The sequence below is a fragment of the Ursus maritimus genome, unplaced genomic scaffold (genome assembly GCF_017311325.1).
Source record: "Ursus maritimus isolate PB19 unplaced genomic scaffold, ASM1731132v1 scaffold_2, whole genome shotgun sequence".
NCBI lineage: Eukaryota > Metazoa > Chordata > Mammalia > Carnivora > Ursidae > Ursus > Ursus maritimus.
This window is the reverse complement of record NW_024424452.1, coordinates 50,237,182-50,381,360: the sequence shown is the minus strand read 5'-3', so window position 1 is coordinate 50,381,360 and position 144,179 is coordinate 50,237,182. Positions and strand designations below refer to the sequence as shown.

The 144,179-nt window shown below is 41.9% G+C and overlaps 1 long non-coding RNA gene across 3 annotated transcripts; it reads left to right on the top strand.

Annotated features, from left to right (window-relative positions):
• The first annotated feature begins 57,948 nt into the window (after positions 1–57,948).
• Positions 57,949–112,522, top strand: LOC103658205. 3 transcript variants are annotated; one of them, XR_567061.2, is made up of 9 exons: positions 57,949–58,075; positions 66,530–66,658; positions 67,257–67,424; positions 74,063–74,245; positions 95,871–95,917; positions 99,890–100,049; positions 106,381–106,544; positions 110,128–110,458; positions 111,636–112,514. It is a non-coding gene; the product is annotated as an uncharacterized LOC103658205 (long non-coding RNA). The 3 variants fall into 3 exon arrangements; XR_567060.2 differs by having other exon boundaries at positions 110,128–112,522; XR_567062.2 differs by lacking the exon at positions 99,890–100,049 and having other exon boundaries at positions 110,128–112,522.
• The last annotated feature ends 31,657 nt before the right edge of the window (positions 112,523–144,179 follow it).

Genomic DNA, 144,179 nt, shown 5'->3' with positions numbered 1-144,179 from the left:
GGTGAATAAAGGGAGGTGGGAGGAGGGTGGGAACGGGGCCTAGGTGGGGACGCAGGGAGCCCGCAGACCGGGAGCCCCGAGCTGCCTCCAGGCTGAAGGCTTGAGTTTGCAGCAACCGCCACGGGCCCTGAGTGGCCATTTGGTTTTTGCTGAGGATGGGAGACTCGTTATTGAAACAATTTGAGAGGAGATGCAGGACAAAGCGCTGGAACAGGCAGGGCCATTTGCCCAAAAGAAACTAGGAAGGGAGTGTAAGGAAGCCTAACAGATTTGTAACAGAAACTCCCTTTGATGAAGCATCTATCCCACGGCCACGCTCGGGGCGCTGCTGAGGGAGTGCTGTGCCAGGCCCTCCAGCCCATCCAGACCACTAGCTGTGGTTTTCTGTGATAAAGACAATGTATCATTCCTTCTACCCCGGCCCCCAAGGGGTTATTACTGAGCATCTCCCGGCCTGAGCAGGAAAGCATATAGCACCCTGCTCAAGGGTTGCTTCGGTGGGGGCAGTATGGGGAGGCTGGCCTTTCTGCGTGCTTTTGTCCTGCTCTGTCCCCAGTCAGCCTCATGCTTCCCACTCTTAAAATCTTTGCATTTGCTCTTCTCTCTTGGGATGCTTTTCAAGCTTTTTCTGTCTATGAAAATCCTATTCCTTTGTTGCTATGAAGCTCAATAGTACCCCTTCTGGAAGCTTCGCTGGAGTCCCCCGGCTGGAAACACGCCCTCTTCTGAACTTGCCCAGCACCGATGATAGCTACTGTCTCCTTGGCCTCATGCATCTCCAGCCTGGTGCCATGGGCACTTGTTGGCTAACGTTTCCAGTCTTCCTGGGTTCTCAGCCCTAGAGGCAGTCAACAGACTCCTTCTCCTCTTTCTCCTCCATCACGGGCTCAGTTCCGTTCTTTGTCATCTCTCAGTTTGATGACTGTAGCAATCACCTCTCAGCTGGCCGCCCCGCCGCCTGTCTCCCTGCCCAATGAATCCATGCTCCACCTTGCCCCAAGTGTTTTAAGATGCAGATCTGATAAAGCTTCTCCCTTGTTAAAGCACGCCATGGATTCCTGTTGCATTTTGATAAAATCGCTGCGAACAAATCTCCCCACAGTTTGGCCCTTTCCAGAGTGTCTGGTTCCAGCTCTACTCCTTCCCACAAGGACCGTATCATCTAATGGTGGTGAACCGCTTGCTTTTTCTGGAATATCCCATGATTGTTCCTATCTCTTTGATGCCAATCCCACTGCCTGGAATGTCTTTCCCAGATTTGATTACCAGGAGAACTCCTATACTGTATTTGAAAATTCAGTTTAAATATTACTTCCTTGGGGGGAAGTCTTCCTTCTTTTAATGATTTATTTGGTAGGGTCTCCTTTTATACTATGCATTGTATAATGGTGATCACATAATATGAGACACATAAGAACTGAATGTAGTAACTGATACTAAGGTTGTCTATAAATGTTAGTATTATAATTTGCTATTATTAATCTTAGGAACTGTACCAGCAGGCGAAGCCTGGGAAGGGAGACGAGTCACCACCTGAATGAAGAAAGCCTAATTTGGAGTGTGGATGAGTCTAGAAAAAGACTTTCAGCTTGATTATTAAGTACATATATCAATATCTATCAAAAGAGAGAGTAACTCCTTCACAAAATAAAAGCGGTCACTTTTCCCTTTGCTGTTTTATTCCCAACTCGCAAAAGGAAGCAATGAGTCCCAAGTGCTGTACTTACGGGAGTTATAGACTTAGAGAAGCTCATTTGGGGAGTCTTGTTATTGCTCAATCAGTTTTGTCTGTCTGGAGCGTCTCCATCTTCTTGGATATCTGGCGTCTCCCCATGCTCAAGGTTCAGTTCCTTCCCCACCTCTGTTGTAAACTGTCCCCCAGTTATTCCAGTCCATTGGGCTGTTTTTCTGACTCTTGTTTTCTAAGTGTGGGGGAGAAGGATAGCAGGAGTGGGAAAGAGGGAAAAAGGTCATTTTCTAAAGAGGACCATTATGTTATTTGCCAGGCTGGCAGCCTCTTCTGGAGCAAACCAAACTCATCCACCATCCTTGTTGGGGTAGCAGATCTGGACTTTTCCTTAAACAGGAGCACTCCGTGCCAAGTGAATTGGAGGGTTCTGGTTGATTGAACCATGAATGGGTATGGTCTTGGCAATGACAAAGAACATTCAGAATCTCCCTCTCCAGTGGTTACAGGGACAGACAGGACCAGTAAGGTGGTCACACAACAAGAAGGGCTGAGAGAGTCACACTGATAGTACCTCATTAAGTAGCAAAGCCCTCAAGCTCCAGTGCTGAGTCGCATATGGTAATCCTGTCCTGAGACCGCCTGAGCTAATGACTGACCTTCCAGTCTACTTTTGTGAGGCCTGCTTCCTCATTTCCAGGTAGAGTCCTGCCTTCTCTTATTAATAGCCTTATAATAACTCCTGTCCCCTGTTTTTAAAGGTAAGGGAGCCATGAATTGATTCAGATTTCAAATTCCTATAGAGCAGGAATGTCTCTCCTGTGGCACCTTGGCAGAACTGGGCATATAGAATGTTCCAGTGAGGGGAGGTTGATTAATTGATTGAGTTAATTGGATTGAGTTTAACAAGATCCGAAACTCTTGATATCTGGAGCTGCTTCTTCTTCCAGTGTCTCCCACAGAGAATCTAGCCTAGACGTGGGCATATAAGAGGTGCTGCACATTTATGTGATGCTTGTGGCCTGAAAGACTGGCTTGGAAGATCTGGATTCATTTGTTAGCAGGTGCTGCTACAGATTGGCCAAAAGAACATAAGGAATTTTATGAGCCATCTGGTCTTAATCTGCGTCTCCAAAATAATGCTGAAAATGACAATTCCGTGCCAACCTTGACAGGTGATGTTAGAATCAAGCTTTTAAAGGCTCCCGTCCCCAAGCAGTGCTCGTTTAGCACTGCTTCATGTCGGTTCACTTATCTGAGCTTCTCACAAACCCTGAGAAGTAGTTATTATAATTACCTGTATCTCAGAGATGAGGAAACTGAACCTTGAAGAAGTTACGAGGCATTGGCTAAGGTCTCGCTCACACAGTACATGGCAAAGCGGAGACTTGGATCTCACCTTCGTCCCGGGGCCTCTTGAAGGACACAGATTCTGGCTACTCACCCGTCACCAGTATTCTTTTCACTTCCAGGAAACCTGGAAAGTTGGAAGTAATGAAACGTGGTTCTTGTCACTGGGAAGAAAGATGAGAGTCTAAGCTCCCATTCTTCCATTGAACCAAACACATCCAGGGCTGAGGAAATTCCTGTAGATCGGTTCAATACCTCATCACGTTGGTAGCCTTAATCGATGTTCCTCGATGATTTGAAGGCTGGATAAGGAGGCCATGATAAAATGCAAAGCTTTATAACTTGAGTCTCTTTACCTTATAGCAAATCAATGAGGAATTAAAACTGTTAGAAACAGAGTAGTTGGAATCCCTTTCCAACCTCTCAGAGTCTTCGATAAACAACAAATGGAAAAACCACCAGCTAGACAATCCAACTGCTAAACATCCCATCTAGTCCTGAGACTCGAAAGAGCTCGGGGGCTTTGTTGTCTTGGAACATCACAACACGTTCTTTAGGATTACAAGGTAATTCAAAGCAGATCATAGAGGAACCGTAACAAGACCCGCTCCAGTTTGCGAGAGAGCAAAACCATGAGGGAGAGGCAAATAGTAGCATCACGAGTTCTTGAAACCAGGTTCCTTGCTGAAGGGGCTGGGGAGTAGGAAGCAGGGGGGGGGGTGGGGGGCGGCGGAACATAAAATAGCTTCCCTTATGTCTACTGTGCCTGTGTTACTGAAAAACCAGCAGATAGTGGGGTGCTGTGGGAGCATCCCAGGAGAGGCAGCAGAATTTGTGGGATCTAGAAATGAGCTGACCTGTCTACCTCAGACTTGGCTTTACTCCTGATAAGGCGGCAGCCCCTTCACGGAGACAGGGGGTGGCTGATCGTTTCTCCTTTTGTCCGACATTGGGTGAACGTGGACTCAGTCGGCCGTGGTTGACAGGCATGAGCGATGCCTTCACGAAGACGTCTGACTTAGCTAAAATTAGTGCAGTGTAATCATGACTTCATGTTGCCCAATATAATCCATCTTATGAAGAGAGGGGATGATGTTTTTCAAATGGTTTTTAGCAGCATCATCAAAAAGAACTTGTAAGCAACTCTCAATCATCCCTTCTGAGGGGGAGGGGCAGAGTGCGGATGATGCAGAGGACTCACAAGCCTGGAACCGTTTACATTTGCTTTTGATTAATGTTTGCATTTCAGTGGCACGCAGGTGTTCCTAATGTTCTCAGAACTGAGATCATTTCAGTTTCAACACTGAAGCCATAAAGAAGACTAGAAGTATCTCTACAGGGCTGGAAAGGTGAGGCGCATGGATGGACCGGAGACAGAGGGGTCAAATCCTTCCCAGCAATGACAAAAACAATGCTTTATTGTTATGACCACGCAAAACGCTGCCCCACAGACAGAGTGAGCTGCACTTCTGCTGCGGGGGATGGCTAAGTGTCCTGTTTTAAATGACCCCATACCAGATTTCAGGGGATAAAGTATAAAGCGGTAAGAGATTGCCTTTGCGGTGATGCTGAGGAAACCAAACCACTTTTAAGTCAGATAACTTGGGTTTTGAAGGGCATCTCAGGCACTTTCTAGCTACATGGACCTTGGAGATATTACTGAAGGTCTTGGAGCCCGTTTACACAAAAGCAGAAAGGGTGTAATGCTGTTTACCTCGGTTACGGTGTGCAGTCAATGAGATTTGGTGGTAGGCACTCCGTACCTGGTATTATGCTGTTATTAAGTACTTGACACAGGTGAGTGATGTTGAGAATGAAGATGGCCATGCCTGTGTAGAGGCAAGAGGTCTATGGGAAATCTTTGTACCTTCCTCTCAATTTTGCTGTGCACCTAGAACTGCTCTAAAAGAAATTAAGCTCTTAGGAGAAAAAAAAGGAGTACTTGCACCTAGCTTGATTCATTTTGTGAAGAGGACATTGGAAGTAAGACGGGATGCAAACTAGCCCATGAATAATTGAGCATAAACTTGCATCATTATCCTAGATAAACAGATAAACTTCCACTAAGGAGGTCTACAAAGAACAGCATACATCACAGATACTTTTGAGTTTAGCGGACGTTTGTATCTGAAATCTTTATTCACCAAAGTGCAAGGCACCAAGTCGAGTTCAATACACTTCACTTTGCTCGAACTCATTGTTCAAAGTTGGGTGGATGGTGAATTCACGTGCAGTGAGCAGTCATGCTTATGGCGCCGAGAGGTTTAGGTAGGGAATTCAGCGGGGGAGCTCAGTGGATCCTTGACACTCTTTGGCTTTTAAGCATAATGAATCTTTATTTTTCTTCCAGCTTTATTGAGATGCAATTGACAATTGCATGTAAGCTGTACAACATATGGATTTGAAGCACTACCCTATTGTAGTATGATTCCCACCACAGCATCAGCGAGGCTAACACCTCTGTCATGTCACATAATTACCGTTTCCTTTTTGTGGTGAGAACATTTAAGGTCTGCTCTCTTAGCAACTCTCAAGTATATAAAACAGTGCTGTTAACTACAATCACAATACTGTTCTTTCGATCCCCGGAACTGATTCAACCCCTAACTAGCAGTTTGTACTCTCTGACCAACAGCTCTCCATCCACATCCCCCACGCCCCTGCCCTTGTAACCACCATTCTACTTTCTGTTTCTGCAAGTATGCCTTTCTTAGAGTCCACATACAAGAGATACCATACAGTATATGTGTTTCTCCGTTTGTCTTATCTCACTTAGCATGATGCCTTCTAGGTCCATCCATGTTGTCAGAAATAATAGAATTTCCTTCTCTCTCATGGCTGAATACTATTCTAGTGTAACACATACCACATCTTCTTTATCCATTTTTATTGAACCTTTAAATACTGACCTGGATGCCTATTTTTTTTTTATAATGATTTTTTATTATATTATGTTAGTCACCATACAGTACATCCCTGGTTTCCGATGTAAGGCTCGATGATTCATTAGTTGTGTATAACACCCAGTGCACCATGCAATACGTGCCCTCCTTACTACCCATCACCAGCCTATCCCATTCCCCCACCCCCTTCCCCTCTGTGGCCCTCAGTTTGTTTCTCATAGTCCATAGTCTCTCTGGTTTCATTTCCCCTTCTGATTACCCCCCCTTTCTTTATCCCTTTCTTCCCCTACTGATCATCCTAGTTCTTATGTTCCATAGATGAGAGAAATCATATGATAGTTGTCTTTCTCTGCTTGACTTATTTCACTTAGCATTATCTTCTCCAGTGCCGTCCATGTTGTAGCAAATGTTGAGAAATCGTTCTTTTTGATAGCTGAGTAATATTCCATTGTATATATGGACCACAGCTTCTTAATCCAGTCATCTGTTGAAGGGCATCTCGGCTCCTTCCACGATTTAGCTATTGTGGACATTGCTGCTATGAACATTGGGGTGCATATGGCCCTTCTCTTCACTACGTCTGTATCTTTGGGGTAAACACCCAGTAGTGCAATGGCTGGATCATAGGGTAGCTCAATTTTTAACTTTTTAAGGGACCTCCACACTGTTTTCCAGAGTTGGATGCCTATTTTCTGTTCCCTGTTGGCCGCTTGGTGAAGTCTTTTGGAAAGGAGTAGAGATAGTAGCTTGATCTTTGAAACCCAGGGAAATCTTAGCATTCCAGGAATTCAACCAGCATGCTTTTTTCTTTTCTTTCTTTCTTTCTTTCTTTTTTTTTTTTTTAAGATTTTACTTATTTATTTGAGAGAGAGAGAAAGAAACAACACAGCGGGAGACAGGGTGTGGGGAGAGTCAGAAGGAGAGAGAGAAGCAGGCTCCACACTGAGCAGGGAGCCTGACACAGGGCTTGATCCCAGGACCCCTGGAATCATGACCTGAGGTGAAGGCAGATGCTTAGCCGACTGAGCCACCCAGGCGCCCCTCAACCAACACGCTTTTAAGGAGCTGGCACACATTAATTCCACATCACCTTCCACGTTAGGCTAAAATCAACTCTTCTTAGTTTTTTTTCTGAGGCCTAGATTCAAAGTCATACTTATCCCATACCACACCGTAACAAATATGTGTGTGTGTGTGTGTGTGTGTGTGTGCTCTTTCCCTGCTCTGGCACTTTTCTAATCAAATCAGCAGTCTTACTATTTACGCTCCACTTTCCTCAGTCTCTTCGCTATCGCACTAACTAGGAGACAGGAAGCAGGTATGAAGATGAGCGCTGGGGAAGAAGGTACAGATGGCCTGGCTCTGGCCCTCCAGGGGCTCATGGTCTTTGGTAGGGTCAGCATGTTGTAACTGTGTGCAAAATGTAACTGTAGAGGTCTGGACACAATACAGAAACACAAGCACGGAGAAAGGAAGTTACTTTCTGGCAAGCTAAGGTCAAGAACCGTGGAAGTGAGCAGAGCCTTCAGGGCGGTAATAGCACTTGAGTTGAATTTATTCACTCAACATTCAAGAGCTGTTTATTGAACAAAAATTATGCACTGGAGATACAGCAGTGAATAAACAAGCAAATGATAAATAATAATAACAGCAGTGAACAAACAAACAATACATAATCATAAGTAAACATTGACTATGTTTTGTAGTGTTAAGGGCAATGGAGAAAAATAAAGCAGAAAAGGGAGAGATGGAGTCCAGGTGTGGGATGGCTAGAATATTGGAGGGTAAATTTTCATCTGTATGAAGATGCTACTTTTTGAGAAAGCCATATTGATGGTGACACCAAATGTCCTGCTTAAAATGCAAAATCTTTCTTTTCCTTACCAGTAATACGTGTAACAGACGCTCCTGATTCTTATTCCAAATCTAACTCCAATCTATTTTTGGTCAACTTTCACTTTTGACTTAATTCATTTTTGTATTGTTTGAATTTCTTACAATTATATATAGTTATTATATCCAGAGAAACAAATATATATATACATATAATTTTATAATTTATTTATAAAAATAACATATTTATAAAAATATTTTAAACTCTGAGACTAGGTTGGCTTTTTAGGGACACTAGTTGTTATTCCCTAAACCATTATTATAAAGGAAGTTAATTATATGAAATATGATATTTCGTATTAGAGCAGTACTTACAGAACAGTACTCAATTGAGAGTTTCCCTGGGCTGTCTGGATCTAAGAATAATATTTTGGCTTGGATATCCTCCCACCAATGTCTAATGTGTTATTCAATTAAGTCAGGACAGCCGTAAGAAAGAAGTGTGCAACAAATGGAAAAGTAAATACCATATCAAGCAAAGCAAATATATTTAATAATGGAAAGTACTGGCTATGATCATTGTAAGTTTGAGAAAATCAGAGAAAACCAGTGAGTTCTCAAGATGAACAGATACTAGGTGGTAGTTACACTTGGGGTGAACATGGAGAGGTTAAATCATTGTGTGGTGCCCTTGGAACTAATGTAACATTGTGCGTCGAAGTTGCCCAAATAAAAGAAAAAAATCAACAGATACTTTGTATAGAAATTTCTGAGTTGAGCATTTGAAAACGTATGACTTTCTGATGACATTAAGTTTGCCAGAACACCCAGCTCACTCCTCATAAAAATCCCTGGTTCCCTAAAACAGTTGCATTAAAATAGAGCCGACCCTCTTTCCGAGAGCGGCATATGGGGGGCACTGCTTATGCTTAGAGGCTACAAACCAGGCAAAGAGTTGACTCTTGCTGGAGTCTTTATGGTTCTAAGACTGGGGGAGAGCAATACACCCTTCTTTCCTCTGCCTCTCCGAACTAGTTTAGTTCAGAAGCTAAACACTTTCCAGAAAGCATGTCTCTGTATGAGAATTACTTGGAGATTTCATCAAAAGCGAAGCTAGCGGGGGCTCATCTCATAGCTTTCATTAGAATCCTTGTGGATGCTTTCTTTGAATGATTACAAGTACTGATGCTTATGCTATCAGGTTGAACTTGGATTTACAATGTCAGATACGAACGGGAGTGATTCAATTATGCCTCGGTCGATTTACATAGCATGCGAATGTTTCTGAGCAAGAGAGGAAAACTGACGCTAAATGGAAGAGACTTTCGCTCAGGAATTCCAGGAGACTGTTGTCCACAAGCTGAATAAGATCTTGCAGATTCTCAGTAAAGATGTCCGTCACTATCCAAATTGCCCTATCTCTAGAAGTCCTTCTCCGGCACCTCGGGGGAGGCCTGTGACATCCAAGGACACGTCGTGTGCTGGGTGAAGTTTGGCTTTTGTCAGTTGCTCTCTCCCCAGTCACCTCTGAGGGTGTCAGATGGCTTATCTCGTCCTGGAGTGGCGGCCCCAACGGCAGGTTGCAGGTCACCCCCCGCTTATCACCACTTTACATGGCTTCTCCAAGCACGTGGTGAGCCCTACTTGACTCTGGGGTGACAGCCCTATTGATGATTAATGTCAGACAAACATCTGGTTGTCATTACCAGTGGCAGCAGACCAGAGCGGGGCGCTGTCCGGGCTGGTGTGGTCATCTCACAACCATCAGGATGAGCTATAAAGAAAATTTAACATATCCTGTAATTACAGTCTGCCCCGCACAGAGGGACTGAGGGATCGGCAGATCTGATTTCAGGCCCGGAGGAAAATGTTTATTGTATCTGTTCCACACATTTATTTACTCAGAGGTCGGGGGGCCTGCTGAAACGCAGCCACCCCAGCCCGGCTGCTCCTGCAGGGGCCGAGCGCCCTCTTGTTTAGGTCAGGAGGCTTCAGCGTGGCTCCAGGCCGATGGCCTCTTAATGCTTTTACAGGCTTTGGAATTTGGGCAGATGGAAATGGATGGGAGGATCTTGTCTGGAATAAACAATCTTTCACCCGCCACAGCGCAGGGTGCCCTCCTCGGGCGCTCCCCTCCACCTTCTGGTGGTGCCTCCAGAAGCTTCCTCAACCGCTCGCTCCTTCCTGCTCTCTGGCTGTGGGGATTGAGTCCGTGAACTAACATCTACTACTCATCAGATATGGGCTAGGCACGTGCTAGGCATTTTCATCACATTTTCTCTTTTCTCCTCACAACTCCCTGTGAGTCACACATTGTTCATACCCATGAGACTAAGCGTTGTTGATCTGAAGGAAGTAATGGCATCTTCCCTGACATAATGGCGGCGAGAAACCTCCTCGTTGCCACCCAGAGTGGAGGGATGGTCATGAGCTTACCTTTAGGGTCTTTCTTTGTGGACTTTTTGACAGAGTGAGCTCAGATCTAAGGGCTGGAGAAATGGATTGACAAATGCCAGGACTGTCCTGAGATAGGAGCCATGAAAAGCAAGTAACCTGGATACCCCTGCCTTCAGGGTACTAGACTCTAACACTGAGATACATGTGGAGAAATAGGAGTAAACCCCAAGCTAGGAGATTATATGACACAGAGGGGTGACCACGGGAATCAGGCAAAGCTTCGTGTGAGTCAATCATCTGAGAGGAGCAGTGTGTGAAGGAGGAGAGGCGAGCAGGGCTGGTTTTAAAGCTGTGAAGACGAGATGGGTTGAGTCTTTGGCTTCCATTTTCCTCTCTTTCAAACCCCGCATCCCTGAACTGTCTCCTTCCCCCCCTCGGATGCAAAAAAGATTGCACGAATTTGTTCAAACGAGAGTTTAGACGGCTCATGTCGAGGAATATGCTTCTGAAGAGGAAATTTCATGCATTAGCAGGTTGATAGGGAAGTTTCGGAGCAGACGGTGTCCTAACTCATGGACAGGTTAACCGCTGCAGAGAGACTGCCCGGGAAGAAGTAAGATCTGGAAGCCCTCCAGTGGGCGAGTGGGCAGGTACTGGAGAGAGGCTGCACTGTGGCTTCTGAGGAAACACAGCCCTGCACTAGTTTTCCATAAAAGGGGACATGAGACAGGCTAGCAGGTGGGGACTCAGACTCAGTCATCAGCACTGCATCTAAGAAAGGGCTGGGGTGGTGTCCCTTTTCTTACATCTGGGGAAAGGGACAGAGCAAGGCAAGTTACAGGAGGACTGGTTTGATGCTGAGCTGGGGTTTCTTCAGTCATTCTTGGTCAGAGACCAGCCTGGGGGGAAGGCCAAACAGCCAAAAATGAAGGAGAAGGAGCAGAGCTGAGTGGGCCTGGAGCTAGGCAGGTCTACCACACCTGCACAGCCGAGATCATTCCTGGCAGGCTTTGCCTGCGCTCCCTCTGGCCATTTCAAAGAGGGTAAAGTTGAGGCATTGGAGGGTTGGCATGCATGTATCTGGACATACCAAATGGTGTAGGTGCATGAGAGAGCAGGTGTTTGGATAAGTAAAGGGTTCTCCCAACTTCGTCTCTTTCATATTGGTTATGAAAATTCCCAAATCCTTGAACATTGTATACAACTAAACAGAAAATCTAAACATAAAATCCACTGTAGGCACTAAAAAAAGTAATAATGATATTTTCTTATGCTTTAAAATTCTTCACATTAAGGAGGCTGATGTAAGAACAAATAGAGGAAAATTTCTTGTCAATCAATATCTAGGAGATTCTGACTAAACATGAGGCTTTTCCCCCTGAAATCCCACTAAAGTGATGACAAAAGAACAGAATCAGGAAGCTGGAAAGTGAACAGACCAGTGGCAAAAGGCTGCAGATGGAGAACGTTGAAAATTAAATGGCTGTAGGTGGGAAGACCCATTAAAAAAAATGAGTGCAGAATCCTGGGGACAATCCCAAGTGGAAGGCACTAGTCTGAATGAAGAGCCCCAGATCCTCCTCACCAACCTTGGAAGCCAGGCTCCTACTCTCCCTTAATTTCTAGACCACGGACTGTTCATTCTCAGGAAAGGCAGAGGGGCCCTGGATTCAAGCATACCAGGCATAGCAGAGGAATAGGGCATCACACACAACACAGGAGGATTAAGTAAAGGTTTACATACCAACCATTGATATCCCCAGCTTCCTGTTCTGAAGCAGCTTTTGGAATGTGTATAGTCAGGGTTATACCCTCCTAGCAGGAGACTGGATGCTTCGTCCTTGGGAAAACTTGCTAAAGAGAGAAGATCTAAAGATATAAACTATTAAGCGTTCCCTGTGGAATAACCAGGTCTCCACCTCTAATAAAGCTCACAGTTGCGAAGACTTCCAAACAAAAATGCTTCTAAATAATATTACTATTTCACTCTTAAGTAGGAATGAATAATCAAGGATCACCAGGCATTTGAGAAAAGCCTCTAAGATGAAAATAGAGACTGTAATTAAATCAACAACAACAATAACAACAAATGGGAACTCAGAGGAAAGGAAGATAATGCAAGCAACCAAAGCACACTTAATAAATCTCTCTAATATACCCACAGGAATACATAAAATAATATCCACAGAAATATATAAAAACATATTATGATTAAACACTTTTTTTTAAAGATTTTTTTTTATGTATTTATTTGACAGAGAGACAGTGAGAGAGTGAACACAAGCAAGGGGAGTGTGAGAGGGAGAAGCAGGCTTCCCACCGAGCAGGGAGCCCGATGCAGGGCTCAATCCCAGGACCCTGGGATCATGACCTGAGCTGAAGGCAGACGCTTAACGGCTGAACCACCCAGGTGCCCCAAGGCCTTTTTTTTTTTTTTTTTGCCTTAACTAATAAATCCAAACTTAAGAAAAATTGTGAATTTTATTTTACTTTTTAAAGGATTTTATTTTTAAGTAATGTCTACACCCAGTGTGGGACTTGAACTCATAACCCTGAGATCAAGAGTGACATGCTCCACCAACCAAGCCAATCAGGTGCCCTGAGAAAGTGTGAATTTTAAACTATAATAGAATACATTTGACATTAGCTTTGCATCTCTCTCTCTCTCTCATCATCATCTATTGTTTTTTGTTTTTCTGTATTTGTAAGCTATGGGTCAGTTTCTGTGGTAGGTGTTAAGATGGTGGCAGAGTCTTTGCCAACAAGGAACTAATAGTCTAGTAGGCTATGAAGAACTGGAGAAAGCCTGTAATGAGGCCAAGTCTGCCAGAGTAGGGGAAGCAGTGTGGTATGGTTGGAACAAAGAGTAAGCAAAGGACAGCTGTGGAAAATCAAGTTGGCAAAGTAATATTTTTCAACCATGTTTTATATTTTATACAAGGATTGGCGTCTGCATATTTTCTTTGATTAGCCCTGCTTCAACTACCCAATTCGATCATGAAAATGTTCACTGTGAAGATATCGAAGTCTTTCTGATCCAGTGGCATATTTCTATCATCAGTATTTAGGAGTTTGAGGCTGGATTTCTAAGAGTCACTCCCATCATTTCCTACTCCCTTGTAATGGTAGATTTAATATAATCAATATTCTCTAAAACCTTCTGAGCAGGAATTTATTTTTATTGTGTAATGATAAATGACGATTAAAATTAAAAAAAAAGAATAAAAGCTTTTATATTTTCCGTGCCATTATCATTGCTGGTGTTCTTCATTTCTTTGTGCAGATCCAGATTTCCATCTGGTTTCATTTTCCTTCTTGTGAAAATGCAGAAGGAAAATCGTGGTGTGAGGAATTCTTTCAGCTTTTTGTGCCTAAACAAGTTTTTATTTCACCTTTAGTGTTAAAAAAGATTTTTGCTGGATACAGAATTCTAGATTGGCAACTTTTTTCTTCCAATAATTTAAATATGTAGCCCCACTGTCATCTGGCATGAATGGTTTCTAATGAGAAATCTGATGTCTCTCTTTTTTTGTGTGTGTACCTAATTTCTCTTTTTTCCCCTTCTGACTGTGTTTAAAATGTTCTCATCACCCTCTTGAGCAATTTTGCTATAATGTGCCTTGAAGTAGTTTTCCTCATGGTCCTTGTACCTGGGGCTCATTGAGCTTTTTGGATTTGCTAGTTTGTAGTTTTCATCCAATTTGGACATTTTGGTTATTATTTTTTCAAAGATTTATTCAGTGTTACCTTTTTCCTCTCTTTTTTCTGTGACTCCAGTTACACATCTGTGTGGCTCCTGGAAGTTGACGCACAGCTCACTGATGTTGAGTTCATTTCTCTGTAGTTTCTTCCCTGTGTTTCATTTTAAATACTTTCTATTGTTAGGTGTTCAATAACTTTTTCTTCTGAAAAGATTTCTGAAATTCTTAATTTCACTAGTGCAACTTTTAAATCTCAGAGATTATAGTTCTCATCTCTAGAAATTCAAACTGTATTTTCTTCACATTGCCCACGTTTCTATTTAACATGCTCAATTATTATTATTTTTTTAGTACCAGATTTTTTAACCTCAGCAAAATAAAGATGCATCGGCCTCTGCAGATTCCAAGCCTCACGTGCTTGACCCAGGGAAACCGCACAGGGGATACTGTGTGCACATGGGTTTCCCTTCTCTGTGCTGCAGCCTGGAAACTCTCTTCAGGAAGTAAGCTGAGCAGTTGCTGAGCTCACTTTCTTTCTTGTCTCTCAGGGATCATTTTCCTTTATCACATGATGCCCAATGTTTAGAAAATTATTGTTTCATGTCTTTTGTTTTCTTTATTAGTTGTTTCATATGGGAGGGCAACTCCAGTCCTTGTTACTCCGTCTTAACTGGAAGTGAAAGTCAACTTATCATATTTAAATCACTGTTTGCTGGATTTCCGTAAAAGAAAACTGCTACCATTTCTTATAAAGCCAAATATCACTTTTGGGTGGTTCAATTCTCCCTTAAATTTTTGAATTAATTAGCTCCACAAACTAATCAATTATAGCTGATATAAATTAAAAAATATTAGAATTCATCTGAGGAACTTCGGCTTACTTTCCATATTTGTGGACTTGTTCTTCCCCTGTGCCATGTGCTGATTGGTGGGAACCAAGGTATTTCTCAGTGTATACATGGGATTGGTGAATTGATTATTTTGAATAGATCCAAGTCAGCTAAAAAATATTAAATAAATTTATCTTAAGCATTGTGCTTTATTTAACTTGAGTTTCCATGTTATGAATTGACCCTACAAAATGCTGTTAGTGGTTTTCTCTAAGCTACCTGGCTAATTCAGTTAAAAACTTGGCCAATATTTGAAATGATTGTCTGCTTAAGTCAAGGGACCAGCCTGTTTTGTGTGTCTCAGATAGAGACGGTAAAGTTATGTAGTAGGGCTGTAACTTAAGGAAGAAAACTTAGAGTCCTGAATGAAAGGTTCATTCTGTAAGTGACATGATTTAATATTTCAGTACCCTGCAGCAAATATGCCCATCACTAGTAAAATGGGTTTACTAGGAAAGATTAGGTCTCCTGGGTGTGACCTCACTCTGGTGCCCCTCATGCTCCTTTTGTCCTTGGACTTTGGTCCTTCTCTCTATTTCCTACATTATTGTCATAAGGTTTTCTCTATCCGTGTCCAGGTTTTGCTGATAAAACTATGGAAGTCTGTTAATTACGTCTCACTTCTAAGCCTGACAGGACTTAATGCGTAGAGCTGCTCAACTTTGGTCATGGTCTGATGAGTTGAGTGGCTAAGTGTTGGCCCCATCGTTGAGTGGCCTTGATTTGTCTGAGGAAGATCACTTTCATGGGAGAATAAGGATTGCAATCATTGATATCCTGAGCCTGCCATCGTGGATAAGATGACCCCCGTCTCTTTCTCTGTGAAGCTAAGAAATGCTGCTATGTCTATAATGTAGACAAGAAACACAAGCACCCCTTCCCTTGGAAAAACTGAACTCCAAAGAGTTCCTACCTCAATTTTTGCCAGTCCTGGCTTTTTGCTTGTAGCTGGGTAGCAGGGCATATCTATAAATGGAACTGTGCTGTACGCACAGTTCCAATGGGGTTTTCCTTTTAGAGATTACTGAAATAATTTAGCTATGTTTGGGGGAGGTGACCTGGAAGAGTAATCCATTTAGCAAAATAACAAATCAAGAGGTGTTCTCTGTGATTTTCAAAGTATGAGAGGGAGATATTGAGGCTTTGGCCCTTTGTTTCCACAATCTATCCAAAGCACTGAGTCTCGGCATCTGTTGTGTAAGGCACTCTACGCGACCCCTTTAAAAAGGAGGTAAATAGAACCTATGTCAGCTATGGATTTGGATTTATTATAACTGCTAAATTATGTCTATCTTCTCTAGGTACTACGTGGGGATGAACAAAGCTATGAATACATTGGTAAGACTTTAAAAGAGAAATGTCAGACAAATCTGGAAAGTCACCCAAAACAATCTCACTACGCCACTCGACCTATATCGAGGTAATCAGAAGCCTTCTAGTTGTTAAACTTTGATTTTCTGCAGATATAGAACATTTTTCTTGGTTTATCTGCCTGTGTTACCATTATTAACCACTTTCTTCACCTTAAAACTTGTTTTTATAATGTCACTCTTTCTTGGTTAATTTTTAATTTTTGGTAGTTCTGTTCAGTCTCCCTTACAGATTTAACTTTACCTCCCAGCCCTAGGGTTCCTATCATCAGGCTACTTCTCTCACGACATACTTTTCCTTGCTCCTCTGAAGGCGATCCAGACCTATGGGTCCAATAACTCCCTGTGCATGAATGACTCCCCAGTCTATCTCCAGATTAAAAATCTCTCTTGACAGATTTCCCCTGGCCTGAGAAAAGTAAGTCCACTAGGGAGTCCCACAGACATCTCTAACTCAAACAACGCTAAATCCTAACACTTCATATTTTGCTCCCTGAACCTACTTCCCTTCTTGGGCTCCATCACTTAAAGAATGATACTAACTTTCATCAATTGCTCACAATAGAAACCTGAGAGCTACACTAAATTCTTCCTTTTCCTTACCCCTACCCCATCTCCAAGTCCAGTAAACTCTCTTAAAATCCCTCTCCTACCACTCATCGTTGCCCTAATTATATAGAAGCAGGAAGATTGCAACAGTCTCCTTCTCACTGATCCTAAGACTTTTATTCACCTTCCTGGAAATTATCTCCCGAAGACGGAGTTTTCTTTTTTAAAAAAAATTTTTTAAAAGATTTAATTTATTTATTTGACACAGAGAGAGAGAGAGAGCGAGAGCAAAAGAGACAGAAAGAGACAGAGGGCACAAGCAGGGGGAGTGGCAGGCAAGGGAGAGGGAGAAACAGGGTCCCCACTGAGCAGGGAGCCCGGTGTGGGACTCGATCCCAGGACCCTGGGATCATGACCTGAGCCGAAGGCAGACGCTTAACTGACTGAGCCACCCAGGCACTCTGCAGAATTTTCCTTAAACAAACAAATCTTAACTTTTTAAAAAAAGATTTTATTTATTTATTTATTTATTTATTTATTTATTTATTTATTTATTTGAGAGAGAGAGGTCCTCAATGATTCCTCTACCAACAAATCAAAATCTAACATTTTTTTCATGATCTAGCCTCTTCCGACCTGTTCAACTTCTTCTACCATCATCTCCTTTGAATTTACTTTGAAGCATGATGTCTTGCACATGATTTACAAAGAAAGGGTGAATGGATGAACAGCAGCCTCCCAAATAAATACACCATACGCTCTCCCCTGTTTCTATACACATACTGTTTCTGCTGTCTGGAATGCTCTTCTCCACTCCACTCCTTACTGGCACCTTCCATGATGCCTCCTGCCCACCGAGGTAGATGTTGGTGCCCCTCCTTCGCTTCTGCAGCACTTAGTACCCATCTCCGGGACTGTCTTACTGTATCTACCTTACCCTGATTGGAGTTGGTCCTGGGTCTTAAGCTTGAAATCGTTTGTTTGCTTCCCTGTCTTTTCAATAGACTTAAACCTTCGCCAGCTGGGGACCCTCACTTTCCATGTCTGAGTCCTGCAGAGCCTGACACAGTGCCTGCACCTCATAGCTGCCCAGTAATCATTTGCTGAGACAAAGCATGCTTTATCAATAATCGGAGGGGAGAGCGCTTTTGTCCTTATTTGGTAAATTAAATGCAGACCAACATTTTTGAAAAAAAAAGAGTGACTTCTGGTGAGGAGCAGAGATAAATGGAAGCCACTTCCCTCTTGTTTGGTGCTAAGCGGGGAGTGGAAGCAGATCTGGAGCCACTTCCTCTCACCAGTCCTTAGACTCACCACCCCACCCTGACCATCCTTTTTTCCCCTCTGCATCTTGTCTGTCTTTGGTTTTTGAGGAGAAGATAAGGAGAAGATGAGAGAGAGAAGATCTGAGCTATCTGGAGGATGTTTCTACCAAGTCAAAGTGGAGGAGATTTACCACTTCCAAAGGGAGGGTGGCTGGAGTGTTCTCCTCATTCCTGGGCTTGCGTACCACGTGTGTAACTTATAACAGAAAGGTTCTTGTCTTGATCCAGTAAGTGCTGCCTGGGCCCGGCAATCTGATTTGCAGGGCTCAGTGGAGACTGAAAATGGGGGCCCCTTGTTAAATATTTATGAAGAATTTTAAGGCAGTGACAGCAGAGCATGAGACCAAGGTTGGGACCCTTCTGAGCTGGAGCCCTGTGTGGCCACACATGGTCACACCGAGGAAACCAGGCCTGGGGTTCCTTGATGGACATTTCAAGCACTGAGTTTGGGTGATGTTTCTTTTCCTTACTTGTTTATCTGGAAGTTTCTATGAAATCTTTTGGAGATTCAAAAAGGGGTAAATACAAATGTCAACGTACCCATCACCGGCTTAAGAAATGTGTGGTGACAAATACATTTGAAATACTTTGTGTACCCCTTGCTCCCGGAAGTAATCCATGTTCTGATGAACCACAGGAGTTTATCATTCCTGTACATGTCTCTCCCTCTCTCTCTCTATATATTTTACTACATATCCCTAAGAAAGATGAATTTTACAGTGACGCAGGGGGACTATTTCTTGAAGCAACTGAGCAAGGGATTAAATCCTGTGAGACCCAGGATTAACCAACTCCAAATCCATGTGATAAGGGAGTCCTGGTTTGGTCCTTTGCATTTTTATTCATTGTTTATATTTTCTTCAGCCCACATCTACCTCCCTTCCTGCCCTTTGTAGAATCTGTAAACAACCCTTCCTTTCTGCCAAATGTGTCTTCATCCATTTGGTCTTGCTACTTGCTTCTTCAGTAAAGCTAAGCACAAGTCCAGGCTCCAGGCTGATTTTCTTTCTCCCTCATGGTTATCCTGGGTCATGGTGCTGGGGGTTCCACGGGTCGGTCGAGTGGTCGCTTTGCGATGTTTTAAGTTCAGCTACATCTGGGGACTTGGAAAAGCAGAAGCTGTTGGAATTACATACATATATATACACTGGAGTGAATTGGATTCAGACACGAATATTCAGCCAAGCCCACATTTGAGAATTATAAAGTGGGACTGTGAAGGGAGAGAAAGTCATGCTCAGCCTTGCCTCTCTGTGCAGGGATTAAGGCAGCAGGAAATGTGGTGAATATTTTGCCAAAAATGAGGGTGTGGCCTTTAGAGAGGGGACTTGGAGTCTGGGGTTGTCCCACACGGTTATAATAATTAACAAATTAATAGTTTGCGCATCCTCCATGCCTTCAAAAGCTTAAAACCCCTTCGAGCCTTGTGCACCCTCTGGATGAATATTGGAAACTGTGTGGAATTTAGCAGTAGTAAGAAAGATGATTGCAAATGGCTGGTTTTTCTGTCTTTAAGGATTTATCTACAGGGCAGCAGCCACAGTTGGGTTAGAGCAAGGAGTTTGGGGATGGATTTTGGCAGGCCTTTGATCTGAACGGACTGAAATAAAAAAAACCAAGGCATCCCTAATCGCCTGACCAGATACCTTACGCAGCTCCATTCCAAGCTCATGTGAATAATATGGTCGCAAAATGCCAATAATAACCACCAGGATTTCCAGCACAGGGAGTGACTGGAAATTGGACTCATGTGCTGCCCCCAAAATCGCTCTGGCCTAATTACTGTTAAAAACAGATGAAGGTAAAAGTTAACATGGCCCCAGTGAGTCATCTTGTCAGGACTCACATTACAGAAACAGCCATTCTGGGAGGAGAATTCTGAGGACAAAGTCTTCGAGAGTGGCCACAAACGATCGCAGAGAAGCAGCCTGCTAGGAAAGCCTGCGTCTGGATCCCGGGAACTCAGAGCAAGATAACTGTCCTGTGGTAACAGCGGCTTTTCAATGGTCTTTTCCATTAATAAACACATATAACTGCCATATGGAAATATGATCCACAGCCCCACTTCCTCCTAAAATAGAGCGTTCCTAATTGCAGTTATTTCACTGCCTTCAGAAATACTCTCTTACTCTTCCTTCAGAAATACGCTTCCTAATGACTCGGGTTCGTCCGGCATGGGGAAGAGAAACGAGTGGAACAGGGGAGCAGGAAGCCTTCTCTGAAACTGGTCCCTTAGTCTTCCCCAGGTAAGTAGTATTGGCCTCTTTAGAGATAAAGAAAAGTGGGAGCCAGAGCTTTCCTCCGAATCAAATGTTCCTTGGTGCCTAGAGCTCCGTGATCAATGCGGATATTCAACATGGCGGTGTCCTGTGGTGGGGAATGAAAGCACAGGAAGTTTGGGTTTGAACCTTGACTCTGCCACTGTTGGCTGTGACTCCAGGGAAGTTATTGAAGCTCCCTGGACTCAGTGGTCTCATCGATCACTTGGGAGTGATGAGGCTGACCTTAAAGCAATGGTGTCAGTTACTTTACAAGGGGAGCAAAGTCTTAGTAAGTAATTCTGTTCTATAGGAAAGGCCTGGAGGATGTGCTTTGGGTACAGACGGTCTGAAGTTTGATCCTGGGTGTGTGAAGGGCAGTGAGTATTCTGCTGACTAGCACCAGTTGCTTGCTTATGTTCTCCTTATGGATGTTCTCTGGGAAAGAGGCAATTTGTGAGAGCCTGGTTCGGACCATCCTTAGCCTGAAATCATCCCTGTTTTCAAGCGGGAGTTTTACTTCCTTAAAAGTTTGATTTGACCTCCCTCAATTTTCCTCCTTCTCTTGTAATTCCAACACATATATTCTCAGAATCAAAGAGGTTCTGAAGCAAAAATATCTTAGATCCCACACCAATATTGTCTTAGCTGCTAAAGAAAATAAAGACATATTCTAAGGAATACAATATGAAATTTAGAAATTATGTAAAAATGGAGTTTATCGTGATTTATTTGTAATAGCAACAGACTGGAAGTGAACCTAAATGTCTAATAAGAAGGGATCACTTAAACAAAGGAATACTATACACCACTGAAATGTGGATGCAGGAGAATCTGTAATGTCATGGGAAAGCGTTGACAATATGCGGTGAAGTGAAAAAAAATCGATTTCACTGCAACATCAAAATATGAACATGAGTTATACATGTATGATGAGTTATGGATGCTCTGTTTCTTTTTGTTGAAAAAACACGTAAAATTCACCATCTTAACTATTTCTGCACGGACAGCTCAGTACGTTAAGTATATTTACATTGTCAGGCAAGCAGTCTCCAGAATGCTTTCATTGTATAAAACTGTACCCATTGAACAACAACTTCCCCACGTTCCCTTGCCTACAGTCTCTGGCAACCACCATGCTATTTTCTGTCTCTATAAATTTGTTTGCTTTGGGTCTTCGTATAGGTGGAATCATACAGTATGATTTTGTCACTGGCTTATTTCACTTCGTATAGCGTCCTCCAACTTCAGCCGTGATGTAGCCGGTGACATGATTTCCTTCTCTTTAAAGGCTGACCAATATTGCATTGCACGTATATGCCACATTTCGGAATCATCTATCCATTCATTGGCACTTGGGTTCCTTTCACATCTTTGCCTTTGTGAATCACGATGCTGTGAACTCAGCTGTGCAAATATCTCTTTGAGATCCTGCTTTGCTCTGGTCTCTGAAATCCAGAACCTGTGCTTACGACCAGGACATTCTTCTGTCTCATATGTGACGGTCCCCTCTAAAAGGAGCTTATGCAGTTCCAAGTCAGCAGGTGAGATGAGTGGAGGATCTTGGATGTCAGGATTTCTGTCCCAGTTGGGTTCTTCTAGGCTCTGGCTCCATATTTGTCCAGGAGTTTCTGTGGCCAGAGACACTGTGTTCCTGCTTGGCACTGGCAAGTTCTCTGTTCTTTCTGGCCCCAGCAGGAAGAGGAAAGGAACGGAGGCCGAGGGGATGGGGATGGCTTTAGGCTGTCAGGTGGGCAAGCTGATGCAGTCCCAGGGCCGAGGAAGCAGACCCGAAGGGAAAAGCAGGTTAAAGCAGTGATACTTTATGGTTACTAATGAATTCCGTTTTATAGCCCAACTCCCTTAAATTGTCTTCCTGTGATTAATTCTTGTTCTCCTGGTCCCCTTTAGGCAGACGGTTGTTGATAGGGAGTGCTCAGTGTTGAATGAGTAAAACGTCCTAATGCATGTTCTCTTCAGCCAGAGATAACCTTGCTTTAAACATGATGAATGCAACTTTGACGAGGGAAGATATCACCACGAAGGGGGCTTGTGGCTTATGCATCAGACACTTGGGTATAAGCTCATTGCCTAGCAGCATTTCAATCTCAATCTCTCTCTCTCTCCTGACCATTTTGAATAACTTGATCTGTCTGTCACTATCCTGAAATGAATTGATATAAACCATCCGTGTGACCACTTTGTTCTGGATTTAATTACCCCCCCAAAGGATTCCACACCTTTTTCTTCCTCAGTGAACAATGAAACAAAAAAGCAACGTTTCTGGGAAAGTCATAGAGCTTAAAAATCATTAAACTACACGCCATTAGAGATGATTCTCTTTGGGGACCGAGGAGCTTTAGTTCCTCTTCTGCGTGTATGTGTGTACGTGTGGGTAGACTTGCGCAGACTTAGAGAGAGAGGAGAGAGGTTTTTCTGGTTAGGCTTTTACACTTTGTATCTCAACCTAAGTTGCCTTGATCCCAGACTTCTTAATTTTGGCCCAGGCCACCAAAATGCACAGAATAAAACCACCAGTCACCCGTGATTATTATTTATAAGGATGTGTCCTGTACCAAGAAGGAAGACAGGTGGCAGGGGAGGGGAAGTGAGCTGGTGCGTCAGCTGGGACTCACAGAGATGCCCACATGCTGCATGTGCCCGCTTGATAAGAGAAAGAAAGAGAAAAGCAAAGCCAAGCTATTTTTGTGTGAACAAATTATTTACATGTCTAGTTTCTTCCAGCAATTACAAAGGATCTCTTCCACTCTGGCAGGAGAAGTCTTCAGTTTCAAGAGGGAAAAAAAAAAATCTCTCTCCCAGAACTGATAACCAAATAAAACTTTGTTATATTTTCTGTCTAATAAGCACAAGAAATTCCATAACTCCCTTGATTAAGCATATTATCCTTCTTCAGAAAGTCAGCTTGATTTATGCAAAAAGTGATTTGGACATACTTTCTCCGGCCATGGAGATTTCATAATTCCTAGTGTATGTCTGGAAAATCTCCTCTCGTCGAGTCCAAACCAAATTAATGTCTTCCAGAGTGACCTGAGGAATTAATGAGGTTTCTGCTGTCAGTTCTACCCATCCAAAGGTCAAGTAAATCATTGGCTGGCTCTCGGGCCGCTGTATTTCTGCTGCCTCTCTGACTCCACGTTCCATGATAACAACACTGCAGATGGCTTTGAAATACGGCATCACAGACACTCTCCGTCCATCTGCTGGGACATATTTTAGGCTCTGCTTCTCTTTCTGCTGTAAACTCGGCCTTTAATGGAGTCCGTAATTGCTGATAAATGGGGTATCAATGAAGTCAGTCTACTGGAGGTTCCCCCATTCTTTTCTGCTGATGTGTGCTATTTAAGTCTCCTCCGACGTGACTTAAGATGATTGTGTGCCCAGCTCTTTCATTCCCCAACTGGTGTTCTTGGCTGAAGGTTTAAAGTTTTTTGTGTTTTTTTTTCCTCCTTCTTCTTTTTGGACAAGCTAAAGCCGGATGGTAAGAGGCTTGCCCGAGGAGCCGTGTTCTTCTTGCCAGGAGAAACTCCACAACCGGCCGTAAGATAGTGTGTACAGCACTAGTGGGAGGTTTAAGGATTTTTTTCTACTTCTTTTCCACCACCACCCGAGCTCGAGGACCAGCTTCTTTGTGGACCTCAACTGTGAAATAATTGGCAGGTTTCGAAAGCTTTGAAAGTGACTTAGCCTGTCTCTCTGTGCTGGCGGTCTGGAGTCTCAGTGTTTGTCATTGAACTTCGCCACCATTTTCCCCTTTGGTTCTTTACGGATTATAAATGAGGATTAAAAGTAAAAGCCACGATTGTCTTCCCTCCCCGTCTCCTTATTTGATTTTGCATTTCTCATGAATATCTGGTTGAATTGCAGCTGCTAATGAGGAAACAAGCCAGACAGGGCTGGTAAATTCTTACATGGCATCTTAGCCACATGCCCAGAGGAGCCAGAGGCTGCTCCCCACTTATTCTTTCAAAACAGAAAAACCTAAAGTTACCCGCTGACCACCGGGTTTCTGCTACCAACCGGCCATGTGGTTATAAACACGTGCCAACGAGGAATGAAACATTAAAGCTGCAAGTGGAGACTGAGTTTACCTGACCTTTCAAACCTCAGTTTCCTGAGCTATAAAATGGGGATGGTCGTACCTGCCGTCCTTACCACAAAGGTTTGGGAGCGTGGCTGTTGCTGTTGGCTAACGTTTCTGGGCACTGACCATGGGCTAACAATGGAACGAGGCCCCTGCCCTGTATGATCTCATTGAATCGTCACAATCATTGTAGGGAGCAAGTAGTATTTTCAATGCTACCATTTTACAAACAAGGAGATAGCGACGTTGAACAAAAAAGGAGGTATATAAGAAATGTTTTATAGCTCTTACTGTTTTCAAAACATTTTTTCATACGTCAATTCATCTTTCCTGCTCGAGAATTCTGTCAGGTATTTATTACTGTGTTTCTTTCCCTGGAGTTTAGAGAGAGGACAAGAGGCTTTCTCAAGGTCACCCAAGCCGGGAAGGGCAGCGTTGTGACGTGAACAAGACACACAGCAAATGGAAACACGTTTCAAAGGAAAAAAAATAAAAGCCCCATCGATAATACAGTTAGATGCCTGATTGTCGTTGCTACGATATAATCCATTAGCACACGGGTGTCAAACAGCCTTGTCACTCTCATATTTTCAATTAGGCCATAAAACAAACGATATGTCCAGCCCCGGCAAGCAAAGGATGACCAAGGGAGGACGAGGCGGGGCTGCAGAGAAGATGTGGAGGAAGCTAGTGACCTAAGTGAGGAACTTTAGGGAATTTGGTGAAATTTGGGTCCGAGGTTGAGAGGAAACCCTGATGAATAATTTCGATCAGACCTTGAAAATGTCAGGCAGGCGAAACCTCTCCAGGGCTTCTTATCCATTTCTGATTTGATTCAGCTGGGAAATACCTCAGAAGTTTTTCTTCAGCTCTTTGTTTCCCATTTGTTGGAAACTGGTGGGTGGTAAGGGGGCTCTTTCCATGTACAGTCAAACACAAAGCAGAGGGAAGATGAGAACTCGCTTTGGGGGACCGAACTGGGAGAGAGATTTTCTTTCTCCCCCCCTTATGTCTCCAGCATTTTACACCCCAACGGAGACTCAAGTCCGACGTGCTTCCCCGTGGCACAGGGCCAGCCGGAACCTGGGTGTGGGCCTGTGGGTGTGGTGGGGAGAAGGCAGGTTTTATTTCTCTAAAACACAGTGGAATTGGCTGGGGGGGCACAGTGTTAGAGAGGAGCCTCAGAAATCTTGCCCCCGGGGGGCACTGCCCTTAGCGGAGACTGGGAGAGATGCGTGAGCAGACTTCTTTGTGGGGAAGCCCTGAGTTTGAAAAGCTCTTTTCTTGGCTACTGACACGTGCCAACCCTTAGCAAGTGAGTGGATCCTTGGGTCTCCTTTTTTCCCCTGGAAAGTGGTGGTGGGGACAATCCTAGGTCACCAGAGTCTGGTGACTATTTGATGGGATAATGTACGTGAAAGGGTGTGCAAACTTTAAAGCATCCGCGGCTGCCGGTGGTGTTTGGTAGTGGGGCTGGCCTCCCTGACGTTTTGATATGTGAAATCAAGTGAAAATTTAAATCAAGGGCCCCCCTGAAAACACAAGCGGATCAGCAAAAGTATGGAAGACACGGGGTTGACATTGGTGACGGCGGGGGGCAGCTGGATTCTGGCCTGGCCAGAAAAAAGCAAAATACAGGTTAGCGTTATCTCATTTCCTGATAAGCACTACAGTAGATGCTAAAACAGAAGTAAAATGAAATGAAACGCTCAAAATTTTCTAGCGCGCTAACCACAGGCTGCACAGGGGCCTGTTGTCCTCACGGCTTGCCTCTAGAGAGTTCTCTTGGTCGTATAGGGTGTGCATTCCCAACCCACCTGGGGGGTGCTGACTGCTCTGGGCAGGCAGGTGACCTGGTCTCACCTCCACCAATAACCTCCCCAGCTCTGAGCCCGAGGTCCTGACGAAGGGACCCACAGCTCCAAGGAATGGGGGCTCCCAGCCGTCTTCTCGCATCAATCGGCATTTGGTCTGTGAGGCTGGTGGGCCAGAAGATTCCTGGCACAGGGTCAAGAAGAAGATGCCATGCATTTTGAGAGTGGACTCCAAGAGGTGACATCCACACGCCTCGCCCTGCCACCTCCCCTGCAGGGGCTGTGAAGTGTCTCGGGAGCCTGTGTCGCTGTGTCCGACGGAGACAGGCAATGACTATTGCACAGTGATACTGTGATATGCTTGCGCGGCTGTGGTTTTTTTGTAAAGAGCAAAGTCCACTCGATTCTGAGCACACAGGAGTCGCCTGCTCTAGCATGGGGCCTGGCTCGGGCTCCAGTGGCGCCCAGCTAATGCAGATGGAGTGAGTGGAGAGATCAACCAGGGAAGAAATCCGTTTCCGGAAGGGAAATGGAATCTGTGGCAGGGCCCCCGGCAGTGGGAAGGGAGCCTTTCTCACCCTGCTTCTGGCTGGGAAGACTGGTAGCACTTTGACACGGAGGATGCTCCCGGGGGGAGAAGGGAGGTCATGTGGGCTCAGCGCAGGGATTTGGGGCAGGGGCCAGCGAGCACAGATAGGCTGCCCAGGGTCTGGGATGCTGGGCTAAGTAGCGTGGGCTCTATCCCGAAGGCAAGGAGAAGACTGCAAATGTTTTTTGATGTGATGTGAATGGAGATCTCTCTGTCTCTCTCTCTGTATCTGAGAGAGACAGAGATAGAGGGAGAGAGACAGGGAGAATGAGAGCGGGGGAGAGAAGGGGAGCCGCCAGTTTGGCGGGCTCCGTCAAGGGTCTGGCAAGGACAGTAATCTAGGGGTTGTTTGGAGAAACCCGGCGGGGGCTGGGGGCAGTGGATCATCCCCTCGAGGTGAGCAGAGAGAGGCCAGATCCCTGTGGCAAGTGTAGACGGCTCCAGCTCTAAAGTCTTGATCCTCAGTGTGTTCTTGGACTCACTGCGTCCCCAAGGAGACCAATGAAAGGAGAGTCACAATGTGGGTTACAGTTTCTGGGTGGCTGTCACAAGTGGCCCCTCTCAGCTGAGGGTGCCCGAGCCAGGGCCGTGAAGGGAAGGGGCAGCAACCATGGCGGGGTTGGCAGGGGTGTGATCAGCCACCATGGCTGGGGTGGCATCCCCCATGTGCCGGGCTGCCCGGTACACGAGAGCAACGTATCATGTTGTCTCTGTATCCTATCAAAACCCCCAGTACTGTGGAGTCACAAATACATAAGAGGTTTCCAAATTTTGTGGGGGATGTTGGGCAAGAACAGCAGTCTGTTGTGACATTCTTACACATGTGTGTTTTCCTCATGGCCAGGGAATCTGGTTTTCCAACCTTCTGGCTGGTTAAGGGTAGACTTCAAATGTTACTGTGCAGCTCATGGACTAAGAGGTGACCAGTAGGCCCTAACCAATGTACGTTTAGCCTGTTACAAGCGAGGGACTCCCCGATAGGTGTTTGAAGTACCCCTCCCCCCACTTCTGTCTACGCTGGAGGCTCTTCCTTCCCCTTCCTCCCTCTGTCCCTGAGAATGACCTCATCTTCTTTGCTGGTTGTCGGTCCTACATGGAGCCCCATGTGATCGGGCGAATAGAAGACGGTCTTGTAATAATGCTTAATAATACCAGGTCCCTTCCGGGAAAGTTTCAAAATAAGAGAATTGGATGAGAAAAGCCATTGCCACATATTTATGGCCTTGAATGTGCTTGTCAAGATGCCATGTCCTCTTACGCACTTCCCCCCACCCCCCTCAGTTGTCATTGCCGTTTTATTCCACTGACTGAGAGAGCCATTTTGAGGAACCAACTGTCTCATTCAAGCACATGCAGGCCAGGCCTGGTTAACTCCAGCAGGATGGGGTCGACCAGGGCAGGCTGGGGCAAGGACTGACGGTGGCCCACTGGGCTGGGAAGGAGAAAATTGCAGGAAATTGAGCCCAATAGGTAGAATAAGTGGTAATCTGGCAGACACCAGGGAGAGGAAGGCCTGACACAAGGCAGCAGAGACTAACCAGGCTGGTGGAACGAGGCCGTGGGGATCAAGTAGGCAGGGCACCAACAGACGTGTTTGTTGGGACCCCTGTGTGCAGCGCCCTGCTAAGCGATTTCCTTGTTACTTCTGACTCTGACAGAGCTGATTCTCCCACAAACTTAATGCCACGTAATGCTAGTATCAACCTTTCAAGGTAGAGATGATCGTTCATGTGATTTTATAGAGGAAACACCTCATGCTTTGAGAGGTGAAGTCAGTCCCAGGCCACATGGCTAACAAGTGCCAGGGCCGGAACTTAAATCCAAGGCTGACTCTAAAGGCTCTCTTCACTGCGTGTGACGGTCACCTCAGGGGGAAGCTCCAGCCCAATTCCAGTCCATGAAACTCTACCGGTATGACCAGGCAGCCACTGCTGTGTGACACACCGTCCTGACTCGAGGCTCGCCTTGCTGGCAGTCCATGGTCAGCCGGAGTCTCTCGGCACGTCTGCACCCTTCTGTGCATGTGCGCACATACGCACAACAGGTGGATAGACTGTGGCCAGAGAGAACGCTTTTACTCATCCAGACAGCGGGCCGGCTGCCCTGACTTTGCAACTGGACCTTGGAGGCCTGGACGGAGATGCTCAGGCTTGGGAACTGTTGACGCTCAGGCCACTCCTGAGTGACGTGGAGCAAGAAAGATCTCGTTTCCCATATACCTTGTACACGGAAGTTGAGGAATATATGGCGGGCTGGGGACGGAGACGAGAAGAGGAGTCGGGCAGGATGACAGGGCCACGGGGGTTGCAAGCAGGAGGCGGGAGTCGATGTGAAATCATGGTGTTATGGGCTAATAGAGGTTAGTCTGCCAATAATCACAGGTGAGAGCAGCAGCCCCTTGGACTTGTATCCCCCAGGAAGTCCGAGCGTCACGTGAGTGTCGTGTGCACAGAGTGGGTTATGAATTAAGTTCCCCTGCCTGAAAGGTATACAGAGGTGTGTGTGTGGGGGGGTGTGTTTAAGCGAGGAACTGAATTTTCTGAATTTTTTAAAGGAGGAACTGAATTTTCTGCCGCTGATGGGAAGGTCATGTTTCTATTTGTGTTTTCATTACCCAAATGGCATTTCAATGGTTATTTCTGTTGTCCTAAAAAGTTCTCTCTCTCAAGCCTCGTCTTGCTGGAGGACCACTTCCTTCACCTTGAAACATTTCCTTCGGTCTCTCTGATTCACGCTCCTGGATCTCCTCACAGCACTCTGACGAGTTTCTCCAGTTTTGCAATCGCTTTGACTCCTTTTCCGTCAGCCTAGTCACTGAAAACTGAGCTCCACTGATTTCACTGGGGGCTACTGGTGTGTAACATGCCACTCCCAAATTTAGTGGCTTGCTTTATTTATTTATTTATTTATTTATTTATTTATTTTTAAATTTCAAATTTAGCGACTTTAAAAAGTGACCATCTATGTAGCTCACAGTCTTGGGTCTGCTGAGCAGTTCTGCTGATCCGGGTCAGGCTCAGCGGCTGGTGGTTGGGTCCCTTATTCCTCATCAGCCTGCACTCAGCTGCCACATGGCTGGGAGCTGGCTGGGCGGGGGGTGGCCTCAGCTGGCATGACTGGGTTGGTTCCACATGGCCTCTGCCCTTCAGGTGGCTAGCCCAGGCTGTTCACGTGGTGGCAGTATTCCAAGAGACAGAGCGTGAGTGTGCAAGGCTTCCTGGGGCCCAGGCTTGGACCTCCCACAGTGTCACTTCTGCTGTATTTTATTGAACAAAGCGAGGAGAGTCTAGGTTCAAAGGTAGGGAAATAGAGTCTCTTGGTGGGTAGATATAAAATCACATTGCCAAGGGGGTGAAGGTATGGAAAGGAGTGGAGAATTGAGGTCACTTCCCCAAATATCCGGTCACGCTAGGATCCTGCCTTTGGCTGCTTGACTGTTCTCCCCAGATACAGTCATTCTGTGTCATGGTGTTTCCCCTGCTCCCACGTGCCACGATGTCATATACTGTCTTCTATACGGCTGAATTTTATTCTGTCAGACTCAAGACTCTGCTTCGGCCATCACCTTAAGTAGACTGAAAATCCCCACAGTGTGTGGCTGGATTAAGGATAGTGGCAGAGACTGCTCCTTGTCCACCAGGACAAATGCTTCCTTCCTCTAGGTCTGCCGAGCTGTAGCGGGGCGCCTGGCTGCATGGGTAGAGACGAATTCCCAGCCTCCCCAGCAGCCTCGGTCAGGCCATGTGCCCTATTTCTGGCCAGTGGGTTGTGAGCCGAAGGAAAGCACACCAAGGAAAGTGCCTGAGCGACCCGCCTTTTCCCCTTTTCCCAGTGGCTGGATGACGGTGGGACCTGTTGTAGTTAACTTGAACCCGGACTCAGAAACCGTCACACTCTAAGCACTGGACCTACTTCTGAAATGCAGAATGAGAGAAAAATCAACTCCAATCTTATTTCGTCTTTACATGTGTGAGTGCTTTTCTTAGAGCAGCTTAGCCTGTGTCCTAGCTGAGCCAGTGCCGGCGGGGGAGGGCGGGCATGGCATGACGGGGAGTAACAGTGGCAATGCCAGGCTAGGGTCCGGGGGGTTCAAGGTGGGTGGGAGCGCCACTTTCCCCAGTTTTTCTTTTCTCTTCCAAACTTATTTAGCATTTCTTTTTTTATTCTCCTTTTCCTCCAAGGCACATCCCCACTGTTCTCTCTTCGGGTCCACAGCATTTCCATCGTGGTATGGTGGGGAAATCTTTTATAACCTTGGCTTGTGTAGAGAAGATTAACAGCTACTTTGGTAGTTGATATTATGGTATATAGGATATTATACCAGACATAGGAAAACTCCTTTTATTTAAAGAACCCAAGAAGACTGAAAAGATAGTGTTGAGAGTGTGTATGCCCCTCACGTGGCTTCCCTTAATGTTAACATCTTCCATAACCATGGTACACTTGTCAAAACTAAGATATTGACATTGATTGGTACAGTGCTATTAGCTAAACTACAGACTTTATTCAATTTCTTTGGTTTCTCTATTAATGTTCTTTTTCTCTCCAGGATCCGGTCCAGGCTACCATGTTGCATTTTGTTGTCATGTCTCCTTTGTCTCTTCCAATTTGTGATAGCTTCTTGGTCTTTCCTTGTTTTTAATGACCTTGACCCTTTTGGTCAAGTAGTTTTTAGATTGCCCCTAAATTTGCATTTGTCTGATGTCAAAATCATGTAAGATTGACTACAACAAACACTGTAGGTGGTAATCCTTGCTTACCACCACCAATTTCACTTTCGGTCATAAAACAGCAAAGAAAAGACACCATTCAGCACAAGGCTTTTCTTGGGTTGTTCAACTTTCCCCTGTTACTTAGAATTATAAAAATCATGGAATGTTATTCCTGGACGAGACTTTGGAGATACATGACTATATTTTTTGATTCCTGATTTAGAACGCAGGAGCCGGCATGTGATCTCCCTGAGGGGTACTGGTGTGTTTCCTACAAGATAATCAAAAGCGTTTTCTACCGGATCAGTCATTCCTTCTTGTCCTTTCCTACCCCAAATCTTGGATCCCAGCAGAGTCCTCTCCTTCATTTTTTCTTCTTCCGTTGAACTTCTCCTTCAAGAGTCAGCTTAAATGTCTCTTTGCCTGAGTAGTTTTCAGGCTCTGATTCTCCTTCCACCCCTCCCTACTGAAATGAATCACTCTTTTGAGTTGACATAACACCTTAATACAGCTGTTTAGACTTTGTGTTAAAGATACACTTCTATGTAAATGTCCCTTACTAAAGCATTGGTGCCTGGAGGACAAAAGGGGTGCTTATCCCCATCCCAGGGCCAGGTGCACAGATGGCTTTCATGACTGCTTGTTGCTTCGACTCTGACTCCCTTCCTTTATTTTAAAGGCAAAGAAACTGATGATAAGTGACTTGCATCAACCCATTTTCAACAATTCCCTTTTCCTAAAGGTTGATTGATCTTTTTCAGTCCTCCTGGGAGTTGATGGTTTTTGCTATATTATTTCTTAAAATTCTTTTTAGCACAAAGACCCCACAATTCCTCTTTGTGCAAGGCTCCCAGAGCAAGTAAGCAGACTGGGGATCAAACAGTGCCATTTTCAGAGATGCACAGACAATTCTGCTCCTGGTAAACCCAGTCGACAAAACTACAGGAGGTCCCCGTACAGATTGTCTCAGATGTTCCTGTGCGGCGTGGACTTGCTTAGATCTGCGGAACATCTGATTCTGTGAAACAAAGGCTCACCGTACGATGCATACACTGCTACTACGTTTTGGTCAGCATTCCTACAAACAGACACATTCCCTCATTCACTGTGTCCAGAAACCTAAAATTTATAGATCTCTTCCTTTGCAAAAACCCCTAAACCAGGTTTATTTCCATGGACTTGACCTTTGGCGTTTAGACTTTCTCCCCACTGGCAAACCCAGGGTCCATTTTTTCCTGCAGACGGCCATTTTGGCAGTCTCCTTAACAGCCTAAGGAAAGAACCAGAAGTCTACATATGGAGACTTCATCCCCGGTTGCCTAATGGATTCAAAAGACATCCTGAATATTCATCATTTCTTCTTTTATGAGCACCTTGGCAATTCCCTCTAAAGGTGAAGGCTGCCGTAAATTCAGAAGTGCCATTTAGTGAATACCAATTTATTCTCAATTCGGGTCTAGTTTTTTTCCTGCTCCTCAGCACAGCATTGGAGTTCCCGAGATCGCAGTGAATGCAGGGCATTGTCTGGGCTCTGACGAGGCCGGATTTTTTGTGCAAATCCAAAGCCTAAGGACACCGCCTGCTCCCCAGCCCGCCTGCCGAAGCACTGAGTACTTACTTCACATTCTCTGCAGCTCCCTCCCTGGAGAAGTTGGACATTTTCAAATCACACCGGAGCGCTTGGCTTGGTGACAGGGCTTTTAATTACTAGTTGTAAATTAGCAAATATTGTTTTTCAGTTCTGCACACATGGCTTTTCCCTTTGGTGTGCTAGGAATCCATCACGGTGCTCCCTAAAGATGTAGTTCCCAGGATACCAATACGGACAGCTGTTCGATGCAGACAGACCCAGAGGGAGACGGAGGCCCTTCGTTATTTTCATTCACTGGAACAGTTTAGGCTGGTCGACCCTGCGTAGTGACTAGAGAAAGGCGCTGGGGGAGGGGGGTTGTGATGGTGTCCACACGGGGTCCACTCTGTCTGCCCCCAGGGTCTAGGCTGGGCCCTGTGCCTTGTCTCTCATCCCCTTCTCTATCACCGAACACCTGCACATCCCTGCTCTGTGTCCCATACTTCTTCTCTCCTTCCTGGAAAAACTGGGACCTGAATCTCACCGCCATTTGCTTTTGTACCTTCTTACTCCAGAATGGAAACACGTGTACCTATTATTTATCTATTCATACTGGTATGCTCTTGAAATTCGACTTCCAAATCCATCTCTTAACGTATTCGGAGGAGATTATTTCTTGAGCAAAGTGAAACAATCGTCCACCCAAAAGCTTGGGCCAGCCAGTGCTGGCTGCCGGCCCAATGCTTCCCCAGCGGTGCACCTTTCCTCCGCGCAGGTTGTTAAACTTCCAGCTGAAGCCAGGAGGCTGTGCCATTTCTCTTTCCTCCTTTATGCACCCCAACTGTCTTACTGAGTTTAACTAGCTCTTCAGCCTCTCACAGAGGTTGCAAACCACGGCTCACAGGCCACATCTGGCCCGTGGACATGTTTTCCTTGGCCTTCACACTGTTTTGAAATGTTTTTAATTAGTTGCCAACATTTACAAATTGGGAGATTTCATATTAAAATACCCTGACTTTGGGAGCCTTATGAAAAATCTAAAGATCTGGATACCCTGGCCCTGTGTTTCTATCCCACAACTGGCTGCCGTTGAACGGATGGGGAGCCTGTAGGAAGTGAGCCATGCACTTACTAGCTTGCTACAATCCCCACCACTGTTCATATTTCATACCTGCTCTGTTTACTCACTCACTGACCTGTCCGGCCTCTGTGGCATTTGAGTTTGTGAGGTCTGGTCTAATGCAAGACAGAAAGTCTGCCTAGGAATATTATGTTTCTTGATTTGTTGTCCCTCTCCCCCAATTATTCTTCTCATAGGAAGGGATGGACCCAAGGAAGATTTGTGACTTTCACCAGTTTTGGAAGCCTTTTGGTTGTTCAGTAGGGTAGGGAGGAAGGATGGAAGTCTCACACTGTTAATTATTATTTTTTTCGCATGTAGAGACGGCAAATGGACTCAGTCTTCAATCTTAGGATTCTGCAATTCTCTGGCAGGAGTTTAAGCAGGTCGCATGAAGTAGGGACAGACTCTAAATGTAATGTGGGGGGAGTGCAACTGACAAATAATCAACCTGATAGAACAGAAGGGATATAGGCCTCATCCGAAGCTGGATGTGAATGACTCCTAACTGATCAATGCAGAATGCCAATCACAGGGAGAGAGAAAATAGATAAATGTGATCAATTACCCTGGAAGAGAATTACCCTGCTTTCTAAAATCAGAGTGCTTCACAAAAGGAAAGGGTCATTAATCTCGTTCTTTGTATTGATTAAGAAAAGATGTGCTTGGTAAAGAGAGTTTGTCCCTTTTACAAGTAGTGAGTAGAGAAAGTTGGGCCTTCCTCTGTATTCTGCAGGTGACAAGGTGGTTCAGTGATAGGGTATGACTTCGAGAATGACAGATAGGAAATTAAGTCATACTGGAGCTTATGAGTAACTTTCTTCAAGATGTTGGCTTCTTCTTAGATTGTAATTCTAATGAAGAAAAAAGCACCGGGGGCCTCTAATGTACGTCAGTAGGGAAGCGCTGAGGGGGTGGTTTTGGAAGCCTGCTTCCTGGGATTCCAGTATCCTGAGAAGTGAAAACCTTGGCCTCGCCTATGGCCCAAGCTCTATGTGGTCTGGTAGTGAGTTGCAAGAGTTGGAAGGAAGAAATACCGTGTATCTCTCTTGCTGGTAGATAAGATAACAATTGAGCAGACCTTCCAAGCTTCTCTGTCTTATTATTATTATTTTTTGTTTCATGTCGTGCTCAATCAAAACCCATATGCTGCAAATGTCACGTTTTAAACATAAGCCAACTTCCTGCTTTTTGTACTTGGGAACATTCTGATGCTCAGACCCACATTCTCTCCAGGGCACTTAGATTTTTGACTGTGCAACTCCCGAAGTTTTGGAAGTGGTTCATGGCTTCTGCTTCTACTTCTCATTCAAAAGTCATGGCTTAGTCCCTCTTGGCTTTTGATTTTAAGTGCCCTACTTGTAATCTGCTCAGGCTGAGCGAGAGCTGAGAAGTCGGAAGTATTTTATGTTTCAGGCTGCAGGCCTTATGAGGTGATGACAGTGTCCTATAGGGATATCTGCTCTGCTTTTCCTATTGAAATCGGTGGAAGAACTGGAGCGGAGTGCTTAACAGGGGCAGAGAGCAAATGAAACGGCCTCTGAGATAAAGCTGAGAACGTGGTGATGGCGTGTATCAGCACGCCTCATGGAGGTGGGGGGCTAGAGAGCAGGTTGAGGGGATAGGGAGGAAGAGAAGGTTTCTGTGCATCTCTCTGCCAAGGAAAAAGCAAGGGGGCCAAGAAATTAGAGAAATAATAATTACTTTGAATAACCTTTATTGTAAACATCTAAAGATGCCCGTTTTTGAATAGGAAGGAGCGACTGATGGCCATTGAGGTGTGGGTCAGTTGGGAAGGGACTGGGGCTGTGTTACTGGCTGGGGGCCCAGTCATTGGGCACAGGGTGAATTCCTTACTCAGGCTAGTCCGAGTGTGTCTGCAGACAAGTCAGGGACCTCTTTGGGCTCTCCGGTTGCAAAACAGACCAAAATCTGTATTTCTCTTCTTCTGAAAGAATCTTGGAATACCTTTTCAACCAGTCCAATTTTGACCCCCTTCCAATGCCTTTTTTTTTTTTTCCTGAAAAGCAACCTCAAGTTTTCCTATAGAAAAATCTTTCTCAATGAATCTCATGAGCATTTTGGGTCCTTTATTTGTCTCCTTTTATAATTATTTTTTTTTCTGTAGCCAGAGTTATGTTAGTAACTCGTCCAGTCTGTTCTGAATCCTCCAGGCTGTGGTTAGAGCAAAAACCCATCCTGCTCATTTCTATTCTCTTTTCTCTAAGGTTCTAGATGTACCGGTGCATGATGGGCACAGTGATGCAGCTGGAGATAATCAATAGCAGCATTGTATTCCGGCTGAAACCCGGCACGTCTTCACGACCATTCAGCATCAGTTGTTATTGGCTTTGGCAATAAACGAAGTTATTTCGAGATTACTTTCAACGGGTTTTAAATTCCGTGGAGGGTGACATTATACCTAGTGCATCTCTATAAATGTTTGTCCATTAGAACACTCATTCACAAATGAATAAGTCTACTTTATGTCCAGATTTGGGATAGGCTCTGGGGATACATTAGGGAATCTCTTGTCCTCCTGGAGCTTAAAATTGTAATATGGGGTTTACAAATTAATATGTTTATTTGGGGTACAAAATAAAGTCTTACATGTCAGGACTCAGCCCAGGGTGGGCACGTAAGGGGCGCTCTTAACATGTGTAATAGATTGGGTGGCCCACTAGAATTTGCATAGGTTTGCAAGAGCTGAGTTTCTGTTCGTTGGTTTCCATTCAGTTGCCTGATCAACTACTCATGTTATCCTTGCCAATGGGAGTTTTAGATTAAGATTAGTCTATACTCACCTTCCAGTCTTGGGGTTAATGTAGGAACTGCAAGTTTGGGCTTCAAGCGTTTTCTATACTTCTCTGCTCAGAGCCTCATAGAAACTTAAATTTGAAAATATCATCTAGTCCTGTGTGTTTTGCAAAGGGTGCAATTTATGTTAAAAAAATGTTTCATAGAAGAAAAAACATGTTGGGATTAAGTAGGTTTGAGAAATCCTTGGTGAAACTGTCTTACCAATTTTTTTTTTAGTGTGAGACTTCTCAGTTTCAATGTACTAATATGCATTGTGCATTTTGGATTGTGTTAGAACGTGCAGAATTTTCCAAATATATTTGGTTTCACGATGTTTATTAAAAAAGATTCTTACAATGTTTTCTGTGGGTCTAGAGTTTTGTGAAATCCATGTTGGAAATTTATGCAGTGGGTTCTTTCTCCTGTTGCAGAGACCGGGAAACTCAGGCCAAGCGTTCAGTGACTCACGGGAGGGCCCCGAGACAGCTGATGGCTGCTGGGACCAGAACCTGAGTGTTCAGTGGCCAAGCTGATGTTCTTTCCACGATGGTGGAAATTTCTAAAAACTCTTTTATTCTCTTTTTATTCCTTTTCTTTTTTCATTCCCTTTCCCCACCTCCAAGCCTTCAGCCTACCTGTAGCCCTGTATTGTTTCCATGGCCTTTTAGACCCCTTTGGAAGAGGAAGAGTTGGCCCTCTCAGTTCCTGGGGTGCTGGCTGGAGCTCCCCCTGCCCAAGCTCCCCAAGTTCATCATCTCAGCTAGCTTGAGGTAGCTCCTCTGCTCCTACACCCTTGACCTGTCCTGGGAGAGGCCTTGAGCTTTATTGTGAGTACAAACCCCTTGTTATCTCTTCAACCCATCTCCCGTCTTCCCACTCAGTCTCATCAGGAAAGCTATACTAATGTGAAGTCACTCTTATGTAATTCGTTTGTGCTTCTGGGCTATATTGATGTTTATCCCAAGCTCTATTTTCCTTAGCTGATAGTATCTGGCTGCAAGTAGGAACCACTTCTTATGTTACCCTTACCTTCTGCCCCCGTTCCATTAGGACCTACGTCTGTATTTGGAAGTTTCCACTGTCACAATATGTTGACTTATGTGGTGCCCAGCTATGATAAATACCTGTCTGTGACCATAAATAAACATCAGCAAGGAAAGTTGGTGATGAAAAATTTTGGTGCCAAATGAAGCTTTGGATTACTTATTTTACCCAGTGTCTATCCACTTAATTAAAAATATTGTGTGGTGCTTGACCGAGACACCAAACAGCTAACTAGGCAGTCTTTTTCAGTGATTTTATTTTACTTTGGTTATTTATTAAGCCGATGGATTGTTTCTGTGACATTTTATAGGAGAAAATACACATTGAATGAACTTTTATTCATTTGTATTTGTTTGCTGGCCTTTTCTTTCCCCAGTAGTTACTGAGATTCTGCTTTAATTTCTCATTTTTATATGTTTAAGGTAAAAAGCTATTGTATAAATAAAACTCTGATTTATTTTAATTAAAGCATTTGTTTAACAAATAAAACTAAATGTACCTCCAAGCTGAGATGAAGAAAGTGATCCTATCAGAAGGTGTTGTCCTCCCACACTCGCCAAGCCAGAAAAAAACGAGGCCTTAAATCCCCACAAATGGATAAAGAAATAATAAAAAAAAACCCCCGATTCCTATATAGGCTGGCTTTTTATGTAATCCTTTACTTCCTTTGGAGGAAGGTCCTGTTCATTGGCTAGTCCCAACAAGAGACACATTTAATTGCTAATTCTTTGTTTTTGCTTTTTTTAGTGTTATATTTATGATTACAAAAGCTTGTTTAAGGCATTGTGGCTAAAAAAAACGTAGTCAAATGTATTGGAGCTCTTAAGGAACTTTAATAGGCTATCAAAAAACAGTGAAGATTTATTTAATGTCTCCCTTCCAGGAGGATATATTGTTGGTTCAGCTGCAACTTCTTAACTTCATCATATTTTATATACTTTGGCCATCATAGATTGCCACAAGGCCCGTTGCATGGTGTGATTTAAAATGTGTTCTGATTAAGTATACAGAAGTGATCCTGTTCCCCAATGGAGGAAGGAGAGGAACATCATAAATATATATTGTTTAAGTGTAAATTCTACTTCGCACTCATAGGTTATATTGTACTTGCATGTTTTATGCTCTGTTGGTACTTAAAAAAAAATAATTTCATTTGGGGGCATTTCCAGGGATCGAATCAAGAGCCGGGCAGCAGGGACCTACTTAGAATTCCTTCCTTACTATTTGGAATAGGGGCGGAAAAAGGCAAATAACGGCAGTGAGTCTATAGAACGAAACTCTCCCATCTAATTACATATAATGGGCACAAATCTCGGTCTACCAGCTCAAATGGGAAAGGATATTTACTTTTTTATTTCTTTACATCAAGGCTCCCAATTTGCCCGACAGGCAGAAATTCCATCTTGGTCACTTGTTGAACTCTCTTCACTTTTCTTCAGGGATGTCCCAGAATCTGGGAGGCTATGTGATGCCAAGAGAATGGGTAAAAGGCCTCTCATCTCTGGACTCACATACTCCCACGGAGAGCCTTCTGATCAAGCCACCGAGTCCTTGGTATCTGGCTGCTCTTTGTCCTCATGCTGCGTGTGGGGCACAGGCATTTCTGCTGAGCCTGGGGTCCTGAGGGCCTCCCCTCCTGAGGGTACCCCCCCCTTGAAGTCCTGCTTAGCTGTGCCCAGGCGAGACCATGTGCCACTTCCTCAAACATCATCCCAGGAGTAAAAGGGTCCACACGTCTCCCAGGTCCTACAGACCTCTTCCCTTCCCAAGACCCCGCAGGATGGCTCTAGGACTCCAAAGGCTTACCATCCTCTGACCTGCTCGGGGGCACCTAGTGCCACCTCAGTCTCAGGATGGTCCCGTCCTTACTCCTGCGGTGAATACGGCTAAGCTCACAGAGGCAAGGAAGCCCGAAGGGTGTGTTCACCTGGCAAAAATACAGGGAGAACAATAAACATTTATTCAGTAAATTTCAGTAAATTATGTAAGTTTCGCCCTGGGTGGGTAAAGATGTTAGGACCACAAGGAAATGACAATCAAGGTGGCCAGATGTGGGAAATGGAGGCCAGTACTATTGTACTCCCTGTCGTCTAGAGAACCGTGTGTGCCCGTAGAGCTGTTCATGGGGTGTAGGCATTAAAATAAACAAAGACTAAATAAAAACAGGGCAGATTAAATAAAAAACAGGCCCCAGAATCTGTCTAGCGAACAAAAATCTAAAGGGCAGTGAAATGAAGAACAGTCCCTTCCCCTGCTTTATTTTTTTTAAATCATTGCTTAATAAGTGCTATCTTCTAATTGGTCCCATCACTAGAGAATCCAAAGCTCCTTTAGGCTTGTGCAGAAAAATTAATTCACATTCACAGCCTTAATCCTTGTAGTGTTGATGGCTTTTTATATTTTGGAATTGCACCTAAGGGCCTGTGGATCATCAATGAGGCTGTCCCTGGGCAAGAAGAAAGAAAGAAAGGCATATTCTCCTGTCTAACTTGCCCACACCTGTGGTTATGTGGCAGCAGTACCATTTTTTCTTCTTCATGCTGCAGTGTTAATTGTAATGGAAGATGTTTGTGTTTTTTAAAAAAGATTCTATTTATTTATTTATATGTTACAATGTAAATAATATCATATAAATAGTATAAATAAATATATAATTATATGTATATTATTTTATTTGGGGGGGGGAACAGAGGGAGAGGGAGAGAGAGAGTCCTAAGCACGTTGAGTACAGAGCCTGACCTGGGGCTCGATCTCACCACCCTGAGATCATGACCTGAGCCCAAATCAAGAGTCGGACGCTCAACCAACTGAGCCACCCAGGTGCCCTGTTTTTTTTTTTTTCCTTACTTCTGTCAGTTAAATGACATTTAAAAACTTTAAAACAGAGTAGAGGCCTTGGTATTTTTCATTCTATTCATTCAAAAGTGAATGCGGGTCTACTCTGTTTCAAGAACTGACCTGAGTGTCAAGGGTGTGAGGTTCAGGAAAATAGTCCACATCGTCACAGTGTTTCCCATGTGGTGAGAGAGCAGGGAGTGAGTGCGTAATCAGAGACAGTGTGGAAGGTACTACGTCAGGAGAAGGTACAGGATGCTAGGGGAATGGAAAACGAATGGCCATCTAAGAGAGGCGGCAGAGGTGACAGTGGATTTGTGTGAAAGAAGGAGGAGAGGGCCCTGAGCTGAGTCTGGAGTGATAGCTAGGCATTCCAGGTGAATGGAGGCAAAAGTTGCATGTGTGGGGGAAGGCAGTGGCAGAATGTTCCAGACAGATGAAGCCACATATGCAAAGACAGCATTAAAGAATGTCAGCCTGGGAGAGAGGGGGCCAGTGACAGTGGAAGAGAGGGGCCAAGTACCAGCTGGTGAAGGATGACTTTGTCTGATAATGGGACCATCTCCATTAGTAGATCACCCACGAAAATCTTGCTCCAGTGCAAACAAGGTGATGGAACCATCTGTTCACGAGCTACTACCAAGAGCTCATCTGGTTTGATTAAAAATCTGTTAGTCATGCCAGAAACATGAGATTAGGCACTGTTGTCTTGTAAGCACTGAAAAGGATAAAGAACCCTTTGAAGATCACATTTGGAGTCCTAGCTGCTGGTGACAACCTGACAACTTCCACCAGTCCTTCTCCAGGGAAGAAGAGAAGGCGTTGGAGACACAGCTTCTGACAGACCAGTGTTATCCCCATAAATTCTACCTCTTGTTGAGTCAAAAGCAAAAATAGACACATGGGTCTCCATCAAACTTAAAAACCATGGCACCTCAAGGAAAACAGCAGGGTGAAAAGGGCAATTACGGAACGGGAGAAAAGATTTGCAAATCATGTATCTGACGAGGGGCTCATATCCAGAATATATAAAGAGCGCTTATGACCAATAACAGGCGACAACAAAACCCCCCAAATACCTCAATTAAAAAATGGGCAAAAAATTTGAATAGACAGTTCTCTAAAGAAGATGTACAGATGGCCAACAGGCCTAAGAAAAGATATTCCACATCACTGCAAATCAAATTTACTTTGAGATGGTACCTCACACCCAGTAGGATAAACACCGAAAAGAACAGAAAATAATAAGTTGGCAAGGATGCAGAGAAATCGGAGGCCCTGGGCACTGTTGGTGGGTGTGTGAACTGGTGCAGCCATTGTGGAAAACAGTGTAGAAAACTCCTTAAAAAATTAAAAATAGGAGCGCCTGGGTGGCACAGCGGTTAAGCGTCTGCCTTCAGCTCAGGGCGTGATCCTAGCGTTCTGGGATCGAGTCCCACATCAGGCTCCTCCGTTATGAGCCTGCTTCTTCCTCTCCCACTCCCCCTGCTTGTGTTCCCTCTCTCGCTGGCTGTCTCTATCTCTGTCAAATAAATAAATAAATAAAATCTTTAAAAAAAAATTAAAAATAGAACTCCCACATCATCCAGCAATCCTACTTCTGAATATATGCCCCAAAGAATCCAGAGTGTGTCTTGAGGAGATATTTGCACACTCATGTTCACTGCAGCATTATTCACAATAGCCAAGAAGGCAAGCAGCCCAAATGTCCATTGATGGATGAATGGTTATGCACACAGTGGAATATTACGTAGCCTTGAACAAAGAAGGAAATCCTGTCACATGCTACAACATGGCTAAATCTCAAGGATATTAGGCTGACAGAAGCCAGACACAAGAGGCCAGATCCTGTACGATTCCATTCATATGAAGGATTACAGAAACAGAAAGTAGAAAAGCGATTGCCAAAGGCTGGGGGTGGAGGGTAAGGAAATTAGCGTTCAAGGGGCAGAGAGTTTCTGTTTTGCAAGACGAACAAGTTCTAGAGATCAGTTGCACAACAATGTGAATTTACTTAACACTACAGAACCGCATACTTACGAATGGTTCAGATGGTAAAATTAATGTTATGTATTTTTTCCCAGAATAAAAAAGATCTGGAAGAAGTCTTGTTGGATCAAAAGGTTCTGATGGTTATGGAGACTTCTCAGGACCAGGAAAAACAGGGTGTGCTGGAAGGGGGTTGGCAGTCAATGCTGAGGCAAGCTTAAGGGTGCAGATGTGCGGATGGCATGCAGAACAGGCAGAGAGAGAGCTGGGACAACAAGTTCTGGGCAGTTTTAAACTTTGCAATCCCCTCTGCTCCGCTGTTCTCTACTCTTCCCCTTTTCCTTGAGCTGTTGCCGTGTTACTTCCCGCTCTCGGAGCTGATGAGTTATGGATGGTGGTTGTTCCCTAAGTGCAGTGCATTTTTCCTTAATTAGATTGGTTCTTAATATTACAGTGCAGACCTGCTGGTAGGACATTTGGCACCAGTGCCGGTATAAATCCCTCGGCAAACTCCCTACACACCATTCCTAGGATGTAACACATACTTTGCCACCACGTAGAGATCGGCGTCTGGCTCTACCCACCACCTCCTCCCCTCTCCACGCACACACCCTGAGGACTCAGACCTTTGTGGTGTCCTTTTTGCCAGTCTCAGTGACAGTTTTATGTTCTAGAAGAAAGTGAAAAATAATCTTGCCTCCATTTTACCAAAGGAAGCCAGGTTGTTGAGAAGGAATATCATGTCTTTTCTGTGTATTAAAAAATGTATCCAGGGGTTCCTAAGCCAACTAATGATGTAGTTAACACTTCTGGCTGGTATTGTGGTCAGGAAAACTGAGAGAAAAAACCCCACATGTAGCTTGGGGGAAATGGCGGCCATGGTAGAGGAAGTATTTCTTGTAGTTATTTGGGAATCTCTTATTGCAGAGCCTAGGAGAACTGTGCCTTGATTGAAATTGTTTCTCTTCAACCTCCTTTTGGAAGATTTGACTCTGGATATCCAGGATGGTTGTGCTGTTGGGATGGCTTTCCAGAATTCTTCATGTTCTTCATACTTATCTTAACTCTTCACCTTCTGTCCCTTTGAAAACAGGCCTATGGTGGAAAGAAATCCTATAAAGGATTCTCTAACAAAATGGAGATTTAAGGTTCTAATTCAAACAAGTAAGTGTTAATAAGAAGCTCTCCAGGGGCAATGGCAGGTGAGTAAGGGAAATAAATAGAAGGTGGCCCTCAGAGGTTCCCACCAGAGTGTTCACCTCACCCACATTTTCTGTCTTCCCACCTCTCACCATAGGTGAGTGATCTGTGCTCCTCTCTAGAGCCAACATATCTACTTACCCCCTGGTGCCCTACGTGAAATCAAAGTGCTGTTCCCACAATTATGTCTCTTTATTATATCATTTTGTCTCTCTTCTGGGTCATTTTCATCAGCCTATTAACATGTTGTGATTACTCTTATTTAAAAAATCCATCTTTAACCCCTTACCCCAATCCCACCTCCAAATAGCATCCCATTCCTTTGCTATCTTTAGCAGAGTCTCCTAGGAAGTCCTCTATCTCCTTGCTGCCTCCTATTCTTTTCTCTCATGCTCACTCTCTCTCTCTTTTTAAAGAGATTTTACTTATTTATTTGACAGAGAGAGCAAGCAGGGGGAGCAGCAGAGGAAGAAGGAGATGTGGGACTTGAGCCCAGGACCCTGGGATCATGATCTGAGCTGAAGGCAGATGCATAACCAACTGAGCCACCCAGGCGCTATTATGCTATGTTCACCACGAGTATAGCTACCATCTGTCCCCATACACTGTTATTTTGATACCATTGACTCAATTCTCCATGCTCTCTTAAATCCATTCCATCAGACGTTTTCCATTCATTCCACTAAGTGTGCTTTTGTTGAGCTCACTAATGACTTTCATTTTGCTAAATCCAATGACCTATTTGACATTGGAAGACCTTGTCTCTGACTAGAACTCTCTCTTCATTTTGTTCCAAACTCAATGACTACACCTTTTCAATCTCCTTTAAATATTTCTACCGTCCTCTTTACCTCTGAACATTGGCAGGTCCAAGGCTCAGTTCTTGGATCTCTTCTTTTCTCTATCTACAACCATTCCTTTGTGAACTCCTCCAGTCTCATGGCTTTAAATACCACCTATGCTTGTAACTACCTTATTTATATGTCCATCTCAGTCCTCTTCCTGGATCCAGACTCCTATATGTACGCTGCCTGCTCTATATCTCCACTTTGATGTCAATAGTATATTTTAAACTTGCATGCCCATAGTGGAATTCCTCATTTTTCTCTCGAACCCTCACACAATCTTCCCCATCTCAGCTGATGGCATCTTCTTCTTCTTTTTTTTTTTTTTAGTTACTCAGGTCAAAACCACTGGCAACAAATCTATACTTCTCTTTCTCACTTCCCATATCCAATATCCATCAGGAAATCCCGAAGGCTCTATCTTCAAAATACTGTTCAAGATCCAAGCACTTTTTACCATCTCCGCTGCTGTTCTTTGGTCCAAGCACTGACACCTCTTATCGGGACTGTTCCAATATGTTCCTAACGGGTCTCTTCTCCCTACCTGTTTCCTTCATAGTCTTTTCTCAACAGAGTGGGGAGAGTCATTACTATAAAATACAAACTTAGCTTATTTCGATGCACTGTGTAAAAGTCTCCAAAGTGTTCTCCACCTTACTCAGAACGAAAGCCAATATGCTTACAGTGCTAAAGGGCCCTCATGATCTGTACTCTCCCCTTCTAGTTATCTACATGGTTTTCTCTACCATTGTCCCCCAGGCCATTCTCACTTCGCTCCATCCTCACTGGCCTCTTGTTGGATCTCAGGGTGTCAGATATGCTCCTTGCTTTGGGCCTATGTGCCTGGAAGCCTCCTCATTGAGCTATCCACCTGACTAACTTCTTCAGTTTTCTCAGTCTTTGCTCACGTGTCACCTTTTGATGAGATTGCCTTGACCATCTTATTTCACACTGTAACCCACCTCATGGCACTCTCACACCTTATTTCGCTATGTGTGTGTGTGTTTTCCCTAGAGTACTTATCATCTAGTAACCATGAATTACTTGTCTGTTGTGTTTAATTTAAATAATTGTACGTATACCCCAACTCCCTTCAAGAATATAAGCTCTAAAAGGGCAGCTCTTTTTCTTTTTAGTGTTTTGTTCATTAGCCTATGCCAAACACCCGTGGTAGTAGTTGGTGCTAGGTAGGTTCTTAATAAATATTAGTTGAATGGATGAATGAAAAACAACACATTAGCATAATATTTTACAAATTATGACCAGATGTTATCTCCTTTAATCACACAATAACACTGTGGTGAGTATATTATTATTATTATTATTATTATTATTATTATTATTTATGGAGAGCTTAAGTCAAAGATCAAGCAGCCAGGAGATGGCTGATGTACTGGTGTGTGGAATTACCTTTTTATTTATTCATTTTTAAAAGATTTTATTTATTTATTAGAGAGAAAGAGAGCACACAAGCAGAGGGGAGGAGTAGAAGGAGAGGGAGAAGCAGACCCCTCACTGAGCCCAATGTGGGGCTCGCTTCCAGGACCCTGGAATCATGACCTGAGCAGAAGGCAGATGCTTAACTGACTGAGCCACCCAGAAAACCCTGGAATTGGCTTTTAAAAAACGAATCTTTTTAAAAACAAATCCTACCCCAACTTGTTGGCAGGTATGCTGTGGATGACCTTTCTATGAAATACATATACCTGCTCTCTCTTGACCTTATGAATATCTGAGGATACCTTGATTGGTGCCCTTGGAAGTTTCTGCTTTGGTGACAGGCTTTGAGGCTTGGAGCCTCATTAAGGGTTGGCCTGGATGGTCAAACATGCAACTGGGAAATGACCGTGGTTCCATTTATTTCTAATGGAAAGTGTTTCTTGAAATTATTAGTAAATTTCCCCATGATGAAATTCCCAAGAACGTTCTTACAGACTTTTCATTTCCTTGAGCACTATGCATGCTTCCCTGAGAACAAGGGGAATTTCCCTGGGGGATCTTGCAGGATGACTTTCTCTCTATATTGGTTCTCGGTACTCTGTAGACGAGTCTCACGAGCAGGCCTAAGCTTCCTTTTGAAGCAGGAAATGCTCATTTTGTAAAGTAATAAATCTGTATATGATATTAAAATTAGTTCCTTTGGGACTGGCTAGGAGGTGCTGACTCAAGGCACCTTTTAGCTGAGTACTTGGGCTGCTCTGAGCAGTCTCAGGGGCGAGGTGGTTGCAATGGCATCAAAGGAGTCCTTGCGGTTGGAGAAGTGGAGTTGCAGGGGAGCTCACTGAGTAGCGAGCCACTGTTCGGGACGAGGCCAAGGGAAAGCTCTCCCTTTTTGTCACCTGATCCTTGGTTCCAGGGGCCTGCTGGACCGAGGACCAAGCAGTATCCTCAGAGCCTACACAGCCTGACTGTGTGCTGAGTAGAGAACTCAGGGACTAGGTACTTCCTTTGACTTCTTGGAGAAAAAAGAAATTTATTTTGCTCTACACAATGGCGAATTGGGGAAGGTTTGGGATGCCAATGAGAAAAAAAATCATAGCGATAAACTCGCCTGATATGAACAGCTTTAGTAAGCTCAGCTTTAGAGAAATCACATTCTGAACTCTCTAGACTCTGACTCCGAAGCAGGAGACACTGGAGAATGGAGACACTGCGTCTTGAATCGCTGCTCTTGGTGGGGACTTAGGGGCGTAGGAAGTTCATCTGCAGGAACACTTGGCCTTTGGGGCTGCAGAAGTGCTTAAAGGAACATCCAGAAACTCTGGACAAAAATCTTCTGCCTTCTTTATCTGCAGGGTGCTCTTTCTCACACTCTGTTAGGCTCTCCTCTTGATTTAAGAGTTTTCTTATTTCAATGGGCGTTGAATCATTTTAGAGATGGAATGGTGTTTGAGATCTTTTGATGGATGAAGAAAGAATGGAGACCCATTCATGACTTGCTCACCCTGTAGCCATGACTACAGAGACAGCAGCTACAACAACAACAACAACAACAACAAGAAGCATCATTACAACAACCTCCAACACCATCTACTGAGCACCTACTCACAGATGGAACCCATGTGGCCTTGTAATAGATGCCCTGTAGTCATTCCGTGACCTTTGCAAACTAAGGTGTGAGGTGGTATGATCCTATTTTAATGATGAGGAAATTAGGGCTTGTAAATGACTTCTCCAAGGTTACACAGTTAATTTCTGGGTCAGAATTCAAATTTAGTTTTTTGGCTTCAAGGTCTATGCGATTATCCCCTACTTGTGTTCTCTTTTATGGAACATAAAGGAACAGTTTTATTCAAAAGAAATTCTCTTGGTCTGGGGTTCCCTCATAGCATGGGGCTCTTCAAGCATCTCATTTTATTGAATCCCTAGTCACTATGGTGATCGTTACTGGAGTGGGGCCTATGGAGTAATCAGGCAATCAGCATCAGGGTTGGGAATCATCAAGGCTGGCTTAGGGGCGCACACAATAGGAGGATTGCTGTGTGGTTTGACTTGAGGGCAGCAGAAGGCTGACTGGCATGTCACTGTGTTGGACAGGTACCCCTGAGTATAACATGGGTACCCCCAGGAGGGGGTGACACATTAAGTAACTATCAACTACTCCTATGTACGAGCACCAGCTGGTTTACCAGCTACTTTCCAATTTTTAATGTCATGAGAGTGAGGAGATGCCCTGAAAACAAAATATGGAATCCAGGGATTTGTGTTGGGAGAAGTTAAGTGGAAGAAGAAAGACATGAGCCCCCAAAGAGCAGGTGGTATGGCAGAGAGAAGACTTTAAAAAAGAAATCAGGTCATGACAGTCCCCTGATTAAAAGTTTCCAAGGGCTCCCTGCTGCTCTTAGAACAAACTCCAGACTTCCGACTCTGGCTCACCACACCTTATGGGACTTGCACCCTCTCCAGTTCCCTTGCTCATCAACTTTCTTTTGGTTAAATCTCATTTCCTTCTTAGGGACTTTGTGCAGCCTTTCCCATGGCTTCGAGTGTTTTCCTTGTGAACCTCACACCGCTGCCTCCTTCCAGCAGTATTAATCCAGTTTAACTGTCAGTTCCCTCCCTGACGCCCCCACCCTAACGTGACACAGCCACGGGTCTTTGACACCTTGTTTGACTTATTCACATGGTAATGATCACTACCTGATATTTTTTCTTGTTGCTTTGAAGGCTTGTTTATTTATTCTCTGCCTCTGTCTACCAAAATGTGGTGTAGAGACCCACGTATCCCTAGTGCTGAACAGTGCCTGGCAAATAAGACATGTTCAAAAATTATTTGTTGAATGGGTGAAGGAAAGGTATAGTGGGGCAGGTAAAGGCTTTGGATTTATTCATCTGTTAATTACCTCGTTAGTTGATTCAATGCTTGAGTCAACCTCAACTCCGTGTTAGCTCTGACACGTTGGGTGATTTACCCAGCCAACATGGACCCCAGCTTCCTCATGTGTTAAATGAACATAGGAAGTCCTACTACTCAGAGTTGCTGTGAAGATGTAATGAGGTGGCTCTTGTAGATTTCTGATGCCCGGACGCATGCAGTGTGGGGCACACAAGAGACTGACTTATTACTGTACACCCAGCTGCGAATATGAATGGGCAGATGAACCACTGTTTTCATACCCTCCCTGGCCAGCACCAGTTAGTACAGATTAGTTCACTGACTCAGCCTTGTCTGGCTGCCTCATTGAGGTCAGAGAGAGAACACAAATTTCCCATGGGTAAGACAGGCATGACGTAGACAGGAGTAGTGATCCGGAGTTGGTGGGAGGATGACGGGCTGGGTGCGTGCGGGTGTTCTGCACTGGGAGAAAAGTGGAGGGAGAAAGGCTTGGGGGTACTGGAGTGTTTTTGAGGAGGGATTGTTGAAGCCCCATTTTGCTTGCTTGGGGATACGTGCTTGGCACATCTATGCTGTGGTGGAAGGAGTTCTGTCCCCAGGCAGCTCCTGGCCTTGTCGCCTGGAGCTGGAGGAGAAGGGCTGTCGAGAGCAGGCACTGTGGTACTGAGTCTGCTAGGGTTTGAATCTGGCTCTGACACTTTTTAGCTGTGTGACCTGGGACAAGGTACTTGACATCTTTGTGCCTCCTCTTCCTCACCTATAAAATGGAGAAAATGATAACAGCAAGCTCTGCCTGCACCGGGTCATGACGAAGAGTGTATCTATCAGATGAAATAGGGTTCGAGCAGTGCCTGGAGCACATTTGAATGTGAGGAGGCTAAGAGCCACGGCACTAGCCGTGTCAGCTTTCTAGCTCCAGTCTCTTGACCAGCCTCTCTGTGGCTCAGTAGTTACGTCTGCAAAGTGGGGGCAAGGAGGCCCATGCTACATACCTCCTAGGATTGCTCATAAGTGAAGTCTCAGATACGCACGTGTTTTAACTAAACTTAGAGGGCTAAAAAGCATAATGTGGGTATTCTGGGTACCAGAATACACAGCAAGTTGGGAACATATAGCCAATGGCCCAGCCATGAGTCACGTGCTCGTTCCTTTCTTTTTCCTGAGAGTAAGTTTTCTCTCATGACTGCCTTTCCCCATCCACAAGCACTGTCACATATGCTCCTTGATTTCTCCTTTTCCGAAATCATCATTGTTACAAATGATTATTGCGGTTGAGTGAACAAATGTATATGCCTTTGAGGGAGATACGCATTTACCTCGGACTCCCCTTCCCCAGCACGAATCACTTCCAATGACTCATCTGTCCACTGGGGTTGGGGTACAAAGTGCGATGCTGTGGCATAACGAGCTCAGTAGTCATCCTCTGAGTACAAATATTGGCTCATCAGCTTGGCATAAAATATTCTTAAAATTAATTTCTGGATGTGTGGAGAAGCTTTTCTTTTCTTTTCTTCTTTGGTTAAAATTTGAATGAAGGAAAGGCTTACAAGTTTGGTCTGCTCTTTGTCTCTGTCTTAAGACTTCAGAAACAACTGGAATTTCCTTGATGACTTCACAGGACAACACTTGTCCCATTTTGAATGGCTAAGTCTGTCATGAACAGGAGCTGGAAAGCAATCTCGAGGAGGTGATTTTATCTTTTGCCAACATTAGAAAAGGGAAAGAAGAGGATAGATTTAAGGAACACGAAAGAAGGAGTGTTGAGTTGGGACTTCCACCCTGTGCCCTAAAGCTAGAAAGAAGGGCATGCTCTCGGTTGGGAGGTCCACCACGTACCATCAGTGAAATATGGAGCCCTCCAAACCCCTCCACCCCAGGTATAGTCTGCAAAGGACTGCAGCATGGTTTATGGGTGTAGGCATGCGTGTACCTCACCAGGCCTCTCTTTGTTTTACACACCTCGTGTGTGTTCATTGGCCCGAGACCAGCTCTGCCACTTCACCTGTCCTTGCCCCACAACCATGGCAGTTTCTGCCTGGGAGCCCACGCCCTCTGCTTCTCTGCAGAATCTTGTATCCCCTCAGGGAAAGTCGTGTGGTGGGCCAGCGGTGAAATGAGAGGGAAAGATGTACACACAGGGCCCAGCTGAAAATGACTTTAGCGCAGAGTTTATTTAATACATCCTCCAAATTGTATTTTGAAGCCTCTGTTAACAAGAAAGCACTCTCTTTTTGAGCAGCGGGAGTGTTTTATAAATGGAATTTGCAGACCGGCAATGCTCCCCATTAATTTTCCCTGTCTACAATTACTATCATTACATTCTTAAAGCACTTTTAAAATAAACTACACCATGATGTAATGTGCACACTCTGAGCTCCAGTGATGGGACAACGGGGCAGCAGCATCTGGAGTTTGGACTGCTATCTTCTAGGGAACATCTTGATGGCTGTAATTACTGTCATGTTATGGGAACTTAAAAAAAAAAAAGGCGCCAGAGTTCCAAATAAAACATAAAACGGCTTTGATATAATAAATGTTATTATCATTGTTTAAAAATGTTGTGACCCGTCTGCTATAGTTTCTGAGAAAGATATTTTCCAGCACTTGATATTTCCCTCCTCTCTCTTTCATATTCTATTACTGCAGATAAGGACGAAGAAAATCCTTAGGACAGACTTGTTTTAAATCAACGTAACACAATGCCAGCATTGTCTCTTTTCAAGATGAACTTTTAAGTTAAATTTGGCATGAGCTTTGCCAGAACTACAAACAACTTTGCTCCAGAGACACTCTATCCACCCTGTTAGGGAGCATTAATAATTCAAATGTTATGGTTGTGGTTAATTGTGCTCATTAGGAGAAGGCAGAGGCTGAAGCATTTTTGTATAGGGACATGCTTGCCTCCATCGCAGCCCTGGCCAAGGCGTCCAGAACAGTTTAGGCTCCCTCCGGAGGAATCACAAAATGCACATGTGGTGTAAGTGTTATCATCCCATGGGAACCGGGTTTGGAAGAACCCGGGATGAACTTGGACCCAGGTATTGGACCAGTTTCCGTATGAAGTGATGAGAATCCCTTGGATATGAAAGAAGTCATTATTGTGGGTACTGACCCATGGTGGCATTCACTCATTTTCTCAAGAAAGTTTTATTATGTGAAATTGATTCAACTTTGTGACATCTAAGCTATTGTTTCATGGTTGAGTATTAGCGACTTTAAGGAAGCCCGTGCATCTTACTTGAGCAATTGATTAGCTTTGACAGGAGTGTGTACACAAAACCCCAGTGAAGTAATCTGCTTTGCTGATCATTTTTCTCTACTGGTTTGCTGATAACATCCTTCAGTTTGAGGATGGACCTTCTGATGTAAGACTTGGGACTTAACCAGGAAAAGTTTCTTTGACCTAATCTGGATTTCATCATATTCAGTGAGTTTCTAGAGTAATCATTCTACATGTGTCACATGGATTGACTGGCTGTCTCTCTATTTCTCCTGGGTAGTGACTTCTTTTTATTTCATTTGGTATCATGTTTCCCATTTTCTCAAAGTTTTGTCCATATGTTTTCCCTGTGGCTGATTAGCCGTAAGTTAGATCACAGAGTTGAGGAAGACAATGCTTCTGCTTCCAGGTGTAAGTTCTTGTGTCCTCATGCTACTTACTAGGGTGAGTTTCTTTAGTGGTCAGCACTGGCCAGCTCCCTAGACAAAGCATGAGAGACCATCCCAGGCTAAACCAGCTGGGGCATGTGCTTGACCTTGGTAGCCTATCCCACTTCTGGAAAAACCAATTCAGTAGAGACTCTATTGATAATAGAGTCTTCTTTGGGTATAGACCAGAGGGCATTGTTAATGCCTGTGTTTCCAAGTCTGCTGTCCAGATCTTCTATTCACTAGATACTTTCCAAGGTCTGTTCTTTCTCAGAAGTTGGACTTAGTTATCAACACTCCATAATGCTGTGAAGCTAGAGAACAATTCTAGATTTGTTTGCAAGGGATGTGAGGCCAATTGTTGGAGGGTTATTTGCAACCTACCCTAAAGTCCAAGGTTAGTTTTTTTTTTTTAAAGATTTTATTTATTTATTTGACAGAGATAGAGACAGCCAGCGAGAGAGGGAACACAAGCAGGGGGAGTGGGAGAGGAAGAAGCAGGCTCATAGCGGAGGAGCCTGATGTGGGGCTCGATCCCACAACGCCGGGATCACGCCCTAAGCCGAAGGCAGATGCTTAACCGCTGTGCCACCCAGGCGCCCCTCAAGGTTAGGTTTTAATTTTGCCTTTTGTTTTACAGCTTTGAAAATGCCCAGTTCTTTACTTTGTCTCATAAGTAGGCTTCTGCCCTTTGAAATACAGCTCCATCTTTGTCCTGCTCATTCTACCCCTTTATTGTTTTCAGTATGGCTCCTAAGTACTGGATACTCAAGAAGGACTAATTGCTGGTTGTAATATTCCAAAGAATATTTGTGTAAGTGGTCTTTTTGTAAAACAAATTGAACTTTCTGATTGGAACATTATTGTGCTATTTCAGCATTAAGTAGTACATCATAAAAAGACTGTAGCAACACTAACTGAACATTCAGTCTACTTTCTGTTTGTTGAAGCGTTTATGGCTCCTACTCAAGACAAGAGAAATAACAAGGAAAGAAATGACTCTGAATACAGAACATTTTATTACACAAATAAAAAAAATGAGAGCGTATCTGTTAGCTCTTGCCAACTTTTGAAATATGGATTCCATTTGTCTTTATTATGGTCTATTCCCAAAGTGCCTTTTTCCTATTTATTAATTTTTGTATGTTACTATTAAACAGAAATGTGTGCCTACTGGAAATAGTCAAAGCTATTTCAAGAAACATGAAAAATGAGAAAAATATATCAACTCGTCTTTTTACTATTCTGTCAATAAATTAAGAAACATGCAGTTATTGTGGCTTCTCCTCCCTTTTCAAAAAAGTATGTGTATTATCATGGTAAAATGTCCCATCAAATCTGTAATAATCATGATGACTCATAGATATGTGATTCCCCTTATTAAGAAAAAAAAATACAGGAAATCCAATATAAATGAACTGTTTTCCTCAGTAGTGTAATAAAACTTGGATACTGGTATATGAGTTTTTGATTATATCATCCACTGATAATCTCTGGGTTCATTTCCTCCCAGTGAAGACTCAGTCTCCTTCCTCCCTCCCACCAGCCCCCTTTGGCCACTAACATTTTAGCAATTCTACTCCCTCGGCTGGGGAGGAGGCCTCCCAGTCACGGCGACCACAGTCTAGTATATTTTAAAGGCTGTAAATTTTCACCGTCAGATTTGAGCCAGGGGTGTTAAGCTCCAAAAGATACACATCTGCTTCCTACTCAAATGGTCTTTTGTTGTGCTTCTCAGTAGAGGGAGAGTTGTAATGCCACAAGAATAAATCCCAAGTGGGGAGGGGTAAATTATGGCATTTCAAAAAGAAATGCTCATGACTGCAAATATAACTAGGCTTTATTCTGTTCTTAAATTCTCTATTTCTTTTCAGAGGTCCATGATAATTTTTTATTACTCTTTAATGAACAGAGTAAGTCACTATTAAATTTCTAAAGTAACAAATTATTTTGTAACCTGAGTCATAACCCTTGAATGTATCTGGTTTCTATGTTTGGATTTCCAAATGTCAGGTTTTCCTAAATAGGATCACATGAATACAGGGCCAGAAAACAAAAGAAATGTCTAAGCAGCTTCTTGGGAAGTGTGCCTGTGGTCCATGCCCATGTATCCAGCCTATGAGTTTTTATTTACTAAATATTTAGAAAGGTAATCAAAGAATACTTAGTGTTAGAGGTTTACTTACATTCTCTCTATTCTAATGCCTCACTATCCAAGAGCAGACAATGATAGACCAACTTCATAGCTAGCAGAAATGCAAAGAGATAAATGTAATTGATCTTCAGTTTACTAATGAGTTTTGTTCCAAATTCTGTTTGTAAGTCTATCCTTTGGGACTGTCAATGCATTTTCCCATTGAAACAAATTTATAAATGGTAGGTAGGTTTCCCAGCTAGCCCACAGAATATGCTCAACCCATATGCAGTTATAAACTAGTTCGAAAGAACTTGATCATCAAGTTTCTGAGGATATAGGTATTTATTTATTCATTCACGAATGTATTGAGTACTTAGTGGGAATACAGAGATAACCTGGGTCCCTGATGGTAAGGACATCATGGTTGAATCAGGCAGTTAAATGCCCATTTCTTAAGTCTAAGTGCCATCACAGAAGATAGAATAGTGCGCTATGTATCTAGGACAGTAAGCTGAAGGTGCATGGGGTCAGGACAAGACTCTCAGAGGGTGTCTGAACTCTTTCTTTTTTTGCTAGAAGGGAAGGATGCAGTCAGGGAAGGGGGTGAAAGTGAGAATTTGTGGGAATTTTCTCTGGGTATGGGAGGGGGAATCAGCATGAATACGCAAAAGATGTTAAGAATAGCCTGTTAAGAATAGGTGGGAAGTTTGATTACCTTGCAAGCAAGGGCTGGGCCAATAGGGCTTGATAAATATGGGTTTGTTTGCCCCACTTGGAGGTGAGATGTCAAATAGGGGACTGACATGTTCATATTCACACTTTTAAACTTCACTTGGTCATTCCGTTATACTGGATGGGAGAGGCCATCAGCACAGGATAGGGAGAGGGACTCGGGGGCTGTTGGAGTTCTGTCAGAGAAAATTAATAAGGCTTGAGGGAAGGGCACATGGGGAAGAAGAGGGGATGGATTAGGGATATTTAAGAGTAAATTTGTTAGGGCCTGAAGACAGATGGGATTTAGTGGTAAGATAATGTCGAGATGAATAGAAAGAATGGTAATATATTATTCCCCCCCTTATTAAAGAAAGGAGAAAAAGGAGGAAAGAAAAAGGAAGAAAGAAAGAAAGAAGAAAGAAAGAAAGAGAGAAAGAAAGAAAGAGAGAAAAAGAGAAGAAAAGAAGGAAGGAAGAGAGGAAGGGAGGAAGAGAGGGGAAGCACAAACCTGGGGGCAGAGGCTCCCTTACAGATGTGTGCTTGGGTCATTACCCTGATCAGAAAGTTGGAGTTGAGGGAAGTGCTCGGGAGCAGTAGAGGCAGGTAATACAACAGGTGAGAAGCAAGTCTGCAAGAGTGGACGAGGAGGCTTTCAAGGGGGCAACCAGCGATGCTGGACCATAGCTAGAAGAGAGCAATGCCCAGAAGTCAAGACAGTAGAAAATTTCAGGAAAGGCAAAACAAAGTGAGTCAGTAGAAGAAACCAAGATTAAGCAATAAACATGGGGTTTAGCAAATAGGGAGATACTGGTGCTCCAATTTCCAGTTTGGGAGAAGAGAACACATTTCTCTGTCTCATGCTGGGGGCTCTATTACAGAACAAAGAAGCTTTCCTGCAGGGACATAGGGTGAGGGTGGGGCTGCAGGCCTCTGTCAGGAGAGTAGTGAGCCCTGGGTTGGAGCAGCGAAGGTGAGGAGCTGCAGCTCTGAGAGGAGAGGGGTTTGAGGTGGTATATGTTGGGTGTGTGTATGTGTGTGTGTTGGGGGAGGAGGGTGTGAAGAGCACTATTCCAGAGAGAGAGATCCAGGGGAAGTGTCCTTAGGGTAACCTTAGGTGGCGGATGGATGGCCAGTGGCTACAAACATTGTTTATCAAGAAGCCGATTCTTACCAGTCACTGTGTTACTATTACCAAAAGGACCACATTTTTTGAAACTATGAGGATAACATCTTAACTCCTTAGCAGAGCACGCAAAGCTTATCAGGAGTTGGTCCCCACTAGTCTCAGCTCTTGCTGCTGGCCAACCCTGTGTCCCCATATTGGAATGTTGTCCCTACCCCCTCCACGTACCCACCCACCACCAATGCTCATTCACTCCTCCATGTTCTTCGTATGTGGTTCCATCTATCATGAATGTTCTACTCCCCTTTTCTCAGCAATCTTTCTAAACCACACAGACCGAATATCACCTCCTCAGTAAAGCCCCTTCAACAGAGTAGGTTCTCCAGCGCTTGGCTTATATCTTTACTCAATCCAACAGTTCAGCTTAAAAATAACATCTCTCCCTTCTCTTGGACTGTGAGTTTCAAGGACACAGAGGGGCTTATTGATTTGGACTTTCTCAGTGCCTGGCTCAGTGCATGCCCACAATGAGTGCTCAGGGTTTGTTTAAACCCTGATCTAACTCCAAGGTTAGTTGTAAAAACTATCGGTCAGGAAAGATGGCGCTCACTAAACTTTATTGACCTGAAGCTGTTATGGGAGTGGTAAAGACCATCACCGCAGACCTTTGGCAAGTGTGTTAAGGGAGAGTGCCTAAATGCTATTAAGGCTTATATGTTAAGAAGTTACACTGTGTCCTCAGTGATACTGGGCAGCCAGGATGACTCATGACCCTCAATTTAAGCATCTGGAAGAGTCAATTTTATTTTGGGAGAAACTCTGTGTCACCTTTACTGAAAAAAGAAGTGCACATGAGGTCTTGGCAAGATGATATATTTCATAAATCTGTAAAATAAATGAAGTTCTTTGGGGACATTAATTCTTCTCTAACCTCTCTTGATGAGTTCAGAAAGTATTTATTATGCGAAGGAGCCAATTCCAAAGTGAAGCTCAGAGAATGTTCTTTCCTGAGCTCCTGGAACACAGCTCGGGTTAGTGATACTAATCTGTGATCATGACTCAGAAGCAGGAAGTGACACCAGACGAGCCTTAGTTCCAAACAACCCTCGAGGGGAGGGAGGAGCCCAGAGGACTGAAATCCTGTGTGGTTTTTCACAGCGTCTTTACTGAGATGATTGTCTTCCTTCCTTCTGAGTCTAGTCCAGGCACAGTCAGTGAAATGAAGGATCTGTGTAAGTATTATTCGGGTTTCTGGCACAAGAGCTACGGCTTCATTTGGGGTTGTGTTGAACTCAACCAAACTGCACTAATGACATCATAAAAGTTCTGCTTTTCAACAGTGAACTAGGGAATCATGGCAGGAAGGATGCAAACTCTCATGGAAGATGGGGTTTCAGTTTCAGATTTTCTACTTATATGTGTGTGACTTTGAGCAAGTGCCACTTAAATTCTTCAAGTCTAATGACCTCATCAGTAAAATGGGGATGATGCTACCTACTGACAGTTCCACACTGGCATCCGATGAATGCGTACTACGCGCTGGGCGCTACTTTATATGGGTTGGTTCTCCTTAATCCCTTTGATGTAGATATTATTGTTATCCATTACGTAGGTGAGGAAATTGGGATTTACAGAGATGGTGCACCTTGCCTGCGGGGAGGAAGCAGTAGAACTGGAATTTGAATCCAAGTCTCTCTGAGCCTGTTACTGAGTCTCTCTCTCTCTCTCTGTCATGGTAATGTAATCTATATTTCCAATGAAAAAGTAATACGTGTTTACTTAGAAATGGAAAATTTAGAAAATAGAGAACAAGCAAGAAGTTAAAGTTATCCATATTAACTCAACTTGGTAACACCCAGTCAACATTTTGCTAAATATCAACATTTCTTTTTTTTTTTTTAAAGATTTTATTTATTTATTTGAGAGAGAGAGAGAGCGCGTGAATGAGAGCATGAGTCAGGGGTTGGGGGGTGGAGGGGCAGAGAGTGAGGGATAAGCAGACTTCTCTGAGCAGATAGCCTGACACGGGCTCAATCCTAGGACACTGGGATCATGATCTGAGCTGAACGCAGACGTTTAACCCAGGCGCCCCGAAGAATCAACGTTTCTTTAACAAAATCTTACCATGCATTTATTTGAACTGACATAGTTATTCACATTTGGGGCAAGCGTGGAACACCATAAGAGAACAGAGGAGGGGCAGACTGCCACAGCACAGTGCCTGTGGGCATGGTTAAACAAGCTTTGTTTTCTACCGAGGTTCAATATTTAATCTATTTTTTATTCTCTTCTACCTACCATCTTTTCCACTTCATATCCATTCTTCTCCTTCCTTTAATTAATAATTTTATTAATTTTCTTTTTAAGTCAAAGGAATATAGTTTATAAATAGGTAACAATAAATCAACAAGGCCCACTGGACCAAGGAAAATAGACATTATCAAATGAGACAATTCACATGGATGAAGTGGCAGCCAGTTCACTTAGTTTGTTAAATCTCAGAACCAGGTCTTTTTCTTGAGTATCTGTGAGGTTTGCACAAAGGCAATTGTTTTAGCCCCAGCTTCCAGCCCTAGAATTGTGTGCTGTGGGTCACAGCAAGACCCAACCAGAGAGTGGGGACGACTCATTGCAATGTACTACCACTAGTGGAAAATAACTTTTTAAAAAAATTGAAGTATAATTGACGTACAGTGTCCTATTGGTTTCAGGTGTACATCATGGTGATTTGATATTTTATACATTCTGAAATGATCCCTTAGTTACCATCTGTCACCATACAGTCATTACTACTCATCGACTGTATTTCCTATGCTGTACATTACATCCACGTGACATTTCTTTTATAACCGGAAGTTCATACCTTTTACTCCACCTGTTTTGCCCACCCCCAATCCCTCCCTGCTCGGGTAACCAATAGCTTGTTTCCTTTATCTGTGAGTCTTTTTCTATTCTGTTTCGTTTATTTTATTTTTTAGGTTTCATACCCAAGTGAAATCACATGGCATTTGTCTTTCTCTGTCTTACTTATTTCACTTAGCATAATACACTTTCGGTCCATCCATGTGGTCACAAATGGCAAGGTGTCATTCTTTTCTCGTGGCTGAGTAACATTCCATTATATACATATACCACATCCTCCGTAGCCATTCATCTGTTGATGGATAGTTAGATTGCCTCTGTATCTCGGTTATGGTAAATATTGCTGCAATGAACACAGGGGTGCCTATATCCCTTCAAACTGGTGTTTGCACTCTCTTTGAATAAATACCCAGAGTGGAATTGTGGGTTACATGGTAGTCTATTTTCAATTTTTTGAGAAACCTCCATATTCTTTACCGTCGTGGCTGCACCAATTTACATTCCTACCAACAGTGTATGAGGGTCCCTTTTTTCCACATGCTCACCAACACTTGATAATTCTTTGTCTTTTTTTTTTTTAAGATTTTATTTATTTATTTATTTGACAGAGAGAGACAGCCAGCGAGAGAGGGAACACAAGCAGGGGGAGTGGGAGAGGAAGAAGCAGGCTCCCAGCAGAGGAGCCTGATGTGGGGCTCGATCCCAGAACGCTGGGATCACGCCCTGAGCCAAAGGCAGATGCTTAACGACTGCGCCACCCAGGCGCCCCTCTTTGTCTTTTTGATCATTGCTAATCTAACAGGTGTGAGGTGATACCTCATTGTGGTTTTGAATTGCGTTTCCCTGATGATTAGTGAAATTAAGCATCTTTTCATGTACTTGTTGGTCATCTGTATGTCTTCTTTGGAAAAATGTCTATTGAAGTCTTCTTTCCTTTTTTAAATCAGGTTGTTTGTTTTCTTGGTATTAAGTTGTCTAAGTTCTTTATATATTTGGGGCATTAACCCCTTGTTGAATGTATGATTTGCAAATATTTCTCTCATTTAGTAGTTTGCCTCTTTGTTTTGTTAATGCTTTTTTTTTCTCATGCAAAAGCTTTTAGTTTTATGTAACCCCATTTGTTTACTTTAGCTTTTGTTACCCTTGCCTGAGGAGACTGGCCCCCAAAGTATTGCTAAGATTAACCTAAAAGCACTTACTGCCTATGTTTTCTTCTAGGAGCATTTAATCCATTTTGAATTTATTTGTGTGTATGGTGTAAGAAAGTCGTCCAGTTTCATTCTTTTGCATGTAGCTGTCCAGTTTTCCCGGCCCGTCTTTCCTGCACTATATATTCTTCACTTCTTTGTCATAGATTAATTGACCATATATGGATGGGTTTATTTCTGAGCTTTTCATTCTGTTCCATTGATCTATGTGTCTGTTTTTATGTTTTGATTACATAGCTTTTGTAACTATTTTGATTACATAGCTTTATAGTATAGTTTGAAATCAGGAGTGTGATACCCCCAGCTCTGTTCTTCTTTCTAAGATTGCTTTGTCTGTTATTCAGGATCTTTTTTGGTTCCATACAAATTTTAGGATTCTTTGTTCTGGTTCTGTGGACAATGCCACTGCTATTTTGATGGGGATTGCATTGAATCTGTAGATTGCATTAGGTAGTATGGACATTTTAACAATATAAATTCTTCCAACCCATGAGCATGGAGTATCTTTCCATTTATTTGTATTGTCTTCAGTTGCTTTCATCAATGTCTCAGTTTTCAGAGTGGGTCTTTCACCTCCTTGGTTAAATTCATTTGTAGGTATTTTATTCTTTTTGATGGCAACTTTAAATTATTTTCTTTATTTCTCTTTCTGACATCTCATTATTAGTGTTTGGAAACGCCACCAATTTCTGTATATTAATTTTATAATTAATTATAATTAATTTTCTTACAACTTCACTGAATTTGTTACTTCTAACAGTTTTTTTTGGTGGAGTCTTTAGTATTTTCTTTATATAGTATCATGTTATCTGCAAATAATAGCAGTTTTACTTCACTTCTTCCTTTTCAAGCTGGATCATTTTATTTCTTTTTCTTGCCTAATTGCTGTGGCTAGAACTTCCAAAATTATGTTGAACAAAAGTGGTGAGAGTGGGTTTCTTTGTCTTGTTCCTGGTCTTAGAGGAAAAGCTTTTGGCTTTTTACTGTTGAGTATGATGTCAGCTGTGGGTTTGTCGTATATGGCCTGTCTAATATTGAGGTATAGTCCTTCTAGACCCACTTTGCTAAGAGTTTTTAACTATAAGTGGGTATTAAATTTTGTCAAATGATTTTTCGGTATCTGTTGAGATAATTATATGATTTTTATCCTTTGTTTTGTTAACGTGGTGCATCACATTGACTGATTTGCAGATGTTGAACCATCCTTGCATCTCTGGAATAAACACCACTTGATCATGTTATATGATCCTTTTAATATATTGTTGAATTTAATTTGCTAATTTTTGTTAAGGATTTTTGCATTTATGTTTATCAGGGATATCGGCATGCAATTTTCTTTTTTTTGTTTTTTTTTCTCTTCTTCTTTCTGGTTTTAGTATCAGGTCATAGCACGTGCTCCTGATGATGGACTGGGAGCAAGATCATATTATGTGAGATGATGAAGCACATCTCAGTTGGCTTCTGGCCAGTGTAGGTCTTACACACTTCTCTGGAATCTGAATGTTCTAACTAAGCTCTTAATAGTGATTAAATAAACCCCATGATTACTGATTACCACTTCCTATCAGCATTACTCAGTATTGGGAAGAGGCTTTTGTTTTGTTTTGTTTTTGCAACACTCTATCTAAATAAATGCTTGCTCATTTTGCTGAGAAATCGTCTATAAACTAGCTGGTTGCACTGTCATCAGGTAATTTGAGCAAGACACACTTCTTGTACTTCCATTTGAACACTGCTTAGAAAGGAAACTAGACTGGATTTTGCTATTACTGAGTGAAGAGTTCTAAGTTTCTGAGACATAAAAGGGAGTGGAGCTGTTGTGAACGCTTGAGTGAAGCTAAGGCATTTATAAGTGAAGAATATTGATACAGAGAATGAAGATATTCCTGAGAATAAGAGTGAAAAGATAAATAGTTCCCTTCTGGGTAGAGTTGCCAGATTTAGCAAATAAAGATGTGGGACTCATGCAGTTTGTGGTATGCACTTAGACTAAAACAATCATTCATTGTCTATCTGAAATTGAAATATAATGGGTGTCCTTTATTTTATCTGGTAACTCTCCTTCTGGGTGATAAATCAGATAAAAAATCTAGTAGAGATATACAGTACTTTGCAATTCTCTAGGGTATTCAAATATATTTAAGCAAAACCCCTCCCTGGCTTCCTTTGCTGTTCTTCATAAATCATCATTTCTCCTCAAAGGTGTACTTTATGTTTCTTTCTGGATCTCTGACTCTTATGGGGGATGGTGTTTAGGAAGCTACATTCTGGAGATCTTTCCTAAGAAAAAAAGAAACCAGGACTTAAGTTTTTTTTTTTTTTAAAGGTTTTATTTATTTATTTGACACACAGAGAGAGAGAGAGACAGTCAGCAAGAGAGGGAACACCAGCAGGGGGAGTGGGAGAGGAAGAAGCAGGCTCCCAGCAGGAAGCCTGATGTGGGACTCGATCCCAGGACCCTGGGATCACGCCCTGAGCCAAAGGCAGACACTTAATGACTGAGCCACCCAGACACCCCAAGACTTAAGTTTTCTAACTGGAGTGATTCTGGAGAGATTAAGAGGAGAAGGAGGTGGAGGAGGGGCTGGGAGATTGAGAGGTAGTTCAGGGCTGGCTAAATGCAGTTCCGGATTGCAGTCCTGGCTCATGTCAAATATTTGGACTTGGAACTTCATAGACAGAAGTCATAGGGTTCCCGGGAGAAAGGTTTCCCACAATGTTGGAGTCTAATGGAGGGTATGCACCCAACCTGAGCCAGGAAACAGGGGTCGCCCAAGAAAGCTAGTAATTACATTTCTCTCCCCCTCTCTGGGCTTGTCATGGACCTTGCTGCTGCCTGCAAGGGAGTGTCCAGGAGATGTACTGATCAGGGCCTGGCCCCTTGCAATGTGACAGCAGGAGTCCCACACTTCCCAGTCGCTCAGGATGAACAAGACTAGGTAAATCTTGGTCAGCAGCTATCTTTCTTCCCACGGAACAAATAGGCCCATAATAGGGCTGGCTTTTCTTTGCAAAGGGAAATTAAGGCCTGGAACTAGACTTAAAGACTTTGTAGTGAATGGAAAGCCATTTGCTTTCTTTGCAATTAATTTTGCTATTTTTACTCATCTTAATAGGTTAAGTCACTCAAAGAAATGAACAAATTAATATTTACTTTCCACCAGAATCTCTTCAAGGTCCCAATGTTAACAGTGCCTTGCATATCATTTCCTGTTTTTCTCCACACTCATGCAAACATAAAAGCATATGCTTTTATGTGTACATATATACATTATGTGTGTATGTGCATATGTATGTATACATACAGAACCCTATGTTTAAAGTTTTGAAGGGAATAGTGTATGTTTTTTAAAAAATGGGATTATTAAGTACATGAATTACATTACTCTATAACTTGCTTTCTCACATTATAAATAGTTCTCTAGTCAATAAAGATTATACCCATTTTTAATATCTTTAAATTTTTCTGTTATGTGGGTATATAAAAATTTGTTTAATTAGTCTTCTATTGATGAGATTTTAGGGGTTTTTTTGGCCATTAAAAACTGGGCTGCATCAACATTAAAAAATATCCTTATATGTATGTTTATTTCTATAGGAAAGAATTCAAACCAGAACATTGATCACCAAAGGCCATGTATATTTTAAATTTCTTTAGATATTGCATAATTCCTTTCCAAAAGGTTGTAGCAATTTACACTTCTCTCCTCCACCCCTGCACCCAGAAGTATATGGGGGAGCTTATTTCCTTGCTCCTCATTCGTGCTGATTGTTTTAAATTTTTGTTAATCTGATGCATGGGAAAATGGTATCTCATCTTAACCATCCATGAGGTTGAATACATATCATAGCAGCAATGTCCACAATAGCTAAATCGTGGAAGGAGCCGAGATGCCCTGCAACAGATGACTGGATTAAGAAGTTGTGGTCCATATATACAATGGAATATTACTCAGCAATCAGAAAGAATGAGTTCTCAACATTTGCTACAACATGGACGGCACTGGAGGAGATAATGCTTAGTGAAATAAGTCAAGCAGAGAAAGACAACTATCATATGATTTCTCTCATCTATGGAACATAAGAACTAGAATGATCAGTAGGGGAAGAAAGGGATAAAGAAAGGGGGGGTAATCAGAAGGGGGAATGAAACATGAGAGACTATGGACTATGAGAAACAAACTGAGGGCTACAGAGGGGAGGGGGGTGGGGGAATGGGATAGGCCGGTGATGGGTAGTAAGGAGGGCACATATTGCATGGTGCACTGGGTGTTATACACAACTAATGAATCATCGAGCCTTACATCGAAAACCGGGGATGTACTGTATGGTGACTAACATAATATAATAAAAAATCATTATTAATAAAAAAAAATAAAATAAAAAATAAAATTTCCACTGGTGAAATAAAAAACAAAAACAAAAACAAAACAAAAAAAAACCATCCATGAGGTTGAATACATATTTAACATATATATATAATATATATTTAAATTTATTTTAATTTTTACTTTTTTTAGCAGGGGAGGAGCAGAGGGAGAAGGAGGAGAGAGAGAATCTTAAGCAGGCTCTATGCCCAACATGGAGCCTGATGAGGGGCTTGATCTCACAACCCTGAGATCATGACCTGAGCTGAAATCAAGAGTTGGACGCTTAATTGACTGAGCCACCCAGGCGGCCCTTAAATATATTTTTACTGGTTTTTTTTTTTTTTTGCCTCTTGGAAGTTCATTCCTCTGAATTGCCTATTCATGCTCTTTGCCACTTTTTTATTGACTTGTTTTTTTCAATTAATTTTTAGGTTTTGCTTGTGTATTAAGAATTACATTACTTGTATCTGTGATGAATTTTTTTTTCTCCTAATACATTATTTGTGTTTTAACTTTGTGGTATTTTTTCATCACGTGAAATTTCAAATTTCTATATTGTCATATATTTAAATTTATTATTTTTTGTTTTTACTATGAAAGAAATACACCTTTGTGGTAGAAATTCAAATGGTACAAAAGGGTAGAATGAAAAGTGAATTTACCCCCCAATTTTTGGAATTCTTAGGCCAGTTCTCCAAAGATAATCAGTGTTAAAAGTGTCTTCCTTACCAGTTTGGAATTTCGTGTGTTTATGTAAACATCTCTCTCTCCCTAAAACTGCTAACATTTACTGAGCACCTACCACATGCTAGAAAATGTTCTAGGCAAAACTCCTGCCTATCGAGCTTACATTCCAATGGTACAAAAAGTAATAAACAAACCAACCAGGAGATAAATAAAATAATTGCAGATAATAGTAAATTCTGTAAAGAAAATAGGGTTAGAGCACAGAAAGTAATAGGGAGGAGCACATTATTTTAGATGGGGTGGTTGAAGAGGGAGTCTCCAGTGAGATGAAATTTCATTGGCAATATAATAAATGTAAATACTGTACAGTATTTAAAAATACCATGTGCTGTCATCACTTAATAATAAAATAGGACACATTTACTTAGCGTATATAGATTTGCCCGTATGAAAAAATTTTAAGTTTCATTAACATAAGATGGTTAACTTCAATTTTATATGGACAGACGGTGTGAAAGTACGCTTATCTTTCTGTGTCTCTTGCCATCCCCACATGTAGAGGCCATTCACTCGATCACTTGGAAGCAGATTACACACACGATCAGCTCTTCGTATTAACCAAAAGGAAGTGTGGAGGCTGTCTGGAGAAGGGGCCTCACCAAGAAGGGAGGAAGTGGATCTCCCATAAGTGAGTACTTTAATTCTGGGGGCACATGGGAAGGGCTTGGCTAATGGGAGGGTGGAGCGGTCTATGGCTCTTACTCTTCCAGTTGATTTCTAGCCCCCGTGGACGTGCACGTCTAAGAGGGAACTATCGCAAGGCTGAAAGCGGGCAGTACGAAATGCCGTCTCTCCTTTCCTAGCCTACCACTTTGAAAATACAGAAGCTCCTGTGGTGATAAAGGGGGTCAGTTTACTAAATGGGCATCTCTTTGTTGTGGCTTTGAGATCTAAGCCTGGTTTCTGGGAAACTCGGCAATGTGGAACTGAAAGAGATTTGGTGCCCCACACGCTCCGCCGCCACTGAGCTGTCAAACACAAACAAAGCACATTGCCTATTTAAAGGGGAAGAGAGAAGTGTAAGATTAAAGTCAGGTTCGGCAGTTATCTCTGGATTCCTGTTGTCCGTTCTGCTCCTGATCCACTCTTCAGTGGGTTTTTGAGAGCTGGCTTGCTGACCCAAACAGATAGGCCAACTCGTGATTTATGGAAATCCACTGAGTCATGCTGTGTCTCATAGTGCCTTTGCTCTGCTCTGAGGAAGCTCAAATTTATCTTTTTGGCAGGAAGTACCCAAAGAGGTCTGTCTACACAGCAGATTCCCGCAGGAAGAGATGGCCATGCTGTGGAAGTGAGTTATTATCATTCCTGTGCTTCTCTGGTGAACCCAGATGGACCCGTGGATGCTTTGGGTAGCCAAGGTTCTCACGTACTTTCTTAATTACTGTAATCAGGTGAGCAAAATGACAAACCATCTGGGGTTCTTGGGACAATACTTTGCAAACCTGTACAGCTACCCCTTTGGATAATAAAACATGTTCAAATTGTAAGCAACCCCGATTTAGCCGAAGGAGGAGTTGCAATCACCTTGACGATCGATCCTGGGCAAGCCCTCCTTTGTTTCACCTTTTCTGAGGTCTTGGCACAGGTTAAACCAGCCAGCGAAGAACACGAATGGAACCTCGGCTAAATGCAGGTCTTTGCCAGAGGTTCTGAGGTGTGGGGGTTAAGGATGCATATGGGATGGTCTTGCAGTGCAAACTGCAAGAGAAACAAGGAAGGGTACGTGTGGGGAAATATGGAAACTGCAAGAGGAACAGAGAAACTGCATCAGAGAAACAGAGGACATGGTTCCTGTCCTTTTAGGAAAATTAGACAATTAAAAATGAGCTGAAGACATTCCTAAGGAAACCTAAGTAGCAATGCATACAATGCTTGTTAGGGACATATGCATTTGAGAGAGCGGTGTACTGTATAATATGCGATCACCTGCGTGAGTCAGGATTGGTTTGGGAATTCATCCCAAGAAGGTGAAGAAGTGGAAGATTGTGTTTTCATGATGACAGTGGGTTGTGTAGGCAGGTCAGAGTGCATAAAGTGATAATTGGTTATTGATGATGAAACAAGGATGGGGAAGGCCAGGATATTTTCCAGCGAGAGTGATTCTAAGGGTGTTGCTTTCCACCTTTGTTTCTACTGTTCCAAGTTAGCGTAAGACATTGCTGCACTTCTAATCATCTGTTTAGCTTGCCTGAGGTGTCTCCTAGAAATAAACATCACCAACAGTCACTGGGCACTTACTGCGTGAGTCATCTCATTTGATCTTCAGAGCAACACTGTGTGTTGCGAGATGTTATTATCACCATCCCCATTCTATAGATAAGGAGCGTATCAGTCAGGGTAAGTTAGATCACGATACATCACAAACAACCTTCAAATCTCAGTGGCTTAAAGTATACGTGCTACTGTGGGGTACGTTCTACATGGGGTAGCAGAGGGGGCTCTACTCATTGAAGTCACACAGGGACCCAGGCTGATGGAGATTCCATTTTGAAATACATTTCTATGGTCTCTGGAAAAGAAGACAGGCATCTGGTGAACTGGCTCTTAGTTTTTGCTTGGAAGAGATCCATGCATTTCTGCTAACATTTCATTGGACAACACAAGTCCTATGGCTATGCCTGCCTTCAAAGGGTGTAGGAAAGGGAAATGCTAGCTTGTAACTGGGAGCAGGGGAGAAGACTGATAGCTGTGAATGACTCTAATGAGTAACTACAAGGAACCTAAGGTCCAAAGAGGGGATGTGACTTGCAAAAGGCTTCACATCTAGCGTGGTTCCATAGCCCGCCCTATCCTCTGCAGCACCTGCATTTTGCCTTACGTGCAAACTGGAGGAATTGAGAGAGGATGGTTGGTGGGAAGACTGTAATTGGGGATGAGATTCACTTCATAACTCCTTGCTCTGTTTCTAAGTTTCAGTGGCCAGAATAGAATCTTTGAAAAAAATCATTTCATAGTATGTCTTTGGCCAAGGGAGAAAGGAAGGGAGAAGGAGATTAAAAGCATAGAAGAATGTTGAAATTGTATTCAGAGACTCAACTTAGTTGTCAGAAGGGCTGCGGGTTTCTTGTCCTTTGTTGGGAGAGCTGGGGGTTTTAGAAAATAGTCACTTAAAAATAACAGATGAATTTTGCCACAGTTGGCCTCCTTTGATGCTTGAGATGTTTGGAAAATGAGGAAGACTTTACTGCCAGCTTGTTTATTTAGGTCATCTTGACGGCTGAATTAGAGTAGCCATGAAGCGATTCAATCGCTGGGTCTAGGATAGAGAAAACCATTCTTGAGAATAAAGAAAGAGTCGGAGAGAACGTCTCTGAGGGGAGTGGGGAGAAAGAAAAGCCCACAGAGAGAAGAAAGTGCTTGGAGGAAAAGACTGGAACATGTGAAACAAGGGGGTGGGGGAGAGGGAGGGAAAAGGACTTTGAAATGAGTAGGCCCACCCACATTCATATTTTCTATTCCAAGAAACTCAAATTTCTGGGATATAGGATCAAAAATAAAAACATCCTCTATAAAGAGGCTGTTAAATCAGCTGGCTCAGCCAAGAATTTGAGCACTTCTGAGATCTTCTCCGTCTTGTTGGGGTTGGCAAACCCTTCTTCTGGAGCACATGGAGTCATTCAGGCTTTTGTGGAGTGACTGAAGCATCAGGGGCCAGAAGGAAGCCAATCCGGAGAACTTTATTCTAGTCCCCACTTTCGGACTGAGGCTCACGAGGGCTTGTACAATTCTCTATGATCTGAGACCCCTGGATAGCCCCCAAAATAGCATTTGGAATTTAATTGCCAAGGGTGAAGAAGTATTCTCTGTTGCAAAAACTGAGAATTTGTTAAAATTGGGAATTTGGAGTTGGGCTCCTTTCAAATATGATATTAAAACCTAATTTTTAAGGTCAAATTTACACTATATGGGTAATACTGTTAAATTTCGTTAGCAAAATGAAAAAAAATTAAGATAAAAAGAACAGACTATTTGGCATGTATAGTCAGATTTTATCTACTTAATTTTTTTATTTCTCAAGATTATATTACAAAGATATGGTCAAAATGATCATATTCTTATGTATTTGAATTTTGAATTTATAAATACATTTTTAAGTACTTAATCTAAATTTAAGTTAAAGTTAAGTCAGTTTAATTTGTTGTGATAAGTACCAGGTCTTGTATGAAAGTGTTGAATCAGTTAAGTGTACACCTGAAACTAATATTACACTGTATGTTAACTAACTGGAATTTAAATAAAAACTTAAAAGAACAAAATGTGATTAATGCAACAAATAACGCAAGTGGATATAAAATAAAAAGTGAAAATCTCTTTTTCATCTGATCCCAGTCCTCAGAGGTAATCACTAATTTTCCCCCAGCTTTATTGAGTTATAACTGACAAATAACATTGTATAAGTTTAAGGTGTATGAAGTGATGATTTAATGTGTGTATCCATCAGGAAATGAGAACCACACTAAGGTTAGTTAGCACATCCGTCACCTTACATGCTTACTTCTGTGTGTGTGTGTGTGTGTGTGTGTGTGTGTTAAGAACATTCAAGGTCCATTTTTTTTTTAAGATTTTATTTATTTGAGAGGGAGACAGATTTTGAGAGACAGAGAGAGAGAGAAAGAGACAGAGCACACACACGAGTTGGGGAAGGGAGTAGAGGGAGAGGGAGAAGCAGACTCCCCACGGAGCAGGGAAGCTCAATGAGGGGCGCAATCCCAGGACCCTGAGATCATGACCTGAGCCAAAGGCAGATGCTGAATCTTAGAGCCACTCAGGTGCCTCTAAGATCTATTGTTTTAACAGCTTTCAAGTATAAAATACAGTATTGTTGGCTATAATCACCTTGCTATATGTTAGACCTTCAGAGCATCCACCTTATGACTGGACTTTTGTACCCTTTGACCGTATCATTCTGTTTTCCTCACTCTCCAGCCCCTGGCAACTATCATTCTACTCTCTGTTTCTATGAGTTGGGCTTTTTTTAAGATTCCACATATAAGTGAGATCATACGTATTTTCCTTTCTCTGTTTAATTAATTTCACTTAATAATATCCATCCATGTTGTTGCAAATGACAAGATTTCATTTTTTTTATGGCTGAGTCATATTCCATTATATATGCATACCTATGTCCACACACACACACACACACACACACACACACACACACCTATCTCACATCTTCTTTACACATTCACCTATTGATAGACACTTAGGCTGTTTCTATGTCCTGGCGACTGTGAATGATGCCACAATGAACATGAAGTAGAGATAGCTCTTCGAGAGAGTGCTTTTATTTCCTTCAGATCTGTACCCAGAAGTGGAATTGCTAGATCATCAGGGAGCTCTATTTTTAAATTTTGAGGAAACGCCACACTGTTTCCCATGGTGGCCGTACTAATTTACATTTATATCAACAGTGTACAAGTGTTCCCTTTCCTCCACACCCTTGCCCGCATTTGTAATCTCTTGTCTCTGATAATAGCCATTCTAACAGGTGTGAGGCGATAGTTCATTATGGTTTTGATTTGCACTTGCCTAATTATTAATGAGGTCTATTTTTTGATGTATCTATTGGCCACTTGTTTGTCTTCTTCGGAAAAATGTCTCTTTAGTTCCTCTGCTCATTTTTTAAAAAAAGATTTTATTTCTTTATTTGAGAAAGAGAACATGAGCAGGGGAGGAGTAGAAGGAGAGGGAGAAGCAGGACCCCGGGATCATGACCTGAGCTGAAGGCAGACACTTAACTGACTGAGCCACCCAGGCGCCCCTCCTCTGCTCATTTTTAAATCAGATCATTTCTTTGCTTGTTGGTTTGGATATTCAGTTCCATGGGATCCTTATATACTTGGGACATTAACTTCTTACCAGATAGATAGTTTGCAAATATTTTCTCTCATTTCATAGTTTCCTTTTTCATTGTGTTCTTTCCTTTGCTGTGCAGATGCTTTTTAGTTTAACTAGTCCCGCTTGTTTATTTTTGATTTCCTTCTTTGTGGTTTCAGTACCATATTCAAAAAATCATTGCCAAGAGCGATGTCAAGGATATTTTCTCCTATGTTTTCTTTAAGTAGTTTTATAGATTCAGGTCTTACATTTAGGTCCTTATTCTATTTTGAGTTAATTTTTATAAGTGGTATAAAATCAGGGTCCAATTTCATTTTTTGGCGTGTGAATATCCAGTTTTCCCAGTACAATCTTTTCAAGAGATTATCCTTTTCTCATTGAGACTACTTGGCTCCCTTGTCAAATATCCTTTGATGTATGTGTTTGAGTTGATTTCTTGGTTTTTGATTCTGCTCCATTAGTCCATGTGTCTGTTTTTATGCCAGTACCATACTGTTTTGATTACTGTAATTTTATAATAAAATTCGATATCAGGAAGTCTGATGCTTCCAGAGTTGTTATTTCTCAGAATTGCTTTTATAGATCTAGACATATTTTCGAATGGTATTTTCTATGTCTTTGAAAAATGTCATTGGAACTTTGATAGGCATTGCGTTGAATCTATAGATAACTTTGGGTATTGTGGACATTGTAATAATTTACATGATTTTAAAAGTATGGAAGGATATACATAAAAATATCCATAACTCTCTACCACCTCTCACTCATTCAACCTTTTAGGTACATTTCTCCTATCTGTCTGTCTGTCTATCTACTTATCTATCATCCGTATCTATCTACCTATCTATCCATCTCTCTTTATCTGTTTATGTGTGTTTATGTATAAGTTTTATGTGCTTGGAATCATGGTCCACATTTTATCCTATGGCTTGCTTTTTCACATAAGTGTATTTGGTAAATATTTCCCTATGTTATTAAATATGATTAGCTAGACTTTTAGAAGAATTGATGGTGTATTTTGTTACCATTTAGACATAGCTTGAGACATTTAGAAGTTAAGTGGCTTTGCCACTATGGATAAATCGTTTGCTTAATATCAATTACTTAAAAAACCTCACCTAATAGGAACTTCTGTTTTGGGGAAGATGGAAAAGAGATACTTTTCTCTATTCTTCCTGCTAAGTACAATTAAAAATTCTGAAATACACACACACACACACACACACACACACGCACACAATATACATATATATTACACTTTTTTGTTATACTTGTCATATATATATGTATGTATATGACACAAACATAAGAAGAATCTCTCTATATAGAAAGGACACAGACCTGATTTAATACAAAGCCCCCAAATATTAGAAGAGGAGGCCATTGGTGGCACCTCAGTCCTGCACTGAGCACACTGGTTGGCATATAGTAGTTAATTGCTAAATGAATGAATGAAGGAATGAATGAGTGAATAAATGATGTGGGATTATCCATGCTGAATTTGAAAGAACTAATTTTTATATGAATCCATTTCTCCTGGGGAAATTGTTTTGGTATTCTTCAACGCCAGAAAAAGTCATATTGCTCTGAGGAGAGAAGCAGATTTGAAAGGAAGGAAGATTTCATTTTGGAGAAATAAAACTCGAAAAGGCTATTTTCAAGAAGGGAAATGAGGCTTTCTAGTCAAATTCTAGGAAAGACATCAGCATGTGCCTTGTGGGTTTTATATATTTTTGCCTCCAAATGTCTTGCAGGTCTTGTGATTTCTGGACTGCATACGCTCACCTTCTGGCTGCATCCCCTTTTCTCCTGAGACGCTCTGAATGCCCGACTGTGCCCAGTGGCATCATCCTAAGTTCTTAAAATACAAAATGTTCAAATAGCCATAGCTTTTTTTTTTTTTTTGGTCTCTTCATAGCACTGACTCTAGAAAAATCAGTATTATTTTCCCACTGAATTGTTTGCCTCTCCTGGTCTCATGTAGGGTCTATGAAAGACACAGCTTTCCCCCTGAAGGATCTCCTCCCCATTTGGATTCCATCAGCCTCCAAAAGGGCCTAGTGTCTGTCCGATGTCCAGTCTTGGAAGCATCTAATTAAATCTTCTTTAAACCATAGGAATATGAGGTGGAGATGATTTCTTTTCTCTCATCCTAACTGTGCTGTCCTTCCACTTGTAATTGTAACAGCTCCTTGAAGTCAGCTCATGGAGGCGCCTCACAGGAAAGAATGGGCAGTGTTGCTATTGCCAACTGCTTGGGATGGGCAAACACCCAGGGCGAGGAGTGGTCAGTGCCTGCGTTTCACTCCCCTTTCCTCCTGGAGCAGCCCCACCATCACCTCAGACAACTCACATCACTGAAACGGAAAATGTAAGCCAACCTACTTCTCTTTACCTTCATGAATGCTTTAAACACTCTTGGAAAATCTGAGGGCTCCTCACGTGTTCTCAGATACATTCCTTTGCTCCTGATGGAGGTGAAAAGATATGGTGGTCAGTAGAAGGGATCTGGGCCATGCCAGCAGACACTGTGGGACTGTGGAACCATGTAACTGGAGACAAGCAGTGAACACCTTCTCCACAGGGAAACTCCAATTGCCCTGAGCCTCGTCGAAGGCTGGCTCAGCAGCTTCCTTGCCTGTTAACCTAACGTTCCACATGGGGCCCTCCTACAATGGCGGTTGAAGCCTGGTAATTAGATTGTGAGCATTGCTGTGAAGGAGGCACATTGCCAGCAACCGGGTGGCATTGACAAGGCTTGGTCCCACTAGGTACAATGTGTGGGGGCTTAAAAAAAAATCTCAGCTCTCTTTTTTTCTCTAACTCCTTTGATGGATCTCAAAAAAGTCCTGCACTCCTTCATCCACCCCACCCCTCCACAATCAAGGGCAAACACCGGAAGAATGCAATAATCATAATCATAGGGATAGGAAAATGATACTCTTAACGATCAGACATTCAAGTGAGATTTAATGAACACAACTTTACTTCACGTACTTTTAATACATTTCACGTACCACACAGCAATTTACTGGGACATGGATTTTAACACGCTAGGCTAATGGCAAGATAAGAATTACTGAGTTGAATGTGGGTTCACTATGCGGGAACCCTTTTATAGTGTTGACTCTGAGGAACAGGGCTAACACCCTGTTTATGGACGCGTTGAGAGGAATTGTGCTTTTACTATGTGTGGTTGTTATGTTTCAAGGGACATGATTTCACTGGTAGATTTGCCAAATTTTTGCAATAACATGATTCTACTGTATTTCTATTTTAACACCATAATCTCATGCAGTTTATTTGGGGGAAAAAAAAACAATAAAAAAGAATGAATTTCAGCCAAATCCAGGTTACTTAGGGTTTAAGTCATAGTCTAACATGAAGATTATTCCAACTCTTTGCTTCTCCTCTTCATCTTTGTTGTTTCTCATCTTAGGTAGATGTTACTGCTTAGTAGCACATTCCCCACAAGGAATCAACGGATTTAATTAATTAATTCCTTGTGAGAAACACCACCTATATGCCTATATAAACGTGTGTGTGTGTGTGAGAGAGAGAGAGAACTGAGAGATACTGATATTTTCTGATACCTATACATTTAAATTACTTAGACCTCATGAGCACCTCTCCTTTTTGTCCAGTTAGAACAGATCATCAAGAGATTGCTGTATTTTATCCATCAGATACTTTAGAAAGCTAAACTATTAAGGACATAAAGACCCGTCTGTGTGCTATGAATAATACACCGCATGTGGAGGGCATGCCCAAACCCTGAGATCACTGTAGGGTTGAAGTTGTCTACAGACATATCTCAGTCTTTGGGAAGACATACAGCCTTCTGGGAAGATGAATTGAAAAAGGAAGAATTTTATGGTCAATAAGGAAATCTTAACTTGTGAGAGTAAAATTAGTGTGGGGAGCCAAATTCTGAACTCCCCATAGCTTCCTCAATTTCTCTTTGATGACATTGTGACTTCCTAACTACTGAAGAAAAAGTCAAGTTGAAGAGCAAAGCATTTGATCAAACCATTTATTTACATTATATTAAACATGAGTATGTTTGATTGATTTCTTATTTGTCTTTGGGAGACTACATCGGGGGAGAAGTTGATATTTAAGTAGAAGAGATGGAAGCCATTGCGCTTATACAAAACGCTTAAAATTCAACCGATTGAACATTGCTGTTCACCTCACCAGTAAGCTGTTTTATCTTTTCAATCAAGTTTCAACTAGATGTTGGGTCATGTGGACCCTTTCCTTTTAATGACACAAAGTGGTATATGTACCATGAACATTCCCAGTCTGGGCCCACTGGTTATAAAAAGGGCTAATGGAACCAAGGCCTCCACCTGTGGGGGAAATCAGTCTAGCACAAAGGAGACTAAACTCAATCAAGAGTGTGATTTGTTCTCAACTTTCCACCTGGCTGCTTTGGTGTTATTGTTGACACTGCCATGGTTGTCCTAGTGTTGGGTGGTTAACAGACTTACTTGCCCAACACCTTCTTTTCCACCTTCCTTGCTGAGAACTTGACTTCGTCTCTTAGGAACAGCTCCTTTTAACCCAATGGACAAGGAAGTGGATTGAAAACTGTTCAGAAAAAAAAGAGTACATTTTAATGGAAAAATGAGGTATTTTCCATTGTGGTAAAATGTCTTTTTTTCAATCATAAAATTGCTCAAAAGAGGAAGCAGAAAGAGGAACATGTATTCATTTGTTTTAACTTGAGTTCATAAAATGAGTTCTTGAGAAAGCTACCAGCCATCTATTTCGAAGAATGATGACTTCTTTTTGACATCCAAATACTGTATCATTTCCAGAGCATAATTATCTCTCATAATGATCCGAATTCATAAATTTGACTACAGACCAGGAACTAGTAGTCCAGTGTGGAAGTTCAACATGACAATATATGAGAGAGGGGGAGGGGTTGGGGGAGGGTCAGGGAGGAGAGATAATATATATCTGCTTATGTGACTATTCAAATGACAAGACCAGAGACTGTAAAAAGTAAGACAAGATCTCTCCTTTTGTGGTTGGTTAACTGATACTAGAAGGGTTTTGTTCTAGCAGGTAAGTGACCCGGAGATATTTTCAAACATGGTGTTTTTTACTAAGCCCTGAATCTTGAACTGTGTATGGATGGTCATGTTGGGGCAAATCCCTGCACCAGGATGGACTCATACTTGTTATTCAGAAAGACCCTCTGTGTTCCCAATACTCCCTCGTTGGGGAACTACGTGACTGCAGATTATAAATCACAGCTGTTCCATGCAGAAGGGAGAGCTAGGTTTTGGGCTGCAAAATGTTGAAAACCACAGCATAGAAGCCACCTACAACACCCAACCACCAGCTTGCCACGAAGATGGTAGAGAAAACAGAAAGGAGGCAGATGTGGTTGTTGCCCGGTTGGAAATTACGGCACTAACAAGACTTCAAGTGAAGTAAGGGGTAGGGGTGTGGGGACATTTGCTATGTTCTCCTTGAAGTTCTGTTCTGACCACCCCCAGACCGGGCTGGAGACCATTTTTCTTTCCGGGCTCACAATCCAGTGTGACAGTGACTAGGGTATTGTCAACACAGCAGCCATTTGGAAAGCGTGCTCCTTCCTTCCCTACCTGAACCCCTCTGCCTGGCAGATTTCACCCTCTTTTCCTTTTCCTTAGCGGATTCTTCTCTGCGTGTGACTCTAAAGAAAGGGGAGCCAAGGTTTTCTAGGGTGCTGACGGCAAGGAGGCAGAGTGGGGCACTCCTTTAGAAATCCGGGAATGACCATAAATGACACTAGGAATCCACTCATGGGTTGGTTGTTCCGGGTGGTAGTTCTCCAAGTCTATGTGTGGGGAAGTCCAAAGGAGGGTCAACTCATCAGATGCGCTGAAGATCAGCTTGCTCTAACAACGAACTTGGGTCAGTAACATCGATTGTCCTAACGTCCTTCTCACTATCTTATTAAATCTAAACAACAACATTTCAGTGAAGATATTGTTATCCAAAGAATATAAACAGGATGAAAGCAGGAACCTGGGTTCATTCGTATATGCCGAGCCCTTGGTACATTTGTTTTTTGGATGATTTAATCAATATTATCCATATAGATGAAGAAACAGATTTAATGAGATTAAAAGTCCGTCAAATTTGCCTGGCTAGATACTGGCAGAACAGGGAATCAGGCTTGCTACTGTGTGAAGGTTTTATGCTGTGTGGGGGGTCACGTGGCTCAGAATCCCCTTTCCCGTGTGGTTCCAGGCAGGGATCGGCACGAGAGAAATTTGCAGGAGACTTGGAAGGTGGAAGGGAGGTGGCTGCCATTCTGATGAGGGCGTGAGGGCACCGGGCACTTTTGCAGCTCACCTGTGCCATCCCGGATCTGCAGTTTCACCTTGTAGGTGTGGGGCAGCATTTGTTCCAGAGCTTCTCCAGGTCCCAGCAGAGGCCCTCTTGTGGGTTCTTGGAATCCTGGGCCAGAAGCCTTATGCAGTGTTGTGGCAAAGAGCACCAGCTTCTTCTATAGGTTATCTACAGGGTTGAGGTTGGAGGTCATGGGAGTGAGACGTGGGTTTGAAGTTGTCCTTCGTTTCCCTGCTTCACATTCAGCTCATCTTCCTATTGTGGGTTCTGCTGGCCCGTAGTGACTTCAGGGCCCCCTTCAGATGCAGTAGCCTCCAACAGACTTCTTCACCAGCTCCCCCAATTATGTCGGGTCTAGTGCCTATAATCAACCCTTTATTTCATGTCACCTATGGTGTTTCGGCTTCCCCCCATCAAACTGTAGCTGTTCGCCTCTCTCAGACTCCAACTGTCTGGTAGGCTGCACTCGCAAGGATAGTATGGGGAGAGAAGACAGGCTGGTTTCAGTGGGATTTGAACCCTTTGCCTCTGGGAAACTAAGGACTCCCTGAATCGAATGCTTAGAGAACAGAGGTGGGAGATGTACTCCATGCAGAAACAGAAGACTGAGAAGTATTTCAATGTTTTCATTTGCTTGAGCAGTTTGCAGAGCTAGTTATTACATAGCTAATTCTGTTTTCAAGAAAGGCTAAAAATACATTGACAGAAAATATTTCCACGGCCATCTGTGAACAATGCAAAAAGGACAGTTTCCTGATTTTCTAATCAACGCTTTCCAATATCATCGCCACGGTCTGCATTTACGCACTAAACGTCCGTGTGCAGAGAGCAAACGTGTTCCCTGTTACTACCTAGATGAAACATCTGGAGGGATGCTATGTTTCCATTTTTCCTTCATTTGGTGTCTTATAGACCTAGCCATCAACACGTGTCTCTTTTCCATCGTGTTTTTTTTTTTTTTTAACGTATGATTGTATTTTTCAGGCAGCTTTTTCTGGAAAACAATTTTGCAAGGTGCAAGTTATTCAGATGAAGTGTTGAAATCTTGGCTGTAGGAAAAGCTAAGCGTAATCAACCAACACTTACTTCAACCCCAACTGTAGCACTTCTGAGGTTTCCCCTTTGCCATGAGCACGTCCCTTTTGCTGTCAGCTTGCATACTGCGCCCTGGGACTTTCCTGGGCTTCTCTACCTTCTGCTTTTGGGGTAATATTGGTTTAACCACCAGAAGAACAACATTAGAAAGATCTAATTTTCTTACATGGGAGCAGGAGAGGCTTTCTCTAACTCCTTGCTTCCCTGTATTTCCAGGAGCCTTCTCTGGCTCCTTAAAGAACCCTTCCTTAGCTCCCCAGACTTCCCGCATCTCTACGCTCTCTCCCTGCCATATGTACATTGTCTGTTTAGGGTGAGAAAATATGCCCATAGGTTGGTCCTTTCTTGTTCTTTGTGGAATAGGATGGCCAGATAAAATACAGGATGCTCTGTTAAATTTGAATTTCACCTAAACGATAAATAATTGTTAGTATGAGTAGAGCTTAGGACATATATATACCAGGAAAAATTTTGTTGTATAGCTGAAATTTACATTTAACGAGGCATCCTGAATTTTATTTGCAAAATCTGGCAACCTTAGCGTGTATGCTTTCTGCATCCCAAGTGCCCTAAGGCTTCCACTTTCCAAATCCTGTACACAGACAGGACTGCCAATAGTAAGCCAAGCTCTGGACAGTTTACCAGATTCTCCTTGAGTAATGTATCTGCTTTCTAGCTTTTGGATGAATTCCTTAGTTCCGCCACAAACACAAGATAGTAATTCAGCCTAGGGAATATAGTCAATAACATTGCAATGATTTTGTACAGGGATACACGGTAACTAAACTTACCATGGTGAACATTTCCTAAAGCATGGCAATGAGATCTGCAACCCTCAAACCATGGAGAATTATGGTTTGCTGTATACTCCAACTGGGTTGTTCATATGTTGTATGAACACATGAATGACGGTTGTTTTATGTTGTATACCTGAAACTAATGTATTGTATGTCGACTATGCTTCAAGTAACAAAAAAACACTCATAGGGCATTTGATATAAACCGTATTTTCCGGTTTGGGCTGCACAGCTGAAGAGTTTGAAACATCCTACAAGCTTGAACTCTCTCTCGATTACACAGCTTTTCTTCTGTTTCCTTCCTCTTCTTTTCAAAGCTGCCAGTCCTCTTTTCTTACAAAAGTAATGGCCTCTACTGTGTTCAAATCTGAACTGACCTAACATTGTGCCTCCAGATTTTCCAACTCAGAAATGGCCATCTGACCATGGATGGCATTCCTAGACTGGAGTGTAGATTCTTATGACCCAGGTCACACGGTATAGACGGAGAATCATGAGTCACTTGGGAAATCAAGGTGCAGAGGAGGATATGAACTAAGATATGAAGACTTTTTGAAATCAGTTTGAAAATAACATTTATTGGGCTTTTGCAGATTCTAAAATTAACACATGTTCATTGTAGAAAAAGAAGCAAACATACAGAAGCATAAAGAACAAAATATAAAAAAAAATCATTCATACTCCTGACAAACAGAGATAACCAGAGTTAATATTTTTAGTGTAGATTTCAAATATTTTTCTATAAATACATGTATTGTTTGGGCAAGAGTAGAATGCCACGTAAAAACACTCTGTACGTTTTTGTTGTTGTTATTATTTAACAATGGATTGTGCAAATTTTCTGTGTCAATTTTATTTGCACATCAATATTTCTCTATGGTGTTGGGGGTACAGATCTCCTTCAAGAAAGTAGTGAAAGCTTTGAAGCCTGCTTCCAGGAAAACATATCCAAGTACCCAGGGAATTTGGAATGAAATTTCAGGTTCTTAGAATGGATCTGCAGATCCTACAGGTGAAGACGCTCTGTTCTAAGACACCACAACTGATTTTAATTAGTATCCGCATATGGGACATTTTGAGTAAGAATTCTCCCAGTGAGAATTTATAAGCCAATGGGACAATCAGACATTTGCTACTTTGGGACCTCAGGTACCAAGTTTTTTTTTTTTTTTTTTAAGATTTTATTTATTTATTCGACAGAGATAGAGACAGCCAGTGAGAGAGGGAACACAAGCAGGGGGAGTGGGAGAGGAAGAAGCAGGCTCCCAGCAGAGGAGCCTGATGTGGGGCTTGATCCCAGAACGCCGGGATCACGCCCTGAGCCGAAGGCAGACGCTTAACCGCTGTGCCACCCAGGCGCCCCCAGGTACCAAGTTTTTGCTTTTGTTTTTGTTTTCTTGGAATCTAGGTTTAGGCCATGGTAAAGAGGAACCATTAGCAAATTTGCAGATTGCCCTTCTGTTTACGTGTCAGTTCTGAAGATTGTTGAGCTGATGGTCTTCCCTTTGTTATGAGCCAACAGCAGTCATGAGCGAGAACCCTTGTTTGGATTTCACAAGAACTTTGTCACAAGGCTTGCATTTCCTGTAGGAAAGCTGAATTTGCCAGTGTACACACTGTGAGTAAGACTAATCCTCTTCTCTCAGCAGAAGACTTTTGCTGAAGATAAAAAGTAATTCTGGGTGGAAATACAAAATTAATTAGTCCCCAAATGCTAATTTAGCGGTTTTTCTTCTGTGCTCCACTTCCAGTCTATTTCTACAGTTAGAAAGGAGATGAGGCAGCTAGGGAACTTGGAGGAAGGTGTCGTCCTCTCAAGGAGGATGGTGTGGCCCTACTATCCCCCTGCAGGTCTGGCCTGGGCCAGGACTAGGTGGGTGTCTGCAGGGCCGTTCAAATATTGCTATTGTCAACTACAGTGAGAATGGGAGCTATTTACTGCATGCCTATTAGATGCTGGCCATTGGGCTCGGTGCTTGACTTAAATTACTTTTAATTCTGACTACTTTGAAAAGTAGGTACGATTTTTCCCATTTGTGGAGGAAGCAGTGCAGTTGAGTGGCTAAGAGAGTGGACTCTGGCACGCTACAGTCTACTTTCATATCTGTTGCCTTGTGACATTGGGAAAGTTCCTTTGCCCCCTATGCCTCATTCCCCCCAAATAGGCAGCTAGATAGGGATATGAATCCAGGTTGGTCAGACTCTGTATCCTACACATACTGCAAGGGTTCAAAAGCCAGAGAGATTCTCCTTGTTCTTAAACAGGTGAGAATATTTTGTGCAAATAGAACAGCATCCAAGTGTGATGGAAATAGCCTAAAATAGGTAGAGGACAGGGTTTGAGTCCTGGCTCAGCAACTAGTTTGCTTTGTGACCTTTGACAAATGGCCTGATCTCTCTGTGCCTCCATTTCTTCATCTGTTAAAGGGAAGTGATGTTTGTTTTCCCATCTGGCGGGGCTGTTGGGGATATTAACTGAGATAACGTGGGTGGAGTTGCTAATACAGACAGCAATTATTATGGCTTTTGTTGCTGCTGTTTCTGACTACATTGTTGACTTTTGCCAAAAAAGGGATATTTGTTAAGTTCTACCCTGTTCCATACCCTGTGCTAAGTTTGGCTACTACTTTATGCAGTCCTCCAACAACCCTGGGCCTAGGGATGGTCAGTACTTTACCAAAGGCACCATGGTTAGTTGTGGAGCTGGGGACTGTAAAGAAATTGTTATGCTTTGTTATGTACCCATGAAATAGCTCGTTATTGTACCAATTATAAAATAAGTTATTTTCGTATTTTAAAATCTCTGAAAGCTGGGGTCTAAGAACTGATGTGAATAAGAATTTTTTTTAAAAGATTTTATTTATTTATTTGTCAGAGAGAGAGAGAGCATAAACATGGGGAGTGGTAGGCAAAGAGAGATGCAGACTCCCCTCTGAGCAAGGAGCCCAATGTGGGACTCGATCCCAGGACTCTGGCATCGTGACCAGAGCTGGAGGCAGATGCTTAACCTACTGACCACCCAGGCATCCCTGATGTGAATAAGTTTTAAGAATACCTTAATATTTTTGGGCTGCCTAGGTGGCTCTGTTGGTTAAGCATCTGATTCTCAGGTCGTGATCTCAGGGTTGTGGGATCGAGCCCCGCATCAGGTTCCATGCTCAGCGTGGAGTCTGCTTGTCCCTCTCCCTCAGCTCCTCCCTCACTCACTCCCTCTCCCTTCCTTTCTCACATAAATAAATAAAATCTTTAAAAAAAGAATACATGAACATTTTCTTTTGTATATATTTTTCTTTTCACGTGTGCACACAAGTTTCATATGCTTAAAAATCCATGTCAAGTAAGTCTGAAGAGCTCTTTCAATGAGGATGAAATGGAAATTATAAGTGGTGATAAAGTAATGTGACATACTTTAACTGGCAGCATTTTTTTCTTTCTTTTGGATACGTAAAATAAAGGTGCATCTTATGATGGACAGTGTGTTAGATTAAATGACATATAATGATGACCATTTAATAAATGCCTAATAAGTGTGACATGCTTTACATATATGATCTTTAATCTACTCAGATTAACTAGATAGTCTTATTACTGTTCACATCTTACAGATAAGGAAACTGAGATTATATTTGCCGAAGGCCACACAGCCAGTGCGTACAAGAGCTAGACATAAAACTAGATCCTCGCGGGCGACAGAGCCTGTGTTCTTTTCGTTAGGCCATATTGCTTTTTGCTTCCAGAGATATACATTTGGTAAAGTAGCCAGAAGTACTGACTTCTGTAGTCTCTGGCCCCATGTTAACCCCTGACCACATCTGAAACCAAAAACTGGTATCTGAGACCTGATTTCCGTGATATGCTTGGATAACTGGACAGAGTATTTTGGATAGGAATCTAAGATCTCATTCGTGGGTCCTGTATTTCCTCAAATGTCCTCACCCCCAACCACCTATGGAGATGCCACAGGATTTTCTCGAGGGAGCCAAGGAGGCTGTGCTGTTGGGAGACAGAGAAGGTGGAAGCTGTATGGAAACTGAAGGCAGGAGCGGAAGTGGCTCCCGGATTCTCCATCCCTTTACTCCACAGCCGAAGCCACTGGGAAGCCACTAAGCCTTTTGGAGTTCATGGGGTTTCAAAGGGCAGAAGCCTCTCACCTCAGGAGGGCCCCGTGTCAGCCCCGATTCCCCCACAGAACTGTGGGTACAAACGGGAGCCTTCCCGAGGATCTGGTGACTCTCATCACCGTGGGGTTGGCTGTGGAGCCATTGGTGCAGACGCAAGAACTCTGGGAAGGGGCTTGCAGGCCACATTCATTCTACAGTCAGGTGTTGAAAGTCAACTGTGCATTGGTCTCTAAAAGGCAGGTCTGAGGCAGCCTTCATCTAGATGCACAGAGGGAGATGGAGCTCAGCTACAGGGTTCCCAGATAACGCAGCACAGCAGGAGCTGGTGGAAGGGAAGATCATTCTCTCTGGGGCTTCTCCGCCTCATTGATCTGGGATGGGAACACAAGAACCGAATTTCCATAAACCTATTTCTGTACTATTTGAAATCATGTTGCACTTAACAGTACTCATTCATCTACATGTACTGATTGGAGAAAAATATGAATAAGAGACACAGTTCCTGACCTCAATTGCTGCCTAGGACACTTCTGCTGTAGTTCCTCACGTAATGGCTTGAGTTCGGTAGGTAGCCGGCAGAGCCTACTTCCCGAGTCAGTCCCTGACTACATTGTAAAGCTGTTTGATTCCTCCCCCAGCCCTCCCTCCTCTCTATAGCATCCCCTGCTCACCCTCATTAGCCATATCTCCCTCTGCCCTCGCCCTCTCTTCCCAACTTGTTATTTCCAAGGCTGTCCGTGGTGTGGGGAGTGCTATGAAAAGAGGGGCTCGGTGTGGTGGGAACATGACAGCAGGGGGCTTCTTAGGACCCAGAAGTTCCAAGAATGCAGGGAATAGTTTTCTACTAGCATGATGTCTAGAACCACAGCAGAAGACTAATGGAGATATTTGGTGGCAAGTTCTTGCTTAGTGCTCCCCACAAATGTACAATATGGAAGTGGCTGCCTACTTTTCCCTCAATTAGTTGGTCTTTGATTTGAGTCTGGGACAAAATCATGCTGTACAGTTCCTGTTTAGGCTCTTAATACTTTTTGGCCATGTTTGGACTAACTTGTCATGTCTGGGCCCAGACAGGCCTCATCTTTTCCTGCCTAAGCCCATAGCAGACCTTGCAGATTGGTAACTGTCCCTCTTCTTTTCCCTTCATGAAGAGGGTATGAGGAGAACAGGGCGGGATAGTAATTATAACCATCTGGTGGCTGCTTTATGATTTGGTCATATTAAGCTTCTTGGGAAACTCTCCATCGGTTCTCAGTTAATATCTTTCAAATTGTGTTTGCCTTGACATTTGCCCTGGGCCCTCTAGCTTCTCGTTATGCCTTCTGGATCTATCCCACACATCCAGGGCTTGGCGAGAAGCTCCCTGGGGAGGATGGGATCGCTGCTCTGTCAAGGGGAAGACAGCCAGCAGCTCCGAAGGGCTAGGAGGAGGCTGCTCAGACATGGGGCAGGAAGAGAATGTGGACATTATTTTGACATACACTTTGGCTTCATTTCACTTGAGAGTTCCATGAAGAATAACATATCAGTAGTGATCTCCATGGCAACGAAGGGATCTCTTCCGAACTGGAGACTCGGCTGATAGTTGGGCCAATAATGGAAGCCTGTTGTTTGTGAGAAAGAATTGTTTGATTTACAACACAACTAACCTATCTGCAATAATCTGCCCATGAGCTTAAGTCCAACTATTGAAAGATTAGATCTGAATGAGGGAGAAATATGTGAACTAAGAACACTGACTACTTTCATTCAACCTGAGGTGTTTCGTTTTGTTGTTTGAGCAGCTACTAGCTAATGAGGTCACTGTAAAACGATGTGGAGCATCGTGGTTACACGCCATCGTCTCCCCCCTCAAAAACCATACAGTTGAGTTGAGAGGTAAGGTGTATGATAAAACCCTAACATAGAGTTACAAGTAGTGTAGAAAATGAAGCATATACTCTAAATAATAAACAAAGGTGTCTCCTGAAGGAGCCTTTTTATGTCTAGTATCATTTTTATTTTACTTTATTTTTAAATTTTTTTAGAGAGAGATGGGAGGAAGGGCAGAGGGAGAGGGGGAGAGAGAGAATCTTAAGCATGTTCCCTGCCCGGCTGGAAACCTGATGCAGGGTTCTTTCTCACGACCTTGAGATCATGACCTGAGCCAAAATCAAGAGTCCACCACTTAGCCAACGGAGCCACCCAGGCACCTCTATGTTTGGTATCATTTTAAAAAAGTGGCATGGTTATGGTAAGTTTTATTTACTTCTTTGCATTTTTAATGTATTTTGCAGTGAAAAATTATTTAAAAATTTTAATAATCAGCTAATTTAAAAATCAACCCAATTTAAAAATAGATCAGTAGTTATACAAGCAGTACTCTATCTAGTGCAAAAAGGGGCTGTTTCTAATCCATCGAGAAGGAATAGAATGCCATGGGCTGATGACGCTGGGCAAATCTCCCATGATGGTCTGGAATAGGTTCTCACAGGAAGAACAGATGAGAATCATTGGTGGTAAAAGGGGGTTTGAGGAGGGAAAAACTGATGGGCATGGATAGGATTGAGAGCTCAGTGTTGCTCTCAAATGACCATAAGTGGCCCACAGCTTTTCTCTTCTCTCTTTTTTATGGTTGTACTCAAAAAAGTTCTTTTTAAAAGGTGAGCAATAGAAAATCCTGAGGTTGGAGGAAAAACAAGCTCAGCTAACATTCTTGTGGGTGAAAAAGTATACAAAAAACTCACTTTCCTGGAAGGAGAGATTTTTGAAATGAATTCTCAGTCACACTGAGGTAAACCTTGTGAAACTGGACCTGCCCTGGGAGCAAAGCTGACCTCTGAGGAATCACAGATGTAATCATCCTCAGGTTGCCACGGGCGCTGCTTCATTGCTCCTTTCTACATTCAGTGTTCTTGAATTTTGATGATAAACATCGGGGCCTTTGGAACTCGTATAATAAATTTTCTTCCCAGGATTTAGTATGTAGGATTATACCAATGGCAAGAGGTCAGATGTCTCCTTCAGAGGCTGATGTCAATACAACGCCAGGTGTATTAGCCAGGGTTCTTCAAAGAAGTAGAACCAATGGGACATACATGTATATGTACATCCTATGGGATGTATAGTTATATATAAATTCTTCACTTACATATGTAAAAACATATATAAATCATGTTAATGATATATTTACAAAATGTATGTGCATATAAATAGTAATAAACAAAGTATGTATTTATATAAAATAAAATATTGTGTATATAGAGAGAGGGAGAGAAAGAGAGAGAGACAGACAAAGAGACAGAGAGGGACAGAGAAATTTCTTTGGAAGAATTGACTCATGTGATTGTTGGGGCTGGCAAGTCTGAAATGTGAAAAGCAGGCTGGCAGGTGGAGGCCCAGAGGAGAGCTGATCAGTTGCAGTCTTGGGTCTGAAGGAAATCTGGAGGAAGTATGCCCTCCTCTTCTGGGAGCTTCGGACGGACCTTAATTGCCTTGAATTGCTGGATGAGGCTCACCCATGTTATGGAGGGTAATCTGCTTTACTTGAAGTTTACTGATTTAAATGTTAATCAGATCTAAGATATACCTGTACGACAACACCTAGACAGATATTTGGCCAAGTAACTGGGCACTATGGTCTCACCACATTGACACATAAAATGAACCATCACACCATTCAAGGATAGTTCAGTTCTCCCTTCCTCAAGGTGCAGTTCTTTTCATGCAGATTTTTAAAAAGGAAGCACCACTTTCCCGATCCTCAGCATCCAGATGGTAGAGGTGGGTATTTTGGGAAGTGGGGGAGGTTTCATCACTTCATTTCTGCAGCCTCCACTGTACCAGTGATGAAGGCTCTGGTCCACTTTCCCTCCTTCTCCTCGTCTAAAGTCAAGTAGAAAAGTTGGGTAGCTTCCCTTTCTCAGAGAGTTTGAGTAGGACTGCATCTGTCCATGTGTTCCACAGATCATAAGAAAGAGCCCAAAGCCTAATGACATGGCAGCCCTGGATTCCATTCCCTATGGTATGGTTAGATTGGTTCTGTTCCATGGCCATCAATGGAGGCAGGGTGCAGAGGATCCTTGGCAAGACATGCCCCTCTCGTGTCCTCTCTTTTTTCTGTTTTTGTGCTCAGGGCACTTTCATGCCAACAGACCAATGGATCACAACTCTAGAGGGTACAAACAAGAAACACCTATGCTGTCCAGTTATCTCACTACCTGGTCAAGCCTGTCCTGTACCTTGCCAAATGCCATGGTTGCCCAGTCATTCTGCAGTAGCAAGTAGAGACTCTGGTAGGCTTTTTCTCGATTTCTCTATCTTGTGCATCTTCCCCTTATCCTTGCCTATTGTGGTTTCAAACTCTTTCCATGGCTAGAGCTTCCAGTGAGTAAGAGAAGGAAATGGCTTACTTATAGGGACTGGTACTGTGTGCATTTGGCTTTGGTGTTTCCTGGGCTTGATGGAAAAGTCCAACAGATTCGCTTTCAGACATGAATTATTTATTTGCTATTAAGTATAAATATTAAATATTTGCTACCCCCTTCCTCATAGTTGCATTTGATTTTTAGTTAACATAATTTTATTCAATGTAATAATGTTTATGTAATATTGTTCATTGCTGGGCCAAGTGGTTTACTATAATTGTTTCTTTCTACTTAAAAAAATCAAAGTCAGGTGAACAGGGAACTAGTATCTGCCCCAAGGCAGTTTGCTGAACAAACAATACCACAGATATAGACACACACACACACACACACATTCACACATAAGCCCAAGTCACAAAACATTCACACCCATAAGCCTTTAGCTTTAAGAATGAAATATTTTGTTTGGCAGATTTGGCTCATAAATATTACTTATATGGTTTGTAAAAGGACAAGAGAACGCATCAAATTCTACATTTAAATTTTCATGATGGTAACGGTAAAGGTTATTTCTCGTCAAAGTTCAGAAAAAGATGCAGTTGGTTTCCCCTCCCCATTGTTTATCAAGACTTCCATGACTCCATTTGCTTTCTGAAACCATTTCTCTTAAGGTGGATTCTGATCTACTCTTATATCTTTTTTTTTTTTAAAGATTTTATTTATTTATTTGACAGAGATAGAGACAGCCAGCGAGAGAGGGAACACAAGCAAGGGGAGTGGGAGAGGAAGAAACAGGCTCATAGCGGAAGAGCCTGATGTGGGGCTCGATCCCAGAATGCCGGGATCACGCCCTGAGCCGAAGGCAGACGCTTTAACCACTGTGCCACCCAGGCGCCCCTACTCTTATATCTTTGTATTTATTGAATTGACTACAGAATTACTTCCATTACTTGAGCAGCATGATTTTTCTTCAACGAACATGACTGAGAGCCAATGAACACACTCCTTTATGGGAAGAAACCCTATTAGGGCTATTGTAGGTGGCATGGTGGGTGAATACCCAGCCAGCGGCCTGCCTCTGGAGGTCTCATTGGAAAGCTTGGCTTGGCTTTCTGGTGGAAATATGTCTAGTGGTCTCATCTTCTAAGACGTCTGTTCACTTCACTAAACCACTGCATGTCTGGGCACAGTGTCCTAACTTCTTGGGAGAGGCCCCCAGAATGGTAGGTGATATAATCTGTGTGTAAGGAACGAGGTGTAGTGGGGAAGCTTTTATAGAGTCTCTCTACATCAGTTTTTCAGAAAAGAGCATAGAAAGTCTTACTTCCTTTGATTTAATGAGCTCCTGATTGAAATAGGGTATCTTATCTCAACTTGGAATAAAGATTCCAGAATTAGATGGCTAGTATTTTGGACTCTACCTAAGAAGTGTGAAAGTTACTAAGTTGAAAGAACATCTTCAACACTTCTCAGTTAACAGAGACAGTTTTGTGTTTATGTGGGTGTATGTTTGTTTATGTGGTGATTAGACTTTGATCCTTTAGGGTGAAGCTTCAGGCACACCGAATACCCCCCCCCCCGCCACACACACATACACACACAACTGTGGGATAAAGGAACATACCAGAGTTTATGAGCATTGGGATTTAATTCTGGGAAACCTTGTCTTTTGGCATCTGCCAATATATCCTCTGGAATTTATTATGTGCCCGCAATGTCTCTCCGACCAGCCCTTCTTTCCTGTTTCCACAGTCACTAGCTTAATTTCAGCCCTTGTCATCTCACACCTGTATTATAAAAACAGCTTAGTCTCTTGTCTCTCTGGCTCCAATCTTCCCCAATTTCAACTCACCTCTTTGACTGATGGACTAAGACTCCAAGACATCGCTGTTATCAGGTGACACTTTTCCTCCACTTCCGCTAAAGACCTTCATCACTTATCCCCCAAACGAAGTTGTTGTCCATGCATCATTTTGCCAGGACCTTGGTGGGGAAGACCATCCAAGAATGTCTGGTCATTAGAATCATCTGGGAAGATATTTAAATGCAGATTCATGGCTGCCTTCTATTGATGGGACTAAGGAAGCCACACTTAAAACACATTTTATTGAAGTACAATGTACATATAGAAATATGCACAAACTGTGACAACTTGAATATTTGCATCATGAGTCTTCCCTTGCAGACAACACCCAGATCAAGAAGTAGAAAGTAAACAGTAAAAAAAGTAGCCATGAGCTTGACTTCTCAAAGGAATCTATATATTTTTTAAAGCTTTCCGGGTTATTAGCTTGGTTTTGGAGGGCAGTCATTGTTTTATGAGAGTTAACAAGGAACAGCTTGTGGTCTAGAAATTATTTTCAGGTTCTTTATATATATATATATATATATATATCCTGTTTTGTTTTACAGATTTGTAAGACTCCAGGGCCTTCAAGCTGTGATTAATCAGATGGTTCCTGAAATGACTGGGAAGACAGACGCTTTGGTGCCCATCGAAGAGCGTATGTCTGTGTATATCTAAGACCTCCTTTGTACACATACACATTGACACCAGAAGACAGGCTCGTTCTTGTGCACACTTGAAGAGTTTTACAACTGATGAAAATTAATTTAAGAATCAGATGGAGCAACTTGACACTACTGGGCTCAGGAGCCCGGGGAGAAAAATATGTTACTAATGGTCAGTTTTCCACATGGTCTTCACGGGTAAAGAAAGTTTGCAAAAAGAAGAAAAAAAAACTTGCACAGTTCAAGCCTCAAAAATACCTCTGCAGTTTAAAGAAGGAACTAAGTGTCAGGGGCGCCTGACCTGAAGCCAAGCCTCGTGGAACTAGGTTTTGCAGCCCACATTTTGAGGCTGCATTAGCATTCCTTGGAAATTTTTTAAAAAGTAGAAGAAAAATGGCATCAAATATAGTGTTGGGCACAAGGTATGCAAGCAATACAAGTTGATTAAATTGAGTGCATTTGGGACAATTAATTTAAATGATGCCAATACATTATTTCTGCTAAGAACCATACACACAGTTTCTTGCATAATGTTTTATTAACTAAAACATTAACTGAGACCTGATCATATTATTGCTTCAAATGACCACTGCCCTTTGCCACCCGGCTGATTTTTTAACTCGATTTGTTGTTACTGTGCATTCAAGTGAAGAAAACAGTTTGTTTGCGGGAGTCTGTTCTCTTTGGAGTCTTGGGAAGGCGGTTGTTTCCTCTCTGAGACATCCTAATCTCTATAATCAGGAGCCATGTGTAAGATGGATAACTGTTGGCCAAAAACAGAAGCCACATTTTCAGCTATCCCTGTCATATAGGTGCAAACAAGAAACACCATCCTAAAAACCTGCAGTAGTAACTTTTTATACACTACAAAGAGACCGCTCAAGTTCAGGTGTTTATAAGAGCTAAGTACAAGACATGGCCCTGTTACGAAGGAACTTAAGAAGCCTTAAGATGAATGATGAGTGACATGTTGGTCTAAGGAGCCAGAAGACTGGAAAGTTCATCTCTGGTTGGGGAGGGCAGGGCAGCTTCACGGGGAAGATGATACTTGAAATGGATCTTGAAGGATGGTGAAGCGTTTGACAGGCGGAGATTGGGGCAAAAACAAAGGCAAGGATGTGGGGAAATGCAGAGCAATTTTGGTGGAGAGCTTGGCTGGATCAGAAGACTCAGATGGGGCCCTCAAGATAAATCTGATGAGGTAGCAAGGTCGCGGATCGCAGAGCGTGTGGAATGCTGGCCCCAAAAGTTAGGAAGCTCCTCGTATTCGGGTCTGGATTAAGATGTAGCAGCGGAAATCGAGAGAAATTTGTTAATTTTATAGGATGTATTTTGGAAAAATCTCAGCAAGTTGGCGATTGCAGTGTAGTGAGGAGGGAGCAGAGATAGCAAAAAAGACTCGTTTTTGAGCGTGGAGGATTAGTATAATCAAGGTGCCAATGAACACAAACCCTTCATTTTTTTTCTTTTACAGCTGTGCTTCTAGAGACAGTAATCTATATTCACTGTCTTTCATCTCAATCACTGCTCTAGCTGCTGCCATTTGCCCCGTCTCCCTCCCTGACTCTTATCCAAACCACCAATGACTTCCAGCCTGCCAAATCTCATGAGAATGTTTCAGTTTTCAAGCATTGATCCCTTCACTGTATTTGCACCATTCACCATTCCCTTTGTGAAACTCTGTCCCACTGATTTTTATGATTTCTTTTTCAGCATTAAAAATACATAAAAAAAAGCAGAAAATCTGCATAGGAATAAGAGATCTTTAGCGTAATAGCAAAGCCAAGCACAGGGCACAACCCACAGGATGTAACCTGTCTTCTGTCTAATGCATTACTGCCAAGAAATCTTAGCTCTTTCGTTTCTTTATATGAAAAATGAGGATGGCAAGCGTAACCCTGATTGTGTAGATATGACAATGTCTAATTAATGAATTGCTTTAAGTACAGAAATCAGAATGTATGAGGAGCCAAATAATATTGTGCACGTGGAGATGAAATTTGACCAAGTAATTTATTAGGCAAGTCTAACAAGTGATATCATTGGCTCGAGAGAGTAGAATTGGGTTGGTTTATAAGGTCCCTTGGAGTTTGAGTGATTGAGTTGTGGATATTTGTTGTTTTAACTGCTGGGACTTAGCATAGCTTTTAGGTTTCCAAACTTTGGGATGTGACATTTATTAGGGTTGCAACTTCGTTAAAGGTGATTGAAGCTATGAAATTATTGTGGCTAAAGGAGAGAAAGTGAGTAGATATTACCCTCGGTTGGTTTTGGTGAGCTGTGATTTTGTATACAAATTTCATGCCTCGGCACAGCTCATGTTCATTATTTCCCCTAATATTGCTATATCACATTTTCTCGTTTTGCAAGTCAAAACACAACTTTTTCCACTGTAGCCACATTAAATTCCATATGGTACTTCAAACTCAGCTGCAATCTTTCTCTCTGTTTTTGCTGCCATCAACACACTGAAGGTGCTGAGGTCCAGTTAGGGTTGGGCATCTTTTTTTTTTTTTTTAAAGATTTTATTTATTTATTCGACAGAGAGAGAGACAGCCAGCGAGAGAGGGAACACAAGCAGGGGGAGTGGGAGAGGAAGAAACAGGCTCACAGCGGAGGAGCCTGATGTGGGGCTCGATCCCATAACACCGGGATCACGCCCTGAGCCGAAGGCAGACGCTTAACGACTGTGCCACCCAGGCGCCCAGGGTTGGGCATCTTGATGTTACCCAAAGTGATGAAAAATTCCCCCTTCTCTCTCTGTCTCTCTCTCTTGAAAGCAAAGAAAGACATGATGGTCAGAGGAGATATACTTGTGTTTGGTCACTCTAATAAATAAGGAACCCCAGGAGCCACTGAGCAGAGGGAGAGTCAACCAACGAGACAATTTTAGGAACTGTTTGAGAACTACGTTTCCTCTTACAAATAATTGGACTTCGGTCTTCAGCCTTGGGTTTTCGAGCCTTGATTTTGGAATGTAAGGGTTTCTTTCCAGTTATTTCAAGGGGGAATTATAACCTCCTCAAGATTCACAATTCACCCAATTCTTCAAATAAATGTAAGCCTCATGGAAGGTTTGTTGTTTGTTTGTTCCTGTTATATGTGAAAAGCAGTCAGATAAAATGCACCAAAATTCAGCACATTGGGGGCAGGGGATGGGGGATGGAGAAAACCTGTGTATTTGTAGTCAGCTGGGCTTTGAAACATGGTGGCAGCGTGAGAGGGAATTTGTTCTATGGATGTGGTACTTTTTCAGCCTTTTCTTCCATTTCGGCTGATTCGTCAGTTTTAGTACACCTGTACTTCCCAGCTCTGTTGTTGTGCTGATACATTAGAATGCTTTGATTTTCAATGCTTCCCAATAATTACCGTTTAATAATTTTGATCATAAAGAGTTGTTATAGGATTAGTCAAAATATATGTAAAAATCATACCACTGTGGGGGCGCCTGGGTGGCTCAGTCGTTAAGCATCTGCCTTTGGCTCAGGGTGTGATCCCGGCGTTCTGAGATTGAGCCCCACATCAGGCTCCTCTGCTGTGAGCCTGCTTCTTCCTCTCCCACTCCCCCTGCTTGTGTTCCCTCTCTCTCTCTGGCTGTCTCTCTCTGTCAAATAAATAAATAAAATCTTTAAAAAAAATTCATACCACTGTGAATGGTCCATAGGAGGTGCTTAATTATTTTTTCTAGACTTATTGAGGTATAATTGACAAGTAAAAATGTACATATTTAAGGTGTACGATGTGATGCCATGATATACGTGCACACTGTGAAGTGATTACCACAATCCAGCTAATTAACGTAGCCATTTTTGTGTGAGAATAATTAAGGTTTACTCTCAGTAAATTTTGAGTACACCATAAAGAACTATTAACTATCACCATGCTATGTATTAGATCTTCAGAACTCATTCATTTGCATAACTGAAACTTTGGACCCTTTGATCAACATATTTCCACTTCCCTTGCCTCCTATCTCTTGGCAACCACCATTCTACTCTCTGCTTCTGTGAGTTCAACTTTTTTACCTTCCTCATATGAATAAAATCGTGCAGTATTTGCTTTTCTGTGTCTGCCTTGTTTCACTTAGCATAATGTCCTTCAGATTCCTCCATGTTGTCGTAAATGTCAGGATTTCCTTCTTTTGTAAGGCTGAGTAATATTCTAGTGTGTGTGTGTGTGTGTGTGTGTGTGTGTGAGACATTTTCTTTATTCATCAGTCAATAGACCCTTAGGTTGTTTCCATATTTTGATAGTCATGAATAAGGCTGCGATGAACATGAAGGTGCAGATATCTCTTAGAGATCCTAAATTTATCTCCTTTGGACATATACCCAGAAGTGAGATTGCTAGATCATATGGTAGTCCTATATATATGTACATTTTTTTTTTTGAGGAAACACTATACTGTTCTCCAGAATGACCGTCACAATTTACATTCCCACCAATCATGTACAAAGTTTCTCTTTTCTCCACATCCTCCTTAATACTTACCTCTAATCTTTTTGATAATAGCTATTCTAACAAGTGTGAGGTAATATTTCATTGTTGTTTCAATATGGATTCCCTTGATAATTACTGATGTTGAGCACCTTTTCATGTACTTGTTGGCCATTTGTATATCTTCTTTTCAGACGTGTTTTTTCAGTTCCCTTGTCCATTTTGCAATTGGGTTATTTGTTTCTTGCTATTGAGTTGTTTGAGTTCCTTATGTATTTTGGATATTAACCTCTTAGTACATACATGGTTTAAAAAGATTTTCTCCCATTTTGTAGGTTATCTCTTCACTCCGTTGATTGTTTCCTGTGTTGAGCAGGAACTGGTAAGTTGGATGTAACTCATTTATAAATTTTTGCTTTTGTTGCCTGTGTTTTTTGGGTCATATCCAAAAAAATCCTTGCCCAGACCAATGTTAAGAAGCTCTTTCCTGATGTTTTCTTCAGTAGTTTTATAGTTTCAGGTCTTACATTTAAGTCATTGATACATTTTGATTAGATTTTTGCATATGGTGTGAGGTAAGGGCCCAATTTCATTCTTCTGCATGTGGAGATTCAGTTATTGAAGACACTATCCTTTCCCTATTGTGTGTTATTGGCAGGAAGGTGCTCAGTTAATGGTAGCTTTTGTCTTGCTATTTTTAAGATTCATCAAAGTAAAATCTCTAACATATAGGCTTTTAGGAGAGGAAGCAGTTTCAGTACTAAGATGTCACAATTAAAAAAAAAAATTAAACTCACGAGTGTACTGGGGAATGTGAGCCACATGGACCCAAATTATTAATCCTTCTGCTTGCAAATCCATTTGACTGGAGCTGAATGTTCTAATAGAAAAATTAGAATAATTCAGAAATAACTCTGAGATTCAGTGAACACTTCGTAAATGCTTACTAAACATAAACAGACTCTACCAGGCACAGGAATTGTCAATAAAGTTTATCATATTATTGTGTTTGAGATGAGAAAAAGTTAAGATTCTGTGACTTATTTTTTATTCAAGTAATAAATTAACTAGTGAAAGCTGATTGAGTCATACAGAGAAAACAACTGGATGTCTTAGTTCTATAACAAATATTTTTCTTTTTTTTTTGAAGTTATTACTTTAATTTTTCTGTGCTTACATTGTTTTACCTTATATTTTGCAAAACCAGTCCTTGAGACAGGGCAATTGGGTTGTGCCCAGTTTTTCCCTATTATAAATGTACAGATATAAATACCGTTATTCACAAAATTTTTTTGTTTTAAATTATTTCCTTATGCATTACTAAAAGAAGCAGTTGTACATGAAAGGGATAAACAGTTCTAATAATTTTGCCCGTAGAGATTGGTGTAGAGACAGATTCTAAGTCACTGTGCTCTGCAGAATGGACCAGGAGGCCTGCCTTCCCATAAGCCCCTCCAGCAAGGGCTCTTATCCCTTTCATTTTAATCGAATAAGTGTTGTTTTATTTCATACCTAAATAATTTATTGAACATATTTATCAAAATCATTTTATTTATTTCTTATAAATTTATTCAAATGGATTCATTCATTCATTATAATGGTTTAAAAATTTTTTTTAATAATAATTTTTTATTATATTATGTTAGTCACCATACAGTACATCCCCAGTCTTTGATGTAAAGTTCCATGATTCATTACTTGCGCATAACACCCAGTGTACCATGCAATAATATGTGCCCTCCCCAATACCCATCACCAGCCTATCCCTTTCCCGCACCCCCCTCAAATATCTTTTTCTATGCAATTAAGAAAGGTTGTTTTATTTTTGAAAATCATTATGGAACAATTCATAATTTTAAAAGTGCATGCCCAGTTTTGGTTTTATTCATTCCTTAAAGTGACCCTATAAATTATAGGCTGTATGGTCTTGACTTTAGAGTCAAGCTGTACTAGAAAGGAATCATAGCTTCAACAATTTTTGGTTATGTGACCTGGTGCAAATAGTTTTACTTCCCTGAACTTTATTTATCTTCATATAAAAATTAAGCTAATAGTATTTACCATGTATGACCACTACAGAAATTAGTTTATGATAAATGCTTAGTGTTCTATTGGACACCATTGGAGGTGTTCAATTTATTGGGAACAATTGTTGTTGTTATAAGTTGGAGAGAGGTTAGTGATCCTGAGTTTATAGAATCTGAGACCCAAAGAGCTAAGTGGCTTACACTGTTTGGAGTGCACACTGTTACACCCTGTGTTTTAGAAGGTACCCGCTGAACACTGAGGAAGCTAGGCTCAGCCAACTCCATTGGCTACCTGCATCATGGCTGGTTGACTTATTTTATGTCTACTGTCTCATTGTGATACTAGATCTTTAAAAGTGCTTGGACTTCTTATTTAACTTTAATTTTGCTGCCTCAAGATATTACAGAATCACTTGATATGATCACTTTTAATTTTCGTTTTATTTCAGAGCTAACCTAAAAAAATTTAGTACCAGATTGTTAGATAATGATTGATAACGCTTGGTTTATAATGAATTGTATTAAGCTATAGCCTGCTGTACAATGATGACTGCCAAAACTTCATCACACTGCAGGGGTGGAAACTAGTTGGAGACTGCCCTGGGATTAGCCATCAAATCATCTGGAAACTGAGTAACTATCATGTGGCAGAGATTTATTTTTTTTGCAAAAAAAGTTTATGCTATTCTAACATTCTCTGAGATCAAATTTTAGGACTCTTAAGAACCTTGAAAAGGTGATAAATATTTGTGGTTCTTGCTTAGTCTCCATGGAGAGAAAGCGTTATACAATCACAGATATATATGGAGAGGGGTGGTGTATTTTTTCCATTATATAAGCCATTGGTTTGGATCCATAAACATTTTAGGCTTCCTTTCCTGGATACCTAAATTCAAAAGGGACATGGTTTTGTCCACTCAGTTAGATGAAAAATTAAGAAGTTAGATTCTAATAGTTCCTGAATTTTGCCTCAGAGAACTCAAATTTTTTATTTATAGCAGCTTGTCTTGAAAGTGCTAGTCAGTGGAATAGCCTTTGTCTGATGTTTTCCTTTTCCCCTAAGGGATCTATTATTAACGACAACAAAGAAACATGTTCAGTGTATTAATTAACTCATTTGTTCATATAACAAATATTTTTACATGCCTACTATGCAATGGCGTGATGGTAAGTCTCCTCTTTGGACTGAAAGCCCTTGATTTTTGGCATGTAGTGATTTCTGGGTGTGTACCTTCCCTCGTGGCTGATTTCCTGCTTTTGATGTAATGTCATTGAACACAAAGTTGGAGAGAGGTGAGCAGAATTGGCGCAGCTGTCGCAAGCCCACCCCTGACCCTATCTGACCTTATGTGTCACATACCTTGGAGATACATATATGTAATATCAGTACCAGAAGAAAATGGAACAATTCACCTAACTTTCCAGAAAAACCTAAATTGTTTAACTTATTTTTTATTCAGGCGATAAACTGAAATTCTAACCAACTAGAGTAATAAAAAAAAAAAACCCGAATGTTTTAATTTAGTTCGGTGCTCTGTCTCCATTCCCACGATCAACACAGATTATCCCACGAGTAATCTGCCGTTGATCAGTAGAAACATAATTAGTTCATAATTTTTGGCCATGTAATTGGATATTTGGAAATAAGATGGAAATGAAATTATGAATTTTCATCCATTCAACACAAACCATTGACCAGTGTGTACCTTTTGTGGTCGTTGATTTAGAACTGTCATGGTATTGAAATGAACGTCATCCCATCACTAAAATTCCTTCTTCACATCGATTGATCAAAGTAGTCTACTAAAGTTAAAGGTTCAGGACTTTGTGTTCTGTTGCATGGCTATGGCTTGCCTTTACTGGCAATTTGTTCATTATGTCATAAGGGAAATGAGTAATGGGGAATTGATGGATCAGTATAATCTCATGTGCCCTCTTGGAAAAAAAAAATCAAGAGTAAAAGCCCTACGGATGACAGGTCAACAGCATTTCTATAACATTGTGTGTGTGTGTGTGTGTGTGTGTGTGTGTATAGTTCCTTTCTGTATACTTTGAGACATTTAAACAATTTGTTGAACTCAATTGTATTGAGATTTTGTTTCTTGATTTTTTTTCAGTAAATATGTTAAAAGTATTTCCTCAGATAATAAAAAACTCTTTGTTACCCTCTTAATAGGTTCACAATAGTTCATATTCTGTGGGAAACATCATATTCCTAAACATTCTACAGTTTCAGACATTCGGGTGGTTTTTCACATTTTCCTTTTACTATGAAGGAGATGTCCTTGTCTAGAAATCTTTGGTCATGTGTCTGATTATCTCATTAGGTGAGATTCCTTGTCAAGGATATGAACAGCTGGAGGACTTCGGAGACACAAAGTCAAGTTGTTGTGCAGTGACATGGTCCTGGCATACCCGGTGTGGAGCCTTAGATGCTTCCTCACAGCATCAGGAACTGTAATTCCTAAAACCTCACTCTTTTGACAGGTGAAACGTGGTATATCATCTTAATTTGTCTTGAGAGCCCTAGTGAGGTTGATCATTGTTGGTGTGTTTATTACTCATTTGCATTTCCTCTTCCATGAGTTATCTGCTCATATCCTTTGCTCATCTGTTGAACTTTATATTGGTTTGATTGGGTCCTGTATCTAGTGAGAGTATCTAATGTTGTGTCTCATAGTTGATGCATATATCTTCCCCAGTTTACTTTTTTAATATTGGTTAGTATGTTCTTGTGATATACGGAAATGAAAGTGTTCATATTTTATTTATACTTTCCTTCTGCAATTTCTGCCATTGAATTTAAACTTAGCAAGTTCTTCTCCATTCAGATTGGATAAATATTTGTCAACATTTTTTTTTTGATTTTGTGATTTTTAGTTTTCTAAATATTTAAGTTTTTACTGTATTATATTGACGTCAGTGTAAATTATATAAATATAATTTAAGGATTAATATCTAAGGAATCATCCTAACATCAATTGTAGAGACTGCTTCCATCTTCCACTAATTTGTGATGTTATGGCTTTCATGTATTTAATATTTATTTATAGCAAGGTCTGTTTCTGAAACATTGGTTTTGTTCCATCTTTTTGTTTAATCTCGTGTCAGTACCATTCTTATTTAATTCTTACAACATTTTAATAACTTCTAGTACTAGTTGCCTCATCATCACTCCCATTTTAAAACTAAGTGGCTTAACTAGTTTATTTTTCCAAATTACTTTAAAATAGATTTTTAAAATCTATATTTGCAAGCTGGTACAGCCACTCTGGAAAACAGTACGGAGGTTTCTCAAAAAGTTAAAAATAGTGCTACCCTATGACCTAGCAATTGCACTACTAGGGATTTATCCAAAGGATACAAACATGATGATTCAAAGGGGCACCTGCACCCCAGTATTTATAGCAGCAATGTCCACAATAGCCAAACTATGGAAAGAGCCCAGATGTCCGTCAACAGATAAATGGATAGAGAAGATGTGGTGTGTGTGTGTGTGTATATATATAATGGAATATTACTCAGCCATCAAAAAGAAAGAAATCTTGCCATTTGCAATGACATGGGTGGAACTAGAAGGTATTATGCTAAGCAAAATAAGTCAGTCAGAGAAAGACAAATACCAGATGATTTCACTCGTATGTGGAATCTAAGAAACAAAACAATGAATATAGGGGAAGGGAATGAAAAATAAAATAAGATGAAATTAGAGAGGGAGACAAACCATAAGAGATTCTTAACTCTGAGAAACAAACTGAGGGCGGCAGGAGGAGGACGGTGGATGGGGAACAGGGTGACAGGTGTTAAGGAGAGCACGTGATGGAATGAGCACTGGGTGTTATATGCAACTGATGAATCACCAAACTCTACCTCTGAAACTCATAATATATTATATGTTAATGAAATTGAATTTAAATAAAAAATTAAAAAATAGAAACTACATTTGAAAAACTTTCTTTTTTTTAAATGTTTTTTTTAATTATGTTTCGAAAAACTTTCTGTTGGGATTTTGGTTATGGGTGTATTAAGCTTGTGTATTAATTTGGGAGGAATTGTCCTAGTAACATCATTTTAATATAAATGACAGTAGAATTATTTACGTTATAAAGTCAATACAAAAGGAGAACCAAAAGTCGAGGTGTAGAAGCACAGAACAGTGTGGAATGGCATCAGCAAATTAAACTTGGGTCAAGCCTCACTCATTTACGTTTACTGGCTGCGAAGTCTGGAGCAAGCCAAATCTTAAAAAATCTAAAGATTTTTCATCCTATTGTCTCATCTCTAACATGGGAGTAATATTGTCCCTGCTTACATCGTAGGGTTGTTGTGAGAACCGGGGAAGAGTAGGATTCTTAATGCCTTTTAGATTATTAAGATGTGTATATTTAAAAAATATGTAGGTTGTTTTGGTCCTCTAAAGTAAAAACTCCCCTCATACAGACACGTCCAGACCAGAACCTGAAAACTACAACTGATTTTCATCTCCTTGAGCTGGGAAACCTATAAAATAGGCTCACTCTCTACCTTGTCCTTTTAAACATCGAATTGTTTAATGAGACAGCTCATTTACAAAGACCTAAACTTTTTAATACTGAAAAGAATGTCTTTGAATTCTGTAAGTAGGAGGTGGGCAAGCCGATGGCTCCTGGCAGGAAAGCACATCATTTATCTTGAGCTCATCACCCTCCTTTAGGGGGCGTCCAGCCCTGATCACCCTGGGCTGTGTGGCTAGGCGCACAGAGCTCCGGCAGCCTCACACTGCTGCAGGCTGAGCCGGGGCCGCCTTGCCCAAGGCATCTGGAGGGCTCCCCTCCCCAGCCTGTGGTTTAGGAAGCTTAGCTTCTTCCCCTCGAGTGATGACTTTCTGCTGTCATTTTCAAACTACCTACTACTGTTTATTTGGAATCTAAACATCTGGGAAGCTTAAATGACCAAATTTGTTGAGGGCACAGCCTGAGCTCTAATTTTATGTCCATGAGACACTTGACAAGTAAACATGTTGATAGCAGGATTTATGAAAATGTAACCTCTGCAGTAGAATTTCGGGCCAGGAAGATTTAGTTCAATCTTCCATGGCACCGTTTGTGATGGAATTTTAGTTCTGAAAGAGACAGAAGGATCACTAGCTTAACCCTTTCAACTTGCAAAGAAGGAGCCTGATGCAGAGAGATGGGAACTTTTCTACGCCTTGTGGCCGGTCAGTGGCAGAGCTGGGAACGGAAAAGAAACTAGCTTTCTCGATTGTCTCCACACGGCTCCAATATTGCACCATTCTGGATATGGTACCAACGCAATGGAAAATGTGCAAGAGTGTGCTGTACTATCTGAGAAGAGGAAAGTTATGCCCAGTGACAGAGTATCTTAAAAATACGTGGCTCACAAGGTCTTCAAACCCAGTCCTTAAATGTCTGAAAGAAGTAGAAACATTGTGAAAATCAGATTGGCACCTTGAAGAGTCTCTTCTTGGGTTTTAGATATCTCCTTTCTCATTTATAGGAAGATATTTAATAGGAATAAATGTTTTTTACTTAGGGGGAAATACTGGGTTTGATCAAAACCCAGATTTCAAGCATATGAATGTGGGATTTGATTACCTCCGCAGCTGGTCTGGTCAGTTCTGCAGACTGGTTATTGCTCGAAGTGGGGACAGAGATGCTCTGCCTCCCCAAAGTCCTATGGCTGGCTTTCTGGACTCTTCTTTGTCTACCCCCTTCTGACTTAGCAACTGCAAGTTCCACTGTGTCCCCAACTGGAACTCTGCTTTTCATGGATTTAATTCCAACTTTTTAAAAGTTTTTTCAGCTTTGCTAATTTTGGACTCGGAATCTTTTTGTTCATGCTATTCCTTCTCTTGGAATAGGCAACTCCTCGTTCTCACCAACAGCTTTAGATAGGGATGGTCCTTCCTGGTTCTCAGTTTCTGGGGTCTCACCTCCATGTCACCTTGATTCTTACACCTTTTGGTGTTATCTCCCTAAGATATTTGTGAACCCTGGAAGGCTAGGGAATGCAAAACTTTCCTTGTGAGTAGCCCTGAGACTAGTAGGTGATCGCAAGGGGCATGATGAGCTGAAAAGGAAAAGATACAGTGGTGGGGACGGGAGAGAATCAAGTTGAGAGGCTGCTTCTATTTCTTGTCACAGAGCTCATTCCAGTCAGGTTTGACACAGCTCCCTCTATATCGATTCTTGAATTCTCATTACCACAAGTGAAATGACAGCCCCTGGGGTGTTCTCATTTCCCAAATTTCTCTGGCTTTATTTCATGGTCTCTTTCCTCCGAATGACCTTGTTTCTCTTTGAGTCATGGTAACAATTATTTGCTTTTCATATGTGTTTTTTTGCCCTCAAATAGTTTCAGGTATTTACTTTCAAGACCTACAAGGACTATTGTAAGAAAAACAAATGAGGCAGACAGGCTGTGGCTTGAGTAAAAAGTCTACCAGAGGCAAACTAGAATTGCCTCTCCTCTAAGCTTGTAATTCCCAATGACCTATCTCTATCATAACCAGTCATCTTGTATTATCATGATCTCTGCCTGTGTTTCTTTCTCTCATTAGTCTTTGAGCTCAGCTGTATTTATTTTTATGTGCCAAGAACCTAGCACAGTGTCTGATGTATAGTAAGTCCACAATAAATGTGTGTAGGATATTAAAAAAAAGTCATAGGTTTCTTAAAAAAAAAAAAAAACCAGCTTTGTAATAAGTGAGAACTCTCCCCAACTTTTTTCTCTTTCATTTTTTCTTTGATTTGTTTTCTTATAATAACAGACAAAATGATGGTCTGGCTACCTCAGGCAACAAAATGGCGTCTTCTTTCTCTACCTCACAACCTCCGAGTTTCCCTTGAATCTCACCTCTGCTTGTAATGTTTGCTTTGTCTGTGTGGTTGTGAGCATCTATCCTTTCTATTTAAGGTTGTGTGTAACCATTTGCTTTTATGGAAAAAAAAATTCTTGCAGCAATGGTTTGCTGAAGCTGGTGAAATGGATTGGTTTTGTTGACAAATAGTCTCAGTCTGAATTGCTGACATTTCTCAGCCCTCTGCTGGATTGCACAACATTGTGCAACTTTATGTGGAAATAAATGAGTTTATTAGCAATGAGCTGTGTGTTTGTGGCCGTGTCCGTGTATGATAATAAACATCTTTTGTGGGTACTTACAGCAATAATGACACCACTCTTTTTCAGTTCACCCTTTACCATAAACTATGCCATTATTCATTTCAGTGGGAGCATCTAACCTCAAAGAATGTTATGAGAGTAGCTTGTTGAAACAGAGTAATGGACAGTAGGCTCTGAGTAATCCTCCACTGGCAGGACTGTGTGATAGCTGAGCAGATGGTTTCTTCTCTGTTGGTGGTCTGTAATAGTTCTACTTGAAACCGTTCACATCTAACACAGCTTTGCCGCACTAGACCCAGGAAGTTTCAGTGACTGAAAACAGTGCGGTGTTTTCTGGCGTCAGCTCCAGTCGCTTGTGCGGTGAGCCTGTGCCTCCGGGCGTGCTTCCTGAGGCCATTCAGCTGGCCCGCAGTCTCTGCCCTCACACAGCACCCGTCTAAGATCACAGAACCAGCCCCTGAAGGTGCTCACGACTTCAAATGGCAGGAGCCCAGAAGCAAGCACAGGAGCAGACAGAGCTGAAGCTCAAGGAGGGTTGGAATAGTCGGGCTGGGTGGGGGTGCGGGGGAGTTAGCAAGGTTTGCAGAGAACACTTTGAGGGAGCTATGCCTTGAGCTCATGAATAGAAGTATTAGAAGTTATGGTCCACAAAAAGGGGTAGAGAGTATGTTCTAGTTTGCCTGGGTAGGGTCATACGGGAAGTTAAGGAGGAAGGAGCAATGGGCTCTGGGAGATGGAAGGGAAATGAAACCATTAGATAAGCAGGCCGGCTAAAATTCCCTCAGGAAAAAAAATGTGATTGCAATCGGTCTGAAACAGCAAAGACTTTTAGGTAAGACACTAAAACAGAAGCAGGATCCGGGCTCACTTCAACAAACATTCATTGTGCGTTTGCAGAGCACAGGGCTAGGTGGAGGACGAAGGGGAGTGGGAAGCGGTCCTGCCCTGAGTCAGAGACAGCTGTACATGGATTGCTTCAATATGCTGGGCTTCGTGCTGGGCCAGAGGTGTGCCCAGGGGGCCGTGGAAACACAGAGGTATAGGACCCAGTTTGACCTTGAGACAGGGGAGGAGGGAACAGTGAGGGGGAGCACAGGTGAATGTTAGAGGCAGAAGACTGATTCCCATCAGGAGGTCTGTGTGTGGTGGGGAGCGGCGAGGGGGCAGGGAAGGTTCTTACAGGTAGAGGGACCAGTTCGAAGACAGGCCATGAGGACACACGAAACCACATGATATTTGCTCATGTTGCTTTTGCTATGTTTGAGCCACTGGATCCTCAAGTCTGAGTGGAGCTGGGTGGGTGATGGGGGGACACAACGGGGACCAGGGCAGGAGCCGTGTTTCCATCATGGGAACTTATCCTGTGGGTACTGAGAGCCTGTGGGGGGCTTGCAGGCGACACTAGCATGGGGGACTTTAGAACAATCGTTCTGGCAGTAGTGAGAGGAAGGAGAGGAGGAGGGCGATGCTCTCGGCGTTCAGAGACTGCTTAGGTGAGGGGCTCTGTGGACTTGGCCAGGGCACAGCAGGGAGAAAGGAAAGGACCGATGGCTCTAGAAGCATTGTTCATTCCCAATTCTGAGGGTGCTGGAATTGTTAGGACACGGAGGAATAGGGAGAGGAAGGAGTCAGGGGGGACAGTGAGATTTCTGGCTTTGACGACTGAGTTCATGGCGCTGCCTCTGACTTCCCTCAGGTGTGGCCGGCTGAGGCGAGGGGCCTCGGTGGCATCCGTTCTCCGAGACGACCGGAAATGAATGTCTTTCCTTCCACCCACTAGCAGCTGGATTGTCAGAGGCCTGGCAGCTTAGCTCTCCTGGCTCCCTCCACCGCTGGGAGGCCAGGGATGCCGGCAGGCAGGTGAGTGTCTCTCAGGCTCTTCTTCCTCGTCTGCAGGTGATGGAAGTGACGCCAGGCCTGGCCAGCACTGTGAGGGCCACTCTGGAGAGAGAGGCCAAGCACCCTGGAGGGCTGGGCTCCTAGTGGGTGGCATGGTTCCTGCCACGGCTCCCTGTCCTTCTCTCTGCTCAGCCTTTTGTCCAGAGCGTGGGGCCATGGGGGGCTCTCGCTGTGAACGCGAATAGAGCAGACGCTCTGAACCAGCAGAGACGACTCAGCATTTCTGAGGGTTTGTCTGTGTGTTTAACTTTGAGTCAACATTATTCTAACACCTTTTAGTTCACTTAACATTTACCGTGGATAGTAGGTGGTACAGGGGCGCGGAGCCGGGAGGGGCCTTCGTGCCAGCAGGATCCCCTCCTGCAGCTCTAGGAAAGCCACGAGGAGATTTTGTTCCCCTCCTGGCAACTTTTTTTTTTTATTACAGTTGAGAAATTTAAGCAGATTTAGATGTTTTCTATTAAAAAAACGAAAAGAATAAGAAGGCCACAGTGGAATCTCCAACGGAGACACTGGTTGTGTTTCTCTATATGTGAAAGTCAGAAAGAAGCTAAGAAAAGGATGTCTTCCCCCCCTCCTCAGCCCACCCCCCCCCTTGCTATAAGCCACCAAGGCTCGGGGCTCACAGATGGGGAAAAAAACAGATACATTAGAGAAAAGTTCCTTAAAGTGCCCTGTGACTAACACTGTTTCCTACTGGTGACCGTAAAGAGCCAGAGCCCACTTGAGCCAGCCTTGGTTCTTCCAGAAGAGTCAGAAGGTTTCACATGAATTTTTTAACGTTGGAAAAACCAGTCAGGAGAAAAAAAACATGAGTTCTTCCTCCCTCCCCCTTTAATATCGTTTTCAGTAGCACAATGCATTTAAAGTAAGGCATAGTTTCCTCAGAGTAATATGGCTTCAGGACATGATTTAGATGGAAAATTTAAGTAAGATTAATGCAATTTATTATCCAACAGGATATCCCTACAAGCCACACTATTTGGCTGAATTTTAGATTCCCAATCTAATATTTCAGATGAGATTTCCAGATGGGTGTCTTATTCCTCTATTAGTTTAGTCAGGGTGATATAGAGTTTGTAAAACAGGAGAGGTTAAACTAGTTTTAACACTTGATTAATCATTGAAATTACTTTGTTACTGTTTGAATTCATTGACTTTTGTTTATTAAGTAACTCCCTAAAACCCAAAGCCAGCACAAACTAGAGGCACATTTCCAACTTTGCTAATTTATTTGATGACTTCTTCAAAGGAAAAAAAAATTTAAAGTAGTAAATTTATGGTTACATTGAAAGGTTGCTCAATGCTTGCCCCTTGCCTTGAGAGAAAGTGTGCGCTTGTAAGACTGAGGGCAACACACACACACACACACACACACACTGAACCCATACCCATATTCTAATTTCCTGAAACATTTCTGGACAGATAAATCTTTGAAAAGAAATTAGATGAATAATTATCAGAGCTTTTGCTACTTCCATCAAGAAACAGATGGATAGCACAGAAACTGTCCAAGGTGACAAACCACATATACATTCTAGCATTTTATAAAGCACTGGCAAGTCTATTAAGGGAGGTGAATTCCAGCACCCAGTGAGGCTCCCTGAATGGAGGGATGCGCTTTGGGGAAAGCACCATAGACAACTAAGCATGCTCGTGCTCCCGGCAGGACTCCGCTCGTAGCGTGCGGTGAAGGGGAGGGGCTAATTCAGAAAGTGGACAAAGCTCCAAACCAGAACTTCTTTTCGGGATATGAAAATTTCCTGAAGTCTGCGTTTGGTAAATTGATTACAATCTCTTTTCAGAGACCTATCAGGAGCAAACGAGTGAGCTGCAGACATAAATTTGAATTCCAGAGTCTCCGACTAACCCAACTCATAAATGAATTCCTAAATGCTGACTGAGCCAGAAGACCCAGCTTTGGAAAACCACTTGGCAGGAATCATTAGTTTCAAAATGAGATGAACTGCTCTATTTAGCCCTCATTCAAAACTTTACAGAAATGCCAGATTTCCATAAACACAGGTTTCCTTGAATTTCCAGGGCTTTGATTAACTGGTAGATGAGGGTGTCTCACAAATACAGATTTGTATGCAATATTCAGCTTGGACGAGACTGGGACTTGGAAACCAACACAAAGTGTTCCCTCTCCTCCCTAAGATGTTAACTCTTCCCTTGTTTTTCAGAAAGTGCTTTTTGTTACGTGAAGTTTGGAGAATTAAAAATTAGTCTATGGTTTAAAAACATGGCTATAGATCATATTCTTGTCATTTATGTCATCGTTTCTTAAGCTTTTCATGACTGATTGACAGCCCGCTGATTTATAGTGTGTCTTTAATGCCCCAAAGGAATGAGAGAATTAAAAAATACACTTCTGTCTCTGCTGAAAAAGGTCATAAAGTTGTGGCTTTCTACTAAGTAAAGAGATTGCTTGCAAAGAGATTTTTTTTTTGTTTTAATATGTTTTCATTTTTCCTTTTATGGCCGTTTTTCTGCATTGCTACTGGCACATTAGGCAAGGGACCCAAATTGGTGTAACACAAATCCACAGAGTTCAACTTTTTGATGGTGGCCTGCCGCCACCTCCGCCTTTTTTTTTTTTTTTGGCTTCCATAGTCAAGTCAATAAAAACAAAATAAATTTGGAGGGTAAATAGCCAATTTTCTGTATTCTGAAAAGCTTTTTCCTTTCAAGGGAGTGAGTTTGGAGCCCAGGATGGATTTGAGTTAAGACATGGATTCCATCGCCTCTGTGGGTTTGTCCCATATTTCTTTCAATGCCTGTGGATTGTCCGTAGGATTTGAGACATCAGAGATGATGCAAAAAGAAGTACTAGTTAAGCTAGTTAGGCTACCACAACCAGCTAGGATTTTTTGTCTCCAAAGAGCAGGGTTATAAAGGCTAGATTTAGGCTTACCGTATAATAGGGTAAAAACACCACAGTTGTCAACAAGGTTGGCTTCCCTTTTAACCTATTTCTGGGTAGTGGAAACTCAGATGCTTGTCCCAATGGATTGATTCTTACAGGTGGTTCTCCAGAAGTTCAGCTGCTAGTTATAAAGGAGGGACCTAGAAGTCATCCTTCGGCAGGGTCTCCTCTCAGTGAGGTTGTGTTCTGGGCTGTAGGGGAGCACAAATGTCCCCAAAGTCAGAATGACATGGATCCAGCCCAGGATTGACAGAACCGCAATCTCTGTAGTGGTTTTTCCAAGCAGGACAGTTTCAAGACTTTCATCAGAGATTTGTCATGATAATTCCACTCACTCAGGGTCTGACTGAGGCTTTGCCTGTAGTACTTGGTAAGCAGACAAGATATAGCACATCCTATAGATGGATACCTGTTATCTTCCGAGTCCTGCCCCCATCCTCCTCTTCCTCACCATATCATCACCACCACCACCACCACCATTATCACCATGATTTCCTGCCCTTAGGGACCCACTTAGGTTACTGAAGGCAAAACATGATTTGGCTGATTTCACTAGTTTCTTCTTCTTCTTTTCCTTCTCCTTTTTTTTTCTTTCCCTTTTCCCTCTCTTTCAAGAACCCAAACCAAGAATATAAGAGTTCAAGAACAGTCCCTACTGAAGCCCACACAAACATCTGCGTGCCGGGGTTCGGCTGTGGTGGGAGAGGCGGATGCCAAGCTAATTGGCAAGTAGCCTGGATCTGCTACCTCGGGGGACTTCGGGGCTTGGTCCTTGAGCCTCCTGCTCAATAATGCAAGGGTTCCGAGACGTTCCCTTCCTTCATCTGACAGAATGAGATGCCCTCGAACTGAGGGTTTTGCGAAAGAACAGAAAAAGTACGAGGACACTGGGTGGAGAGGGGAAGAGGACAGAGAATGATAAGAAGACAGTGAAATTCAGTCAATGGTAAGTCTGCATTTCCATCTCCCATTAGGGCAAGATTCATGTAATCACAGGAACGAGAGGCTCTGCCACAGAGATCTTGGGTCCTGTGTAGTGTGTTCCTGCGAAGGGGTGAATTGCTACATGGACGCACTTTTTTGTGACTTGATTGTTTTTCTTTGTAGTCCAGGATGCCTATACCATTCGATCCCTTCCTTTCTGTTAGAGTGCTTTGTCAGCTGCTGCCTGCCAGCTACTCAAGGATGGCCATCTGCCGCCATCCCTGCTCTAGGGACCGGTTTACGAAGGTATCACGTTCCTGCCCTGCAGGGAAAGCTTAGTGGTTCTCCTCTACCTTCATTCATTCATTGAAAATTCTTTTGTTGTTTCTGCTACAAGATTTCTGTGCTCTAGGCACTGTACTAGGCACCAGGAATCCATGGAATTTCAATCTGCAGAGGAGACCGACATTCATCAAGTCACCCTAAAGACATATATTGCAAATGAGGCAAATTCTATGAAGGTAAAGCCCGTGGCACAGCACATCACCATGCATCTAGCCTGCTCAGGAAGGTCTGGGATGTGACCATGGAGCTGAGTGTGGAGTTTGGGCAGGAATTAAGTAGCTTCAGAGGAGAGCATAGAAGGTTCTGGTTAGAGAATCAGCTTGTGCAAAAGCCTGTGCTTCTCAGCCAAAACCATACTGTGGTCTGTGTGTGGAGGCGCAATGAGGGTGGCCAGGTTCCTTTTCATCAGCTCTGAGTTGAAATTTGTCACCTGTATCTTGGAATCAGTTCTGCCACCTGTGCTCCAAGTCTCCTGTGACTTCTTGGAGCCCTTTATGTTCTGGATCGAATCTGTCAGTATGCTCCATTCTAAAAGAAAATCAGTAGAAGGCGTAGGGTAGAGACACACAAAAAGCTAGCAAGCACATCTTTGTCTTTTTTTTTTTTTTTTGAGTCATGGGAGAATAAATCTCTTCCTTCCTTCAGACAAGGAACGTGCACCATCACCACCGCTACCAGCCTTCCCGGCTATCATTTCCAACCTGATCAATGTGGAACATTCAGTTGAGTTTGTTTTGGGAGGATTTCCACTTTAAACAAAAACGGCCTCTTTAAGAAGTGACAACTTTCTCCACTACAGAGCCAAAAAGGTTCCATCTTCTTTTTTTTAAAGATTTTATTTATTTATTTGACAGAGACAGCCAGCGAGAGAGGGAACACAGCAGGGGGAGCGGGAGAGGAAGAAGCAGGCTCATAGCGGAGGAGCCCGATGTGGGGCTCGATCCCATAACGCCAGGATCACGCCCTGAGCCGAAGGCAGACGCTTTAACGACTGCGCTACCCAGGCGCCCCAAAAGGTTCCATCTTCTTTGTTTCCATTCTTGGACTTTCAGATTTGACTTATTTTATTGTATATTTCATGATAGCTTCAGTTCTTCTCAAGTTTGGATTCTCCAGCCCAGAGCACATCTCATGCAGCCTTCAGGAACATTTCTTCCACTTGGATCCATTGCCTTGAACCCCTTTGTCCCTGGAGGTAATTCTGAAAATAGCACCCTACCTGGTCCATCTCCAGTGAGATCTGGACACCCGTCTCTCGCTATAATGGCCCTCAAATCACTATGTTATGAAAAGCAGCTGTTTTGTCAACTATTCTTAATGAGTTTATTTGTTGTTGTTCTGGTTTTAAAAACAGCACATGCAGGGTTTAGAAAATTGAAAATATGGAGGTAAGAAACGTAAATATGAACGAAATCCATACATGGAGAAATGACCAGTATAAATATTTTTGTGTGTTTTCCTCTAATGTATAAATATATATTGTATATTCATATACATAGACATAATACCTATTTTTATCCTGTATTTTTCCTTTAACGTGTCATAAGCATTTCCCATGTTAGTAAAATTGTTGGTAAATATTATTTTTAATGGTTACTAATATTATTCCAGTTTACCTAATGTGTCTGGTTTCATTTGTCATTTTGGGTACAATAAATGTTTTTGTGTTAAAATCCATGTGTTGGTTTTGATTGATTTCCTTAAGATAGAATTCAAGAAGAGGAATTATTTACTTGTTCCTTTATTCATCATTTATTGCTTTCTTCTTTTATATTAATGTTCTCAGTTCTGTAATTCAAAAACATACACATATATGTAATCCCTGTCTCCAAGGAGATTCAGCCTTGTGCTAGAATGAAAGACAGGAACATCTTAAAGGGCTTGATACAGATTTTCAAGTTGCTTTCCAGAAATATGCATCAATTCACTCTTCTGCTATAGGGAAGAGTGTATTCTAAGTTATTCTTCTAGTATCCCTTCCTTTTGAGAACTTGCTTTCCCTGACACCTTGTAATTCACCTGGGGTTGCCAACCTACATTGCCATCTCCCTCACCAGGGACAGTCAGCTAGAGTACTTCCTCCCTGGCTTCCCCAAATAGAAATAATAACACAGCAGTCCATGCTAGGTCAATATGGTACCCAGACTGGGCTAGCACAGGTGTTTTTTTTTTTTTTTTAATAATAAGGGGAGTTTCTCTTTCTTTCATTCAAAATTGTGAGCTATGGAAGAGAACCAGGTACGCTGGAAGCGCCGTTGGTCCTATTTTCTAGGATGTGAAGACCACCTGTCTGGGAACTTGTCCGCTGCGTGGAAACAGACTGACGGATGGTGAAGGGAGAGCTGAATTCTGACTTCTAGGCAGGGCCACCTGTAACTGCAAAGCAGCAGCCGCTACTTCCGAATTTTTCACTTAGATGAGCCAACACATCAACTTCTTTTCCTTCCCTCCTGGCTCCTTGTCTTTCCCCCCCGCCATGTTTCCTTTTTTGTTAAGTTGGTTTGAATTGAGTTTCTAACACTAGCAGAGAATCCTGCCTGTACCTTTATCGTCATTGTTATCACCTTAGAAAATGCTCTGAATATAAAAGAAAATTCCTGTGCCGACAAGAAAAATTGCATATCATAGTTTGACATCTGTACACACATGGTACACACATCAGGCACAGGGACTGATGTATAGTAAGTCCTCAATAAAGGCTAAGCATTTGTTTTTTCATTTGTGAATATGTATTCATATTTTGGTTCAATTATCTATGAAGTTCTTAGTTTTAAAAATATTTGCTTAAGGGGTACCTGGCTGGCTCAGTCAATAGAGCATTCGACTCTTGATCTCGGGGTTGTGAGTTTGAGCCCCACATTGGGTGCAGAGATTACTTAAAAATAAAATTAAAAAAACTTTACTTAAGATTATTTCATACTTCAGATATATAGGATAAGCGTTTGTGGAAATACTTTCCTCACATAGGTATTTGTTTAAATCAAGAGATTTCATCTAGAAAAATTTCCTCTTTTTTGGGTAAAATGTCACTTATTTTTTAATAAAAATTTAAATGTCTTGTGAATTTTAATTATTTTTCTTTGCAAGTTTTCCCACTGTTTTTACATTAAAGATTTTCTTCGTCATAGAATTTTGGTGTTTTCACATATAAACATTCAGAACTTATTTTAGTGTGTGGATTTTAATTCAGTTTTCATGTTGATTTTTTTCCTCCCTTATTAGTATTTTTTTCTATGTCACTGTTGAATAATCGTTAATTTCCAATTGATTTACAATGCCTTTGAAAAAAATTATATGCTACGTTCATATAAACCCAAGAACACATGGTAATTTTTGGGGGGAGGTTTATGATATATATAAGGCTATTTCTAACTCTCTGTGTGTAATAGGATTTGTATTCTATTTTATTTCTTCAGCCACAGAGATACAGGCAGCCATCATTTCCCCTAGCATCACTTCCAATTATACTGGAAGTAAAATATTTCATTTCTTAATTATTTATTCTACAGAATTCCATATTGATATCTATCATCTGTTGAGTTTTCTCATGTCCTAGGCACTCTGCTAAATTTTAATCCTTATCACAACTCTGTGTGGTGGATACTGTTGTCCACTGTCATAGAAATGAGTTTATTATCATTTTTATATTGTTGTTTAAATACTTTTTAAAATTTCCAGTTTTAATATCTAATATAGTAAATATTGTTAAATGAAACTAACAGAAGCAAAAGCTCTGGGGATTCTCAGTAACTTTTAAGAGCATAAAAAGGTCCTGAGATGAAGAAGATTGACAACTGCTGATCTAGCTCATAGTAGGCTCCATTTAATTATTAGGGATCATATATTTTTAAAAATTAAATTAAAAAAAATTTTTAAGTAAGCTGTATGCCCAATGTGGGGCTTGAACTCATGACCCCGAGATCAAGAGTCACATGCTCTACTGACTGAGCCTGCTGGGCACCCATATTAGGCATTAATATTATTAATTTTGAATCTTTATTTAAGTATAATTGCTGTATAATGAACTGCACATACAATGTATAATTTGATGAGTTTGACATAAGAATACTCCCATGAAACTACCACCATAGCTGAGATAATGAACATCTCCATCACTCCCAGAATGCTTTGGAATTCATCCCTCCCTCCCCAGGATCCTGGTTACCGGAAGACCCACTGGTCTGCTTTCTGTCCATACAGAGTGATTGGCATTTTCTAGAGCTTTACATAAATGGAATCATAGAGCATGCACTCTTCTGTGACTGGCTTTTTTCAACTCAACATAAATTATTTTGAGCTTTATCCATTCATATTGTTGTGAATATCAAGAGTTAGTTCCCTTTCGTTGCTGAGTAGAAGTCTATGGTATGGCTATACCACAGTGTATGTATCCATTCAACTGTTAATGGGCATTTCAGTTGTTTCCAGTTTTGCGCTATTACAAATAAAAGGACTGTGAACGTTTATGTACAAGTCTTCGCGTGGGTATGTTTTTGTTTCTCTTAGATAAATGCCTAGGAGTAGAATGTCTGGGTAATGAAATGTTTAACTATTTAAGGAACTGCCAAAATGTTTTCCAAAGGGATTATACAATTTTGCTTTCCTTAGTTCCCATCAGCAGGGTATGAAATTTCAGTTCTTCCACTTGCTAACTTGGTACGGTGAGTGAAAAAATTTTTAGAGTTATTTTAGTGGGTGTGTAGTTGTTTCTCATTGAGATTTTAATTTGCATTTTCATATGCTTATTGGCCATTCATATCTTCCTTAATGTTGTATCTTTTCAAATATTTTTCCCATTTAAAAAACTGAGTTGTTTGTATTTTTATTATTGAGTTTAAAGAGTTCTTTATATAGTTTAGATACCAGTCCTTTATTGGATATAAGGTTTACAAATCTTGTCTCCCAGTCTGTGGTTTGCTTTATATTTTCTTAACAGTGTCTTTTGAAAAACAATAGTTTTTGATTTGGTAGAAGCTCAACTTATTATATATGTTATAAATTATAGATATATATTATAAATTGTAGTTATCTATTATTACAGATGATTTTTTTATGCTTATTTTAAAAATCTTTGCCAAATCTAAGGTCATCATGATTTTCTCCTTTGTTTTCTGGAAGTTTTATAGTTTGGTCTTTAAAATCTAGTTCTCTTACTCATTTTGAGTTAATTTTTATAATTATGTGACAATAGACCATCTATATATATTTTGAACTCTCTTTTTGATCTGTTTGTTGATACAAATACCATACTATCTTGATTACTATAGATTTATATTTAGTCTAAAAATGAAGTTGTGTAGGGGCGCCTGGGTGGCTCAGCTGGTTAAGCGTCTGCTGTCAGCTCAGGTCATGATCCCAGGGTCCTGGAATCCAGCCCCATGTCAGGCTCCTTGCTCAGCGGGGAGCCTGCTTCTCTCCTGCCTGCCACTCCCCCTGCTTGTGCTTGCTCTCTCCCTCCCTCTCTCTCTCTCTCTGTCAAATAAATAGATAAAAACTTAAAAAAAAAATAAGATAGTGTAAATATTCCAATTTTGTTCTTTTTGTTTCAAAACTTTTTAGTTAAAAGGTGAAAGATTTATATGATCTGAAGAGTAACCAGAGTATTATTCTATATTCTTTGAATTCCCATATGAATTTCAGAATCAGCTTATCAATTTGTATGTAATGGCTTACTGGGATTTTGATTGTGATTATGTTGTATCTAGTCATAAATTTAGAAAGAATTTGCATCCTAAAATTGTTTTCTTGTTTGCTAGTATTTGCCAGTGAATATTCTCATTATTTTATAAGATCTATAGTGATGTCTTCTGTCTGATTTCTAATATTGGTTTATATTTCCTCACCTTTTTTCCTGGATGTTTATCAAATTTGCTTATCTTCTCAAAGAACATATTTTTGGTTTAATAAATTTTATATTATTTTCTATCTTCTGTTCCATTGATTTCTGCTCTTTTGTTATTATTGTTATTAATTTGCATTAGCTGTTCTTTTCCTTGTCCCCGAAGGTGGATATTAGGATAGTTGATTTGAGACTTTTCTTTCTTTCTAGTACAAGCACTTAGCACCATATATTTTATTATTCTAGCTGTCCCCCACAAATTTTGATATGTCTTGTTTTCATTTTTGTTCCACTGAAAATACTTCCAAATTTTCTGTTGATGCCTTCTTTGACTCATGGGTTATTTAAAAGTGCATGGTTTAGTTTCCAAATTTGGGAAGATTTTGCGAAGTTCTTTTTGTTACCCTTATTTAATTTAACTTTGTTATGGTCAGAGACCATTTCTTTTATAATTTATGTATTTTTAAATTTGTTGAGACTTGTCTTATGGCTTAGAATATGGTTGATCTTGGTAAATATTCTGGGTGCACTTGGAAATTGTATTTTGCTGTTGCTAGGTAGAGTGTTTTATAAATGCCAATTCAGTAAAATTGTTTGATAATGTTGTTTGTCTTCTAAATCCTTATTAATTTTTCTTTTTGTGCATGTACTTGTTCCATCGTTTATTGAAAGAGGTGTTGACATATCAGACGGTATTTGTGGATTCACCTATTTCTCCTTTCACTTTTCTGAGTTTTTACTTCATACAAAACATTTAGGATTGATATGTATTCCTGATAAAGTAACTGCTTTCTTATTATGAAACAGCCCTCTTTTTCTCTTATAATATTACTTACCAGCAATCTATGTTGTCTGATATTGATATAGTCACTTCTGTTTTCTTTGATTAATACTAGAATGACATATCTTTTTGCTTTCCTTTTACTTTCAAACTATTTGTGTCTGTATGTTTAAATTTTGTTTCTTGTACTTAGCGAGTAATTTTCTTTCTTTTCAGTTTTGTGTTTGTTTTCCAATCTGGTAACCTCTGTCTTTCCTTGTTGTGTTTAACTCATTTACATTTAATATGATTATTGATATGATTGCTGTTTATTTTCTGTTTGTCCCGTCTGCTTCTCCTCTTTTCTGTTTTATTTCGGATTAGTTGCATATTTTTCTCCTCTTTCTTATTTTGGATTAGTTGCATATTTTTTTATGATTTCATTTTATCTTAAAAAAATTTTTTAAAAGAGATTTTATTTGACAGAGAGAGCACGAGTTGGGGGAGGGCGAGAGGGACAAGCAGACTCCTCGCTGAGTGGGACTCCCCCACCCCCATGTTGGGGTCGATCCCAGGACCCTAAGATCATGACCTGAGCTGAAGTCAGATGCTTAACCACCACCAGCCATCCAGGCGCCCCTCCATTTTATCTTCTTTATTGGCCTATTCATTACACTACCTTTTAAATATTTTTAGTGATTGCTTTATGGTTTATCATGACTACTTTAGCTTATTACAGGTAATATTATACCATTTTACATCGAGTATAGGAAATTTATAAGACTATAGTCCCATTTCTTCCTTTCCTACCTTAGAATTATTATTATCATACATTTTACTTCTACATAAGCTGTAAGCCCAACACTACATTTAAAAATGATTTTTGCTTTAAATTGCCAGTTTTAAAAAAGAGATTTAAAATAATGATAAACAATTACTTATAATTAAACATATTTTGCATTTCTGTCACTTTTTATTTCTTTATATTCATCCAAATTTCTTTCTAACTGCCATCCTATTTCTGCCTGAGGGACTTTGCTTCACATTTCCTGTAACATAGTATTCAGGGGATGTATCCTTACAGGTTTTGTATGTGTAAGAAAATCTTTATTTTGTGTTCATTTTTGAAAGGCGTTTTGTCAGAGTATAGAATTTTAAGTTGTTAGAGCCCCTCCCAGCTCCACTCCCCAGGACTTTAAAGCTGTTGCTTCACTGTCTTTTTGCTTACATTGTTTCTGACAAGGAGCCTGTAATTATTATCCTTTGTCCTCTGGAGGCTATATGTCCTTTTTCTTCTATGGTTTTTGCGCAGATTTTTCTTTTTATTACTCACTGTAAATAATTTGATTATTGCGTGTGCCTGTGTAATTGTCTTCATTATTCTTCTTAGGATTTTGTGAATTCCTTGGGTCAGGGTGTTTGTAATTTCATCATATTTCTAAAAGTTGTCATCATTATTTCTTCAAATATTTTTTCTTTATTCCTTTCTTTTTCTCTCTCTCCCGGGACTCTGATTATACATCTATGAGGTTGCTTCATGTTGTCCTACAGTCCCCTGATAGTTTGTTCACTTTCTTCCACAGTGTACAAACTGCTGGCAATCCGTCCGGTATATTTTTCATCTTGACATTGTATTTTTCATTTGAGAGCTTCAATTTGGATCTCTTAAAATAACTTCTATAACTATCCTTCCACAACTATATCCCACGATCTTCATAAATATCTTCCATAACTATCCTTATCATGCTCTTGCTTTTTTCTCTATCATCTGGAACACATGGGGTTTATTTATAAGAGCTGTTTTTATCTAGTGATTCCATTATCTGTGTTCTTCCTTTCTGGATGTGTTTCTGTTGATTGATTTTATTCCTCATAATGAATGTATTTCCTGTTTCTTCACATGCTTGGTAATTTTTTGATGGGATTTCAGACTTGTGAATTTTACATTGCTGGGTGCGAGATTTCTTCTCTCTCCTTCTCTTTTTCTTTTTTACCCCCCTAAATTTTTTTTTTAGTTTTGTACTGGGTGTACTTCAGTTATTTGGAAACAGTTTGTGGCTTGCTTTGAAGCTTTGTCAGATGGATCCAGAGCAGACTTCAGTCTCTGGCTAAGTTGGATCCACTTCTGAGCCAATACTCTTTTGAGGGTCTAAGTCCAATGCCTCATATGTTACAAGGCCTGCATTTGATTGCTAAGGCTGCCATAATAAAACACTGACTGTTAAACAAGAAATATTTATTGTCTTACAGATCCAGAGGCTAGAAGTCCAAGGTCAAGGTGTCAGCAGGGTTGGTTTTCTCTGAGTTCTCTCTCTTCGGCTTGCAGAGGGCCACATTCTTGCTGGGTCCTTACATGGTCTTCCCTCCATGTGTGCACGGTGTTTTAATGTGTGTCCAAAGTTCCTCTTCTTATAAGGACAGAAGCCATATTGGATGAGGGCCCATCATACAGGCCTTGGTTTAACTTAGTCTCCTCTTTAAAGGCCGTAGGTCAAATGCAGTTACATTCTGAGATACTGGGGTTAGGGCTTCAGCACATGAATTTTAGGGGAACACAATATATCCCACAGCAAAGTCTTTCCACTCTCCTTGGTGGGACCACTATCTAGTCTTGTGTGAGCTCTAGTCTTGTGTGAGTTCTGCCTGCTTTTTCTATCTTTCTATCCCTGGCATTGATAGTTTCTTCATAAAGCTTTGCCGATCGATCCTTAGCCAAAGACTCAAAGATGCACAGGGCTCCCATTCTCTAGGCAATCTTTTCTCTTTCTTTGGTGTTCTTCTCTGTGAATTTTAGCCACTTTGGATTCCTCAAACTGTGATTTCTGTCCTCTCAACTCAGGGCACCCACTAGGTTCTGTTTGACTTTTCTCTTCCTGTAGTACCCCCTGGAAACTCTTTATAGGCCATAATCTGAAGCACCTATAGCTCTCACCTTATTTGCTTCCTATTTCCAGAGATCAGTATCCTGTCCTGCCTGTTGTCTGAAAATGATTGTTTCACGTATTGTTCCTCTTATTTAATTGTTTAAGTTGGGAAGATTAATCTAGTCTGTTACTCTCTCATGCTGGACGTATGCATACACATAATACTACACCTTCTTATAATTTATGTCTTCCTTTATTTATTTGCTAATCTTTATTGATATCTTGCTCTGCCCTAGACTATATTAGTCACTGCAAACAGTTAATAAGACATCTTACCCGCTCTGAAGAGATTGTCAGTATAGCGACAAGGCAAATTTATATACAAAAAATTACAAAATTAAGCTCTGGTAGAAGAGCTTAATTTTTGATCGTCACCAAATCTTATCTCAGTATTTATGCCTCTTTGCAGTGTGACTGCTTCTCCTCTCCACGCTCTTAAATCTGGACTAGGCCTCTGAAGGGGAGACAATGTTGTGTGAGTTTTGCAGCTTGAGCTTGTAGGAGACTTGGAGCTCCCACTTTTGCCCTCTTGGGATGCTATCTGAGATCTCCATGCAAGGACAGCAGAGTGACCTAGGGGAGGATTGAGGTCACATGGGAAAGAACCAAGACCCCCAGTCAACAGCCCTTAGCAAGTGCTAGCAACAGCAGACGCTCCAGCTGATGCAACGTTGGGACTGAGCCTTGAGATTAGCAGGAGGACATCTCCAACCAACCCACAGGGTCATAAAAAATAACAAATCATTTTTCTCAAGATGCTACATTTTGGAGTGGTTTGTTACACAGGAAAGTTTAACTGAAACAAAAGTGATGTGATTGCTTCCCAGAAAATGTCTCCCTTAGCCCCGCCTTTTAGAGGAACTGCCATCTGTGATGTTGGAGGTGTTTGTTTTCAGGCCAGTCATTTGATGCTCAGTACACATTTCTTTCTATGACCATGAACCACATCATCTTTCTGTTGTGTGTCTTTGACTAAATCAAAGCTTTTAAAGGGCAGAGCCTTTCTTTTTTCATTGCATTCCAATTGCTCTGACAGGAGTGGTAGTTTAAAAAAAATATTTGATGATATTGATAACAAGTTTTAAAAACCACATTTCAATAAGCTTATGAATTACCCTGGGAACCTTGGTTGAACAGATCCTATAAATACTTATGATGATTCTAGGAAGTGTTAGGAACTGCGATTTCTGAAGCATGATTATTGTTATTATTAGTGTAATTTATTATTATTTAAATGATGACAACAACCCTGGGAGCAGTATCCTCACTTTACGTTACAGTATCTGAACCCGTATACGTTGTTTAAACGTATACAGTTGATAAGTGACAGAGCTGAGATGAGGACCCATGTATCCTGACCCCAAGGACAGAGCTTTTTACAACAGCTATTCAGAAACAGGCAGGTAAGATGACTGCCAGGTTGTCTTAAGAGCTGTGCTTAGGGAGACCAGTTGGAATGAAAGCATGATAGGACCTTTCCTTTCGGGGGTCTTCGCGCAAAATGTATCATAGAAAATGTGAATTAACAGATGGCCCCTGAGGTGTGGAGGGTGTGCAATCACACTGCATACTGGTGACAGGCTCTCCCCAGTGACTGCCAGCTCGCCTTCCCCAGGGGGAGTAGGGTTGGGCTGACATTACCCTTATTTCTGACCTTTTGACTCCTTTGCTTACTGAGCCCCAGGGCCTAGTTTCAGGGTCATCCAATGGAATGCTTTCCAACCAATTCAGCAAGATCATTGGGGTAAAGAGGATAACTGGGTGGAAAACACTTCTATTTGACACAATTTTTGGGTGTTCTTAAAGCAACTGCACTATGAATATGAAGCTTCTGAGACCTTCCGGGAAAAAAGCAGTTTGTGTTAGTGCCTTGACCGTATGGCCACGAGGAGAACACAACACTCAAACGACAGAAAAATATATGGACTACTTGTCCTTATGGTTTTCCCTTTAGAAAGGATCCAGGATCCTTTATGATACATGGGGAAATAAGTCCAAGAGAAAAATTGGTGACCAGAGAGTGGTGACTGTTTTCAAAAGCATGAAAAATTTAGTTAAATAGATGCTAAAAATCTTATCCATTTAGTTAATAATGATGGTGATAATAATGTTAATCATAACAAATGTATATCAAAGGCTAACGTTGTGTCAGGTTTTGTGTGAAACCCTGGGTTTAGTCGCAGTAAAATTAACAAAGAAACAGATATGTGTTTGTTCATGGAATTTGCAACCTAGTGGAAGGAGAGAGACTTTAAACAAATAATTGCACAAGTAAATATATAATTACAAATAATGCTAAAAGTTATGAAGGAAGAGCTGGGTGCTATGATAAAAAAATGGGGAGACAATAAGTTGGATTGGGGGTCAGGAAAGGCACAAGATTTGACTAAAGCCTTGGAACCCAGAAAAACTAGATCGGATGGAACCAGTCCGAATTTGTGCTGGGCATAAGAGAAGAGAAAGACATCGAGCGCAAGGAGAGAAAATTCTGCTGTGACTCTCAAATGTGTTGGTTTAGAAACTTCCAGCTCTGGAAGTAATTGCAAAAATTATGAAAGCCATTTACTCATGTGAAGTCAAGCAGCTACAAATGATGATTTCCCTGTGTCCCCTCTAGAGCTGGGATTCCATGGCCCTGATTAACTTCTATCCAGGACAGGTGGAAGTGAGGGCAGGTAAACCCTTGAGCGGGAGGGGGCTGTCACGATCATCCCCCAGGTAGCCTTACTCATGTCCACGCTGTGACTTGAATAACAGTATTCATATTTTCTGTGAAATAAGCCTAAATTCCCAAACATTTGAAAATCTGTCCTCCAGGAGCCATTTATGAACCACCAGGACCGAACAGGCTGTGCTGACCAGCCTCAGAGACCACAGATCGGGCTGGTTCTGCAGTGAGTCACTACCCTCCAGGGCTCACCGTTCCCTTCGGAGGAAAGCAGATAGTCACTGCGAACTGCTCTCCGAGAACCCAATCGTTAACCGTTCTGCAGAAAGTGTCACTCTGTTTCTGGCAGGGTGGTGTGCTCTCTGGCACTGGAGTGGAAGGTCAGCGGGGGGTAGGCGGGTGGCAGTCTGGAGTGACTCTCAGTGGGAACTGGCCGAGCATATAATTATATCATGAGTCAAGCTCTCTCCAGGGATGTAAGACGACCAGAGGAAAATGAAATAACATTATATCCCACATGAATAGAGGCACTGGTGGAGAAAGCTGACTCCTGAGAAAGACCGCTCAGGCTCAGAAGTTTCCCAGCACTTAAATGCCTCATGATTGCCCTCACGCCCCTTCTCTTAAAAGCGAAGGGATTAAATGGGCACAATTTATGCCTTTGCCTTAAACCTGGATGAGCAAGTGACCGGGCAGCAATCCACATGGATTCATAACCTTGATAACAGACAAAAAAGGCATGTAGCTGGAAAATTGCATGTACCATTTGGCTCCCACCGAGCACTGTTTATTCAGAAGAGACACGAGACTGACAAATGCCGTGGTGGGAATTACAAAATATTTTTTTCCTCCCTAGGCCACTTCCAAAGGTATATTTTTATGGATCCAGGAATAGCAGCCTGTTTGTCTTGCTTGTGCTGGTTCTCCCTCTTGTTTCTTTTTGCTCAACATCCAAAGAATTAACCTGTTTGCACAGTGGCGACCTCTTCGCTGAAGCCAAATTAGTATGAATGGCACTCACTTTCCTCCACGGCCTCTCCCTGCTTCCCAGATGATATAATTAGCCAGGGGACTTTTGATCAGTTCACCAAAGAAAAACAATGACAGGGCAGTCCCGACATGGGTTCTGTGGTTAGAAACATCAAAATGAGAATGACACCCTTTTCAGATGATTTCCAAAGAGGGTTATTTTAGAAACTGCAGAAACGAGTAAATGCTCGGAGTGGGAGAGAAGACATCGATTTTTTTATTCACCTGCCTTCAGTCATTCGAAATGTTCCTGAAGGAAGCGAGCGGGAAGGTGGAGCTGGTGGCAGAATTTGGGGGGTAAGCAAAAGCCTTGAGAGAGATAGCAGTGCCAGCTGGAGGCTGTCCGTCTTGGGGAAATTAGTCAAGATAAGCATTTAGAGTTCAGTTTCTATTTGTTCAATGTTTAATGTCCAGTTTGAACACTGAAGTGATTTACTTGAGTGTGAAGTGTTGAAGTAGAAAGAGAAGTACTTGAAAGAGGCTGGAATTTTGGCTTCACATTTTCCCTTGGGAGGTGGCTGTCCTTACAGGGAACTCTTCCTCTCGATTAGAAATGGGTAATAAGATCAAGAAGGAACACACCTACATATCCTCATCCTCAGAAATAAAGATGGAGGCTACTTGGCATTAATATTGCTCCTGTGTTAATATGCTTCAAGTGGATATCAAATCAGTTACTCATTATTTATTGGCTGCCTACTGGGTATTCATAGAATTCCTATGAGGAGGAACTAGACCACTGTAAGAATCTAAAAAGAAGGTTCTGGTTAAAAAAAAACAAAAACAAAAACAAAAAACCCTGTGTCTAATAGAGCAGTCTATGTACAATGTTCTATTTCTTTTTTTTTTTAAGATTTTATTTATTTATTTGACAGAGAAAGAGAGAACGAGAGAGCACAAGCAGGGAGAGCAGCAGGCAGAAGGAGAGGGAGAAGCAGGCTTCCTGCTGAGGAAGGAGCCTGATGTGGAGCTCGATCCCAGGACCCTGCAATCATGACCTGAGTCAAAGGCAAATGCTACCGACTGAGCCACCCAGGCGCCCCTACAGTGCTCTGTTTCTTAATGAAGGAACTCTATGTGAGTACGAGCAGCTTTCTTGCTCTCTTGTTTCCTTGCTCACTCTCCAGGTCCAATGGACACTGAAAATCTCTTTAGTGATGTTAAGAATCTTTAGAAGGTGTAGCTAACTGGTCTAAATCAGTGTCTACATGGGATGCCATCTTCCCATCCTTTTGTCATGGACTACAATGATTTCAATTTAATTCCAACCATTAGAGATTCAGTTCTTTGGATATTGCAGGAATTTCTTAGTTTTCCAAGTCATCTGTTACCATATTTCTTCTGAGATAGTTTTTTCTCTTGCATTTCACATTTCTGAAACTGAGATGCACCTTGAAACCAATTGGTATGTGTATTTAACCCAGAAGTGTTTTCAGCCCCCTGTACAGTTATGGAATTGATAAAATTGATCTAATATTGAGGAAGTAAGGGAAAGAGTAAGTAGGTCTCGAGGTAAAGGACTTCTGAGGTAAAGGTGTATTATGGACTACATTATGTGCCCCCCGCCCAATTCATATATTGAGGTCCCAACCTCAATATTAGGACAAAGACATACACAGATGGAAGACTGTGTAAGGACACGAGGAGAAGACCATCTATAAGCCAAGAAGAGTGGCCCTCAGAGGAAACCAATGCCGTTGACACCTTGATCTTAGACTCGTAGCCTCCAGAACTGTGAGGAAATAAATTTCCGTTGTTCAAGCCCCCCAGTCTGTGGCACTTTGTTACGATGGCCCTCACAAACTATTCTAATGTGGTAATAGTTAAAGGCTAGAGTGAAGAGAGCTTGACAGGCAGCAGGGCCTGTGGGAAGAGAGCCACGGGGCCGAAGACAGAGGGAGAAGTTTAGAAATTCTTTATCTAAATGTCAAAGAATGGCCATTTCTCAGTTGTCAGACCTCACCGCAAAGACGAACACCAGCTCCTTCTCTAACTTTATAAAATGGCAGAGAAGCCATTGGCTTCATCGAATTGGCAGATGACGATACTTAGTTTTGTCATTTTGCTTTTTCATCAAATATCAGCCTTCTCCAGAGGCCTCCTTCATCCGCAGAATTTCATTCTGACTGGTCAGTTTTTCCCTCCTCTTTTACCTGATTGTGGCTGTTTCCATATGAAGCCCAAATAGCGGGTCAGTTCTGTCAAGTCAGTTGGGAAAAGAGATCACTCAGACTGGCTGGTAATATCCAGGTACAATTGTAGACACTGTACTGAAAAGAGCCTTTTCTTTTTCCATCCCCCTTTCCAAGCTTCTTTTCTGAATATTATCTTTTAAAATTGTCAAACCATTATTTATAGGATCTCTGCAAAATAGCTTTAGATGCTCTTGGTAGAGGAGATGTGGTAGGGAATCAAATTAGATTGGGTCACAAGGGAAAGTGTCTGTAAGAAATATGAATGGGACCCAGGGGAAATGAAAATTGAAGAGAAACCAGACTTGAGCTGAAAATTCTTTATTTTGCCAAGTTGGACTTGGATTATGTCATCATATGTAATTTCAAGGAATGGGCAAACTAATTTGGATAAAAGAAAAAGTGATCTGACTCGTTTCCCAAAGCATGAATTGAACCGGAGAAGGGAATTTTCTTGGCTGCAAAAGAAATATTCCTACTATCTTTTTCCTATGTTATCCGTTCTCATGAAACTCATCACTTTTCATTCTAAATGAGATGCAAAATGCTGGAATCACATAAAAATGATCATATTCAGTGTATATATTACTTCCTCACACCTCGGTATTCAGACTCCCATATTGCATTTAACTAAAAGTGAGATTTTCCTTCTTATATTTATAGCCGCAGGATGTATACCATATATTTACCCCTCTTCTTCTCACTTAAAATTGTATTTTACGTATCTTCTCTATTTCCTAAAAAGTATAGCACAGTCCTGAGTAGCTTGTAGATGTATCAGTTTGCTATTGCTGTGTAACAAACCAACTCAAAACGTAGCGTCTTAAAACAATAACAAAATTATTTAGCTCATGATTCTGTGGATCTGCAATTTAGGCTGGGCTATTTTGGTAGCACTATTTATCCAGGCCAGAGTTGGCTGATCTCAGCTGGGGCTCATTCAGGCTCCTGCAGTCCACTGTTAGAATAGCTGAACGCCGCCTGATTGTCAGCCTGGGGCCTTAGCTCTCCTTTGGGCTGTCCCTTCACTGGCGGGATGGCCTGGACTTGTGCCCGTGGCAGCTGGGTTTTAAGAGCAGCAAGCAGGTAAGCTTCCATGCAATCTTCAAAGCTTTTTTACGACTCTGCTAATGCATCCCATCAAGTGTGCTAATGGTCCGTGGGCCAAAGGAAGTCACGTGGCTGAGCCCAGAGTCAGTGTGGGAGGCCGCTGCCAGAGGGCGTGGACACAGGAAGGGTGAACAAATTGCAGCTGTTGCTGCTGTCAATCCACGCGAATAGGCATTTCAAAAGTTTGTTTGATAATGAGAGTCAAAGGCATCTAATTTTTCCTACTTTCATAATTTATTGTGCAGACAAATACAGTAAATCTTGCATTGCTAAGGGACACATATGCTGGCTTTCAAATAATATTTCTTTTTCTTCTGAGAGCAAGACATTACAGAAAACCAGTTACGGATTGAATATTTGTGTCTCCTGGAAATGCGTATGTTGAAGATTTAACTCCCGGCGAGGCTGTGCTTGAGGGTGGGTCCTGTAAAGAGGTAGTTAAGATCAGCTGAAGGTGGGGCTGTATCCCGCCGGAATTAGTGTCCTTGTAAGTAGAGATACCAGAGGGGCATCCGGGTGGCTCAGTGGGTTGAGCATCTGCCTTTGGCTCAGGTCCTGGGGTCCTGGGATTGAGCCCTGCGTGAGGGTCCCTGCTTGGTGCGGAGTCTGCTTCTCCTTCTCCCTCTGCCCCTCCCCCTGCTTGTGCTCTTTCACTCTCAAATAAATGAATAAATAAATAAATAAACTCTTAAAAAAAAAAACAAAAGAAGAGACACCAGAGAGTACTCCTTCTCTCCTTCCCTCCCTCTCTCTCTGTGCACACGCACTGAGGAAAAGGCCATGTGAGGACATGGTGTAAAGGCAGTCATCGTCTGTAGGCCAGGGAGATCTGTCACTAGAAATCAAATTTGCTGGCACTTTGATCATGGATGTCTAGTCTCCAGAACTGTAAAAATAAATGTTTAAGCCATCCAGTCTGGGGCGCCTGGGTGGCTCAGTTGGTTAAGTATCTGCCTTCCGCTCAGGTCATGACCTCAGGGTCCTGGGATCCAGTCCCACGTCCGGCTTCCTGCTCAGCAGGGAGCCTGCTTCTCCTTCTCACTCTCCCTCTGTGCTCTCCCTCAATCTCTCTCAAATAATTAATTAATTAATTAAAAAAATAAACCACCCAGTCTGTGGTCTTTTGTTATGGCAGTTCCAACAGACTAATACAAAACTACAGAAGAACAAACTTGATAAGAAAAAAGTTAGATTTTAATGAGATAAGTGTGAGAACATTGAACTTTTTTGGGTGATAAAGTTGATGGATGCATCAACCAACCAACCCATCAATGACACTGAAACCACCTGTACCCTGTTCTAAAAAAGTAACAGTTACCTTAAACTTACAAAATATTATATGTTGATTATATCTCAGTGAAGCTGGGGAAAAAGTTATGGTTAGCATATATTAAGCATTTAACCATTTATCTGGCACTTTACTCATATTACAATCCTTAATCTTCTCCATGAGCCTGAGATGATTATTATTCATATAATAATATGAATAATAATCTTACCATTTTGCAGGTGTGAAAGCTCAGTCTAGAAAAGTTAACTATTGGTCTTGAATAACACCGCCCATAAATGGCTGAGTGGGCCACTCACAATGTGGTCTGTCTCCAGCGCCGCTCACGGTTGCTCACTGTGCCCGTTGTCCGTCCCCAGAGCTGCTGCAAACACCCTCCAGGGAGGAGGCAGTGGCGTCTCTACAGGATATGACACTTTTTTTGAAAGTAAGCTCCACACCCAGGGTGGAGCCCAATGTGGGGCTTGAACTCAAGATGCTAAGATCAAGACCTGAGCTGAGATCAGGAGTCAGATACTTAACCGGCTGAGCCACCCAGGTGCCCTGGGAAATGGCATTTCTACTTGAGTACTTCCCATTCTTGCCAGAACCCCTTCTTTCTCCTTTCCAGTCCAGCTTCTTCGGATGCCCAAATTCATCATACTTTTGCCTCCACACCTGGTGCCTATTGGGTTGAAAAAGAGTTTAACAGTGCAAAGTATCTTTGGCCGGGTAGGAAGTTAAATGTTCTTTTTACCAGGGGTAGAGTTAACCCTTGTCATCGAATCCAGCGGAAGATGGCAATGAGGCCATGCTAAGGAACCTTGTCCCCACATCTAGGAGTGGTCCGTCAGAAAGGGAAGGTATCTAAGAGGGACAATGCAGAGAGAGGAAGTCACATTTCTGCGAGTAGATGGGGGCGGCTAGGTTTAAAAGCAGGGGGAGAGGTTTTAAGGCTTTTAGATCTCTACGTGTGGTATAATCAGTCGCCTGAGACATTTTAACCAGGTCTTTTACAGTCCTCTATGAATCTAAGCCAATGTGAATTCCTCGCTCTCTCGAGTGAAGGGTAGATAATTGGAGGAAAATTAGATTATTAAAACAAACACCCAAAACACTTGACACTATGTGGAAAAGAACTGACTATTATGCAAATGATCAGGGTCTTTGTCTCCTCCGGTACCCACTGATTCGGAGGAGGGCTGGGACTAAGAGATGTGGGAAAACTAAAAGGACACACCATTGTTTACTCTTCAGGGGAAAGAGTCCAGAGCCATTACCAAAGCCGCCAGGGCAATTAGAGACCCTGAGGGAACGCTGGTAATGGTTTCTGGCCTCAGTAGAAAGTAACTGGAAAAAATGAGTCCACATGGGTAGTTCAGGAAATCTCAGATCACTGCCTTGGGGCGCCTCACACCCGTTTACCAAACAATGGTGTCTCCGACTCCGCATGTGGCCGTGCGTCTGTGTCATCATTTTCTCTGTGGTCTAGCGTGGCTTGGAAACGGTACCATGTCTGTGATTTAGGAGGCACATCCGTGGGACGGAACCCCAGCTTGAAAGGAGCAGGGGAGTCCGAGGCGAACCTGACTGTTGCCATTGTTAATCCTGAGTTGTCCTGGCCCGTCTGTCAAAGTGGCGGCAATGGGGAGTCTGGCTCCGGGAGCGCATTAGAGCCTGAGGCTAATGAAGCAGAGGCACTGGTGAGGGTCCTGTGAAATGCATTTTGCTTTTCATAGGGGAACAATGCTTTCAGGGTCCGAGGCCGCCAGCGTGTGGGTGTGTGTCCGTGTCAGTCGGCGGGAGTGTGAATGGTGACCAGTTCAAGCCAGAGTTTCTTCTGTCCAGTGAGCTCCCCGGGAGTGGCTGGGGGCTGGTTAGGCCCCATCACCTCGTGGTCAGAAGACGATTGAAAGCAAAGGAAGCCAAGCCATTTCTTGATGAATTCAGTGGCTGTGGATAATCAGGATAATCCAAGTTCAGATTTCTTCCTCATTAGCTGATCATTCTCATGAATAACTTCGGTGACGGCCCCCTTTGACTTAGTTGTGTTGTCTTGTTTGGTTTTGTTTAAGCACACGTTAGGCTGAGTCTGAAGGTCTTAAGTCAACCAGAGTTAGGTAATTAATTGATCTGCAGAATTCGATTCCCACAGACAATTTCAGTACATCCCAGCACAAAACCCATTCATTATGTTATTTGTCTATTCATGTTGCTGTCTTTTCATTTTTGTTTATTTTACTTTATTTTTTAAAAACTGAAGTCTTTTAATTTATTAAAATTTTTATTTATTTATTTATTTATTTATTTATTTATTTATTTATTTATAGAGAGGGTGTGGTGGGGGGGAGAGGGGCCGAGGGAGAAGGAGAGAGAGAATCTCAAGCAGGCTCCACGCTTGGTGTGGAGCCCCACGTGGACCTCGCTCTCAGGACCCTGAGATCACCACCTGAGCCGAAATCAAGAGTCAGTCGCTCATTCGACTGAGCCACCCCCATGTTTCTGTCTTTTTTTTTTTTTTAATGTTTTTTTATTATATTATGTTAGTCACCATACAGTACATCTCTGGTTTCTGATGCAAAGTTCGATGATTCATTAGTTGCGTATAACACCCAGTGCACCATGCACACGTGCCCTCCATTACCCATCACCGGTCCATCCCATTCCCCACCCCCTCCCCTCTGAAGCCCTCAGTTTGTTTCCCAGAATCCATAGTCTCTCATGCTTCATTCCCCCTTCTGATTACCCCCCCTTTCTTTATCCCTTTCTTCCCTTCCCGTTCTTCTTTTTTTTTTTGTTCCATAGATGAGAGAAATCATATGATAATTGTCTTTCTCTGCTTGACTTATTTCACTTAGCATTATCTCCTCCAGTGCCGTCCATGTTGCAGCAAATGTTGAGAACTCGTTCTTTCTGATAGCTGAGTAATATTCCATTGTGTATATGGACCACATCTTCTTAATCCAGTCATCTGTTGAAGGGCATCTCGGCTCCTTCCACGATTTAGCTATTGTGGACAGAGCTTCTATGAACATTGGGGTGCATATGGCCCTCATGTTGCTGTCTTTTTAAAAACAGACTATTTTTTTAGAACAGTTTAAGATTTATAGAAAAATTGTAAAAATAGTACAGAGACCTACTGTATACCCTCCGCCCAATTTCCTTTATTATTGAATCTTATATCAGTATAGTTTGTTACAATGAATGAATGAATATTGATAGATTACTATTCGCTAAAACCCATAATTTATTCAGATTTTCTTTGTTCTGAACGGTTGTCCTTTTTCTGTTCTTGAATCTCATTCAGAATACCACACTGTGTTTAGTTGTGGTGTGTCCTTCGGCTCCTCTTGGTGGTGACAGTTTTGCAGATTTCCTTGTTTTTGATGACCTCAACAGTTCGAGGAGCATTTGTCAGGTTTTTTGTAGAATGTCCCTTTATTTGAATTTGTCTAATATTTTCCTCATGATTAGACTGGGGGTCTATCGGTGTTGATATGGACTTTGATTTTCTGGCTGAGGTGATGTTTGTCAGGTGTCTCCATTGTGAAGTTATTCTTTTATCCCCCCGGTTTCCATACTGAATTCTTTGGAAGGAAGTCACCCTGCCCAGCCCATGGTTGAGGAGTAGGGATTTATGCTCTCCCTCCTTGAGGATGGGGTATGTACGTAAATTGTTTGGAATTCTTCATGGGAGATTTGTCTCTTCTTCATTTGTTTATCTACTCAATCATTTATTTATATCAATATGAACTCATGGATGTCTATTTTCTACTTTAGGTTTAGTCCATGGTACTGTGCTTATTCTGTTGCTGGAATTATTCAAGGGTTGGCCGTCAGAAACTCTCTCAGTTGGCTCCTGCGTTCCTTGGGTATACCCCTCAAATTTTTTTGGAGCCCTTCTTTACCTTTGGACACTACAAAATGCTTTAGGATCATATTGCACATTTCCCACTTCAGTCCCAGAATCAACCATTTCTTTAAGGGACACCGGTTCCTTTTATTGCAGAGTGGTATTAGAAAGCAAGATTGAGTGCTGGTGGGTATTCCTTGCTATCAGAGTGTCTTTGTTTCTAGGCTCTCTCAGCTAACAGAGTCAGGAAATACATGTGTGTGAATACTGACCCATGTATAGACACATGGCCATAAATATTTCTCTATGTGGCTATCAGTATCTATATTAAGTTAACCATGAGATCATACTGATTTTCCTAATGCTAATCATTACCATATGGATTATTCTAGCACCCCCCCCCTTACTTATCTGTAAACTCCTGCCCCAGCAGTGAGACACCTGGTCTCCACCATCCCCCATCCGTTTTCTTAATTGTTCAGTTCCAGAATGCATGGATTGGGGTATCAGATTTGTTGATTCATACCCCTACGGAAAACAACTTAATTTAGTGGAGTTCTGTGATTATGCACAGTTCCTTTTGTCTCTAGTCTTGAGGACTCATATCCTTTCCAAAATTACTTAGGTCAGCATCATTGCCCCCTTTCCCTACACTGAGCTTGTGTCATGCATTTATAATAAAATTTGATTCTCTTATCACAGTCTGCTTTCCTATCTGGGATCTCTGATCTCCTGAATGAATTTTAAAAATTTTGCCCATATTAAGGGTTTCTCTTGGTGCTATAAAGTTCTGTGGGTTTTGGCAAATGATGTCATGTATCCACCAGCACAACATTGCACAGAACAGTTCCACTGCCATGAAAAAGGCCTTGAGTTTCACCTATTCAAGTGTCCCACTCTCTCCTCAACACCCTGGCGATCACGGCAATTTTTACTATATATAACCTTGCCTTGTCCAAAATGTTATATACTTAGAATCATATACCACCTAGCCTTTCCAGATTGGCTTCATCCGCTTAGCAATAGAAAATTAAGGGTTGTCTATGTCTTTTCAGAGCTTGATAGTGCCTTTCTTTTTATCATAGAACAACATTCCATTTTATGGGTTTACTACTGTTTGTTCCTCCATTCATCTGTTGAAAGACATCTTGGTTCTACTTCCAGTTTGGGGTGATTAGGAATAAAGCTGCTATAACATTCACGTGGGGATTTTCATGCAAACGTAATTTTGCAAATCAATTGCTAAACACCTTGGAACTTGACTGCTGGATCGTGTGATGACTACGTTTAGTTTTCTGAGAAACGGCCAGACTGTCTTTCAAAGTGGCTAGATCGTCCTCGCAATGAACGAGAGTTCCTGTTGCTGCACATTCCACCAGCAATTGATACTGTCAGTTTCTTAGATTTTAGCATCTTAATATGCATATTGATAGCTCCCTGTTGTTTTAATTTGCAATTCTCTGATGACAAATGATAGTGAGCATTTTTAGGTATGCTTTTTTTTGCCATCTATACATCTTCTTTGGTGCTGCATTAGATCTTTGGTCATTTTTTAAATTGGATTTTTTGTGGTCTTATTTTTTTAGTTTTCAGAGATTTTGTGTATGTGTATATTTTAGATACAAGTCCGTTATCAGATGTTTGTGGCATATATGTTTTATCCAGGCCTGTGGCTTGTTTTTTCATTACCTGCTAAGAATTTTTACAATTGAGATTTTACATTTAGTTTTTGATCCATTTTGAGTTAATTTCTACGAAAAGTATAGGATTTGTATCTAGATTAATTTTTTTGCATATGGACAATCCATTAGTTGAAAAGATCATCCTTTTTCCGTTGAATTTCAATTGGCTATATTTCTGGGCTCTCTGTCCTGTTCCATTGATCTCTGTATCTATTGTTTTGTTAATACCACGCTGTCCTGATTACTGTGGCTTTATAATATGTTTTTTCTTTTTCAGTATTTTCCTGTTTTTTTCTGGTTCTTTGCCTTTCCGTATAAATTTTACAGTCTGTTAATATCTACAGACAGGTGTGCTGGTAAGGTGTAGGGAAAGGGAAGCATTCTATAATCTTATGATTAAATCTAAAAATTTCTTTCTGAGCCTGTGACCTTGAGCTGTTTCCTCCACTAGGGTTTCTTAGCTTCCTCCAAGTCCCCTTGGGTCAAGCAGAAGGTTAGAAGGGGTGGAGTTAGGCAAAAGCCTTCTACTTCTTCTGCTTAGGTGGGATAATGCTCTGATAAATTGTTTTCCCCCCGAGGACGAGGAGTCTGTTATGTAGAATGTTCTGGGTGTATTTCAGAATGGTCGCTTTTACCTCCCCCATCCAGAGCCAGGGCACTTACTGATTAACGTTTCCCCATGAGACCCTGATAGGTTTCCTATAGGTAAAGCTCAGGAACGGGAAAAGTTGTTCTCTAAGACTTCAGTTTCTAGGATTTTCTCGCTGTCATGAAAGTCCACACTAGCCTCCAGCAATTTTTCAAAATTACCACCTATGGGTTCCTACCAGTTTATGGCTCCAGTGGCTTTTGCTCCAAGTAAGCAGACCTTGGTTGTGATTCTTTGTGTTCACCTGTCGCTCCCGAGTTTGGGTAGTATTTGATTTTGGATGGTGGTTTGCCTTGTAACCTCAATTCTCTGCTGGGTCCGAGAAAAGTTCTTGGTTTTCAGTTTCTTCATCTTTTTTCTTGTAAAGATGGAAGGGATGATTTCTAAGCTCTTTACAAGTTAGAGTTCAAACTGGAAGAAGTTTCCGTGTTACTTTATTTTTAGAAGTTTGAATCACTGTAAACCCTTGCTGAAATAATACCCCACATCTCTAGGGTACAGATGAAGTTATACCTCCTTACCTTATCTTAACTCTATTCCATATAAAACTTGGTTTAGAAACATAAAGTGAGTTGCTCAAGGGTCTCATGGCCAGTTGGCTGCTATTTTGGAGACAGAAATCCCCAGTCTGGGGCCATTTCACTTATAACAAAAATGTGTCTGCTTGAACTAAGGTTAACCTCAGCTCATTTAAAACACCAATATCTGCATTGTATACAGATATTAGGGCCAAAGGAGTCAAGACTAGAATCCCAGTAGGAACAGAGTAAGCTTAACACTTTTTTCCTTGTCCCATGCCTATTTTAGGATTTCTCCTATTTGCTTGGCCACTTCGTTGGCACTTAAGATATAAAGTGGACCAAAAGAGAAGAAGAAGAAGAAGAAGAAGAAGAAGAAGAAGAAGAAGAAGAAGAAGAAGAAGAAGAAGAAGAAGAAGAAGAAGAAGAAGAAGAAAGGGAAGAATAAAAGGATGGAAAGCCCTGTGAGCAGTGTTGTTTTTTTTTTCAACCCACAAAGAAGAAAGAAAAAGTAGGCCGGAGAAACAGCTCCCTCCACTCTTGAATCCATCACAAAAGTGCCATCTGAATGGTCAAGTCTTTGACTTGGATATGGGTATCATTGTTGGTCCCTATACTCAGTCTGTACAGCTATCTCTGATGTCAGACTGAGTTTATTCCTGGCTCCCCCTCCTACCTGCTGTGTGATTTGGGGCAAGTTACTTGAACTCTCTGTGCCTCAATTGTCTCATTAATAAAATACCCCTCAAAATGTTCTCGTATGGGTTAGATGAATGTATTGATACCTGTACATCCATGTCTGTTGGAATATAGTGCTTGGTGTGTAGTAAGCACTGGATTAATGCTGTTATTGTAACTGTTGCTTGTCCGTTGTATCCCCACCAGCCCTATCTGTATGTGATGAGTTCAGTGGCTTTCTCTCCAGGGCTCATTTCTAGCTTTCCTGAACATAGATACATAACCACAAGCTAGTGGAGAGGATGATTTTTTGGCCAGCTCTGTATTCCTTTTAAACTGCTGGCATCTAAAATTAAGCCCAACCTCCGATTTTTAGGAGTTTCTCTAATTTACTGAGTCCAGCAAACAACTCCTTGTGCCTAATGCCTCCAGGGTGTGATGCAAGACGGACCTTTCTGGTTTGGCATTGGCTTCCCTGATAAACTCCTTCTAATCCCGACCCACTCACCCTTCTCGTCTATGAAATTATATTCTTTGGCCATAGCATTTCATGTAATTGTAGCATTTAGTTTTGAGCCTGTGCCCAGAGGCCTGTGGGCAATGGGCATGTTTAAGAAATCCAATAAATGAAAGGAAATAAATGTACAGAGTGAAAAGTAAATGGGCCAATACTGTTCGGAGAAAAACCCCAAAGTGACTGCTTGCTTGCTAGAACAGGAATAATTTTAGAACAAGCCAGTAATATAAACAAAGTTAATGAAAACATTTTGCTTAGTAAATACACTGGGTTTGTGCTTTCTACCTTTCTCCTGGGTCTTTGCTTTATAAGAGGCATCATTATGACCCTCTTCTGGTGAATAAAGTACCTTGACCAGAAGCCAAGGTAGGTCAGCCTTTTCCTACATTCAGCTCTCAGGTGACCAAGGAGGCAGTGGACTAATTTAATTTTCCTTTACTGGCTTCTCTGAGGAAGGTAACGCACACACTGGGTATACACAATTGGGGGGGCTCCCAATCTGCTTGTAAAGCCTTCTTTCATTGTTGACTTTGTCCCTGGATGTGCCTTGGTGGGCTTCGTTTCTGTTCTGCTCCCTCCTTGATGCAATTAAGTGGCTCCCCGAGCAACTGATCCCATGGATACACTTTCCCCCCGTTGGCCACACCAGGGTCAGAAAACACTCATACCTGGGTCCTTCGCTTATTTTACCAACTGATTTTTTTTTTCCTGTTAAAAAGTATACTCTTCTCCTGAAACCAGGACAACTGAACCCTTGCCATGTATAAGGCATCATGCGAGATAACCAGAGCTCTCTTGTGCCTTCCCTTCCCACCACTCAAATTATAGTCAACTCTTTATTTGCATAATGAGCCATGCTCTCTCCTAGTTCTGGGCCTTTTACCTGTTGATGTTTCTAGACCTGAAAATCCCCTCTCCCTCTTCACTATGAAGTGCCAACATCATTTTCTGTTCCTCCTTCAGGACCCCACATAGACATCTTCTCCTCCAGGAAGCCTTCCCTGATACACCACAGCAAAATTGGCCCATGTACCCCTCCCGTGCACTCCTCCAGCTTTTCATGCCCTTCCATCATGGTAGCAGTTACCATAGTGAATAGAATTGCCTGTCGACCTGTCTCTACCGCCAGCCCCATCCAAAAAGGTCTCCTGATTTTCTGGACCCAGGGCAAACCGCACTGCTGTCTTTTAGGACAATGCTTTGCACAACGTGGTACGAGATGAACGCCAGAAATGACTGAGGACTCATAACCATAGGCCTCTCAGGAAGTTCAAGATGAATACACCTATCTCTGCTCTTGGTAAATATCAGAAGGGAAAATGATGGTGAAGAATTCTTTGCCCTTTATTTATTTATTTATTTTTCTCACCAAACTTCTTCATTTTATTTTTTCATCATAAGTGTACTCTTTAATCCTTATCCTCAATTTCTTTTTATTTATTCCACTAATGGATTTTTAAAAAATGCTTTCTTTTTTTTTTTAAAGATTTTATTTATTTATTTGACAGAGATAGAGACAGCCAGCGAGAGAGGGAACACAGCAGGGGAGTGGGAGAGGAAGAAGCAGGCTCCCAGCGGAGGAGCCCGATGTGGGACTCGATCCCAGAACGCCGGGATCACGCCCTGAGCCGAAAGCAGAAGCTTAACGACTGAGCCACCCAGGCGCCCCTAAAAATGCTTTCTCCTATCTATCTGTCTATCTATCTATCATCTATCTATCTATCTATCATCTATCATCTATCTATCATCTATCATCTATCTATCAATCATCTATCTATCCTCTATCTAGTTGATAAATGGGAAGAATTTTTACTTACGGGTTTGTTTGTTTTGTTGGTGTCACCCCTCTTGGGGAATAACCGAGCTTTACCTTCTTAAAGTACTTTGCACTTCACAAAGAACATTCACACATCCGATGGTGGAAAGAGCCTGGGATGGATCATTATGTTCCCGGTTCAAACCCTGTCTCTTCTAGTTGCTAGTTCTGTAGTCTGAGGTGAATTGTTTATCCTTTCTGAGCCTCGGATCTTCATGTGTTCGATGAGGCGTCATTGTGTGTGTATATATGGCGTCCTGGCAGGAAACCGGGGGCAATGTATCCCAAAATGCCTATGCAAGCACTTTGCGAACACAGATTAGCATATAAATATTACTCGTGATGAATCTTCTCAATCATCTCATGAGGTGATTGAGGCAAATATGTTTATCCCCGTTAAAGAGGAGAGAACTGAGCACCGCAAGCACCGTTTGTGCCCTACTAGATGACTTTGTCTTGTTCTGGTTTTTTTTCTGTTTTTTATTTTTATTTTACTTCAAAATTTTATATCCTGTTTTGGTTTCTTTTTTAAACTTGTCTTGGTTTCAGACCTACTGTATAACTTTTTCTTATGTGGAAAGTCGGGCGCCGCTGGTTCTCCTTCACTTGGCCAGCTTCCTGGCCTTCTGCGCACGAGGGTGTCCTTTGACCTTTGGGTGGGCCAGATGTGCTGGAGAGCCAACATTGCAGGAGCATCGCCCGATTAAGGAAAGGACCCGAGGAGGTGGGTAAATACCCTACCTTCCTCCCCCTTCATGGGACAGTTCTGAGCTGAGTTCTACACAGCTTCGCAGAGAATTTGGGGTGGGGTGGGAGGGTGGACTGAGCCCCAGCTGTCCAGAGCAGTAAACCACTCACCCAGGCTCCCTTTTCTGTCTCCCGTCTCCACTGGCCCATAGTGCTTCCTGAGATCACCCCGCAGCCACCACCTCCAGTAAGCCACTTGCACCAAAATCCTTGCCTCAGATCTGATTTGGGATGACCCAAGTAAGACAGCGAGACTCTCAGAAGTTAGGAGGCTCGTGTACGGTCGCACGTTTGAGGAGCAGGGGGTCTTATAAGCCCTTTCTATTGAGATGCCTACCATTGTGTTATGGGCTTGCACAAGCAGGGACCTAAAAAACTTTATTTTTTTTTTAAATGGAAAGCGTAGTGATTAGTCAGATGAAACCACACCCTTTTCTCATTTATCCTCAGATTTATGAAGCCTACTTTGGAAGGACAGGGACAGAAGTACGAATTTTGGGGTGAATAAATAGAAATTACACAGCTGATAAAGGACATCTGGGAGACAAGGGTGGACAATGAGTTGAGATTTTTAAAAAATTCTGAAACCATAGGAAAAACAATGTAAAACAATGATCTTTATAGAAAGAAGAACAATAAAACAATGACATTTCTGCCTGGGGACGATGGCCCAAAAGTTCACGAAAGCAGAGAAAGCAGCACATTTGAATTTTTCTCTTTTATTTTTTTTTTCTTCAAGAACAGTCTTTAAGTGATAAAATTGGGCAATGGCTTGCTTACGATTAAACTGACACAAGTGTGGGGAGGAGCCACTAAGAGATCATGCTTTCCGGTCTCAGGCCTAGCCACTACTCACCTTTGAGAAACTAGGAGATGGGAAAGCAGAATCGTTCCGATAATTAACAACTTATTCTGAAGACATGGAGGAGTGCCTGAAGTTTTGACACAGAAACCTGTAATAGAGACATTTTAGACAGCAAGCATCTGGATAAAAATTGTAAAAGTATAAGGATAGAGTTATTTTAATAAGAAAGAATTGGTCAGCCCTAGGAACCAGGGAAGTTTTGCTAAAGCAGGTTGTTATGATTAACCTTATTTTGAATTTGTGATTGCATTATCAGATGAAAATCAGGGGCGTGTTTTTGCGTAGTGAATATTGTTACACACAAAAGTGTGTGTTGGTTTGCTTCTTTTTGCTGCCCTGCAGTTTTGTCTGTTGATTTGTGTATTCAATGGAAACATGTTAACTGAATGGCATTGTCACTTGGTGGCTTCAGAGCTCATGGAACACGGCCTTAGGCTTATTATTCAAAGTGAGATTGCAATTTTTGCTATGATGTCGTTTTAGAGCAGTGAGGTTTGTACGGTTTCACTGTCCGGCCTGGCCTCAAATACTGGCTCCGACACTTTCTGAATAAATCACAAAACTGAGTTTTCTCAACCACAAAAGAAGGTGAGAAAATATAGCAATTATTTCATAGTGTTCTTTTAAAAAAAATATTTTATTTATTTATTTATTTTAGAGAGAGAGAGAGTGTCCGAGTGGGGGGAGGGGCAGAGAGAGAGGGAGAGAGAGAATCTTAAGCAGACACCCTGCTGAACACAGAGCCCAACATGGGGCTCGATCTCATGACCCTGAGACCATGACCTGAACCAACAAGAGTCAGAAGTTCAACTGACTGAGCCACCCAGGCGCCCCTCATAGTGTTCTTTAGATGATTAGATTCAATAAAACATCAGAAAATGTTATAAATTATGAAGCCTTATATAAATGATAGAAATTATGTGTTTTAGCAAAACCAGTATGTCAATTTTAATCATAATGAGAAAATAATGATTTTGTTATTCTAAATTCTAAATTTATTATTATAAGTCCAGAATACATCTCTGCTTGCTTGTTTGTGTTGGAGTTCAGAGAGAGTTTAATACTTTGCCAAATAAAAACCCAACCCATTTTTAGATGAGGTACAAAATTACTTGACCTGGTTGTTTTATGGAAAGGCTGCCTGGACAGAGGATCAGCAAACTAACCCACGGGCTGAATGTTCTCTAAATCAAGTTTTATCAGAGCACAGCCACGCTCGTTCATTGGCGTGCTGTCTATAACTCTATCAGAGCTGCAATGGCGGAGTCGAATAGTTTAACATAGACCATATGACTCACAAAGCCAAAAACAGTCACTATGTGGCATTTTGTAGAAAATGTTTGTCAACTCCTGGTCTAGACTAAAAAGTGTGTATGTGATATGATATAGTCATCTGTAGCCATATTTGGGGAGGATATGCTTAAGCAAAGATAAAGAAATTCTGGAGTTTACAAGTTACAGTAATCAGAGTGGGAGTCCAGTAACATAGACAGTATGCACATTTACTCTATTAAAATCACAGCAGAGTTATTCACTTTTGTTAGGCTTATAGTCAGAGAGTATAACACAAAAATCCTGACTCTGAAGCATGGATTTAAAAACGTCATTGGTGGGCACCTGGGTGGCTCAGTCAGTGAAGCGTCTGCCTTCGGCTCACGTCATGATTTCCGGGTCCTGGGATCGAGTCCCATGTCGGGCTTCCTGCTCAGTAGGGAGTCTGCTTCTCCCTCTGCCTCTGCTCCCCCTATTTGTGTGCTCGCTCTCTCGTTCTCTCTCTCGCAAAAATAAATAAATAAAATCTTAAAAAAAACAAAACAAAACATTATTGGTGTTGGGAATTCAAGGAGTTGCTCTGAAGAACAACTGGGGAGAGGGACCCCAAAGAGAAGCTGAGTGTGCTTTGGGATTGCTTGGCTGAGATTTTCCTGTTTAACTTTAATGGAAGTACTGGACCAGTGCTCTCACAGATCCAGTCACTCGTCAGAGCTTAGGAAATTCTCTAGACAGGGGCGCCTGGGTGGCTCAGTCGTTAAGCATCTGCCTTCGGCTCAGGGCGTGATCCCAGCGTTCTGGAATCGAGCCCCGCATCAGGATCCTCCGCTGGGAGCCTGCTTCTTCCTCTCCCACTCCCCCTGCCTGTGTTCCCTCTCGCTGGCTATCTGTCTCTCTGTCAAATAAATAAACAAAATCTTAAAAAAAAAAAAAAGGAAATTCTCTATGTAGCTTCCAGAAGCTACAAGCATTATGCCCCTGAAAAAATACATTACTTGCAATACTAGTTGCCTTGTGCTAAGAGCTGGCATACTGAACTCTGCGTAGTAGTTTGGCTCAGTCATACTTGAACCAGGCAACCACCTTTATTAAAATAGGAACCAATGTCATTTTTAGCCCACATTTACACTGAACCCAAACTTTCTTTAAGAAGTTTCAAATAGGGGCACCTGAGTGGCTCAGTCGGTTAAGGGCCTTCGGCTCAGGTCATGATCCCAGGGTCCTGGGATAGAGCCCCATGTTGGGCTCTCTGCTCAGTAGGGAGTCTGCTTCTCCCTCTCCCTATGCCCGCTGCTCTGGTTGCTTGTGCTCTCTCTCTCTCTGTCAAGTAAATAAAATTAAGAAAAAAAAAAGAAGTTTCAAAATAATTCAGCGCTTTTCTCAGAGCATTGCCAGGCAAGCAGGTTCCTCTGATTTCTGATTCCATGGTCAAGGTTAACTGAAGACATTAAGATATGTATTTTCTAAGATTTTTGAACTGGCCAGAGATAATGGATAATGCTGGGATAATGCTTAGCCACAATGCAGTTTTTCAATGGTGGATTCTGCTTATAACTTAGAGCCCGCGGACTGCTTCATTATGATAATAAAAGCTTTAACTTTGAATTTATTACGTATTTTGGGGTGGGCAGGTCTTTGGCTAATTTGTTAAGCATACAATCTCATGCTGGTGAACGTAAATTATGAACGGGGATGTCTCATCTCCACTGCTTTTCCATGTGTGAGATCCACTGAATGGTATGAAGGGGAAAGGACAGCTTGAAGGAGTCTGTGGAAAGCAACATTAACTAGGCCTACAGAAATACCTGCAGGCTTCCATTGAGTCTGGATAACTTGGAACCAAATCACAGAATTTTAGAGTTTGGAACATTTGTAATGATTTATATCAATATTTTTCAATTTTAACCACATTTTGTCGGTGCAAAAGCTGAGAGTGATGAAGCGATTTGGCTATAGTCACACGTCTAATTTCTGGAACAGCACAGATTAGAAACTGACTCTGAGGTTTAGTGCCATTTCCTCTACACAACATCCTTAAACTCACTTAGAAAAAGTGTGCCTGTGAAGGAATTCAGTTAATGGGGTAGGAACTGAGGGAACCATTTTGGGTTAAGTGACTACGGCCAATACTGTGGGAACTTGAGACTGAACCCCGAGGAAATGACCGTTTGAAATGGATCTGAGAGGGAAATTACTGCCGTTTCAGAAGCAATGTGGACAACTTTATGTCAGTGACTGATTGGAACTAATGCTCATAAACATGTCTGACATCTTAGAACCTGTCAAAATCCTGTCAGGAGTGTGGCCAGTGGAGCTCCTGACAAGGAGGCAGTGAATAGAATGACAGGGGCTGACATGAACTTTTTAGGGATTGATTTTTAAATAGAAGGAAAGAGATGGTACTAGTGATGATATTTGGGATCTTTCTGTGTGTATGGGGGGAGTATAATTATCATTCAACTTAATAATTTATCAATCTGACTATAGGTAAACAAATAACTTCACCTGCAGTTATAAATGGTGGTAAGTCTGTGTCTAACCTCTGTAGGAAGGTTTCTGGTTCCTGGCAAATGGTTCTCTGTCCCCAGTTAATCCTGGAGAAAAGAATATAATTAAGCACAAGAGAAACATGAATGCCAGAAAATAGTAAAATAAAAGAATAAAAGCAACCCACAAACAAATTTTGAGAACTCCCCGAGGGAACAGAAGACCATTTGTAGTGGTGCTGACAGTTGGAGGAAGGTGCAGACAGAGGAAGAAGGTGTCCTGTGGTTAGTGAAGGTCTTCAAATCTGTTCTTTTTCCCTCTGTCTTTCCCCTTCATTGCAGAGATGACTCTGGATAGCAGCCTGAGAGCAGGAAACATTGCTGGGGGGGAAGTTCGTGAGGGCAGATGCTGACTGATCAGGTGGCCTTACTTCCCCCGTGTAGGCCCACAGGGGTCATGGATTACAATTTAGGAGACCACCTCTTTTCTAAAGCATCTTGCCCTGGAGCTTTAAGGTAGAGCCCA